Source organism: Bufo bufo, chromosome 8, assembly GCF_905171765.1.
Source record: "Bufo bufo chromosome 8, aBufBuf1.1, whole genome shotgun sequence".
NCBI lineage: Eukaryota > Metazoa > Chordata > Amphibia > Anura > Bufonidae > Bufo > Bufo bufo.
Genome location: NC_053396.1, coordinates 228,220,316 through 228,342,891, shown reverse-complemented (window position 1 = coordinate 228,342,891; position 122,576 = coordinate 228,220,316). Strand labels below are relative to the sequence as shown.

The following is a 122,576-nucleotide window of genomic DNA, read 5'->3' as shown; positions in this document are numbered from 1 at the left end:
TCCGGCCGGGGGCAGAAGTCTCCCTGAGAGGTGCAGGAAGGACCCGTCGTCTGTGTCCGGCCGGGGGCAGAAGTCTCCCTGAGAGGCGCAGGAAGGACCCGTCGTCTGTGTCTGGCCGGGGGCAGAAGTCTCCCTGAGAGGCGCAGGAAGGACCCGTCGTCTGTGTCCGGCCGGGGGCAGAAGTCTCCCTGAGAGGCGCAGGAAGGACCCGTCGTCTGTGTCCGGCCGGGGGCAGAGGTCTCCCTGAGAGGCGCAGGAAGGACCCGTCGTCTGTGTCCGGCCGGGGGCAGAAGTCTCCCTGAGAGGCGCAGGAAGGACCCGTCGTCTGTGTCCGGCAGGGGGCAGCGCTCCGTCTGTGAATTGTTCTGTTGAATCACAATTCAGAAGCGACGTCTGATTCTCAGGAGTTTATTTTATTATTACCTTTGTCCGTTTCAGGAAGAAAACAAAAAGGTAAAAAAAATAATCTGCCCCGTTTCCAGCACATTCTCATTATAGGCAAGAACATGAGACCCTGACAACCCTGACCTCTGCACTGACTGCACAAAGCCTGACCACTGCCGGCATGGGAAAACAGTTGGCCACAGACTGCTACATTGTAGAGACCAGAAATGGGAGGACCTGGATTCTCTGGAGAACGGCCGCACAAATCAGGACTCTTGGAAGGTCGGGGGGATCGGAGCATCTGCCTATCAGGACTCCTGGAAAGCTGGGTGACGGGATGCGCTGGTTGTCACCTACCTTTCCTAGAACCAGATACAAGTAAAAAGAATGAGGAGCAGGAATGTTCCAGGCTGATGGAAGAGGGGACTCCAGGATGATAGGGGGCAACACTCTTAAAGGGGCAGGCACCAATAGACTTTAATCTCTGCCTCTGATTGGAGGAATGATGGAAACCCCCGGTCCGCGAGTAAGCCTGGGCGGCACGCGTCCTCCGTGTTAGATCTTTATTTCCTCTCTGATTATATTTCCACGATGCAAAATAGATTCTATCTCCACTTGATGAAAATAAGTTACAGGATTTTAAAATTTTAGTGTTTTTTTTTATTATTTCTTCTTTTTCTAAACTTTAGTAAAATCCATCAGTTCTTTGCGGCCGGAGTCCGGCCGTTCACACAATGTCTGGGCTGTTCCTTCGGACATGGAGGAGACGCTGTATGAGGTATCGTCGGCGTCCGGAGACATGTGGCTGAAGTCCATGTCATCCAGGTCCAGAGGCGGCTCCGAGAGCAGAATCTGCAGCAACACAGAAAAGAAGCTTTTATCCACAGGATCCTCACCCAGCTTTCCCCATACCCTGCATGGCATATAAATGTGCAGTAATCACAGCTGTGTTCTTAACCCCTCTACCGCTCCAATTGTTCTGCTTGTGTCAGTATTCACTGCAGTTCTAGTATTCCCCTCATGCAGTAACAGACCTCTAGGCTCCTCCCACACAGGGCAAATCAGCAGAGCGGGGTATTGTGGAGGAACACAGTGACTGCAGGTAATATGAACCCATGATACAGAACGGGTGCTTATAACGATGCTGCATGAGGGGCCCCAAGAAGTGAGTGCAGCTCTGGAGGATAATGAAGGATCTGCATACGTAATGTATAAACACAGTGACTGCATCGGCAGAATAGTGAGTGCAGCTCTGGAGTATAATACAGGATGTAACTCAGGATCAGTACAGGATAAGTAATGTATGTACACAGTGACTGCACCAGCAGAATAGTGAGTGCAGCTCTGGAGTATAATACAGGATGTAACTCAGGATCAGTACAGGATAAGTAATGTATGTACACAGTGACTGCACCAGCAGAATAGTGAGTGCAGCTCTGGAGTATAATACAGGATGTAACTCAGGATCAGTGCAGGATAAGTCATGTATGTACACAGTGACTGCACCAGCAGAATAGTGAGTGCAGCTCTGGAGTATAATACAGGATGTAACTCAGGATCAGTACAGGATAAGTAATGTATGTACACAGTGACTGCACCAGCAGAATAGTGAGTGCAGCTCTGGAGTATAATACAGGATGTAACTCAGGATCAGTAGAGGATAAGTAATGAATGTACACAGTGACTGCACCAGCAGAATAGTGAGTGCAGCTCTGGAGTATAATACAGGATGTAACTCAGGATCAGTACAGGATAAGTAATGTATGTACACAGTGACTGCACCAGCAGAATAGTGAGTGCAGCTCTGGAGTATAATACAGGATGTAACTCAGGATCAGTACAGGATAAGTAATGTATGTACACAGTGACTGCATCGGCAGAATAGTGCGTGCAGCTCTGGAGTATAATACAGGATGTAACTCAGGATCAGTACAGGATAAGTAATGTATGTACACAGTGACTGCACCAGCAGAATAGTGAGTGCAGCTCTGGAGTATAATACAGGATGTAACTCAGGATCAGTGCAGGATAAGTAATGTATGTACACAGTGACTGCACCAGCAGAATAGTGAGTGCAGCTCTGGAGTATAATACAGAATATTACTCAGGATCAGTACAGGATAAGTAATGTATGTACACAGTGACTGCACCAGCAGAATAGTGAGTGCAGCTCTGGAGTATAATACAGGATGTAACTCAGGATCAGTACAGGATAAGTAATGTATGTACACAGTGACTGCATCGGCAGAATAGTGCGTGCAGCTCTGGAGTATAATACAGGATGTAACTCAGGATCAGTACAGGATAAGTAATGTATGTACACAGTGACTGCACCAGCAGAATAGTGAGTGCAGCTCTGCAGTATAATACAGGATGTAACTCAGGATCAGTACAGGATAAGTAATGTATGTACACAGTGACTGCACCAGCAGAATAGTGAGTGCAGCTCTGGAGTATAATACAGGATGTAACTCAGGATCAGTACAGGATAAGTAATGTATGTACACAGTGACTCCACCAGCAGAATAGTGAGTGCAGCTCTGGAGTAGAATACAGGATGTAACTCAGAATCAGTACAGGATAAGTAGTGTATGTACACAGTGACTGCACCAGCAGAATAGTAAGTGCAGCTCTGGAGTATAATACAGGATGTAACTCAGGATCAGTACAGGATAAGTAATGTATGTACACAATGACTGCACCAGCAGAATAGTGAGTGCAGCTCTGGAGTATAATACAGGATGTAACTCAGGATCAGTACAGGATAAGTAATGTATGTACACAGTGACTGCACCAGTAGAATAGTGAGTGCAGCTCTGGAGTATAATACAGGATGTAACTCAGGATCAGTACAGGATAAGTAATGTATGTACACGGTGTCTGCACCAGCAGAATAGTGAGTGCAGCTCTGGAGTATAATACAGGATGTAACTCAGGATCAGTACAGGATAAGTAATGTATGTAGACAGTGACTGCACCAGCAGAATAGTGAGTGCAGCTCTGGAGTATAATACAGGATGTAACTCAGGATCAGTACAGGATAAGTAATGTATGTACACAGTGACTGCACCAGCAGAATAGTGAGTGCAGCTCCGGAGTATAATACAGGATGTAACTCAGGATCAGTACAGGATAAGTAATGTATGTACACAGTGACTGTACCAGCAGAATAGTGAGTGCAGCTCTGGAGTATAATACAGGATGTAACTCAGGATCAGTACAGGATAAGTAATGTATGTACACAGTGACTGCACCAGCAGAATAGTGAGTGCAGCTCTGGAGGATAATACAGGATGTAACTCAGGATCAGTACAGGATAAGTAATGTATGTACACAGTGACTGCACCAGCAGAATAGTGAGTACAGCTCTGGAGTATAATACAGGATGTAACTCAGGATCAGTACAGGATAAGTAATGTATGTACACAGTGACTGCACCAGCAGAATAGTGAGTGCAGCTCTGGAGTATAATACAGGATGTAACTCAGGATCAGTGCAGGATAAGTAATGTATGTACACAGTGACTGCACCAGCAGAATAGTGAGTGCAGCTCTGGAGTATAATACAGGATGTAACTCAGGATCAGTACAGGATAAGTAATGTATGTACACAGTGACTGCACCAGCAGAATAGTGAGTGCAGCTCTGGAGTATAATACAGGATGTAACTCAGGATCAGTACAGGATAAGTAATGTATGTACACAGTGACTGCACCAGCAGAATAGTGAGTGCAGCTCTGGAGTATAATACAGGATGTAACTCAGGATCAGTACAGGATAAGTAATGTATGTACACAGTGACTGCACCTACCTGTTGTTGGTCGCGGTCGTTGGTTCGGATGGTGTGTATGAGGCTCCTGGTGAAGGCCTGCAGCTCCGTGTACTTCTGTTTGTACCTTTCTAGTTCGCTCTCCATGTATCTCACATCTTCATTCTGCATAAACAGAGGAAAGTGAGTGAATGGAGCCATAATCCAGAGAAGCTGCCCCTGATTTATCACATACTGGGAGTAAGGGCCCCTGAGCAGCACACATTTCACATGTTAAGGGGTTAAAACCCAAGTGCTACTAATCTACAGTTACATGTATGTTCTCAGGGGCGTAGCTAAAGGATCATGAGCCCTGGTGCAAGAGTTCAGCTTGGGCCCTCCTTCCTTCAGTGCTTTATGGCCAGGGGCAGGGAAGCACATTGCCTTCGTGCTGCCTAAGGCAAACATTGAAACGGCACCCCCCTGTACAAATTCTTGACATTACCCCTTCCCTCCAGCCAGAGGGGTAACTTGACCTGCATGCACTTTCTATAATACTGGTGTCTTCTTGTGCACCACAAGGGTCTTTGGGCCCCTCAGGCTCCTGGGCCCGGTAGCGACTGCTACCTCTGCACCCCCTATAGCTACGCCCCTGTATGTTCTCCTCTCCGCCCCGAGCATGCGGCCGCAGGCCTCGGACATTTACCGGCAGAACTCGCTGACAGGCTTACCGCTTGGGATGTCTCAGTGCTGACACCTGGTGGCCAAACAGGTTGTAACACAGACTCTGTACGACGCCATCGTCTCACTTTACCGTCTACAGTGACATTTCATGTTATTACCTTCTTATCGCTTACTGCCAAGGGTATTGGAGATGATAGGGAGGGCCCCATAAGTCTACAGTAAGACGCTGCTGTAAAGAGGTGGCCCTTCCTATACGCAGCTGCTGCACTACAGCGACAATCCCCTGGACAGTGTTCACACCGCACTAAAACAGCTGACTGGGGGGAGAGCTGCTAAACCTGAAGGGGACGATCAGATTGGAAGAATAAACCAGGAGCATCAGTAACTGACAGACGAGCGTCTCACATTCTGAGTGTCCTCAAAAAACGTCCAGAGGAAAATGTATCTGAAATAACAAGTCCTCTCATTATCACCTATAGAAGGAGTGTAATGATCACCTCAGAGCACAGGAGGGCAGCACAGAAGAGCTTTATAACAAGCTGCTCATGGAGATGGGTGTGATGTGTGCAAGAAGGAGAGAGAGGGCAGACGATTATAACCTTATTACATCACAAGATGGCGGAGAATCCTAGAGAGGCGAACTGATCCGGAGAATTCTCATCATCTTTATATCTTATCACATAACAAAGAGGTCAGAGACATAAGTACCCTATAGGAGGCAGTATTATAGTAGTTATATACTTGTACATAGGAGGCAGTATTATAGTAGTTATATACTTGTACATAGGAGGCAGTATTATAGCAGTTATATACCTGTACATAGGAGGCAGTATTATAGTAGTTATATTCTTGTACATAGGAGCAGTATTATAGTAGTTATATTCTTGTACATAGGAGCAGTATTATAGTAGTTATATCCTTGTACATAGGAGGCAGTATTATAGTAGTTATATTCTTGTACATAGGAGCAGTATTATAGTAGTTATATTCTTGTACATAGGAGCAGTATTATAGTAGTTATATTCTTGTACATAGGAGCAGTATTATAGTAGTTATATTCTTGTACATAGGAGGCAGTATTATAGTAGCTATATTCTTGTACATAGGAGCAGTATTATAGTAGTTTTATTCTTGTACATAGGGGGCAGTATTATAGTAGTTATATTCTTGTACATAGGAGGCAGTATTATAGTACATATATTCTTGTACATAGGAGAAGTAGTATAGTAGTTATATTCTTGTACATAGGAGGCAGTATTATAGCAGTTATATTCTTGTACATAGGAGCAGTATTATAGTAGTTATATTCCTGTACATAGGAGGCAGTATTATAGTAGTTATATTCTTGTACATAGGAGCAGTATTATAGTAGTTATATTCTGGTACATAGGAGCAGTATTATAGTAGTTATATTCTTGTACATAGGAGGCAGTATTATAGTAGTTATATTCTTGTACATAGGAGCAGTATTATAGTAGTTATATTCTTGTACATAGGAGTAGTATTATAGCAGTTATATTCTTGTACATAGGAGCAGTATTATAGCAGTTATATTATTGTACATAGGAGCAGTATTATAGTAGTTATATTCTTGTACATAGGAGCAGTATTATAGTAGTTATATCCTTGTACATAGGAGCAGTATTATAGTAGTTATATTCTTGTACATAGGAGCAGTATTATAGTAGTTATATTCTTGTACATAGGAGGCAGTATTATAGTAGTTATATGCTTGTACATAGGAGCAGTATTATAGCAGTTATATTATTGTACATAGGAGCAGTATTATAGCAGTTATATTCTTGTACATAGGAGGCAGTATTATAGCAGTTATATTCTTGTACATAGGAGCAGTATTATAGTAGTTATATTCCTGTACATAGGAGCAGTATTATAGTAGATATATTCTTGTACATAGGAGCAGTATTATAGTAGTTATATTCTTGTACATAGGAGGCAGTATTATAGTAGTTATATTCTTGTACATAGGAGCAGTATTATAGTAGTTATATTCTTGTACATAGGAGCAGTATTATAGTAGTTATATTCTTGTATATAGGAAGCCGTATTATAGTAGTTATATTCTTGTACATAGGAGGCAGTATTATAGTAGTTATAGTCTTGTACATAGGAGCAGTATTATAGTAGTTATATTCTTGTACATAGGAGGCAGTATTATAGTAGTTATATTCTTGTACATAGGAGCAGTATTATAGTAGTTATAGTCTTGTACATAGGAGCAGTATTATAGTAGTTATATTCTTGTACATAGGAGCAGTATTATAGTAGTTATATTCTTGTACATAGGAGGCAGTATTATAGTAGTTATATTCTTGTACATAGGAGCAGTATTATAGTAGTTATATTCCTGTACATAGGAGACAGTATTATAGTAGTTATATTCCTGTACATAGGAGCAGTATTATAGTAGTTATATTCTTGTACATAGGAGCAGTATTATAGCAGTTATATTCTTGTACATAGGAGCAGTATTATAGTAGTTATATTCCTGTACATAGGAACAGTATTATAGTAGTTGTATTCTTGTACATAGGAGCAGTAATATAGTAGTTATATTCCTGTACATAGGAGCAGTATTATAGTAGTTATATTCTTGTACATAGGAGCAGTATTATAGTAGTTATATTCTTGTACATAGGGGCAGTATTATAGTAGTTATATTCTTGTACATAGGAGCAGTATTATAGCAGTTATATTCTTGTACATAGGAGCAGTATTATAGCAGTTATATTCTTGTACATAGGAGCAGTATTATAGCAGTTATATTCTTGTACATAGGAGCAGTATTATAGTAGTTATATTCTTGTACATAGGAGGCAGTATTATAGTAGTTATATTCTTGTACATAGGAGGCAGTATTATAGTAGTTATATTCCTGTACATAGGAGGCGGCATTATAGTAGTTATATTCTTATACATAGGAGCAGTATTATAGTAGTTATATTCTTGTACATAGGAGCAGTATTATAGTAGTTATATTCTTGTATATAGGAGGCAGTATTATAGCAGTTATATTCTTGTACATAGGAGCAGTATTATAGCAGTTATATTCTTGTACATAGGAGCAGTATTATAGCAGTTATATTCTTGTACATAGGAGCAGTATTATAGTAGTTATATTCCTGTACATAGGAGCAGTATTATAGTAGTTATATTCCTGTACATAGGAGCAGTATTATAGTAGTTATATTCTTGTACATAGGAGCAGTATTATAGTAGTTATATTCTTGTACATAGAAGGCAGTATTATAGTAGTTATATTCTTGTACATAGGAGGCAGTATTATAGTAGTTATATTCTTGTACATAGGAGGCAGTATTATAGTAGTTATATTCTTGTATATAGGAGCAGTATTATAGTAGTTATATTCTTGTACATAGGAGGCAGTATTATAGTAGTTATATTCTTGTACATAGGAGGCAGTATTATAGTAGTTATATTCTTGTACATAGGAGCAGTATTATAGTAGTTATATTCTTGTACATAGAAGGCAGTATTATAGTAGTTATATTCTTGTACATAGGAGGCAGTATTATAGTAGTTATATTCTTGTACATAGGAGGCAGTATTATAGTAGTTATATTCTTGTACATAGGAGGCAGTATTATAGTAGTTATATTCCTGTACATAGGAGCAGTATTATAGTAGTTATATTCCTGTACATAGGAGCAGTATTATAGTAGTTATATTCCTGTACATAGGAGCAGTATTATAGTATAGTATGGTTTTGCTCCCATTTTGCATGATCTGAACTCAAAGATCTGAAACATTTTCTACAGACACAAAAGACCCGTTACTCTCAAATATTGTTCACAAATCTGTCTAGATCTGCGTTAGTGAGCGCTTCTCCTTTGCCGAGATAATCCATCCCACCTCACAGGTGTGGCATATCAAGGTGCTGGTTAGACAGCATGAATATTGCACAGTGTGCCTTAGACTGCCCACAATTAAAGACCACTCTGAAATGTGCAGTTTGATCACACATCACAATGCCACAGATGTCACAACGTTTGAGGGAGCGTGCAATTTACATGCTGACTGCAGTAATGTCTACCAGAGCTGTTGCCCGTGCAATGAATGTTCATTTCTCTACCATAAGCCGTCTCCAAAGGCGTTTCAGAGAATTTGGCAATACATTCAACCGGCCTCACAACCGCAGACCATGTGTAACCACCCCAGCCCAGGACCTCCACATTCAGCATGTTTACCTCCATGGTCGTCTGAGACCAGCCACCCGGACAGCTGCAGCAACAATCGGTTTGCATAACCAAAGAATTTCTGCACAAACTGTCAGAAGCCGCCTCGGGGAAGCTCATCTGCTCGTCGTCCTCGTCGGGGTCTGGACCTGACTGCAGTTCGTTGTCGTAACCGACTTGAGTGGGCAAATGCTCACATCCGATGGCGTCTGGCACGTTGGAGAGGCGTTCTGTTCACGGATGAGTCCCGGTTTTCACTGTTCAGGGCAGATGGCAGACGGTGTGTGGCGTCGTGTGGGTGAGCGGCTTGCTGACGTCAACGTTGTGGATGGAGTGGCCCATGGTGGCGGTGAGGTTATGGTATGGGCAGGTGTATGTTATGGACAACGAACACAGGAGATACCGTGAGGAGATCCTGAGGCCCATTGTTGTTCCGTTCATCCACGACCATCACCTCATGGTGCAGCATGATAATGCACGGCCCCATATTGCAAGGATCTGGACACAATTCCTGGAAGCTGAAAACATCCCAGTTCTTGCCTGGCAGCATACTCACCGGACATGTCACCCGTTGAGCATGTTTGGGATGCTCTGGATCGGCGTATACGACAGCGGGTTCCAGTTCCTGCCAATATTCTGCAACTTCGCACAGAAGAGGAGCGGACCAACAGTCCACAGGCCACAATCAACAACCTGATCAACTCTATGCCACAGAGATGTGTTTAACTGCGTGAGGAAAATGGTGGCCGCACCAGATAGTGACTGGTTTTTTGCCCCCCCCCCCCCCCCCAGAAAGGCAAAACTGTGCACATTTCAGAGTGGCCTTTTATTGTGGGCAGTCTGAGGCACACTGTGCAATATTCATGCTGTCTAATCAGCACCTTGATCTGCCACACCTGTGAGGTGGGATGGATTATCTCGACAGAGGAGAAGTGCTCACAGATCTAGACAGATTTGTGAACAGTATCTGAGAGTAACGGGTCTTTTGTGTCTGTAGAAAATGTCTCAGATCTTTGCGTTCAGCTCATGCAAAATGGGAGCAAAACCAAAAGTGTTTTTGGTCAGTGCAGTTCTACTGTATTGTGTCTATAGGGTGCATGTTATGGCTGTACCGGAGGTTTTTTGATGCAACTGCCTGATATGTGAGAGGAAGGCAGGATAAATCTGGGACCTTGTTTATGTAGAACCTGACGCAGGACCAAATAACGAGGCCGGAGATGAGGGTGGATCAGGTGCAGAGTCCGTGTTTTTGTCTCCATTGATATCTGAACATGTGAGGACTTGCTGAGCTCCCTGGCATTTCACGACGAGCGGCCGGGTGCACGCGGTGGCATTACAGGATTCTAGCAACCCGTCAGCGGCCTGGCAGCACAAATCTCTGGCTGCTGTTACCATGGCATCCATTTCACTTGGTTTAACAAGGAATGAAAACAGATTCTCCCCGAACTCTCATTATTTAAAAATTTCATCAGAGAAGAGTAATGTCGCCTGCAGTCCAGGAATACCGCACCCCGACTGCAAGACCTGGGCAGCACCGGCGGGTCACAAAGGCAACACCCTGGTTATTCTCATCGGTTTAAATGTGAGCGTTTCTACAGGAGAAAGAAAAATGCTAAACGCCAAAACAAGTAGAGGTCGGGGGTCGTCAATACCGCAGCCGATACAGTGTAACCAGATCATGGGAAACGGATGACATGCTGGAGTCGTCTATAGGGTCCGGATTAGATTGTTACATTGTAAAACTGAGGCACAGATTATTATAACCGCTAATCCGGGGGCTGATTATCACCCTGGAGAGCAGGTGTGTTATAGAGCAGGAGGAGCTGAGCAGATTATATATAAAGAGAACCTGTCACCGTGTAATCTGCAGGCAGCGTGTTATAGAGCAGGAGGAGCTGAGCAGATATTATATAAAGAGAACCTGTCACCGTGTAATCTGCAGGCAGCGTGTTATAGAGCAGGAGGAACTGAGCAGATTATATATAAAGAGAACCTGTCACCGTGTAATCTGCAGGCAGCGTGTTATAGAGCAGGAGGAGCTGACCAGATTATATATAAAGAGAACCTGTCACCGTGTAATCTGCAGGCAGCGTGTTATAGAGCAGGAGGAGCTGAGCAGATTATATATAAAGAGAACCTGTCACCATGTAATCTGCAGGCAGCATGTTATAGAGCAGGAGGAGCTGAGCAGATTATATATAAAGAGAACCTGTCACCATGTAATCTGCAGGCAGTGTGTTATAGAGCAGGAGGAGCTGAGCAGATTATATATAAAGAGAACCTGTCACCATGTAATCTGCAGGCAGCGTGTTATAGAGCAGGAGGAGCTGAGCAGATTATATATAAAGAGAACCTGTCACCGTGTAATCTGCAGGCAGAGTGTTATAGAGCAGGAGGAGCTGAGCAGATTATATATAAAGAGAACCTGTCACCGTGTAATCTGCAGGCAGTGTGTTATAGAGCAGGAGGAGCTGAGCAGATTATATATACAGAGAACCTGTCACCTTGTAATCTGCAGGCAGCGTGTTATAGAGCAGGAGGAGCTGAGCAGATTATATATAAAGAGAACCTGTCACCGTGTAATCTGCAGGCAGTGTGTTATAGAGCAGGAGGAGCTGAGCAGATTATATATAAAGAGATCCTGTCACCATGTAATCTGCAGGCAGAGTGTTATAGAGCAGGAGGAGCTGAGCAGATTATATATAAAGAGAACCTGTCACCATGTAATCTGCAGGCAGTGTGTTATAGAGCAGGAGGAGCTGAGCAGATTATATATAAAGAGAACCTGTCACCGTGTAATCTGCAGGCAGTGTGTTATAGAGCAGGAGGAGCTGAGCAGTGTCACGCCCGTGAGTGGGAGGGAGACACCACACCGGACGAAGAAGGAGAGGGAACAAGGCCTGAAAGCAAGGGAAGAAAGAAGGACACCTCCTAGTCAAATCCCTAGTCAAAGTCCTGACTGGCTATCAATATAAACAGACCCCAAAGGTAGGTGAGCTGATACGCAGGAGTACCTTGAGTCCTAACTCACCCTATAAGACCCTGGCGATAGTGACAGGATTGAGACTGTTCCTCCAGAAAGGAAGGACGACCAGGAGTCTCCCCCAGGCCTACAACAAAGGGCAGGGGGAAAACAACACACAAATAAACCAAAACAAAATGCAAAAGGGAAAGGAAACACTTAACTTTCCAGTAGTTATGGCAGCAACAGGAACTCAGCTGAGAACCAAACACCAGCAGACCACAGATACCACTGAACTATAAACCACACAGCACAGTGGGAGAAGCCACTATAAATAAGGACCACAATAGCCACACCTGGAGGTTAGAGATGTGGCCAGTGTCAGAAACAACACAGAGGTCCATTGATCCACAAGAAAACCTGTCAGATCAAAGCACATGTTGCCAGTCTCTCAGATCTTCTGTCACCCACTGTCGCGGGGACGTCCGTGAAAGTACCCTCCCCCCCCCCCATCTTTTACGGGTGACCTCCGAGCATCCAGGACTGACCTTATCCGGATGAGACCTGTGAAAAGCTTTCACCAAACGACTGGCATTCACATCAGATGGCGGTACCCACGTCCTCTCCTCTGATCCATAACCCTTCCAGTGAACAAGATACTGAAGAGATCTTCGAAGGACTCGAGAATCAATAATCTTGGCGATCTGGAATTCCAAACTACCGTCCACCATGACAGGAGCGGGAGGCAAGGAAGACGGCTCCGAGGGTTCCACAGATCTCTTCAACAAAGATTTATGAAAAACATTCTGTATTTTCAGGGCCTGAAGGAATTCTAAACGAAAAGCTACAGGACTAATAATGGCCGTGATCTTATATGGACCAATAAATCTTGGACCCAACTTCCAAGAAGGTACCTTCAACTTCAACTTATCTTGTGGACAGTCACACAGAATCCCCCACTCTTAGGTCTGGACCATTCATACGTCTCCTGTCAGCCACACGTTAATACTTGTTGCCCATATTCATCAAGTTATCTTGAATTCTCCGCCATATAGATGACAATGATGACGAAAAACGTTCCTCCTCAGGGATACCGGAAGTATCCGAACCAGAGAATGTGCCAAACTGCGGGTGAAACCCATAGGCCCCAAAAAACGGCGACTTCCCAGTGGACTCCTGTCTACGATAAATTATGGCAAACTCTGCCAGAGACGAGGACCACTCCTCCTGGTTCTCAGAGACAAAACACCTTAAAGGGGTTCTCCGGGAATTAAGAAAATGAAAATACATAAATATTACTTTAGTATAAATATATTCCCAAATACATTTCATTAGCTATAATGGTTCATTTTGTCTAGGGAGCGATCATCAGGAGAAATAAAATGGCCGCCGTCCTAATCCCACAGGAGGAGAAGTTACTTCACAACCCTGAGGTAAAGAGCTGCCTCCTCCTCCTCTCTGCTCTGCTTGTCAGGGATTATAATCCTGAATACAGCAGATAAGATCTTCAGCTCATCTCTCTGGGAATGGAGTCCATGAGGAGACATGAAGTACAGAGAGGACGGACAGGACATGTGTGGCTGTGGTGATGGAGACTGCATACAAGTGCTGCTGCTCATGATCTACACCATCCTCTCCGTACTTCATGTCTCCTCATGAACTCTATTCCTACAGAGATTTATCTGAAGATCATATTAAACTGTATTCAGGGTCATAATCCTTGACAAGTAAGAGAGAAAGATGGCGCAGCTCTATAACGTGTCCTCCTGTGTAATTAGGACAGGTTTTTTTGTGGCCTAGTAGGATGGCGGCCATTTTATTCTCCTAATGATTGGTCCCCGGACAAAACGAGCCATTATAACTGATGAAAGGTATTTGGTAATATACACTGCTCAAAAAAATAAAGGGAACACTTAAACAACACAATGTAACTCCAAGTCAATCGCACTTCTGTGAAATCAAACTGTCCACTTAGGAAGCAACACTGAGTGACAATCAATTTCACATGCTGTTGTGCAAATGGGATAGACAACAGGTGGAAATTATAGGCAATTAGCAAGACACCCCCAATAAAGGAGTGGTTCTGCAGGTGGTGACCACAGACCACTTCTCAGTTCCTATGCTTCCTGGCTGATGTTTTGGTCACTTTTGAATGCTGGCGGTGCTTTCACTCTAGTGGTAGCATGAGACGGAGTCTACAACCCACACAAGTGGCTCAGGTAGTGCAGCTTATCCAGGATGGCACATCAATGCGAGCTGTGGCAAGAAGGTTTGCTGTGTCTGTCAGCGTAGTGTCCAGAGCATGGAGGCGCTACCAGGAGACAGGCCAGTACATCAGGAGACGTGGAGGAGGCCGTAGGAGGGCAACAACCCAGCAGCAGGACCGCTACCTCCGCCTTTGTGCAAGGAGGAACAGGAGGAGCACTGCCAGAGCCCTGCAAAATGACCTCCAGCAGGCCACAAATGTGCACGTGTCTGCTCAAACGGTCATAAACAGACTCCATGAGGGTGATATGAGGGCCCAACGTCCACAGGTGGGGGTTGTGCTTACAGCCCAACACCGTGCAGGACGTTTGGCATTTGCCAGAGAACACCAAGATTGGCAAATTCGCCACTGGCGCCCTGTGCTCTTCACAGATGAAAGCAGGTTCACACTGAGCACATGTGACAGACGTGACAGAGTCTTGAGACGCCATGGAGAACGTTCTGCTGCCTGCAACATCCTCCAGCATGACCGGTTTGGCATTGGGTCAGTAATGGTGTGGGGTGGCATTTCTTTGGAGGGCCGCACAGCCCTCCATGTGCTCGCCAGAGGTAGCCTGACTGCCATTAGGTACCGAGATGAGATCCTCAGACCCCTTGTGAGACCATATGCTGGTGCGGTTGGCCCTGGGTTCCTCCTAATGCAAGACAATGCTAGACCTCATGTGGCTGGAGTGTGCCAGCAGTTCCTGCAAGACGAAGGCATTGATGCTATGGACTGGCCCGCCCGTTCCCCAGACCTGAATCCAATTGAGCACATCTGGGACATCATGTCTCGCTCTATCCACCAACGTCACGTTGCACCACAGACTGTCCAGGAGTTGGCAGATGCTTTAGTCCAGGTCTGGGAGGAGATCCCTCAGGAGACCGTCCGCCATCTCATCAGGAGCATGCACAGGCGTTGTAGGGAGGTCATACAGGCACGTGGAGGCCACACACACTACTGAGCCTCATTTTGACTTGTTTTAAGGACATTACATCAAAGTTGGATCAGCCTGTAGTGTGTTTTTCCACTTTAATTTTGAGGGTGACTCCAAATCCAGACCTCCATGGGTTGAAAAATTTGATTTCCATTTTTGAATTTTTGTGTGATTTTGTTGTCAGCACATTCAACTATGTAAAGAACAAAGTATTTCAGAAGAATATTTAATTAACTCAGATCTAGGATGTGTTATTTTTGTGTTCCCTTTATTTTTTTGAGCAGTGTAGTTATAATGAAGTAATATTTAAGTATTTTCATTTTATTATTTCCTGGAGAACCCCTTTAAGTAAGTCTCCAGGCTCTGATTGGTGTGCTCCGTCTGTCCGTTCGACTGAGGATGAAAATCCGAAGAAAGGGACAATTGTACCCCCAGCCGAGTACAGAGCGCCTTCCAAAATCTGGACACAAACTGAGTCCCACGAACCGAGACCACGTCAGAGGGGATGCCATGTAGTTTCACAGTGTTTTAGCATTAGGTAGGCCCGGCAACGCTATAAAGTGCGCCATTTTACTAAAGCGATCAACTACCACCAGAATAACTGTCTTTCCTGATGTGTTCGGCAGATCATTGATAAAATCCATAGATAAGTGAGTCCATGGTCTGGACGGGATGGGCAACGGAAGTAAAGATCCGGAAGGCCGAGTATGTGTCCCCTTAGTGCGTGCACAGGTACCACAGGCCGACACATAGTCCTCAACACGCACACAACCCCGGCCACCAGAACCTACGAGAGATGAGGTCGGCAGTGGATCTACTCCCAGGGTGTCCCGTAAGAACCGTACAGTGATGTTCTTCAAAAAACTTCTGACGCAATTCTGATGGCACAAAAACTTTCCCAGAGGGGCAAGAGTCCGCTGCATCTCCCTGGGCCTCTAACACCTCCACCTCTAGGTCAGGGTATAGAGCGGATATCACCAACCCTTCCTCCAGTATAAGACTCGGATTTTCAAAATCACCACCTCTAGGAAAACTACGTGACGTTCTTAACCTCAGGACGATAAGTGACAATGAAATCGAATCTCGTAAAAAAGAACGACCATCTGGCCGGCCTCGGTGACATTCGTTTAGCCGACTCCAGGTAAGACAGGTTTTTGTGATCTGTGATCCCCGCGATCGGATGAATCGCCCCTTCCAACCAATGACGCCATTCCTCAAAAGCCAACTTAATGGAGAAGCAACTCTGTTATCCAAATCGTAATTTCTCTCTGCGGAAGAGAGGTTTTTTTTTAGAGAAAAAGGCCTATGGACGCCATTTACCAGGTGACGGGCCCTGTGATAAGACTGCTCCTACCCCCCCTTCCACAATGAAAGGTAGTGATACATCCGGCTGTCCAATACAGCACAGACCTTCTCTGGATCTATTCGAAAACCCGAAGATGACAGCAGGTAGCCCGAAAACTGCACCTCGTGTACAGCAAAAACACCCTTCATTAATTTTGCGTACAATTTATTATCCCTATGTCACGATCCCTACTCAATGGGTCACGTCACTGGGGTGAATTATACTAGTGAGCTCCTCAAGTTACCACAGAAATTACAGTCACTCCAGATGTGGATCCCCAAAATAGCTGACAATTACCTGTTCCCAAACCCCATTTGTATCCCCCCTCAGCCGAGGGGTGCGCTGTGAGGGAACCTCCCTCCTTTCGGGCCGGCCTTCTGGGACGTCTGATATTATTCAGGTTTCTGCCCCACCTTCCCAGACCGACTGAGGTGGCAATATGAATCACGGCGATTCCTCGCTGTATGACAGGGACTGCGGGCACAGGTATGATCCCATAGTCTGAGTCGCTTCGTCCCGGTACAGACACCAATTGTGATTGAGTTAGGATTTCCAGAAGGCCAGATCCTGAATACAGTATGGCGCATAGACTCTGCCCGAAGCCCATGTCAGGCTGAACACAATGATTAGGGTTCTGAGGCGGTGGGTGCCATGAGGTCAGAGTTATGGCTTCTGATATTATTTCATTCATCTACTGAATGGGTTCGACCACCCACTGGTCTAGCAGCCAACATGTCTAGGGTGGCTGTGCATTTTAAGTATCCCCCTCCCAGGTCTTCATTAGGATGCCCAAATGGTTTTCAATTAGCAGGCCAGTGCTAAATGGGGGCTTTATCTGATAATGTTGAGTGTCTCACCGAGTCTTCAGACGGGCTGGCATCTAGAGGCACCATTTGCTTACTAGATCAATTAGCCACTGCTATACAATTAGCTATTGATAATGTAAGTTTAGGAGAATATGAGATCTATCTATATGTCTGTTCATCTCTGATTTCGTTACACCTAAGGATCTGCAACATCTGCCTCACATGATCCTGATGAGTCTGTACGTCTGGAGAATAAATTAGGATGTCATCCAGATACACGACTACAAACCTCCCCACAAGGTGATGAAAAATGTAATTTACAAAATGCTGGAAAACCGCAGGAGCATTGGTCAACCCAAAAGGCATGACCAGGTTCTCAAAGTGACCCTCTGTGGTATTAAAGGGGTTGTCTGGGTTCAGAGCTGAACCCGGACATACCCATAATTTCACCCCGGCAGCCCCCCTGACTTGAGCATCGGAGCGGTTCATGCTCCGATGCTCTCCTTTGCCCTGCGCTAAATCGCGCAGGGCAAGGGCTCTTTTGTTTACAATCACACACTGCCGGGCGGAGGCTTCCGCCCGACAGTGTGTTTGGTGACGTCACCGGCTGTGGTGGGCGGGCTTTAGCGCTGCCCTAGCCATTTTACTGGCTAGGGCAGCGCTAAAGCCCGCCCATCAGTGCCGGTGACGTCACCAGGCTTCCTGGCAGCCCCATGGAGAGCCCGGTTTGTCACCGGATCTATCGCGCAGGGCAAAGGAGAGCATCGGAGCATGAACCGCTCCGATGCTCAAGTCAGGGGGGCTGCCTGGGTGAAAATGGAGGTATGTCCGCGTTCAGCTCCGAACTCGGACAACCCCTTTAAAAGGCGTCTTCCATTCATCCCCTTCCTTGATCCTGACCAGATAATATGCCCCACTTAAGTCCAACTTGGAGAACACCTTGGCACCAACAATCTGGTTAAACAAGTCAGGAATCAAAGGAAGAGGGTACGGATCACGGACCGTAATACGATTGAGCTGACGGAAATCCAGACATGGCCGAAGACCTCCGAACCCTGCTGCCCCTGGAGATTTGGAAGGTCTTATGTGTCCTTTAGCCAAACTCTCGGTAATATTCTCTCTCATGCCGTTCTTTCAGGTCCAGAAAGGTTATACAATCTAGATTTGGGCAACTTAGCTCCGGGAATAAGGTTGATAATCATATCCCCGATGCGGAGGTAGATCCTGGCATCCACTCTCAGAAAACATGTGGGCAAAATCAGATATAAAAGAGGGTAATGTCAAACAGAAAAAGACGTATTCAGACAATTGTCAGCGCAATAATCACCCCAATCCAGAATCTGTCTAGCTGGCCAATCGATGGTTGGATTGTGCTTGCTTAACCACGGCAAACCCAGAACCACCGGAGCAGGGAGACCCTCCAACACAAAACACGAGATGAACTCCTGATGAAAGTCCCCCACTCTTAATCTGATATCATGCACCATCTGAGACAAACACTTCTGAGCAAGCGGTGCAGAATCAATAGCAAACATGGAAATGTTTTTCTCTAATGCACTCGGTGACAACCCGTGCATACGGGTAAACTGAGCATCAATCAGGTTCACCCCGGCCCGCTGTCGATAAACACCTCAATCCCCACAATCTTTGACTCTAGCGCCACCTCAGCAGTCAGGAGAAATCAGATACTACCAGTCAAAGACAAATGCACATTCTCTGACTCCCCTCTCACCCCTCCAAGAGTCAGATGGGAATTAGACGTACCCTTTTTTTTTTACGCTGAATACATTGACATACATCGATAAAATGTCCTTTCCTGTCCGCAAATAAAACACACTCCCTTCATAGAAACATAGAAACCTAGAATGTGTCGGCAGATAAGAACCATTTGGCCCATCTAGTCTGCCCAATATACTGAATACTATGAATAGCCCCCGGCCCTATCTTATATGAAGGATGGCCTTATGCCTATCCCATGCATGCTTAAACTCCTCCACTGTATTTGCAGCTACCACTTCTGCAGGAAGGCTATTCCATGCATCCACTACTCTCTCAGTAAAGTAATACTTCCTGATATTACTGTTAACCCTTTGCCCCTCTAATTTAACACTATGTCCTCTTGTAGCAGTTTTTCTTCTTGTAAATCTTCTCTCCTCTTTTCCCTTGTTGATTCCCTTTATGTATTTAGCAGTTTCTCTCATCTCCCCTCTGTCTCGTCTTTCTTCCAAGCTATACATGTTAAGGTCCTTTATTCTTTCCTGGTAAGTTTTATCCTGCAATCCATGGACCAGTTTAGTGTCTCTTCTCTGAACTCTCTCCAAAGTATCAGTATCCTTCTGGAGATATGGTCTCCAGTACTGAGCACAATACTCCAGATGAGGTCTCACTAGTGCTCTCTAGAGCGGCATGAGCACCTCCCTCTTTCTACTGGTAATGCCTCTCCCTATACACCCCAGCATTCTGCTAGCATCTCCTGCTGCTCTAGGACATGGTCTGCCTACCTTTAAGTCTTCTGAAATAATGACCCCTAAACCCCTTTCCTCAGATACTGAGGTTAGGACTGTATCACTGATTGTATATTCTGCTCTTGGGTTTTTACGCCCCAGGTCCATTATCTTGCACTTATCAACATTACATTTTAGTTGCCAGAGTTCTGACCATTCCTCTAGTTTTCCTAAATCCTTTTCCATTCGGTGTATCCCTCCAGGAACATCAACCCTGTTACAAATCTTTGTGTCATCAGCAAAAAGACACACCTTACCATCGAGGCCGTCTGCAATGTCGCCGATAAAGATATTAAACAATATGGGTCCCAGAACAGACCCCTGAGGTACCCCACTGGTAACAAGACCATGGTCTGAATATACTCCATGGACTACAACCCTCTGTTGTCTGTCCCTCAGCCACTGCCTAATCCATTCCACAATATGGGAGTCCAAGCCCAAAGACTGCACTTTATTGATAAGCCTTCTGTGTGGGACAGTATCAAAAGCCTTACTAAAGTCCAGATAAGCGATGTCTACTGCACCTCCGCCATCTATTATTTTAGTCACCCAATCAAAAAAATCTATAAGATTAGTTTGACATGATCTCCCTGAAGTAAACCCATGCTGTTTTTCATCTTTCAATCCATGGGATTTTAGATGTTCCACAATCCTCTCCTTGAGTATGGTTTCCATTAATTCCCCCACTATTGATGTCAGGCTTACTGGCCTATAGTTGCCCAATTCCTCCCTACTACCTTTCTTGTGAATGGGCACAACATTTGCTAATTTCCAATCTTCTGGGACGACTCCCGTTACCAGTGATTGGTTAAATAAATCTGTTAATGGTGTTGCTAGTTCGCCGCTGAGCTCTTGTAATAGCTTTGGGTGTATCCCATCAGGCCCCTGTGACTTATTTGTATTAATTTTAGACAGCTGACTCAGAACCTCTTCCTCTGTAAAGACACATGCATCAAAAGATTCATTAGTCTTCCTTCCTAACTGAGGTCCTTTTCCTTCATTTTCCTTTGTAAAAGCTGAACAGAAGTATTCATTGAGGCCGTCAGCTAGTTCTTTATCGTCTTCCATATACCTTCCTTCTTTTGTTTTTAATTTGGTAATTCCTTGTTTTAGTTTCCTTTTTTCATTTATGTATCTGAAGAATGTCTTCTCGCCTTTTTTCCCTGACTGAGCTCATTTCTCTTCTGCCTGTGCTTTAGAAGCTCTTATAACTTGTTTGGCCTCTCTCTGCCTAATCTTATAAATTTCCCTGTCATCCTCGTTTTTTTTTTTTTATAATTACTAAATGCTATCATTTTGTTTTTAATGATTTTGGCCACTTCTGCTGAGTACCACAGTGGTCTCTTCCTTTTCCTTCCTTCCTTTGACTAATACACAAAAAAGCAGATCCAGGAGTAGCTCCCCCTAACTGCATGGGTTCGTCCCCAGACATAAACCCAGGAGTATCTTCACCCAAAGTGTCAGAGGAGGACAATACATCATGTGAGAATACATCTCCACAGAACGATCTCCTTGACGAAGGCCGTGCAGCTTGGTTTCGGCCAGGAAGGGTCATCATAGATTCGTCCACCGACCAGAGAGACTGTGATCCGGTCAGCAGAGAAAAAGCCCATGACTGTGTATCCCCCTTAAGCAAAGAAATCACCACACCGACTCGCTGTTCTTCATCACCAGATGACAACCCTAAAATATAGTTCACATGACTCTCAAAATTTTTTTAATTATCTCGTCCCCCAGAGAATCTGTCTGGGAGGGGAACTATAGGCTCCAGACAGGTCTGGCAACCACCACCACCAGGACCTACAGCCTGTAATCTCTGCATCTGCGAGACGGTCGTGCGGAGATCAGCTACATCCAAAGATAGACCCTGTATCTGTTCTGCCAGTACAGCAATCGGGTCCATGGCTGCACCATAATTAACAAAAAATTACGGTTTGGCGGCTTATAATGTCACGCCCACGTGTGGGAGAGAGACACCACACCGGAAGAAGAAGGAGAGGGAACAAGGCCTGGAAGCAACGAAGAAAGAAGGACACCTCCTAGTAAAATCCCTAGTCACAGTCCTGACTATCAGTATGAACAGACCCCAAGGGTAGGTGAGCTGATACGCAGGAGTACCTAGTGTCCTAACTTACCCTATAAGACCCTGGCGATAGTGACAGGATTGAGACTGTTCCTCCAGAAAGGAAGGACGACCAGGAGTCTCCCCCAGGCCTACAACAAAGGGCAGGGGGAAAAACAACACACAAATAAACCAAAACAAAATTCAAAAGGGAAAGGAAACACTTAACTTTCCAGTAGTTATGGCAGCAACAGGAACTCAGCCGAAAACCAAACACCAGCAGACCACAGATACCACTGAACTATAAACCACACAGCACAGTGGGAGAAGCCACTATACACAAGGACCACAATAGCCACACCTGGAGGTTAGAGAAACAACACAGAGAAGGAAACCTGTCAGATCAAAGCACGCGCTGCCAGTCTCTCAGATCTCCTGTCACCCACTGCGCGTGTCTCGGTACGTCCGTGACAAGCAGATTCTATATACAATTATGGTGTAAACTCGTTAGTTAATAATGTTGAGTAATCCAGAACTTAATATTATTTTCTCATTTCGCCATTTTCTGGCGTCTCCTTTTCGGTGCCTGTACTGTAGCTTCTGCAGCTCTGGATGTGTTTGGAGGATAAATCACACTTCTCGCAGCATCAGTGAATATTAAGTAAAGCAGAAGATCTACAGAGCAACTCGTCATCAGAATCCGCCTCCAGCTGAGACGCAGTAAATGGCGGAGTCACACTTTAATTAAAGCCGCAGGGAAATCATGAATCTAAACCTCGTTGTGTATCCGTATCCCGGCATCAGACGCCTCCCTGCGATCGTCTACACCCCACTCCGGCACAGATTGGGTTAATGCCGCCCAGCATGAGGATGTGACGCTGTTCACACAGGGCGCCCCAGCAGACGCTTCTATCTTATGTGTTACTGGTCCAGGAAGAAATACCAATCATTTCCAGTGAATTAGATCCAGAAATACCGACCGGAGAAGACAAACCGCGTCTGGTAAACGCGGAGGAGACCTCGCAATGGGGTGTCCACATGTGCACCGCCACGTATTTACTACAGGATCTGTGGCGTTCAGTAGGACTAATCCGCCATGTTGTCTGTGCAGACTCTGCATGAGGTGGGGGGGGCCTCATAGCACAGGGTCCAGTGCACTTCATGCATAGGGGTCCTGCAGCCTATAAATCCCCCGGCTGTGCACTGCAGGCGCCTCTCCTTACCGCTATTCTATCGGCATATTGCAGCGCGTGTGTTCTAGACGCGCTGCTATGTGATAACTGGGACATACAAGGGCCCCAGGATCAGAAGGGCCCCACTAACCACTGGTATTGTGTATAGTGGATGTGCTGGAGATAGAGGGGCCCTGCCATGGGTCGTGTGACTGGGGCCGCCTGTGGGGGAAGGGAGATAACGGGATTCTATGTGATGTCTATACCTTATAATCCAGGAGCGATCGCATCTGTTCCACGTCAAACTTGCCCATGGTGTCGCTCATCTCCTCCTCGGGGGCTTCCACTTTCTGAAACACAGAGGCAGGAGGCGCACGTTCAGAATTGGCTGTTTTGCATCTAGAATCAGTGACTCCAGCTTATCTGCGCTGCTGCTTTACATCTCTATGCTTTACACTGCAGCTCTGCTCCATTAGGACACAGCTATGATCAGTGACTCCAGCTTATCTGCGCTGCCTACTGGAGTCTGAGATATACCGCTGCTACTTTACATCTCTATGCTTTACACTGCAGCTCTGCTCTATCAGGACACAGCTATGATCAGTGACTCCAGCTTATCTGCGCTGCCTACTGGAGTCTGAGATATACCGCTGCTACTTTATATCTCTATGCTTTACACTGCAGCTCTGCTCCATCAGGACACAGCTATGATCAGTGACTCCAGCTTATCTGCGCTGCTGCTTTACATCTCTATGCTTTACACTACAGCTCTGCTCCATCAGGACACAGCTATGATCAGTGACTCCAGCTTATCTGCGCTGCCTACTGGAGTCTGAGATATACCGCTGCTACTTTACATCTCTATGCTTTACACGGCAGCTCTGCTCCATCAGGACACAGCTATGATCAGTGACTCCAGCTTATCTGCGCTGCCTACTGGAGTCTGAGATATACCGCTGCTGCTTTACACTGCAGCTCTGCTCCTTTAGGACACAGCTATGATCAGTGACTCCAGCTTATCTGCGCTGCCTACTGGAGTCTGAGATATACCGCTGCTGCTTTACACTGCAGCTCTGCTCCTTTAGGACACAGCTATGATCAGTGACTCCAGCTTATCTGCGCTGCCTACTGGAGTCTGAGATATACCGCTGCTGCTTTACATCTCTATGCTTTACACTGCAGCTCTGCTCCATCAGGACACAGCTATGATCAGTGACTCCAGCTTATCTGCGCTGCCTACTGGAGTCTGAGATATACCGCTGCTGCTTTACATCTCTATGCTTTACACTGCAGCTCTGCTCCATCAGGACACAGCTATGATCAGTGACTCCAGCTTATCTGTGCTGCCTACTGGAGTCTGAGATATACCGCTGCTGCTTTACATCTCTATGCTTTACACTGCAGCTCTGCTCCATCAGGACACAGCTATGATCAGTGACTCCAGCTTATCTGTGCTGCCTACTGGAGTCTGAGATATACCGCTGCTGCTTTACATCTCTATGCTTTACACTGCAGCTCTGCTCCATCAGGACACAGCTATGATCAGTGACTCCAGCTTATCTGCGCTGCCTACTGGAGTCTGAGATATACCGCTGCTACTTTACATCTCTATGCTTTACACTGCAGCTCTGCTCCATCAGGACACAGCTATGATCAGTGACTCCAGCTTATCTGCACTGCCTACTGGAGTCTGAGATATACCGCTGCTGCTTTACATTTCTATGCTTTACACTGCAGCTCTGCTCCATTAGGACACAGCTATGATCAGTGACTCCAGCTTATCTGTGCTGCCTACTGGAGTCTGAGATATACCGCTGCTGCTTTACACTGCAGCTCTGCTCCATCAGGACACAGCTATGATCAGTGACTCCAGCTTATCTGTACTGCCTACTGGAGTCTGAGATATACCGCTGCTACTTTACATCTCTATGCTTTACACTGCAGCTCTGCTCCATCAGGACACAGCTATGATCAGTGACTCCAGCTTATCTGTGCTGCCTACTGGAGTCTGAGATATACCGCTGCTGCTTTACATCTCTATGCTTTACACTGCAGCTCTGCTCCATCAGGACACAGCTATGATCAGTGACTCCAGCTTATCTGTGCTGCCTACTGGAGTCTGAGATATACCGCTGCTGCTTTACACTGCAGCTCTGCTCCATCAGGACACAGCTATGATCAGTGACTCCAGCATATCTGTACTGCCTACTGGAGTCTGAGATATACCGCTGCTACTTTACATCTCTATGCTTTACACTGCAGCTCTGCTCCATCAGGACACAGCTATGATCAGTGACTCCAGCTTATCTGCTCTGCCTACTGGAGTCTGAGATATACCGCTGCTACTTTACATCTCTATGCTTTACACTGCAGCTCTGCTCCATCAGGACACAGCTATGATCAGTGACTCCAGCTTATCTGCGCTGCCTACTGGAGTCTGAGATATACCGCTGCTACTTTACATCTCTATGCTTTACACTGCAGCTCTGCTCCATCAGGACACAGCTATGATCAGTGACTCCAGCTTATCTGCGCTGCCTACTGGAGTCTGAGATATACCGCTGCTACTTTACATCTCTATGCTTTACACTGCAGCTCTGCTCCATCAGGACACAGCTATGATCAGTGACTCCAGCTTATCTGCGCTGCCTACTGGAGTCTGAGATATACCGCTGCTACTTTACATCTCTATGCTTTACACTGCAGCTCTGCTCCATCAGGACACAGCTATGATCAGTGACTCCAGCTTATCTGCGCTGCCTACTGGAGTCTGAGATATACTGCTGCTACTTTACATCTCTATGCTTTACACTGCAGCTCTGCTCCATCAGGACACAGCTATGATCAGTGACTCCAGCTTATCTGCGCTGCCTACTGGAGTCTGAGATATACCGCTGCTACTTTATATCTCTATGCTTTACACTGCAGCTCTGCTCCATCAGGACACAGCTATGATCAGTGACTCCAGCTTATCTGTGCTGCCTACTGGAGTCTGAGATATACCGCTGCTACTTTACATCTCTATGCTTTACACTGCAGCTCTACTCCATCAGGACACAGCTATGATCAGTGACTCCAGCTTATCTGCGCTGCCTACTGGAGTCTGAGATTTACCGCTGCTACTTTACATCTCTATGCTTTACACGGCAGCTCTGCTCCATCCGGACACAGCTATGATCAGTGACTCCAGCTTATCTGCGCTGCCTACTGGAGTCTGAGATATACCGCTGCTACTTTATATCTCTATGCTTTACACTGCAGCTCTGCTCCATCAGGACACAGCTATGATCAGTGACTCCAGCTTATCTGCGCTGCCTACTGGAGTCTGAAATATACCGCTGCTACTTTACATCTCTATGCTTTACACTGCAGCTCTGCTCCATCAGGACACAGCTATGATCAGTGACTCCAGCTTATCTGCGCTGCCTACTGGAGTCTGAGATATACCGCTGCTACTTTACATCTCTATGCTTTACACTGCAGCTCTGCTCCATCAGGACACAGCTATGATCAGTGACTCCAGCTTATCTGCGCTGCCTACTGGAGTCTGAAATATACCGCTGCTACTTTACATCTCTATGCTTTACACTGCAGCTCTGCTCCATCAGGACACAGCTATGATCAGTGACTCCAGCTTATCTGCGCTGCCTACTGGTGTCTGAAATATACCGCTGCTACTTTACATCTCTATGCTTTACACTGCAGCTCTGCTCCATCAGGACACAGCTATGATCAGTGACTCCAGCTTATCTGCACTGCCTACTGGAGTCTGAGATATACCGCTGCTACTTTATATCTCTATGCTTTACACTGCAGCTCTGCTCCATCAGGACACAGCTATGATCAGTGACTCCAGCTTATCTGCGCTGCCTACTGGAGTCTGAGATATACCGCTGCTACTTTACATCTCTATGCTTTACACTGCAGCTCTGCTCCATCAGGACACAGCTATGATCAGTGACTCCAGCTTATCTGCACGGCCTACTGGAGTCTGAGATATACCGCTGCTACTTTATATCTCTATGCTTTACACTGCAGCTCTGCTCCATCAGGACACAGCTATGACCAGTGACTCCAGCTTATCTGCGCTGCCTACTGGAGTCTGAGATATATACCGCTGCTACTTTATATCACTATGCTTTACACGGCAGCTCTGCTCCATCAGGACACAGCTATGATCAGTGACTCCAGCTTATCTGCGCTGCCTACTGGAGTCTGAAATATACCGCTGCTACTTTATATCTCTATGCTTTACAATGCAACACTGCTCTATCAGGACACAGCTATGATCAGTGACTCCAGCTTATCTGCTCTGCCTACTGGAGTCTGAGGTAGTCTGAAATATACCGCTGCTACTTTATATCTCTATGCTTTACACGGCAGCTCTGCTCCATCAGGACACAGCTATGATCAGTGACTCCAGCTTATCTGCACTGCCTACTGGAGTCTGAGATATACCGCTGCTACTTTATAGCTCTATGCTTTACACTGCAGCTCTGCTCCATCAGGACACAGCTATGATCAGTGACTCCAGCTTATCTGCGCTGCCTACTAGTGTCTGAGATATACCGCTGCTACTTTACATCTCTATGCTTTACACTGCAGCTCTGCTCCATCAGGACACAGCTATGATCAGTGACTCCAGCTTATCTGCACTGCCTACTGGAGTCTGAGGTAGTCTGAAATATACCGCTGCTACTTTATATCTCTATGCTTTACACTGCGGCTCTGCTCCATCAGGACACAGCTAGGATCAGTGACTCCAGCTTATCTGCGGTGCCTACTGGAGTCTGAGATATACTGCTGCTACTTTACATCTCTATGCTTTACACTGCAGCTCTGCTCCATCAGGACACAGCTATGATCAGTGACTCTAGCTTATCTGCACTGCCTACTGGAGTCTGAGGTAGTCTGAAATATACCGCCTGTCTCATCAGAAGCTCAGCCTGTGGCTGTGTCCATCCACCATGCTTTATACTGCAGCTCTGATTGGCTCAGCAGTACGTTAGCCTGAGGACAGTAAAGACAGAAGAGCTGACAGTCGCCTGATACAGTTCTATTCTATTCTATGATACGGTAAATCATAAATATTTACCCTGGAATAGGACGTAGAAAATAAAAAGTGCAATAAAAACTGATTATAGAGTAATAATTTAGAGGGGTATTCCAGCCATATGTCCCATAAAGGGCTAGGTAGGAAATCACTGGGGTCTGACTACTGTTCTACTGACAGGGGGAGGTAGTCAGAGGACCCCTTTAACCTGTGCCATACTCACCACATTGTGTGGAGGCGCCATGTCCTGACTGTCCTCCTTGATGCTGAGGTCCTCGTGCCGTCCCACCTCGTGCACATCGTCCGCTGCAGACAAGAAGAAGAAGAAGAGCGCGGTTTTACTTCTGCTTCATAGTGATTGTTATTAGAATTTTGCTCTTTTATGAAAAGTGTCAATCAGCTGTGACTCCTCCCCCTCAGTGTACAAGCCCCTCCCCTCTGTAGTCACTGGTACAGTCCGGGGGTCTCACATTGTAAGCTCTAGAATTCCCCCCCACCGACTACTCATGTTATTCCTCTTTCTCTACCCCCTAACGGTTGTCAGGTGATGTCTAAGCTCCACCCAGCAACATATAGCCAGTGTTAGTGTCTGTAGGGATGGAGTGCTCCTTTAATTACAAAATCCAGGCAGGATGAGAATAAACGGATCCAACTGCAGTGTATGAGGGGCAGAGGCGGGCGAGCGCCGTCATTCTGGGCGGAGTCTCGTGTTCGCGCTGTAGATATTACCTCAATAGTTTAAGGACTCGTCCATTCATCATCTTACAATTAAAAGTTCTGCAACTTCCTAAGAGACTTTGCGGATCATAATATATTTTCAAGATCTCTGCTTGTTGTCAGTGAATGGAGACATTTATGTTTACCCAACCTGACCTTGTAATTCTTAACAGCAGAGGTTCTGTTAAAATGTATCCGTGTCAGGAAGCCGCCAGCCAGAAGAAAGATTGAAGCTCTGTCTGATACATTGTAACACACCCTCAGCTGTGTACATTTCATAAGACTGGACAGTTAATAACCTGACATCTTCTCCTTCCTCCACCTGAATATACAGTGTCTTGAAAAAGTATTCATACCCCTGCACTTATCCACATTTTTCACGTTACACTCACAAACTGTATTTTAGTACAAGTCTGTGTGAGGTGAGAAGAAGAGGAGACAAGGTTTTCACAATGTTTAATAAGTATCTGAAAAGTGTGGGGGGCATTAGTATTCAGCCCCCCGTACTCAGAGGCCCCTACATAGAATCCAGTGTGACCTTCGCCTTCAGAAGTCACCTCATTAGGCCTCTTTCACACTTGCGTTGTCCGGATCCGGCGTGTTCTCCACTTGCCGGAGGTGCCCGCCGGATCCGGAAAAACGCAAGTGAACTGAAAGCATTTGAAGACGGAACCGTCTTCCAAATGCGTTCAGTGTTACTATGGCAGCCAGGACGCTATTAAAGTCCTGGTTGCCATAGTAGGAGCGGGGATCGGAGGAGCGGTATACTTACAGTCCGTGCGGCTCCCGGGGCGCTCCAGAATGACGTCACTCTGGAGCGCCCGGGAGCCGCACGGACGGTAAGTATACTGCTCCCCCGCTCCCCACTACACTTTACCATGGCTGCCAGGACTTTAGCGTCCCGGCAGCCATGGTAACCACTCTGAAAAAGCTAAATGTCGGCTCCGGCAATGCGCCGAAACGATGTTTAGCTTAAGGCCGGATCCAAATCAATGCTTTTCAATGGGCATTAATTCCGGATCCGGCCTTGCGGCAAGTGTTCAGGATTTTTGGCCGGAGCAAAAAGCGCAGCATGCTGCGGTATTTTCTCCGGCCAAAAAACGTTCCGTTCCGTTCCTGAAGACGTCCTGATGCATCCTGAACGGATTACTCTCCATTCAGAATGCATTAGGATAATCCTGATCAGGATCCTTCCGGCATAGAGCCCCGACGACGGAACTCTATGCCGGAAGACAAGAACGCAGGTGTGAAAGAGCCTTAAGTACATGGAGTCCACCTGTGTGTAATGTCTTCTCAGTATAACTCCAGCTGTTCTGTGGAGGCCTCAGAGGTTTGTTGGAGAACATCAGTGATCAAACAGCATCATGAAAACCAAGGAACATGACAGACAGGTCAGGGAGAAAGTTGTGGAGAAGTGTAAAGCAGGGTTAGGTTATAAAAAAAACAAAAAAAACATGCCAAGCTCTGAACATCTCACGAAACACTGTTCAATCCATCATCGGAACATGGTATGAGTATGGCACAACTGCAAACCTACCAAGACTGACAGCGCGGACAAGGAGAGCAGTAATTAGAGAAGCAGCCAAGAGGCCCATGGTCACGGTGGAGGAGCTGCAGAGGTCCACAGCTCAGGTGGGAGAATCTGTCCACAAATCGTCTGCTCCACAAGTCTGGTCGTTATGGAAGAGTGGCAAGAAAGACATTTCTGAAATCCATAAGAAGTCCTGTCTGCAGTTTGCCACAAGCCACGTAGAGGACACAGCAAACGTGGAAGAAGGTGCTCGGGTCAGAGGAGTCGCCGGTCTTAATAACCCTTATAACTGGCGGTAGATACGCCAGAGTTAGGTACATGCGCAGGAATCGCCATACCTTCGCAGTATCCTGCATTTTGACCATTTTCTACGCCTAAACCAGCCGGCCCTTCCCCGCCCATACCAGACCCACTGTCTAAGACCCGGTGTGAGCAGGAAAAAGTCACAGATTGTGATGCAATAATAAATGACCCCCTATGTGTGGTGGAAAATTAACCCTGCACATCCCCTGTACTGACTCAGGGGGCTGAATACTAATGCACCCGCACTGTATTCACACAGACTTGGACTTTGTGTCGGTCGATCCCATAAAATCCCAATAAAATACATTGAAGAGGTTTGTGGGTGTAACGTGAAAATATGTGGAAAGTTCACGAGGTATGAAGACTTTTTCAAGGCCCTGTAGAAGGAGGTTTGGCAATTACACGTCTCGGAGGATTGTCGCCGTCGCCGCCGCTGTCTTCAGAGAAGCAATTATTTCAGAGTTTTTTTTCCTGATGCGTCCCGCGGCTTCAACAGGAAAGACATTTACATAGCGTCGCTGCAAACAGCAAGAAGCCAAGCGGCGGGGAAGGATAATGAGACGGATCCGGATCAGAGGGCGCCGCTCAGGAACAAGGTGTGAGTGCAACAGACGAAGCAGGAGGCGGAAAGTATTAACCCCCTGCAGTGTACAGAGACGTCTCCTCCGAGGCACAGAGAATCGCAGCAATATAAAGGTTAGATGAATCCAGTGTCAGTCTTCACTGTACTCCTTGAATTCTATTCAAGAAAATCAGGATGCACTGGGAGATTGTGTAAGTGCATGGGATTATGGGAAGACACAGAAAGCAGGTGATGGACAGGACCGACTACACAGACTGCAGCGGTCCCCGGCTCCACGAGTGATGGACAGGACCGACTACACAGACTGCAGCGGTCCCCGGCTCCACGAGTGATGGACAGGACCGACTACACAGACTGCAGCGGTCCCCGGCTCCACGAGTGATGGACAGGACCGACTACACAGACTGCAGCGGTCCCCGGCTCCACGAGTGATGGACAGGACCGACTACACAGACTGCAGCGGTCCCCGACTCCACGAGTGATGGACAGGACCGACTACACAGACTGCAGCGGTCCCCGGCTCCACGAGTGATGGACAGGACCGACTACACAGACTGCAGCGGTCCCCGGCTCCACGAGTGATGGACAGGACCGACTACACAGACTGCAGCGGTCCCCGGCTCCACGAGTGATGGACAGGACCGACTACACAGACTGCAGCGGTCCCCGGCTCCACGAGTGATGGACAGGACCGACTACACAGACTGCAGCGGTCCCCGGCTCCACGAGTGATGGACAGGACCGACTACACAGACTGCAGCGGTCCCCGGCTCCACGAGTGATGGACAGGACCGACTACACAGACTGCAGCGGTCCCCGGCTCCACGAGTGATGGACAGGACCGACTACACAGACTGCAGCGGTCCCCGGCTCCACGAGTGATGGACAGGACCGACTACACAGACTGCAGCGGTCCCCGGCTCCACGAGTGATGGACAGGACCGACTACACAGACTGCAGCGGTCCCCGGCTCCACGAGTGATGGACAGGACCGACTACACAGACTGCAGCGGTCCCCGGCTCCACGAGTGATGGACAGGACCGACTACACAGACTGCAGCGGTCCCCGGCTCCACGAGTGATGGACAGGACCGACTACACAGACTGCAGCGGTCCCCGGCTCCACGAGTGATGGACAGGACCGACTACACAGACTGCAGCGGTCCCCGGCTCCACGAGTGATGGACAGGACCGACTACACAGACTGCAGCGGTCCCCGGCTCCAGGAGTGATGGACAGGACCGTCTACACAGACTGCAGCAGTCCCCGGCTCCACGAGTGATGGACAGGACCGTCTACACAGACTGCAGCGGTCCCCGGCTCCACGAGTGATGGACAGGACCGACTACACAGACTGCAGCAGTCCCCGGCTCCACGAGTGATGGACAGGACCGACTACACAGACTGCAGCGGTCCCCGGCTCCACGAGTGATGGACAGGACCGTCTACACAGACTGCAGCGGTCCCCGGCTCCACGAGTGATGGACAGGACCGTCTACACAGACTGCAGCAGTCCCCGGCTCCACGAGTGATGGACAGGACCGACTACACAGACTGCAGCGGTCCCCGGCTCCACGAGTGATGGACAGGACCGTCTACACAGACTGCAGCGGTCCCCGGCTCCACGAGTGATGGACAGGACCGACTACACAGACTGCAGCGGTCCCCGGCTCCACGAGTGATGGACAGGACCGACTACACAGACTGCAGCGGTCCCCGGCTCCACGAGTGATGGACAGGACCGTCTACACAGACTGCAGCGGTCCCCGGCTCCACGAGTGATGGACAGGACCGACTACACAGACTGCAGCGGTCCCCGGCTCCACGAGTGATGGACAGGACCGACTACACAGACTGCAGCGGTCCCCGGCTCCACGAGTGATGGACAGGACCGACTACACAGACTGCAGCGGTCCCCGGCTCCAGGAGTGATGGACAGGACCGACTACACAGACTGCAGCGGTCCCCGGCTCCACGAGTGATGGACAGGACCGACTACACAGACTGCAGCGGTCCCCCGCTCCACGAGTGATGGACAGGACCGACTACACAGACTGCAGCGGTCCCCGGCTCCACGAGTGATGGACAGGACCGACTACACAGACTGCAGCGGTCCCCGGCTCCACGAGTGATGGACAGGACCGACTACACAGACTGCAGCGGTCCCCGGCTCCACGAGTGATGGACAGGACCGACTACACAGACTGCAGCGGTCCCCGGCTCCACGAGTGATGGACAGGACCGTCTACACAGACTGCAGCGGTCCCCGTCTCCACGAGTGATGGACAGGACCGACTACACAGACTGCAGCGGTCCCCCGCTCCACGAGTGATGGACAGGACCGACTACACAGACTGCAGCGGTCCCCGGCTCCACGAGTGATAGACAGGACCGACTACACAGACTGCAGCGGTCCCCGGCTCCACGAGTGATGGACAGGACCGACTACACAGACTGCAGCGGTCCCCGGCTCCACGAGTGATGGACAGGACCGACTACACAGACTGCAGCGGTCCCCGGCTCCACGAGTGATGGACAGGACCGACTACACAGACTGCAGCGGTCCCCGGCTCCACGAGTGATGGACAGGACCGACTACACAGACTGCAGCGGTCCCCGGCTCCACGAGTGATGGACAGGACCGACTACACAGACTGCAGCGGTCCCCGGCTCCACGAGTGATGGACAGGACCGACTACACAGACTGCAGCGGTCCCCCGCTCCACGAGTGATGGACAGGACCGACTACACAGACTGCAGCGGTCCCCGGCTCCACGAGTGATGGACAGGACCGACTACACAGACTGCAGCGGTCCCCGGCTCCACGAGTGATGGACAGGACCGACTACACAGACTGCAGCGGTCCCCGACTCCACGAGTGATGGACAGGACCGACTACACAGACTGCAGCGGTCCCCGGCTCCAGGAGTGATGGACAGGACCGACTACACAGACTGCAGCGGTCCCCGGCTCCACGAGTGATGGACAGGACCGACTACACAGACTGCAGCGGTCCCCGGCTCCACGAGTGATGTCCGGACCCTCGTCTGTATGGAGAGGCTTGTAAGACGCGATCCAGTAAATCACCGCCGGGTCCAGAGAAGGGGAAGCAAGGGCATGCTGTACAGTTAGAGGGGCGGCTGTTATATAAACTAAGTGTTAGGAAGAGGTCTGAAACTTTTTGTTATACTTTGTGTTTCAGTTGCTCACCACTGTCAAGATCTCTGCTTCCTGTTAGTGAATAGTAACATATCTGCTTAAATTAAGAGTCCCATCCTGGTCTAACACTTTTCACAGCAGAGGGTTTGCTAAAATTGTATCCAGTCTTGACAATGTCCTCCCTCTTAGTGTGACATAGCCGTCTCTATGTAACCCCACCCCTTTTTCTGTGACATCACTAGCTCTCCTCATAACCTACCCCTCACTGTGATATCACTAGCTGTTCTAAGAACCCGCATCTCACTCACCATCTAACTCTTACCCATCACTGGGTCATCAGAAGCCTCCTCATATAGCCCCATTTCTCACAGTAACTCCACCCTTCACTGTGACATCACAAGCTCTTCCCATATAACTCCACCCATCACTGTGACATCCCCAGACATCCCCATATAACCCCACCCCATCACTGTGACATCACCAGACATCCCCATATAACCCCACCCCCTCACTGTGACATCACCAGACATCCCCATATAACCCCACCCCCTCACTGTGACATCACCAGACATCCCCATATAAGCCCACCCCCTCACTGTGACATCACCAGACATCCCCATATAACCCCACCCCCTCACTGTGACATCACCAGACATCCCCATATAAAACACAACTCTCTTTGTGACATCATTAGCTCTCCTCTTAACTCCTCCCCTCACTATGATATCACAAGCCCTCATTGTGAAATCACTAGCTGTCCTAATAAGAGCTATGTCATAAAAAATGTAAAAAGTATAAAGCCTGTAGAAACAGCACAGAGCACGTGCACAGGGGCGTATTTACATGAGGGCACGTGCCGAGGGGAGATGATTTGTGTGGATTCCTTCACCTCGGTGCCACGTCTCATTTCTCCTCACCACTAACCTTTGTTTATTGTGGCTACAAGTCAGGAGATTTAACCCTCACACTGCTTCCCTAAGCTAATGGAACAGTAATCTCTACAGGAAGGCAGTGTAAGGGTTAAATCTCCTGATTACTGTTGCACTTAATAGAACTAAGTGATAAGGAGACACCAGAGCAGTCAGACGAGGAGAAAGGTGAAGCCAGTGTATGACCCATCTGTGCAGAGAGGACTCCATGATCCAGCAGGAGTTAGGGCTCATTCAGATAAGTGAGGTTCAGCTGGTTTGTGCTCCGTCCTGTGAACATGGAGGCTTTTCTATACTGAGCACGCACAGAAGATGCCTGCGTCCTGTCCATTTTCCTTGCAGACCCTGAGTAAATGTATTAGAGCTGGATGGTGTGCGTTGTGATTTCTCCACTCCATCGCTGGAGATGTCTTCAGACTTGTGCCTTAGGCCTCATGCACACGGCCGTTGTTGTGGTCCACATCCGAGACGCATTTTTTGCGGCTCGGGTGCGGACCCATTCACTTCAATGGGGCCGCAAAAGATGCGGACGGCACTGCGTGTGCTGTCCGCATCCGTTGCTCTGTTCCGTGGCCCCGCGAAAAAAATATAGCATGTCTTATTCTTGTCCATTTTGCGGACAAGGATAGGCATTTCTACAATGGGCCGCCCGCTCCGTTTCGCAAAATGCGGAAGGCAGACGAGCGGCTTCCGTTTTTTTTTGCGAACCGCAAAAAATGGACCGGTCGTGTGCATGAGGCCTTAGGCTTATATTTTGCCAGGCCGCTGTGTAAGATGATATTCAGATGAGATGTTACTAAAACGCGTTTAAAAACGCACTCAGATTTACCGGCTTTTCTGTGGTTTTGTGATGCGATTATTTTCTGTATATTTTTTAAGGATAAAAATGTAAAATAAATGTATTTCACTTGTATAAACTGCATGGCTAAAAAACACATCATAAAACCGCAGAAATCACGGTGAAATCAAGTGCGTTTTCTACCGGATGGTCGCAATCGTACCCTCTTTAATAGGGGGGCGTGCCGAGGGCCGCCTAAACTCCAAATACAGCCCTGCACATGCTCATCTATACGTATAATGGCGTCTGCGTGTGCGTCGCCTCGTGATGGCAGAAATGGGGGGAAACACGGGTCCGAGTGCATGACTTCACTGCGGCTGAAACCAAGGTGCTTCATGTAGGACCTGCCTGCAGTGCAGGTTGTTTGGCCACTAGATGGCAGCACAATCGAGATATCAGAATGTATAAAAGGCGAACCTGCCGCGGCCGTAATGACGTCACACTACAAAACTGGGACAAATCGCAAACAGCCCGGCGGGGGCGCCTTCTCTTGCCTCGGGCGGTTCTCAGGGTTTATTTTTGGGTAAAATGCCCAGAAAAAAAAAAAATAACGACTCCATCAATCATTCCCCGGAGTAACCGCAAATTCAATCAGCTGCTGGACGGCGGACAGAATAATCTGTGTAATGAAGAGCGCTCGTGTACGAGAACGCGGGAGACATCTGCCATTTTAATTAGTAATGACTAAGCGATCCGCGCCTGACGTCCCTGCATAACAGTCACAGCGCGGAGATGGCGACCACGGCGCCAAAATCAACGCTTCATTTACTGCATCGACCGCCGGTCACACGAGACGCCTGGACGGCTCCTCCGATGACACGTGAAGAACAGGACCCCAGCACGCAGGGCAGGAAACCTTGTGTTATAACCATAAACATTTCAATATCGCTGCCTGCTGTCAGTGAATGGGAACATCATGGTTTACAGTTAGAGGCTGAAAACTTGTCCAATATATCTTACAGCTGAGGGTTTGTTACAGTGTATCAGTGTAGACAGTTCTGTTAGCTAAATACATCTACACAAACTCCTTTTTTGATAATTCGTCACAATGTATCAGGGCAGGTGAAATGGAGTCTGCTGGCTACAACTGTGACAAGCGGGTATTTGCATGTGACTTCCATTCAGAGCTGAGGGTTTGTTACAACTGAATCCAGCACAGACAATCCTTGAAATGACCCCCAGCTGTTTCACAGCCTGGACTGATACATTGTAACAAAGTATCAGAACAGAAGAGGGATTTGTTCTGCTGATGGTTTAGCTCTGTAATGACGACTAGATCAAGGTGGGCATTCAGCATCCGACAAAAGGCGAGACTGGCGAATGTACTGGGAGGTGGAGATGCCAATGTCCTGGGAAGGGAGCGGATGTACCAGGAAGGGTATATACCCGGAGGGGGGCAGATGTACCGGGAAGGGAGAGGTTAAGCTGCTGTGTGTACATGAGGAATAACATGACATCTGACCGTGATATATATGACCTATCCCCTCACTTCTCCCTGAGCTCCCAGGTGTAGACGAGAGGCTACAATGTCTCCCATATACTGCACAAAGCTCCGCTATCTCTCTGTAGCGCACTGCACTGACATCATATAGCAGTACTGAGCAGTGTGGCTGTCAACCTACCACTGAAGTGAGAAAGAAGCGTTACAGTAGAAACTGCAGAAGCATCTCTGTGTGTCTGTGTCTCTGTCTCCACCCAGCAGCTCACTCCTCCCTCTCCATAGACTTCTATGGGCAGCAGCAGTGATTTGATTCCTCAGTGTACAGAGTGTCTGATAAGTGGAGAAAGAGGAATTTTTTTCCAATAAGAATATGATTTCCTCCCGTGAGCCAGCTGCATCTGCCAATCAGCAGGCCAGGACAACCTCCATGGAAGCTGCAATGGTGGTGGAGTATGAGAATCAAGGATGTAGCTCTGGATGTGACTGGAGTAGGATTAATTCTGAATGCAGCTCTGGATGTGACTGGAGTACAATATACGATGTAATTTAACTATAAGCTTCCTCTTAACACCTCCTACCTTGGGAGCTTTCTTCGGAAAGGCAAATAGACACTTCATCGTGCCGGTCGTTTTCCTCCACCACCTCCGCCATTGGATCTTCAGACAGAGTCAGAGATGAGGCAGATTCCAGCTGTTCGGAGAAGGTGGCGGGACCCCCGCGGGGCGGCGGGACCTCAATGCCCATTAACCGATACTTTCTTCTTCTGTTCCCGATCCACGTCTGCAGAAATAAGGCACTGAAATGACACTGGGCGGCAGGAACGTCCCGGCGGCTGAGAAGAAATTCCACCAATATAATAACCCAGAAGGAGAAGCCATATTTATTTCATAATGTGTTACCCCCTAATAACTAGCGGCCCCCCATCACAGCGCCCGTTACCGGCCCCCCATCACAGCGCCCCATCTCTCCAGGAGTCCGCACGAGCTGACTGCAGTCTTTTCACGTCCTATAGATACGTGATAAGCGGCGGCTCCGCTGATCGATATCCCCCACCTGCAGCGAGCGGCTATATTTAGCGGCACAGACAGGATGAGTAAGTAGTTTCCAGGACAGTTATTTATTATACAAGACCGAAAATCTATTTCAGGCCTCACAAGCCCGAGCCGCCTGCAGAAGCGAAAGGGTTTCTAGGAGAAGAAATTCACATTCAGCTACAAATCTGCTTTATGTTCCCGCAGCAGCCGCGCCGGCAAACCCTGCATCGGGAAACGGGCCCTCGCCCGGGGGGGGCGCTGCGCCATTTATACTGATTAATATGTATTTATATCCTGCAAACAACATCATGGCTTTATCCAGGAGACATAGCAGAGCTCACTCAGTTCTAAGATACAGTCTCTCCCAGAAGTCAGTGCACCCCTATATACAGTATATCACAGAAGTCAGTGCACCCCTATATACAGTATATCACAGAAGTCAGTGCACCCCTATATACAGTATCTCACAGAAGTCAGTGCACCCCTATATACAGTATCTCGCAGAAGTCAGTGCACCCCTATATACAGTATCTCGCAGAAGTCAGTGCATCCCAATATACAGTATCTCGCAGAAGTCAGTGCACCCCTATATATAGTATCTCGCAGAAGTCAGTGCACCCCTATATACAGTATCTCCCAGAAGTCAGTGCACCCCTATATACAGTGTCTCACAGAAGTCAGTGCACCCCTATATACAGTATATCGCAGAAGTCAGTGCACCCCTATACACAGTATCTCGCAGAAGTCAGTACATCCCTATATACAGTATATCACAGAAGTCAGTACACCCCTATATACAGTATCTCACAGAAGTCAGTGCACCCCTATATACAGTATCTCGCAGAAGTCAGTGCACCCCTATATACAGTATCTCACAGAAGTCAGCGCACCCCTATATACAGTATCTCACAGAAGTCAGTACACCCCTATATACAGTATCTCGCAGAAGTCAGCGCACCCCTATATACAGTATCTCACAGATGTCAGTACACCCCTATACACAGTATCTCGCAGAAGTCAGTGCACCCCTATATACAGTATCTCGCAGAAGTCAGTACACCCCTATATACAGTATCTCTCAGAAGTCAGTGCACCCCTATACACAGTATCTCTCAGAAGTCAGTGCACCCCTATACACAGTATCTCGCAGAAGTCAGTACACCCCTATACACAGTATCTCGCAGAAGTCAGTGCACCCCTATATACAGTATCTCACAGAAGTCAGTGCACCCCTATATACAGTATCTCGCAGAAGTCAGCGCACCCCTATATACAGTATATCACAGAAGTCAGTGCACCCCTATATACAGTATCTCGCAGAAGTCAGCGCACCCCTATATACAGTATATCACAGAAGTCAGCGCACCCCTATATACAGTATCTCGCAGAAGTCAGCGCACCCCTATATACAGTATCACACAGAAGTCAGTGCACCCCTATATACAGTATCACACAGAAGTCAGTACACCCCTATATACAGTATCTCGCAGAAGTCAGTACATCCCTATATACAGTATCTCACAGAAGTCAGTGCACCCCTATATACAGTATCACAGAAGTCAGTGCACCCCTATATACAGTATCACAGAAGTCAGTGCACCCCTATATACAGTATCTCACAGAAGTCAGTGCACCCCTATATACAATATCTCAACGAAGTCAGTGCACCCCTATATACAGTATCTCACAGAAGTCAGTGCACCCCTATATACAATATCTCACAGAAGTCAGTACACCCCTATATACAGTATCTCGCAGAAGTCAGTGCACCCCTATATACAGTATCTCGCAGAAGTCAGTGCACCCCTATATACAGTATCTCACAGAAGTCAGTGCACCCCTATATACAATATCTCACAGAAGTCAGTACACCCCTATATACAGTATCTCACAGAAGACAGTACACCCCTATATACAGTATCTCACAGAAGTCAGTGCACCCCTATATACAGTATCACAGACGTCAGTGCACCCCTATATACAGTATATCACAGAAGTCAGTGCACCCCTATATACAGTATCTCACAGAAGTCAGTACACCCCTATATACAGTATCACAGAAGTCAGTGCACCCCTATATACAGTATCTCCCAGAAGTCAGTGCACCCCTATATACAATATCTCACAGAAGTCAGTGCACCCCTATATACAGTATCTCACAGAAGTCAGTGCACCCCTATATACAGTATCTCACAGAAGACAGTGCACCTCTATATACAGTATCTCACAGAAGTCAGTGCACCCCTATATACAATATCTCGCAGAAGTCAGTGCACCCCTATATACAGTATCACAGAAGTCAGTGCACCCCTATATACAGTATCACAGAAGTCAGTGCACCCCTATATACAGTATTACAGAAGTCAGTGCACCCCTATATACAGTATCTCGCAGAAGTCAGTGCACCCCTATATACAGTATTACAGAAGTCAGTACACCCCTATATACAGTATCTCACAGAAGTCAGTGCACCCCTATATACAATATCTCGCAGAAGTCAGTGCACCCCTATATACAGTATCACAGAAGTCAGTGCACCCCTATATACAGTATCACAGAAGTCAGTGCACCCCTATATACAGTATTACAGAAGTCAGTGCACCCCTATATACAGTATCTCACAGATGTCAGTACACCCCTATATACAGTATCTCACAGTAGTCAGTGCACCCCTATATACAGTATCTCCCAGAAGTCAGTGCACCCCTATATACAGTATCTTGCAGAAGTCAGTGCACCCCTATATACAGTATCTCCCAGAAGTCAGTGCACCCCTATATACAGTATCTTGCAGAAGTCAGTGCACCCCTATATACAGTATCTCACAGATGTCAGTACACCCCTATATACAGTATCTCACAGTAGTCAGTGCACCCCTATATACAGTATCTCCCAGAAGTCAGTGCACCCCTATATACAGTATCTTGCAGAAGTCAGTGCACCCCTATATACAGTATCTCCCAGAAGTCAGTGCACCCCTATATACAGTATCTTGCAGAAGTCAGTGCACCCCTCACATCTCTGTAAATATTTTTGTTCTATCTTTCCCTGGGACGGCACAGAAGATCTGACACTTTGATACAATGTACAGTAGTCAGTGTACGGCTTATATAACAGTGTAAATTGGACGTGCCCTCAAAATATCTCCACACACCGCCATTAATGTCTAAACAGCTGGCAACGAAAGTGAGTACACCCCTAAGTGACAATGGCCAAATTGTGCCCAAAGTGTCAGTATTTTGTGTGGACACCATTATTTTCCAGCACTGCCTTAACTCTCTTGGATATGGAGGTCACTGGAGCTTCACAGGTTCCACAATCCTCTTCCCTCCTCCATGAGACCTTGTGATCCTCCACCTTCCGTTTGAGGAGGCCCCACAGATGCTCCATAGGGTTTAGGCCTGGAGACATGCTTGGCCAGCCCAGCACCTTTACAAGACAGTGGTCCAGAAGGGAGGGGGTCATGCTCTGCTTCAGTATGTCACAGGACATGTTCCCATTCATGGTTCCCTCAATGACCAGCCCCAAACCATGACACTCCCACCACCATGCCTGACCGGAGGCAGGACACACTTGTCTTTGTCCTACTAAGGCTACTTTCACACTAGCGTTCGGGGCTCCGCTTGTGAGCTCCGTTTGAAGGCTCTCACAAGCGGCCCCGAACAGATCCGTCCAGCCCTAATGCATTCTGAGTGGACGCGGATCCGCTCAGAATGCATCAGTCTGGCAGCGTTCAGCCTCCGCTCAGCAGGCGGACACCCGAACGCAGCTTGCAGCCTGGCCGTGCGGAGGCAAACGGATCCGTCCAGACTTACAATGTAAGACAATGGGGACGGATCAGTTTGAAGATGACACAATATGGCTCAATTTTCAAATGGATCCGTCTGAAGCTACTTTCACACTTAGAATTTTGTCTTAACAATAATGCAGACGGATCCTCTCTGAACGCAAGTGTGAAAGTAGCCTTACCAGTATGAGAGAGTGTGAAAGAGAAAACACCAGATTTACCACACCTGCTCCCCATTCACACCCGAGACCTTGTAACACTTGTAAGTCACGTGACAACGGAGAGGAAAAATGGCTAATTGGGCACAATATGGCCATTTTCACTTAGGGGTGTACTCACTTTCGTTGCCAGCGGTTTAGACATTATTGGCGGTGTGTGGAGTTATTTTGAGGGCACGCCCAGTTTACAATTATATAAGCCGTACACTGACTACATTACATTGTGTCACAGGGTCAGATCGTTGTCCCAGGAAAAGATAGAAGAAAATATTTACAAAAATGTGAGGGGTGCACTGACTTCTGTGAGATACTATAGCTACTAAAACTGTCCTTATGTACAGGAATATAACTACTATAATACTGCTCCTATGTACAAGAATATAACTACTATAATACTGCTCCTATGTACAAGAATATAACTGCTATAATACTGCCTCCTATGTACAAGAATATAACTGCTATAATACTGCTTCTATGTACAGAAATATAACTACTATAATACTGCTCCTATGTACAAGAATATAACTACTATAATACTGCTCCTATGTACAAGAATATAACTACTATAATACTGCTCCTGTGTACAAGAATATAACTACTATAATACTGCTCCTGTGTACAAGAATATAACTACTATAATACTGCTCTTATGTATAAGAATATAACTGCTATAATACTGCTTCTATGTACAAGAATATAACTACTATAATACTGCTCCTATGTACAGGAATATAACTACTATAATACTGCTCCTATGTACAAGAATATAACTACTATAATACTGCTCCTATGTACAAGAATATAACTACTATAATACTGCTCCTATGTACAAGAATATAACTACTATAATACTGCCTCCTATGTACAAGAATGTAACTACTATAATACTGCTCCTATGTACAGGAATATAACTACTATAATACTGCTCCTATGTACAAGAATATAACTACTATAATACTGCCCCTATGTACAAGAATATAACTACTATAATACTGCTCCTATGTACAAGAATATAACTACTATAGTACTGCTCCTATGTACAAGAATATACCTACTATAATACTGCCTCCTATGTACAAGAATATAACTACTATAATACTGCCTCCTATGTACAAGAATATAACTACTATAATACTGCCCCTATGTACAGGAATATAACTACTATAATACTGCCTCCTAGCTGTGAGGACGTGTGTCAGTAGCTCTCCTGAGGCTTTGGATGTCTGGAGAAAGCCCAGGGCGGGGCCACTCTGGGTGGGGATGCTCCCCAAGCAAGGCCCAGGCTCCAAGGCCTATTCTGGGAAATAATTCCCAGACCTCTCACTCCATGGATAATTATCCAAAAGTTTCTTTGGAAGGAAGGAATGTTCCGAGTGTTGCCAGTCCCAGTGCAGCAGGAAGCAAAGATGAAAAGAAAATGTTGGAAGTAAAGAAGGAAACATCGCTGAGTAAGACCATGGCTGCAGGTGTGCAATCCACCCCACCCGCAGGCAGACAGAGGAGAACTTCCCTGGAGAAGCAGACCATGCAGGAGAATCTGCAGCAGCCTGTCCTGATACGGTCTGACCACACACGTGACGGGAGTGGGAACAGCGCAAAAGTCGCCAACACGACAGATGAGACCAGAGGGAATACTGAAGGAAGGCTTCATGGGGCCACAAGTGCAGTCACTGGGAAGAACCAGGGGCCCAGTCCCCAATCTGGAGATAGTGACCTCGCAGCAGTGACCACGGCTGCACCAAGTCCAGTGCAAGGACCAAGCAGAGGGACGCCTGTAAGGAGCCATTCTGTGAGTACACAACCCCCCAATACTCAGCGTGCACCAGAACTATGTCTGGCCGAGCGGATCCCAGCTCTGGTCAAGAGACTGGAGACATTAAAAAAGAACAAAACTACAGCTGCAGAAACAGATTGTGTCTATAAGCTAAAGGCAGCAAACCCCAACAATCAGGCCGTCCATGACAAGAAGCTGAGCTCCCTCGCTGTGCAGCTCGCTGACACTGTGCAGGACATGGAGGCTGTACTGGAGCAGATGGGACCAGTCGCTGAATCCTTCAGGAACCAGCAAAGACTTGAGGGACATGGGGGAAGACCTGCGCCAGAACCATCTCCATCTAAACCCAAGTCTCCAACCTGTCCAGATGACACCCAGCAGGCCTGTGCAAGACCAGTCCTCAGACCAGCCAGCTGCCCTTTTGAGAAAGGGAATTTGTACAGAGAAGTGGGAGAAAGTGTCCAGCAACAGCAAAGACCTGCAGAGACTCCTCAAAAGGTACCACAAGTCCCAGCGGTTTGTGATGTGAAGCAGGACTATGGACTCAAGCCAGAAGGTAACTCTGCAGTAGCAGTGCAGTCACCACAAGCCCTGGGGGGCAGTAGAGAGCAGCAGGACTATGGACTCAAGCCAGAAGGTAACTCTGCAGTAGCAGTGCAGTCACCACAAGCCCTGGGGGGCAGTAGAGAGCAGCAGGACTGTGGACTCTCGCCTGAAGGTAACTCTGCAGTAGCAGTGCAGTCACCACTAGCCCTGGGGGGCAGTAGAGAGCAGCAGGACTGTGGGCTCTCGCCTGAAGGTAACTCTGCAGTAGCAGAGCAGTCACCACAAGCCCTGGGGGGCAGTAGAGAGCAGCAGGACTGTGGACTCTCGCCTGAAGGTAACTCTGCAGTAGCAGTGCAGTCACCACTAGCCCTGGGGGGCAGTAGAGAGCAGCAGGACTGTGGACTCTCGCCTGAAGGTAACTCTGCAGTAGCAGTGCAGTCACCACAAGCCCTGGGGGGCAGTAGAGAGCAGCAGGACTGTGGACTCTCGCCTGAAGGTAACTCTGCAGTAGCAGTGCAGTCACCACAAGCCCTGGGGGGCAGTAGAGAGCAGCAGGACTGTGGACTCTCGCCTGAAGGTAACTCTGCAGTAGCAGTGCAGTCACCACGAGCCCTGGGGGGCAGTAGAGAGCAGCAGGACTGTGGGCTCTCGCCTGAAGGTAACTCTGCAGTAGCAGTGCAGTCACCACAAGCCCTGGGGGGCAGTAGAGAGCAGCAGGACTGTGGACTCTCGCCTGAAGGCAGCAGTGCGGCAGAGAGCTCACAGGTCATGGCTCAGCAGGACTGTCGGGGCTCTGTAGAGCAGGATCATACTGCTAGTGACTGCATTGATATGACTGTATGTGATGTTACTGATGATGTTTCTGCAGAGGGGAGCGCTTCACAGTGTGTGTGGGATTTGGGGTCATCTCTAGAGTCGGGTCCACCATTAGATCAGCCTTCAGAGGCTTGTGACCCGCAGAGTATTATGGATGATGGTGGGGAGGGGGCTATACAGTCTGATGCACAGCACTTCCCCCCTTTAGTTACACCAGGAGTGTCAGACCCTCATAGTGCAGGCGGTCAGCAGCCACCACAGCGCCCCCAAGTACAGCAGGAGGGTGGAACTGGTGGTGTCTCCTCTGGTAATGCCTGGAGCCGTGGGTCACCATCCTTCAGGTCTAATGTGAACTATACAGGTCAGGCTTTTAAGAGGAGGAACGTGGTCAGGTTCAAACATAGAGGGGCCAAGGAGGAGTTGCCTGACAGGAGGTTTGTGGTCCGTGAACTTCTGTGCCACCAAATGGGTTTCCTGCCATCTAACATCCTGGCAGTGATAAACCTTCCTGACAGGCAGGGGTATGACGTCAGCTTTAAACTCATGTCTGACCTGGACCGCTTCTGGGTGAGAGATGCTGATGGCTGGAATAAGTTCAGCCTCATCCCCATCTCTAGACCAGACACAGCAAACGTCACCATAATATTCTGGAACGAGTCGGTACCGCACCAGGATATTGTTGTATGGCTAAAAAGACACTGTGACCTAATGTCAGATCTGACCAAGACCAGGGACGAGGATGGCATATGGACTGGGGGGTGGAAGGTCCTGGTAAAGTTACGGCAGGTTAACAACATCACCCAACATCTGCCCAACTCATTCTTTATTGGCCGGGAGAAAGGGGTATGCTTCTATGCGGGTCAGCCTAGAAAATGTTTTAAATGCGGAAAGGCCGGTCATATTGCGAGTGTGTGCACCCTGGTAAAATGTAACTTATGCGGGGAGATCGGCCATGTCAGCGCCACCTGCCAGAACATCCGGTGCAACCTGTGTGGCAGGATCGGTCACTCCCACAGGGACTGTCCAGACGCCTGGCATAATGTTTGTAAGGACTTCCCTGATGAGGACTTGCTGGAAGTTGCAGATGACCTAGAGGAGGAGACGCTGTTGTCAGGGTCAGCAGTGACACCGCCCGAGCCTCAGCACAACATGGGTGACAACATAGGGGACATAGTGCCTGACCAGTCCCAGCCAGGAGCCACTGAGGGGAACGGGGAGGTCACTGAGCAGGTTGTGGGCACGTCGTCTTCTGCCCCAGCATCAATAAATCCGCAGAAGAAACGGAAGAAGGACAAAACCAGCTGTAAGCCTGAGGGGGAATGGACCACTGTCCAAAAACCTTCCAAAAAGAAAGTAGACCCCGGGTCAGGTGTCATGACTATCACAAATAGGTACGGTGTCCTATCAGAGTCAGACGCTGAGGAAGAGATGGAGAGAGAGTTAAAGAGGGTGGTAGATGAATTTAATGAGGACCAAGAGGGCGATCCCCCCACAAAAAGGAAACCCCCGCGAGCTAAACGTCTGTCCGAATCAGACATGGAGACAGGTGGTCGGCAGGTGGGCTCAGACTCAGATCCATGATGATGGGGGGAATATCTCTGCTTCTTGTGCTTTGCTTTGATGGCTGACTTTACCCTTAAAGTGTTCTCCAGTAATGTGAACAGTGTCAGAGTGAGGAGGACCAGGCATGCGGTTTATGAACATCTAAGGTCTCTTGATGCTGATGTCTTTTTCTTACAAGAGACACGTTTGAATACTTTAGGACTCTTACGGGAAGCCGAGCGTGAATGGCGGTCTGGTCCACCCTTTTGGTCACTGGCTGTAGAACCAAGTGCCGGGGTCTCTATCCTCTTTAACACCAATGATGTAACTATACATAGGTTGACAGAGGTATTGATGGGAAGGTGCCTAATTCTGGAAGTTACTATTCGGGGTAGGAGGCTCCGTCTTATAAATATCTATGGTTCGCAGACAGTGACTGAAAGGGTTAACCTTTATAATGAAGTGAAGCCATATCTCTTCACCTCTATCCCTGTCATCATGGCTGGAGATTTCAATGCCACCAGGACATCTTGTGACAGGTCCTCTAATAGGCCTCTTACCAGAGACTCCAAGGTCTTAAACAGAATTATTCAACAGGCCGGGTTGTCAGATGTGTTTGTGCAGGGTGGTCGGAAACCAAAATTTACTTATTTTTGTGGTGAAAGAAGAAGTCGGATAGATTTAGCTCTGGTGAGTCCTACAGAGACCATTGGTGAGAAAGATGAGAATATCGTCCCTTATTCAGACCATCTGGCCTTATATTTCTGTTTGGGTGTCACAAAGTGTTCTGGGACAGGTAGAGGGTTATGGAGACTTAATTCCAGTCTATTAGAAGACCCTTCGGTTCAGAGTCATGTTCACTCTCTTATACAGAGTCAGCTAGAGAGAGTGGACTTTTATGACAATATGGCCGACTGGTGGGAGGATGTCAAGGATGAGATCAGATCCCTCTTAAAGAGACTGTCAGTTATAAAGGGGAAGAGTAAGTATGGCCAGTATCTCAAGCTGCGGAAAGAATTGGATTCACTATATTCGGCGGGAGGGGATGACCAACAAAGGATAGACCAGCTGAAATCTGAGATAAGGCAGTATCAGTAAAGCAGGTACACCTCCCTGGTTCTTGAACGGGATTATGGGACCTTAGGGTCTCCTGATCCCTTTGAGAATTGCCGGGAGCGAGTGGCAAATAAATCTGTCACCGGTCTCACTGACCCCCAGGGTGTTTTGCAAGAATCTCGGGAGGGTATCCTGGGGGTGGTGAGATCTTACTATGCTGACTTGTTTCAGAGGAAGGTTTTGGATAGAGACAAGAGGACCCAATTCTTGGAGGCAACTCCGCTCCCTGATACTAATGATTTGGACTTTTCTCCTTTGACAGCAGATTTGATGGTGGCGGAGGTTAAAGAGGCAATTGATAAGTTACATCTGAAGAAGGCACCAGGTCCAGATGGGATAACAGCAGAATTCTATAGGACATTCAGAGACCTCTTGGCCCCAATCCTCGTGGATGTATATACAAATTGTCTAGAAAGTCACCTGATGCCTCCATCCATGAGAGTGTCCTCGCTGATTCTGCTGTCCAAAGGTAAAGAGCCGAGTGACATCAAGAACTGGAGGCCGATTGCCCTCTTGAATGTCGACAGAAAGATTCTGGCAAAAATTCTGTTTTCTAGATTAGTTTGTCTGTCCTCAGCACTGTTGTCAGGCTGTCAGTTTGGCACAGTAGAAGGGCGGAACATCTCTGGAGCAGTCCTCTCGATAAGGGAGATGTTTGAGAGATGTAAAGCCCTGAGGTGTGGGAGATATGTTGTGAGTCTTGACCAGGCTAAAGCCTTCGACAGAGTAGATCATGAGTATCTATGGGCCACTTTGTCAAAGTACGGTATTCCGGGGCAATTCATCGATTGGCTGAAGACTCTGTATTGCGAGGCTGAGAGCTTTCCTCTGGTCAATGGTTGGCAGGGTGATACCTTCAGGGTTGAGGCAGGGGTGAGACAGGGTTGCCCACTGAGTCCACTGCTGTATGTATTTGCCTTAGACCCATTCTTGAGGTCACTGCAGGAGTGTGGTTTTCAGGGGGTGCCAGTCCCCCATTGCCTGCCCCTGAGTGTTGTTGCCTATGCGGATGATGTGACTGTAGTGATATCTGAGCCTCGTGAGGTGGAGATGTTGTCTGCGGCCATCAGAAGTTACTCAGAGGCCTCAGGGTCTCTGGTCAACCTTGAGAAGAGTCAAGCTCTCTGGATATCAGACAGTGATCCAGACTTTGATCTGCCACAATTTGTGAGAGCCTCCACCTATATTAAAATCCTAGGGGTCAAATTTGGGAGGAATGATAACGCCAAACTAAATTGGGAAGAGAAGTTGGAAGCCGGAAATGCAAAGGTTCAGCGATGGAAGAACTGGAGGCTGACCTATAGAGAAAGGGTTAAAATGTTGAAGACTTACCTAGTCCCTGTCTTCTTGTATGTCTCTGTCGTTTTTCCTTTGCCGGAATCTTTCTCCGCTAGGCTCTTTAGCCTGTTCTTCCAACTGTTGTGGGGGAACAGGTTGAACCTGATAAAAAGAGGGATCACCTACCTACAGAGAAGAGAGGGTGGGTTGGATATGTTGAATCCAAGGGTGTTCTTTGACTCCATGTTTCTAAAAGTTAATTTTGGTTGCCTGGACTCAGAGAACAGCTTCCTGTGGGTGAATAGTATCAGGGACTGGATAATGCCTTTTGCAGAGTCTTGGGTGCGAGGCGGCAGTCTCAAGAGGGGTCGATGGACGAGTGACTACCTCCCCCAGTACCTGGACTATGGGCTGAAGTGTGTGAGAAGGTGGAAGATAGAGAAGTCCTACATTGAGGGTAAGCCAAGGAAAGATCTATACGTGAGGGTCTGTAGGGCTTTCTTTTGTTCTCCACTTGTCTTGAGGGATTGTGTGACTAGCACTTTACAAGAAAGTCTGAAGCTCCTCAATGGGAATCGACTCCCCGCCAAATTATTTGACATAGCTTGGTTGTCATTACATGGAAAGCTATTTGTTAGGGGTAACCTGAAATTTTTAAGTGTTTCAGATAGGAACTGTCCTCTCGGTTGTCAGCAGGAGGAGACGATGGAGCACTTAATATCTGACTGCAGGGGTGGGAGGAGAATATGGGAAGAAGTGTCACAAAAGCTAAACATCCCATTACTGCAGTCCCTGACTTATCCTGAAATAATCTATGCTGTTCCATCCAGAAATAGGAATGTAGACAGGGGGACAATGTACCTGATCATATCTGTCATAAAATATTACCATTGGCACATGAGAACCCGCGTGTCTATACACAATGAGCCATTCCACCACACCACAGCCGTAAGCCAAATAATGTCCGAGCTCCAGTGGGTTAATTCATTAGAGATACGGAGTAACCCGAATAATAGGAAATTATGGAGAAATGTGTCTTTGGTTTAAAACAGAAAATATGATGTTATTTTGTGTGTGTTTTTTTTTTTTTTTTTTTTCTCTTCTTTTTCCTCCCCAGCAAATGTGGACTTTCTAAGTTTAATATGATTCTATAGTCATTTTAGTTGAGTAGTCATTGTGTGTACAATGCCTGTTATTTTTTGTTTTTGTAAGAATGTATTTTAATTGTATTTTTTTTTGTTTGTTTTCACAATAAAAATTGCCTCCTATGTACGAGAATATATCTACTATAATACTGCTTCTATGTACAAGAATATAACTACTATAATACTGCTCCTATGTACATAAATATAACTACTATATTACTGCTCCTATGTACAAGAATATAACTACTATAATACTGCCTCCTATGTACAAGAATATAACTACCATAATACTGCTCCTATGTACAAGAATATAACTACTATAATACTGCTCCTATGTACAAGAATATAACTACTATATTACTGCTCCCATGTACAAGAATATAACTACTATAATACTGCTCCTATGTACAAGAATATAACTACTATAATACTGCCTCCTATGTACAAGAATATAACTACTATAATACTGCCTCCTATGTACAAGAATATAACTACTATAATACTGCTCCTATGTACAAGAATATAACTACTATAATACTGCTCCTATGTACAAGAATATAACTACTATAATACTGCTCCTATGTACAAGAATATAACTACTATAATACTGCTCCTATGTACAAGAATATAACTACTGTAATACTGCCTCCTATGTACAGGAATATAACTACTGTAATACTGCCTCCTATGTACAAGAATATAACTGCTATAATACTGCCTCCTATGTACAAGAATATAACTACTATAATACTGCTCCTATGTACAAGAATATAACTACTATATTACTGCTCCTATGTACAAGAATATAACTACTATAATACTGCTCCTATATACAAGCATATAACTGCTATAATACTGCTCCTATGTACAAGAATATAACTACTATAATACTGCTCCTATGTACAAGAATATAACTACTATAATACTGCCTCCTATGTACAAGAATATAACTGCTATAATACTGCTCCTATGTACAAGAATATAACTGCTATAATACTGCTCCTATGTACAAGAATATAACTACTATAATACTGCCTCCTATGTACAAGAATATAACTACTATAATACTGCCTCCTATATACAAGAATATAACTGCTATAATACCGCTCCTATGTACAAGAATATAACTACTATAATACCGCTCCTATGTACAAGAATATAACTACTATAATACCGCTCCTATGTACAAGAATATAACTACTATAATACTGCCTCCTATGTACAAGAATATAACTACTATAATACTCCTCCTATATACAAGAATATAACTACTATAATACTCCTCCTATATACAAGAATATAACTACTATAATACTGCTCCTATATACAAGAATATAACTACTATAATACTGCTCCTATATACAAGAATATAACTACTATAATACTGCTCCTATGTACAAGAATATAACTACTATAATACTGCCTCCTATGTACAAGAATATAACTACTATAATACTGCCTCCTATGTACAAGAATATAACTACTATAATACTGCCTCCTATGTACAAGAATATAACTACTATAATACTGTCTCCTATATACAAGAATATATCTACTATAATACTGCTCCTATGTACAAGAATATAACTACTATAATACTGCTCCTATGTACAAGAATATAACTACTATATTACTGCTCCTATGTACAAGAATATAACTGCTATAATACTGCGCCTACAGTACAGTACTTGGTGTGGAGCATGTCAGTGACGTGTGTGGATTTGTATATGTGTACGGTGATGTGACGGTGCACCATGTTGCAGCACTACATTGCTGTGTCGATCACTTACTCTCACAATTTCACAGTCCACGTTGAGCTCGGAGGCCACGGCCTCTATCTTCTCTCGGCACACGGAGCCCAGACTTGTCATCCCGTTGTCCCAGTACTTCTTCAGCATTGCGAGGTCGTGGTCGCTGAACTGAGTGCGGTCCTGGAGCTGCGGAGAGCGATGAAGCTTTGATTATGATGGATATAATATTCTACAGGATATTCAGATACTATCATCCTCATCATCCTCCTCATTACGTATAGGAAGCTTCTGCAGCATTGTGAAGGATGTTGTGATACTTTGTGTCCAGTCTGAACAATCCTCTGCGCTAAACAGTCATAACTTTTACTTATGCTGTGTTGTTACAAACCCTCTGCTGTGGTAAGTATCGTCTATCGGTTTACAGCCTCTGGATACAAACAATGGTTGCTGTCAGTAAATGGTAACCATTCACTGACAGCAAACAGGAATTGTGAAAATAGTACAGAAATTAAACTATTAGAAAATAGTGGGACACGGTCTGTGGTCATCACACATGACCATCATGGAGGCTGCTCATTGGTCCTCATCATACTGGAGTGGGGTCACATGACATTGGACGCACGGGTGATGACCTGACCCCGAGTCCTTCTCTCAGCCAAGCGTTTGGCAGGGAAATAAGAGATCAATGGCTGATTGTTCCTGAGAAAGTTGCCGGAGCTGCGGGAACCAAGGAGCGAGCAGCAACATAATGGTAGGCGGCGAGAATTTCTATACCCGGAGACTAATCCGCCTAATCAATGTTTTCCTCCTGTCACAGCGTGCTCTGCAGTTATTTACACGGATCAGCGGCGTCCTGGGCACAGCGCGCCCCCGTTTACTGCTTCACAACACCTCGAGGAAACAACAGCAAAGACCTGCGAGAGACGGGCGCAGAAAACCACCATATAGACAACAAGACTGGAAAACCGCCACATCCGCCCAGCCAGTCCCACCTCAGCGTTACTGATCCAGCCGCGGCGCAGTAGAAGATTGTGCTCGACAGAAGCTTGTGTGTCCGCCAAGTTTCTGCTAGGATCAGCTGATACAATATGGCGTCCGTCTCGCTATGGACCAGCTGCTCAGATTATGTGCGGAGGTCTGCCAGGTTAGCAGCACGTGTGTAGTTTTTTGTTTTGGAGTTGAGCTATACCCGCCTCCCTTTAGGTGCTCTGGGTGGGGTCGTTTGTAGGAGTTTAAATCACGCCTCTTCCCAGTGTTCCGTGCGGGTTATAGGGGAAGGGAAGGGGAAGGGAAGGGGAAGGGGATGGGAGGGGAAGGAAAGGGGAGGGGAAGGGAAGGGAAAGGGGAAGGGAAAGGGGAAGGGAAGGGGAAGGGATGGGATTGCCATTTCTGCTCTGTGACAAGATAAGTTGGTTTTGGTTTTCTTTTCTGTGTTCTGTCTAGGCTGTTAGTGAGACGCCTGCCTCCTCCAGGTCCTGAGGAAGCAGGCTGTCTCTTTTCCCCTGTCACCATCTTAGGGATTTTAGGGTATCTTCAGCCTTAGGCACAGGGGCACGTTTATTCCCACCTTCAGGGTCTGAACATGGGCACAGTAGTCTAGGGAGAGCTGGTTGGGATTTGTAAGGAGGTGACCTTTAATCCCCAGCTTCCGGCCTAGACACTTGTTTGTGGTTTTCTGTGGTATCTTGTATTCTGTCCAGCGTGACACCAGCTCAGATTTAAGAGGGATCATTACAGTCAGGACTAAACTTACACCAGTGACAAAAAGATGATTACTAGGACAGTGAGGCAAATAGATGAAGGGGAGGAGCTTCGTCCAGGGGGGGGAGCTTCATCCAGGGGGAGGAGACTCAACCAAGTGGAGGAGCGTCAACCAGGGGGAGGAGCGTTATACAGGGGGAGGAGAATCAACCAGGGGGAGGAGCGTTGGACAGGGGGAGGAGCGTCAACCAGGGGGAGAAGGATAGTAGTGTAGGCACACACAGGTTCACCCGTTAGGAGCTTTGCCTTATTCCACCGCTATAAGCTTGTGACCTATCGAAGTCTGTATAAAGCCTATAACACTACTGAGAACAGCGCCGCCTGCAGGTCAAGGGGAGCACTGCACCACATCCAGGTCACTGTAAAGGCTGTAAGAAAATATGTGACATCTGCATCATGTTTAATTTCTTACATGTAGAAAAATGTATTTCTGTCTGTTGTCTGTTCTTTATGCGCGGCCAAACGACTGGACCGATCTGCAGCACATTTGGCACACAGGTACATGAGCTGTCCGAGGAGGTTTTAGACCGGGTCTCAGCTCTCTAGGACGTACCGTTCCTGAGATATTCCCAAAAAATGTATTAGCCAATAGGAGCACGCTGCTTCCCTCACATTCTAACTGCCATTCACACAGTCACATGACTCTTATTATCTAATAGAAGTTCACAGGTCCTTCAGTCTTGACACACAGTTACACCCAGTGGCATCGCTACAGGGGTGCAAGGAGGGGCAATTGCCCCACCCCCTAGGTTATCCTTGCCCCCCCCCCCCCTTCCCCCGCTGATTCCCCAAGGCCGCTGCGCTGCCTCTTGAGCCCCAATGGCCGGCGAATACTAATGAGTTAGTACTGGAGGACCAGGAATTAGTGAACGCTCTGTACTTACCACTTCCTGGTCCTCGGCTGTCGGCTGTGCAGGGCTGCGCACAGGGTGAGGGCGCTCTGTGACCTCACGCTGTGCGCTCCAGTTCAGAGCACTGCCGATGGAGGAGGAAGAAAATCGCGGGCGGCGAGGAGCGGCGGAGTCCAGAAGCAGGAGAGGTAAGTGTTTTTTTATTTTTAAATGAGGCTGCTGGGGGCATAATGTGGGCTAATTAGAGGCATAATGGGGGCTAATGAGGCATATGGAATGAGGCATAAGGGCTGATAATAGGGGTAATGAGGCATAAGGGCTGATAATGGGGGCTAATGAGAGGCATAATGAGGGCTAATGAGGCATGAGGGCTGATATGGGGGCTAATAAGAGGCATAATAACAGTGCCAACCACAGATCCCCCATAACAGTGTCATCCACAGATCCCCCATAACAGTGCCATCCACAGATCCCCCATAACAGTGTCATCCACAGAGCCCCCATAACAGTGCCATCCACAGATCCCCCATAACAGTGTCATCCACAGATGCCCCCATAACAGTGTCATCCACAGATCCCCCATAACAGTGCCATCCACAGATCCCCCATAACAGTGTCATCCACAGAGCCCCCATAACAGTGCCATCCACAGATCCCCCATAACAGTGTCTTCCACAGATCCCCCATAACAGTGCCATCCACAGATCCCCCATAACAGTGCCATCCACAGATCCCCCATAACAGTGTCTTCCACAGATCCCCCATAACACTGCGCCTGCGCACTGACGAGAGACAGAAAGAAGGGGAAAGAATCCGCGGAAGCGAGCAGAGGACGGCACCGCAGACGACTGAATGGCTTCTTTTGTAAGTAAATAGTTTTAGTATAAATGTATCCCTGCAGACCGCAATCCTCTCGTATTTTGTAATCTTATTTATTTATACTTATTTTGTTTTTTTCAGTAGTATGATTAAAATTATTAGTGCCCCCCATTTTTGACTGTGGTATCTTTGTGCCCCCCTATATATTTCTTCACTGTTAGAGGTCACTGTTAAGGAGGCGCGGTGCTGTGGAGGTCACTGTTAAGGGGGTGCGGTGCTGTGGAGGTCACTGTTAAGGGGGCGAGGTGCTGTGGAGGTCACTGTTAAGGGGGCGAGGTGCTGTGGAGGTCACTGTTAAGGGGGTGCGGTGCTGTGGAGGTCACTGTTAAGGGGGTGCGGTGCTGTGGAGGTCACTGTTAAGGGGGTGCGGTGCTGTGGAGGTCACTGTTAAGGGGGCGAGGTGCTGTGGAGGTCACTGTTAAGGGGGCGAGGTGCTGTGGAGGTCACTGTTAGGGGGCGAGGTGCTGTGGAGGTCACTGTTAAGGGGGTGCGATGCTGTGGAGGTCACTGTTAAGGGGGTGCGGTGCTGTGGAGGTCACTGTTAAGGGGGTGCGGTGCTGTGGAGGTCACTGTTAAGGGGGTGCGGTGCTGTGGAGGTCACTGTTAAGGGGGTGCGGTGCTGTGGAGGTCACTGTTAAGGGGGCGAGGTGCTGTGGAGGTCACTGTTAAGGGGGCGAGGTGCTGTGGAGGTCACTGTTAGGGGGCGAGGTGCTGTGGAGGTCACTGTTAAGGGGGTGAGGTGCTGTGGAGGTCACTGTTAAGGGGGCGCGGGGCTGTGGAGGTCACTGTTAAGGGGGCGAGGTGCTGTGGAGGTCACTGTTAAGGGGGCGAGGTGCTGTGGAGGTCACTGTTAAGGGGGTGCGGTGCTGTGGAGATCACTGTTAAGGGGGCGCGGTGCTGTGGAGGTCACTGATAAGGGGGTGAGCTGCTGTAGATGTCATTATTAAGGGGGTGGGCCTCTGTGGAGGTCAATGTTAAGGGGTAGGGTGCTGTGAAGAAGACTGCTATGGGGGCGACTATGAAGGTCACAGTTAATGGGGTGGGGCACTGTGGAGGTCAATGTTAAAGGGGAGGGCTGCTGTGGAGGTCAATGTTAAAGGGGAGGGCTGCTGTGGAGGTCAGTATTGAGGGGGAGGGGAACTGTGGAGGTCACTGGGATTATGGGGAACACTGTGGATATATTTTAACCCGACACTCAAACATTAAATGAAATAGTGGAAATACAGTCAGGTCCATAAATATTGGGACATGGACACAATTGTAACATTTTTGGCTCTATACACCACCACAATAGATTAGAAATGAAACGGACAAGATGTGCTTCACCTGCAGACTGTCAGCTGTAATCTGAGGGGATTTACATCCAAATCAGGTGAACGGTGCAGGAATTACAGCAGTTTCCATATGTGCCTCCCACTTGTTAAAGGACCAAAAGTAATGGGACAATTGTCTTCTCAGCTGTTCCATGGCCGGTGTGTGTTATTCCCTCATTATCCCAATTACAATGAGCAGATAAAAGGTCCAGAGGTCATTTCACGTCTGCTATCTGCATTTGGAATCTGTTGCTGTCAACTCTCAAGATGAGATCCAAAAAGCTGTCACTATCAGTGAAGCCATCATTAGGCTGAAAACACACCACAAACCCATCAGAGAGATGGCAAAAACATTAGGCCCGGCCAGAACAACTGTTTGGAACATTCTTATAAAGAAGGAACGCACCGGTGAGCTCAGCAACACCAAAAGACCCGGAAGACCACGGAAAACAACTGTGGTGGATGAGCGAAGAATTCTTTCCCTGGTGAAGAAAACGCCCTTCACAACAGTTGGCCAGATCAAGAACACTCTCCAGGAGGTAGGTGTATCTGTGTCAGAGTCACCAATCAGGAGAAGACTTCACCAGAGTGAATACAGAGGGTTCACCACAAGATGGAAACCATTGGTGAGCCTCAAAAACAGGAAGGCCAGATTAGAGTTTGCCAAACGACATCTAAAAAAGCCTTCACAGTTCTGGAACAACATCCTATGGACAGATGAGACCAAGATCTACTTGTACCAGAGTGATGGGAAGAGAAGAGTATGGAGAAGGAAAGGAGCTGCTCATGATCCTAAGCATACCACCTCATCAGTGAAGCATGGTGGTGGTAGTGTCATGGCGTGGGCATGTATGGCTGCCAATGGAACTGCTTCTCTTGTATTTATTGATGATGTGACTGCTGACAAAAGCAGCAGGATGAATTCTGAAGTGTTTGGGGCAATATTATCTGCTCATATTCAGCCAAATGCTTCAGAACTCATTGGACGGCGCTTCACAGGGCAGATAGACAATGACCCAAAGCATACTGCAAAAGCAACCAAAGAGGTTTCTAAGGGAAAGAAGTGGAATGTTCTGCAATGGCCGAGTCAATCACCGGACCTGAATCCGATTGAGCATTTCACTGCTGAAGACAAAACTGAAGGGAAAATGCCCCAAGAACAAGCAGGAGCTGAAGACAGTTGCAGTAGAGGCCTGGCAGAGCATCACCAGGGATGAGACCCAGCTTCTGGTGATGTCTATGCGTTCCAGACTTCAGGCTGTAATTGACTGCAAAGGATTTGCAACCAAGTATTAAAAAGTGAAAGTTTGATTTATGATTATTATTCTGTCCCATTACTTTTGGTCCCTTAACAAGTGGGAGGCACATATGTAACTGCTGTAATTCCTGCACCGTTCACCTGATTTGGATGTAAATCCCCTCAGATTACAGCTGACAGTCTGCAGGTAAAGCACATCTTGTATGTTTCATCTCACATCCATTGTGGTGATGTATAGAGGCAAAAATGTTACAATTGTGTCCATGTCCCAATATTTATGGACCTGACTGTAGATCCGTGCGAAGCCGCCTCATCCTTCTAGTGTTTCATACATTTCCAGGACAAGCTCTGCAAGTGACAACCACACAGAGGGCCCATCCCCATGCAGGGGCCACACCAGCACAAAATCTACATCATCTGGGGCCACAAATATTACTGAATTAAACTCACTCACTGTTCTCTTCCGCGAACACTCCGTAATCCAAGGCACGGTGAGGTTTCCTGATATCTGTAGAGGGAAAGGCACAAAGTTACAACCTGAAGTTATCTGTGTAGAAGAGGAGGTGGACGCCGAGACAGCGAAAACTACAACGTACTCAGTGACCAAACATGTATCAGTCTGTATGCTCATTTCCTAACATACTCTGTGCTGCTGGTGAACCTGCTCTTTCCACTATGTAACTCTCACCATGTGACCTTCACAAGATCAGCACACTCCTCTCCTGAAATCCTCTGTGCTGCTGGGACCCTGCTCCTTCCACTATGTAACTCTCACCATGTGACCTCCCACAAAATGTGGCACACTCCTCTCCTGAAATCCTCTGTGCTGCTGAGGACCATGCTCTTACCACTATGTAACTCTCAGCCTGTGACCTCCACAGGATCAGCACACTCCTCTCCTGAAATCCTCTGTGCTTCTGTGAGCATATATATACAGAACCGCAGACCATTCTAGCATGCACCTCACTGGTTCCGCTGCCCTCCTCGTTCTGGTTCTCTTACCTGGTAGTTGTTTGAGTTCGGTACCATTCCTCCGGGCTGCGCGGCGATGCTGTACTGGCGGTGGCTGCTGCTGCGCGCTGCGTTGTGCCCGGGGTACTGTGTGCCGCTTGTGTTGTGCGCTGAGGTATTGAGGGGCATGTAGTAGTCGCTGTGGTACGCCGGGTTTTCTGCGGCCTCTCTGCTGTTGGGCTGAGGGGCTTTGGCGCTTCCTGTGCGGACAGGGACTGGCGACAGCGCAGAGCGGTTTTCACGTGGCGAGCTGTTGCTTTCCCTGAAGCGCGAGCAGAGCTGGTTCTGAGCCGCCAAGGACGCCATTTCTTCCTCCCGGGCGTACTCATCGTTAACGTCGCCTGTCTCCATAGCGATAGAGAAGCAGTTAGTCTCTGGCACTCGGGGCCTCTCTTCCAGTGCGGCCCCCAGAGTCCTGGAGGAGGGCTCGCCGGGCGCCAAGGAGAAGACCTCACGGATCTCCAGGTTCTTCAGACCGCAGATGGAGTCTCTGTGCCGCTGCCCGCTGGACAGGTGAGGGATGGGGCTCCGATTTGGCTGCTCTGCTTTGTGCAGCCGTTGGCCCCCAGGAGCCTCGGCTACGTTTTTCACCGGCCAGGTCATTGTCTTCTGAGGGGCGATTCTCTCAACCATCTGGCCGGACCCCACATAGTTCTTCTTGGCGGCATAGATGGAGTTTGTGGTATTTGCCGCGTTCTGCGAACGGTGTAACCCCGCGGTCTTCTCCTCCATCAGCTGCATGCAGGCTTTGACCACAGGAGGCGGCCGCTGCACCGGAGCCTGCAGCTTGTGATACTCAGCCTCAGTCCTCACCGGCGCCCTCTGCAGGGCGGGCTTCAGAAGGTCGGCCTTAGGAGTGGTGGTCCCTGGTCTAGTGGAGGAGGAGTTATTGGGACTGTAGACACAAGTCATGATGAGGTCCGCCCCCGAGGAGGTCCTAGCGGGCGGCTGCTGGCTGCGGGAAAGGTTTGGCATGGTTCTCACTGCTGCCTCTTGGGGGCGTGATGGTGAATTAGACACAGAGCCTTGTACCGGGCCTCCGGTCTCAACGTAGGTCTTACTGCTCATCTTCCTCCTCTTGTTCCCCACCCAGGTCTGTGGAGAGAAAGGAGACAGGACTGTAACGTGCTGCCATAGGGCGGGATACAACATGGAGCCATGCAGGACGATGGGGGGAGTCGCAGTGCATTCCCCTGGGGTATGAGGTGATACTGGTGGAATGCGCGCTCCTCCCTGCAATCATGCACACTGCGATATATGATGTGCAGACGCCAGATAACTTAAAGGGGCTATCCAGGATCCATTCACTGTCCACAGGTGGCGTGTGGTATTGCGGCTCAGCCCATTCACTTCCTTATAGCTATGCTGCAGTACCAGACACAACCTAGGGGCAGGGGTGGCACTGTTTATGGAAGAAATTAGCCATGTTTGCTAAATAAAGCAAAAATCCCGTTCTGTGGTGCCAACTGGCTGATCGAAGGCCACGTGCCAGAGGCAAGGCCCTGACCCAGACGCCAGGCATGCAGAGGAGAAGCGTCACACACTGGCTCTAGACGGCCGCTTGTCTCCTGCCACAAATATCTCTGCATGTGAGAATATCTGGGGGGCTACCAGCTGAGGACCACTGCTCCGAGGTCCAGTCATGATTACCATGGGCCCTGTGTGGCTGGGGGGGAGAAGGGGGCCCCTGCACTCAGAAGCTCAGATTTAGGGCTCATTCACATGATGTATGAATGAATCCGCATCTGTTCCACAATGTTGCACAACAGGTGCGGTCCCATTCATTTCAATGGGGCCACAAAAGATGCGGACAGCACACCACGTCACCACGTGCTGTCCGCACCCACAGTTCCGTTCCGCGGCCCCGCAAAAAATATAGACCGTGTCTTATTCTTGTCCAAAAATAGGCATTTTCTATCATAGTGGCGCCCACGTGCGGTCTGCAAACACCACGGTCCTTAGTAAATCACAATCCTCGAGACCCCCCAGTACCTGTAGTCACTGGGGTGATGCCCTCCGCCACGTTCCACCCTCCCTGCGGCCACTTACCCTGACCACACTGAAGTCCAGCTTGGTCTCTTGGGCGCACTGTAATATAAGCTGGAAGCAGCTTTTACTCTGGTTCGTCATACCTCTGTCATAATATCGCTGCAATATTCGCTGCTGCTCCGCACTGAACACGGAGCGCAGGTTCATCTGCAACAGAAAAACACGGGAAACTCAAGGAGCGCAAGAAACGCAGCGGCAAAAGAAAAAGTCGCCTCCACCTAAAACCACTACAAGCCGTCCGTGCATTTCGAGGGAGGGCTCACCCAGCGGTCAGTGCGGTGTGTATTTCTGCTGGATGAACTCGCTCGCTGTGCACCTCACTGGCTCTGAGCGCTCGGGGTGACAGGACCGGTACTGCACAGGAAGAGGGAACAGTGCAACTGAAAGTGGGTGGGATCAACTCCCAGGGGGAGGGGCAGGAATCGGTGCAATCCAGGGCCTTCTCCTAGCAGCCACATTAGGACTCCCACACAAGTGCATGCTGGGAGTTGTGGTTCCACAGCAGCTGGACTGCTGGGGGTGCTGACCCTGCCCTCAGCTCAGTGCAGAGCAGAACGAAATCTGCGCCCAATGTGACAGAAAGGACTCGGCTCAGAGCTGGTGACAGAGGAGCAGCTGCGGAGCCCCCTGACCTCATCCCACCCTGCGGGGTTACATGATGCAGAACAGTAGGATCAATAGGAAGCCTGACCTCCGGCTGATATCCCTGAGACCCGGTGGAGGTGACTTCCCCAACGTTCGGGGCCACGCTCCCCTCCATCCTGTGGCTGCGACAGATTTCCTTGCAGAATTTTTACAGTCCTAAGTGGAAGAAGAGAGAAAATCTGTTATTTCTGCAGACAGCGGCCATTACAGAACATGACAGTCAGTACATTATATCCAGATGCACAGGGGACCCGGAGCAGAGTGGGAAGAGCGGACTACTGGCCCCAGCAGACCCTGAATGGGCCAGTATTTGAAAGGTGGACTACAAGACTGGGTACCACTTTAGTATATATACTGGGCTGGTGGATGTGGGTTATATATATATATACTGGGCTGGTGGATGTGGGTTATATATATATATATATACTGGGCTGGTGGATGTGGGTTATATATATATATACTGGGCTGGTGGATGTGGGTTATATATATATATACTGGGCTGGTGGATGTGGGTTATATATATATATATACTGGGCTGGTGGATGTGGGTTATATATATATATACTGGGCTGGTGGATGTGGGTTATATATATATATATACTGGGCTGGTGGATGTGGGTTATATATATATACTGGGCTGGTGGATGTGGGTTATATATATATATATACTGGGCTGGTGGATGTGGGTTATATATATATATATACTGGGATGGTGGATGTGGGTTATATATATATATACTGGGCTGGTGGATGTGGGTTATATATATATACTGGGCTGGTGGATGTGGGTTATATATATATATATACTGGGCTGGTGGATGTGGGTTATATACACTGCTCAAAAAAATAAAGGGAACACTTAAACAACACAATGTAACTCCAAGTCAATCGCACTTCTGTGACATCAAACTGTCCACTTAGGAAGCAACACTGAGTGACAATCAATTTCACATGCTGTTGTGCAAATGGGATCGACAACAGGTGGAAATTATAGGCAATTAGCAAGACACCCCCAATAAAGGAGTGGTTCTGCAGGTGGTGACCACAGACCACTTCTCAGTTCCTATGCTTCCTGGCTGATGTTTTGGTCACTTTTGAATGCTGGCGGTGCTTTCACTCTAGTGGTAGCATGAGACGGAGTCTAGAACCCACACAAGTGGCTCAGGTAGTGCAGCTTATCCAGGATGGCACATCAATGCGAGCTGTGGCAAGAAGGTTTGCTGTGTCTGTCAGCGTAGTGTCCAGAGCATGGAGGCGCTACCAGGAGACAGGCCAGTACATCAGGAGACGTGGAGGAGGCCATCAGAGGGCAACAACCCAGCAGCAGGACCGCTACCTCCGGCTTTGTGCAAGGAGGAACAAGAGGAGCACTGCCAGACCCTGCAAAATGACCTCCAGCAGGCCACAAATGTGCATGTGTCTGCTCAAACGGTCAGAAACAGACTCCATGAGGGTGATATGAGGGCCCGACGTCCACAGGTGGGGGTTGAGCTTACAGCCCAACACCGTGCAGGACGTTTGGCATTTGCCAGAGAACACCAAGATTGGCAAATTCGCCACTGGCGCCCTGTGCTCTTCACAGATGAAAGCAGGTTCACACTGAGCACATGTGACAGACGTGACCGAGTCTGGAGACGCCGTGGAGAACGTTCTGCTGCCTGCAACATCCTCCAGCATGACCGGTTTGGCATTGGGTCAGTAATGGTGTGGGGTGGCATTTCTTTGGAGGGCCGCACAGCCCTCCATGTGCTCGCCAGAGGTAGCCTGACTGCCATTAGGTACCGAGATGAGATCCTCAGACCCCTTGTGAGACCATATGCTGGTGCGGTTGGCCCTGGGTTCCTCCTAATGCAAGACAATGCTAGACCTCATGTGGCTGGAGTGTGTCAGCAGTTCCTGCAAGACGAAGGCATTGATGCTATGGACTGGCCCGCCCGTTCCCCAGACCTGAATCCAATTGAGCACATCTGGGACATCATGTCTCGCTCTATCCACCAACGTCACGTTGCACTACAGACTGTCCAGGAGTTGGCAGATGCTTTAGTCCAGGTCTGGGAGGAGATCCCTCAGGAGACCGTCCGCCACCTCATCAGGAGCATGCACAGGCGTTGTAGGGAGGTCATACAGGCACGTGGAGGCCACACACACTACTGAGCCTCATTGTGACTTGTTTTAAGGACATTACATCAAAGTTGGATCAGCCTGTAGTGTGTTTTTCCACTTTAATTTTGAGGGTGACTCCAAATCCAGACCTCCATGGGTTAAAAAATTTGATTTCCATTTTTTTTTTTGTGTGATTTTGTTGTCAGCACATTCAACTATGTAAAGAACGAAGTATTTCAGAAGAATATTTAATTAACTCAGATCTAGGATGTGTTATTTTTGTGTTCCCTTTATTTTTTTTGAGCAGTGTATATATATATGTATACACACTGGGCTGACGGATACAGGTTATACACTCACCTAAAGAATTATTAGGAACACCTGTTCTATTTCTCATTGATGCGATTATCTAGCCAACCAATCACATGGCAGTTGCTTCAATGCATTTAGGGGGGGCTCCTGGTCAAGACAATCTCCTGAACTCCAAACTGAATGTCAGAATGGGAAAGAAAGGTGATTTAAGCCATTCTGAGCGTGGCATGGATGTTGGTGCCAGACGGGCCGGTCTGAGTATTTCACAATCTGCTCAGTTACTGGGATTTTCACGCACAACCATTTCTAGGGTTTACAAAGAATGGTGTGAAAAGGGAAAAACATCCAGTATGCGGCCGTCCTGTGGGCGAAAATGCCTTGTGGATGCTAGAGGTCAGAGGAGAATGGGCCGACTGATTCAAGCTGATAGAAGAGCAACGTTGGCTGAAATAACCACTCGTTACAACCGAGGTCTGCAGCAAAGCATTTGTGAAGCCACAACACGCACAACCTTGAGGCGGATGGGCTACAACAGCAGAAGACCCCACCGGGTACCACTCATCTCCACTACAAATAGGAAAAAGAGGCTACAATCTGCACGAGCTCACCAAAACTGGACTGTTGAAGACTGGAAAAATGTTGCCTGGTCTGATGAGTCTCGATTTCTGTTGAGACATTCAAATCGAGTCCGAATTTGGCATAAGCAGAATGAGAGCATGTCTCCATCCTCTGATGGCTACTTCGTGCCCTGGATGTGCATCCCTCAAATCTCCATCAACTGCAAGATGCTATCCTATCAATATGGGCCAACATTTCTAAAGAATCAGCACCTTGTGGAATCAATGCCACGTAGAATTAAGGCCGTTCTGAAGGCAAAAGGGGGTCCAACACCGTATTAGTATGGGGGCACTAATAATTCTTTAGGTGAGTGTATATATATACTGGGCTGGTGGATGTGGGTTTTATATATATATATATACTGGGCTGGCGGATACGGGTTATATATATATACTGGGCTGGTGGATACGGGTTATATATATACTGGGCTGGTGGATAAGGGTTATATATATATATACTGGGCTGATGGATACGGGTTATATATATATATATATACTGGGCTTACGGATATGGCTTATATATATATATATACTGGGCTGGTGGATGTGGGTTATATATATATACTGGGCTGATGGATATTGGTTTTATATATATATACTGGGCTGATGGATACGGGTTATATATATATATATATATATATACTGGGCTGGTGGATACGGGTTATATATATATATATAAATATACTGGGCTGATGGATACGGGTTATATATATATATATACTGGGCTGGTGGATACGGGTTATATATATATATATATATATATATAAATATACTGGGCTGGTGGATACGGGTTATATATATATATATAAATATACTGGGCTGGTGGATACGGGATATATATATATATATATACTGGGCTGGTGGATACGGGATATATATATATATACTGGGCTGGTGGATGTGGGTTATATATATATACTGGGCTGGTGGATATTGGTTTTATATATATATACTGGGCTGATGGATACGGGTTATATATATATATATATATACTGGGCTGGTGGATACGGGTTATATATATATATATATATATAAATATACTGGGCTGGTGGATACGGGATATATATATATATATATATATACTGGGCTGGTGGATGTGGGTGACAGCTCTGTTGACGTTGTGAGGTCACGTGTTACATTGTGTACGTCACGCGCGCGGCTTCCTGGGACTTGATACATTTGTAGCCGCGCGCCGGTCACGTGCTCCTTCATTGGCTACTTTGTGTCAGCGGCCTGAGACAGGTGCAACGCAGAAGAGAGAGAGGCGCGCAGTGCGCATGCCCGATGGGGGGAGGGGAGGATGGGACGTAGCTCCCCCCTTTCTCTCCCGTACACTGAGGCCGGGGAGGGGGGGGCTCAGATGATTTCTCATTAACCCTTCTGCTGCAGGAGAAACGCAAGGCGTGCATTCGGCGGTGCAGGAGACACAGAAGCCCCGGGGGCCCAGATCTGCCCGCACGGGATGTGGCTGGGTTGGCCCCTGGAGTGCCCTATGTCCGCTCCAGCGCTGGCGCCGGTCCGGCCTGCGCCCCCCGCCCGCTTCCCCGCACCCTCCACCTACCTCCCCCCGCCGCCGGGATCCCCGGGCCTCGTGGGGTCTTCTCTGCTCCGGCTCCAGACAATGAAATCAGCGCGTCCGATCATCAATTCTCATCATGATTGTGACGTCACGCCAGACAGCAGCCAATGGGAGAGCGAGATCAGGGGCCTGACATGGGGGGGATGGTGATATATGAATAATGAATAAGTGTCTCACACCCAGCCCCCCGAGTGCCACACACTGTGCAGGAGCCCGCGGGCGGGGTGTACAGCTCCGGGTGTCCTGCTGACGTCACTGCTGGACTGTATACAGTATATACACTTATATCTGGTCTGGTGATGTCACTGCTGGACTATATACAGTATATACACTTATATCTGGTCTGTGGTGATGTCACTGCTGGGATATATACAGTATAAACACTTATATCTGGTCTGTGGTGATGTCACTGCTGGACTATATACAGTATATACACTTATATCTGGTCTGGTGATGTCACTGCTGGATTATATACAGTATATACACTTATATCTGGTCTGGTGATGTCACTGCTGGATTATATACAGTATATACACTTATATCTGGTCTGTGGTGATGTCACTGCTGGACTATATACAGTATATACACTTATATCTGGTCTGTAGTGATGTCACTGCTGGACTATATACAGTATATACACTTATATCTGGTCTGTAGTGATGTCACTGCTGGATTATATACAGTATATACACTTATATCTGGTCTGTAGTGATGTCACTGCTGGACTATATACAGTATATACACTTATATCTGGTCTGTGGTGATGTCACTGCTGGACTATATACAGTATATACACTTATATCTGGTCTGTAGTGATGTCACTGCTGGATTATATACAGTATATACACTTATATCTGTTCTGTGGTGATGTCACTGCTGGGATATATACAGTATATACACTTATATCTGGTCTGTGGTGATGTCACTGCTGGACTATATACAGTATATACACTTATATCTGGTCTGTGGTGATGTCACTGCTGGACTATATACAGTATATACACTTATATCTGGTCTGGTGATGTCACTGCTGGGATATATACAGTAGATACACTTATATCTGGTCTGTGGTGATGTCACTGCTGGGATATATACAGTACATACACTTATATCTGGTCTGTAGTGATGTCACTGCTGGACTATATACAGTAGATACACTTATATCTGGTCTGTGGTGATGTCACTGCTGGACTATATACAGTATATACACTTATATCTGTCTGGTGATGTCACTGCTGGATTATATACAGTAGATACACTTATATCTGGTCTGTAGTGATGTCACTGCTGGACTATATACAGTATATACACTTATATCTGGTCTGGTGATGTCACTGCTGGATTATATACAGTATATACACTTATATCTGGTCTGTGGTGATGTCACTGCTGGACTATATACAGTATATACACTTATATCTGGTCTGTGGTGATGTCACTGCTGGGATATATACAGTATATACACTTATATCTGGTCTGGTGATGTCACTGCTGGATTATATACAGTATATACACTTATATCTGTCTGGTGATGTCACTGCTGGATTATATACAGTAGATACACATATCTGGTCTGTGGTGATGTCACTGCTGGGATATATACAGTATATACACTTATATCTGGTCTGTGGTGATGTCACTGCTGGGATATATACAGTATATACACTTATATCTGGTCTGTAGTGATGTCACTGCTGGATTATATACAGTAGATACACTTATATCTGGTCTGTAGTGATGTCACTGCTGGATTATATACAGTATATACACTTATATCTGGTCTGTGGTGATGTCACTGCTGGATTATATACAGTATATACACTTATATCTGGTCTGTGGTGATGTCACTGCTGGACTATATACAGTATATACACTTATATCTGGTCTGTGGTGATGTCACTGCTGGACTATATACAGTATATACACTTATATCTGGTCTGTAGTGATGTCACTGCTGGATTATATACAGTAGATACACTTATATCTGGTCTGTAGTGATGTCACTGCTGGGATATATACAGTATATACACTTATATCTGGTGATGTCACTGCTGGACTATATACAGTATATACACTTATATCTGGGCTGTGGTGATGTCACTGCTGGATTATATACAGTATATACACTTATATCTGGTGATGTCACTGCTGGGATATATACAGTATATACACTTATATCTGGTCTGTAGTGATGTCACTGCTGGACTATATACAGTATATACACTTATATCTGGTCTGGTGATGTCACTGCTGAATTATATACAGTAGATACACTTATATCTGGTCTGTGGTAATGTCACTGCTGGACTATATACAGTATATACACTTATATCTGGTCTGTGGTGATGTCACTGCTGGATTATATACAGTATATACACTTATATCTGGTCTGGTGATGTCACTGCTGGATTATATACTGTATATACACTTATATCTGGTCTGTGGTGATGTCACTGCTGGACTATATACAGTAGATACACTTATATCTGGTCTGTGGTGATGTCACTGCTGGATTATATACAGTATATACACTTATATCTGGTCTGGTGATGTCACTGCTGGATTATATACAGTATATACACTTATATCTGGTCTGTGGTGATGTCACTGCTGGATTATATACAGTATATAGACTTATATCTGGTCTGTAGTGATGTCACTGCTGGACTATATACAGTATATACACTTATATCTGGTCTGGTGATGTCACTGCTGGGATATATACAGTATATACACTTATATCTGGTCTGTAGTGATGTCACTGCTGGGATATATACAGTATATACACTTATATCTGGTCTGTAGTGATGTCACTGCTGGACTATATACAGTATATACACTTATATCTGGTCTGGTGATGTCACTGCTGGACTATATACAGTATATACACTTATATCTGGTCTGTAGTGATGTCACTGCTGGGATATATACAGTATATACACTTACAGTGGGGGAAATAATTATTTGACCCCTCACTGATTTTGTAAGTTTGTCCAATGACAAAGAAATGAAAAGTCTCAGAACAGTATCATTTCAATGGTAGGTTTATTGTAACAGTGGCAGATAGCACATCAAAAGGAAAATCGAAAAAATAACTTTAAATAAAAGATAGCAACTGATTTGCATTTCATTGAGTGAAATAAGTATTTGAACCCCTACCAACCATTAAGAGTTCTGGCTCCCACAGAGTGGTTAGACACTTCTACTCAATTAGTCACCCTCATTAAGGACACCTGTCTTAACTAGTCACCTGTATAAAAGACACCTGTCCACAGAATCAATCAATCAAGCAGACTCCAAACTCTCCAACATGGGAAAGACCAAAGAGCTGTCCAAGGATGTCAGAGACAAAATTGTAGACCTGCACAAGGCTGGAATGGGCTACAAAACCATTAGCAAGAAGCTGGGAGAGAAGGTGACAACTGTTGGTGCGATTGTTCGAAAATGGAAGGAGCACAAAATGACCATCAATCGACCTCGCTCTGGGGCTCCACGCAAGATCTCACCTCGTGGGGTGTCAATGGTTCTGAGAAAGGTGAAAAAGCATCCTAGAACTACACGGGAGGAGTTAGTTAATGACCTCAAATTAGCAGGGACCACAGTCACCAAGAAAACCATTGGAAACACATTACACCGCAATGGATTAAAATCCTGCAGGGCTCGCAAGGTCCCCCTGCTCAGGAAGGCACATGTGCAGGCCCGTCTGAAGTTTGCCAATGAACACCTGAATGATTCAGAGAGTGACTGGAAGAAGGTGCTGTGGTCTGATGAGACCAAAATAGAGCTCTTTGGCATTAACTCAACTCGCTGTGTTTGGAGGAAGAAAAATGCTGCCTATGACCCCCAAAACACCGTCCCCACCGTCAAGCATGGGGGTGGAAACATTTTGCTTTGGGGGTGTTTTTCTGCTAAGGGCACAGGACAACTTATTCGCATAAACGGGAAAATGGACGGAGCCATGTATCGTGAAATCCTGAGCGACAACCTCCTTCCCTCTGCCAGGAAACTGAAAATGGGTCGTGGATGGGTGTTCCAGCACGACAATGACCCAAAACATACAGCAAAGGCAACAAAGGAGTGGCTCAAGAAGAAGCACATTAAGGTCATGGAGTGGCCTAGTCAGTCTCCGGACCTTAATCCAATCGAAAACCTATGGAGGGAGCTCAAGCTCAGAGTTGCACAGAGACAGCCTCGAAACCTTAGGGATTTAGAGATGATCTGCAAAGAGGAGTGGACCAACATTCCTCCTAAAATGTGCGCAAACTTGGTCATCAATTACAAGAAACGTTTGACCTCTGTGCTTGCAAACAAGGGTTTTTCCACCAAGTATTAAGTCTTTTTTTGTTAGAGGGTTCAAATACTTATTTCACTCAATGAAATGCAAATCAGTTGCTATCTTTTATTTAAAGTTATTTTTTCGATTTTCCTTTTGATGTGCTATCTGCCACTGTTACAATAAACCTACCATTGAAATGATACTGTTCTGAGACTTTTCATTTCTTTGTCATTGGACAAACTTACAAAATCAGTGAGGGGTCAAATAATTATTTCCCCCACTGTATATCTGGTCTGTAGTGATGTCACTGCTGGACTATATACAGTATATACACTTATATCTGGGCTGTGGTGATGTCACTGCTGGATTATATACAGTAGATACACTTATATCTGGTGATGTCACTGCTGGGATATATACAGTATATACACTTATATCTGGTCTGTGGTGATGTCACTGCTGGACTATATACAGTATATACACTTATATCTGGTCTGGTGATGTCACTGCTGGACTATATACAGTATATACACTTATATCTGGTCTGTAGTGATGTCACTGCTGGGATATATACAGTATATACACTTATATCTGTCTGGTGATGTCACTGCTGGACTATATACAGTATATACACTTATATCTGGTCTGTAGTGATGTCACTGCTGGATTATATACAGTATATACACTTATATCTGGTCTGGTGATGTCACTGCTGGACTATATACAGTATATACACTTATATCTGGTCTGTGGTGATGTCACTGCTGGACTATATACAGTAGATACACTTATATCTGGTCTGTGGTGATGTCACTGCTGGACTATATACAGTATATACACTTATATCTGGTCTGGTGATGTCACTGCTGGACTATATACAGTATATACACTTATATCTGGTCTGTGGTGATGTCACTGCTGGACTATATACAGTATATACACTTATATCTGGTCTGTAGTGATGTCACTGCTGGGATATATACAGTATATACACTTATATCTGGTCTGTGGTGATGTCACTGCTGGATTATATACAGTATATACACTTATATCTGGTCTGTAGTGATGTCACTGCTGGACTATATACAGTATATACACTTATATCTGGTCTGTGGTGATGTCACTGCTGGACTATATACAGTATATACACTTATATCTGGTCTGTAGTGATGTCACTGCTGGACTATATACAGTATATACACTTATATCTGGTCTGTGGTGATGTCACTGCTGGACTGTATACAGTATATACACTTATATCTGGTCTGTGGTGATGTCACTGCTGGGATATATACAGTATATACACTTATATCTGGTCTGGTGATGTCACTGCTGGGATATATACAGTACATACACTTATATCTGGTCTGTAGTGATGTCACTGCTGGACTATATACAGTATATACACTTATATCTGGTCTGTGGTGATGTCACTGCTGGACTATATACAGTATATACACTTATATCTGGGCTGGTGATGTCACTGCTGGATTATATACAGTAGATACACTTATATCTGGTCTGTAGTGATGTCACTGCTGGGATATATACAGTATATACACTTATATCTGGTCTGTAGTGATGTCACTGCTGGACTGTATACAGTATATACACTTATATCTGGTCTGTAGTGATGTCACTGCTGGGATATATACAGTACATACACTTATATCTGGTCTGTAGTGATGTCACTGCTGGACTATATACAGTATATACACTTATATCTGGTCTGTGGTGATGTCACTGCTGGACTATATACAGTATATACACTTATATCTGGTCTGTGGTGATGTCACTGCTGGACTATATACAGTATATACACTTATATCTGGTCTGTGGTGATGTCACTGCTGGACTATATACAGTATATACACTTATATCTGGTCTGGTGATGTCACTGCTGGGATATATACAGTATATACACTTATATCTGGTCTGTGGTGATGTCACTGCTGGATTATATACAGTATATACACTTATATCTGGTCTGTGGTGATGTCACTGCTGGGATATATACAGTATATACACTTATATCTGGTCTGTGGTGATGTCACTGCTGGGATATATACAGTATATACACTTATATCTGGTCTGTGGTGATGTCACTGCTGGGATATATACAGTATATACACTTATATCTGGTCTGTAGTGATGTCACTGCTGGACTATATACAGTATATACACTTATATCTGGTCTGGTGATGTCACTGCTGGACTATATACAGTATATACACTTATATCTGGTCTGTAGTGATGTCACTGCTGGACTATATACAGTATATACACTTATATCTGGTCTGTGGTGATGTCACTGCTGGATTATATACAGTATATACACTTATATCTGGTCTGGTGATGTCACTGCTGGATTATATACAGTATATACACTTATATCTGGTCTGTGGTGATGTCACTGCTGGACTATATACAGTATATACACTTATATCTGGTCTGGTGATGTCACTGCTGGATTATATACAGTATATACACTTATATCTGATCTGTGGTGATGTCACTGCTGGATTATATACAGTATATAGACTTATATCTGGTCTGTAGTGATGTCACTGCTGGACTATATACAGTATATACACTTATATCTGGTCTGGTGATGTCACTGCTGGGATATATACAGTATATACACTTATATCTGGTCTGTAGTGATGTCACTGCTGGACTATATACAGTATATACACTTATATCTGGTCTGTAGTGATGTCACTGCTGGACTATATACAGTATATACACTTATATCTGGTCTGGTGATGTCACTGCTGGACTATATACAGTATATACACTTATATCTGGTCTGTAGTGATGTCACTGCTGGGATATATACAGTATATACACTTATATCTGGTCTGTAGTGATGTCACTGCTGGACTATATACAGTATATACACTTATATCTGGTGATGTCACTGCTGGACTATATACAGTATATACACTTATATCTGGGCTGTGGTGATGTCACTGCTGGATTATATACAGTAGATACACTTATATCTGGTGATGTCACTGCTGGGATATATACAGTATATACACTTATATCTGGTCTGTAGTGATGTCACTGCTGGGATATATACAGTATATACACTTATATCTGGTCTGGTGATGTCACTGCTGGACTATATACAGTATATACACTTATATCTGGTCTGTAGTGATGTCACTGCTGGGATATATACAGTATATACACTTATATCTGTCTGGTGATGTCACTGCTGGACTATATACAGTATATACACTTATATCTGGTCTGTAGTGATGTCACTGCTGGATTATATACAGTATATACACTTATATCTGGTCTGGTGATGTCACTGCTGGACTATATACAGTATATACACTTATATCTGGTCTGTGGTGATGTCACTGCTGGACTATATACAGTAGATACACTTATATCTGGTCTGTGGTGATGTCACTGCTGGACTATATACAGTATATACACTTATATCTGGTCTGGTGATGTCACTGCTGGACTATATACAGTATATACACTTATATCTGGTCTGTAATGATGTCACTGCTGGACTATATACAGTATATACACTTATATCTGGTCTGTAGTGATGTCACTGCTGGGATATATACAGTATATACACTTATATCTGGTCTGTAGTGATGTCACTGCTGGATTATATACAGTATATACACTTATATCTGGTCTGTGGTGATGTCACTGCTGGATTATATACAGTATATACACTTATATCTGGTCTGTAGTGATGTCACTGCTGGACTATATACAGTATATACACTTATATCTGGTCTGTGGTGATGTCACTGCTGGGATATATACAGTATATACACTTATATCTGTCTGGTGATGTCACTGCTGGGATATATACAGTATATACACTTATATCTGGTCTGTGGTGATGTCACTGCTGGACTATATACAGTATATACACTTATATCTGGTCTGTGGTGATGTCACTGCTGGACTATATACAGTATATACACTTTTATCTGGTCTGTAGTGATGTCACTGCTGGACTATATACAGTATATACACTTATATCTGGTCTGTAGTGATGTCACTGCTGGACTGTATACAGTATATACACTTATATCTGGTCTGTGGTGATGTCACTGCTGGGATATATACAGTATATACACTTATATCTGGTCTGGTGATGTCACTGCTGGGATATATACAGTACATACACTTATATCTGGTCTGTGGTGATGTCACTGCTGGATTATATACTGTATATACACTTATATCTGGTCTGTGGTGATGTCACTGCTGGATTATATACAGTATATACACTTATATCTGGTCTGTAGTGATGTCACTGCTGGGATATATACAGTAGATACACTTATATCTGTCTGTGGTGATGTCACTGCTGGGATATATACAGTATATACACTTATATCTGGTCTGTAGTGATGTCACTGCTGGACTGTATACAGTATATACACTTATATCTGGTCTGTGGTGATGTCACTGCTGGATTATATACAGTATATACACTTATATCTGGTCTGTAGTGATGTCACTGCTGGGATATATACAGTAGATACACTTATATCTGTCTGTGGTGATGTCACTGCTGGGATATATACAGTATATACACTTATATCTGGTCTGTTGTGATGTCACTGCTGGGATATATACAGTATATACACTTATATCTGGTCTGTTGTGATGTCACTGCTGGGATATATACAGTATATACACTTATATCTGGTCTGTGGTGATGTCACTGCTGGACTATATACAGTATATACACTTATATCTGGTCTGTAGTGATGTCACTGCTGGGATATATACAGTAGATACACTTATATCTGTCTGTGGTGATGTCACTGCTGGGATATATACAGTATATACACTTATATCTGGTCTGTAGTGATGTCACTGCTGGATTATATACAGTATATACACTTATATCTGATCTGTGGTGATGTCACTGCTGGATTATATACAGTATATACACTTATATCTGGTCTGTAGTGATGTCACTGCTGGGATATATACAGTAGATACACTTATATCTGTCTGTGGTGATGTCACTGCTGGGATATATACAGTATATACACTTATATCTGGTCTGTAGTGATGTCACTGCTGGATTATATACAGTATATACACTTATATCTGATCTGTGGTGATGTCACTGCTGGATTATATACAGTATATACACTTATATCTGGTCTGTAGTGATGTCACTGCTGGATTATATACAGTAGATACACTTATATCTGGTCTGTAGTGATGTCACTGCTGGATTATATACAGTATATACACTTATATCTGGTGATGTCACTGCTGGACTATATACAGTATATACACTTATATCTGGGCTGTGGTGATGTCACTGCTGGATTATATACAGTATATACACTTATATCTGGTCTGTGGTGATGTCACTGCTGGGATATATACAGTATATACACTTATATCTGGTCTGTGGTGATGTCACTGCTGGACTATATACAGTATATACACTTATATCTGGTCTGTGGTGATGTCACTGCTGGATTATATACTGTATATACACTTATATCTGGTCTGGTGATGTCACTGCTGGATCATATACAGTATATACACTTATATCTGGTCTGTGGTGATGTTACTGCTGGGATATATACAGTATATACACTTATATCTGGTCTGTGGTGATGTCACTGCTGGACTATATACAGTATATACACTTATATCTGGTCTGTAGTGATGTCACTGCTGGATTATATACAGTATATAGACTTATATCTGGTCTGTGGTGATGTCACTGATGGACTATATACAGTATATACACTTATATCTGGTCTGTGGTGATGTCACTGCTGGGATATATACAGTAGATACACTTATATCTGGTCTGTAGTGATGTCACTGCTGGGATATATACAGTAGATACACTTATATCTGGTCTGTTGTGATGTCACTGCTGGGATATATACAGTATATACACTTATATCTGGTCTGTTGTGATGTCACTGCTGGGATATATACAGTATATACACTTATATCTGGTCTGTAGTGATGTCACTGCTGGGATATATACAGTACATAGACTTATATCTGGTCTGGTGATGTCACTGCTGGATTATATACAGTAGATACACTTATATCTGGTCTGTTGTGATGTCACTGCTGGGATATATACAGTATATACACTTATATCTGGTCTGTAGTGATGTCACTGCTGGACTATATACAGTATATACACTTATATCTGGTCTGTAGTGATGTCACTGCTGGATTATATACAGTATATACACTTATATCTGGTCTGTAGTGATGTCACTGCTGGATTATATACAGTATATAGACTTATATCTGGTCTGTAGTGATGTCACTGCTGGACTATATACAGTATATACACTTATATCTGGTCTGGTGATGTCACTGCTGGACTATATACAGTATATACACTTATATCTGGTCTGTAGTGATGTCACTGCTGGATTATATACAGTACATACACTTATATCTGGTCTGTAGTGATGTCACTGCTGGACTATATACAGTATATACACTTATATCTGGTCTGTAGTGATGTCACTGCTGGGATATATACAGTATATACACTTATATCTGGTCTGTGGTGATGTCACTGCTGGACTATATACAGTATATACACTTATATCTGGTCTGTAGTGATGTCACTGCTGGACTATATACAGTATATACACTTATATCTGGTCTGTGGTGATGTCACTGCTGGATTATATACAGTATATACACTTATATCTGGTCTGTAGTGATGTCACTGCTGGGATATATACAGTATATACACTTATATCTGGTCTGTGGTGATGTCACTGCTGGGATATATACAGTATATACACTTATATCTGGTCTGTGGTGATGTCACTGCTGGGATATATACAGTATATACACTTATATCTGGTCTGTGGTGATGTCACTGCTGGGATATATACAGTATATACACTTATATCTGGTCTGTAGTGATGTCACTGCTGGACTATATACAGTATATACACTTATATCTGGTCTGTAGTGATGTCACTGCTGGGATATATACAGTATATACACTTATATCTGGTCTGTGGTGATGTCACTGCTGGACTATATACAGTATATACACTTATATCTGGTCTGTGGTGATGTCACTGCTGGGATATATACAGTATATACACTTATATCTGGTCTGTAGTGATGTCACTGCTCGACTATATACAGTAGATACACTTATATCTGGTCTGTGGTGATGTCACTGCTCGACTATATACAGTAGATAGACTTATATCTGGTGATGTCACTGCTGGGATATATACAGTATATACACTTATATCTGGTCTGTGGTGATGTCACTGCTGGGATATATACAGTATATACACTTATATCTGGTCTGTAGTGATGTCACTGCTGGGATATATACAGTATATACACTTATATCTGGTCTGTGGTGATGTCACTGCTGGACTATATACAGTATATACACTTATATCTGGTCTGTAGTGATGTCACTGCTGGGATATATACAGTATATACACTTATATCTGGTCTGTGGTGATGTCACTGGACTATATACAGTATATACACTTATATCTGGTCTGTAGTGATGTCACTGCTGGACTATATACAGTATATACACTTATATCTGGTCTGTAGTGATGTCACTGCTGGATTATATACAGTATATACACTTATATCTGGTCTGTAGTGATGTCACTGCTGGATTATATACAGTATATAGACTTATATCTGGTCTGGTGATGTCACTGCTGGATTATATACAGTATATACACTTATATCTGGTCTGTGGTGATGTCACTGGACTATATACAGTATATACACTTATATCTGGTCTGTAGTGATGTCACTGCTGGACTATATACAGTATATACACTTATATCTGGTCTGTAGTGATGTCACTGCTGGATTATATACAGTATATAGACTTATATCTGGTCTGTAGTGATGTCACTGCTGGACTATATACAGTATATACACTTATATCTGGTCTGTGGTGATGTCACTGCTGGATTATATACAGTATATACACTTATATCTGGTCTGGTGATGTCACTGCTGGACTATATACAGTATATACAATTATATCTGGTCTGTAGTGATGTCACTGCTGGACTATATACAGTATATACACTTATATCTGGGCTGTGGTGATGTCACTGCTGGATTATATACAGTATATACACTTATATCTGGTCTGTAGTGATGTCACTGCTGGACTATATACAGTATATACACTTATATCTGGTCTGTGGTGATGTCACTGCTGGGATATATACAGTATATACACTTATATCTGGTCTGTGGTGATGTCACTGCTGGATTATATACAGTATATACACTTATATCTGGTCTGTGGTGATGTCACTGCTGGATTATATACAGTATATACACTTATATCTGGTCTGTAGTGATGTCACTGCTGGGATATATACAGTATATACACTTATATCTGGTCTGTGGTGATGTCACTGCTGGACTATATACAGTATATACACTTATATCTGGTCTGTGGTGATGTCACTGCTGGGATATATACAGTATATACACTTATATCTGGTCTGTAGTGATGTCACTGCTGGACTATATACAGTATATACACTTATATCTGGTCTGTAGTGATGTCACTGCTGGGATATATACAGTATATACACTTATATCTGGTCTGTGGTGATGTCACTGCTGGACTATATACAGTATATACACTTATATCTGGTCTGTGGTGATGTCACTGCTGGGATATATACAGTATATACACTTATATCTGTCTGGTGATGTCACTGCTGGGATATATACAGTATATACACTTATATCTGGTCTGTAGTGATGTCACTGCTGGACTATATACAGTATATACACTTATATCTGGTCTGTGGTGATGTCACTGCTGGACTATATACAGTATATACACTTATATCTGGTCTGTGGTGCTGTCACTGCTGGGATATATACAGTATATACACTTATATCTGGTCTGTAGTGATGTCACTGCTGGACTATATACAGTAGATACACTTATATCTGTCTGGTGATGTCACTGCTGGGATATATACAGTATATACACTTATATCTGGTCTGTGGTGATGTCACTGCTGGACTATATACAGTATATACACTTATATCTGGTCTGTGGTGCTGTCACTGCTGGGATATATACAGTATATACACTTATATCTGGTCTGTGGTGATGTCACTGCTGGACTATATACAGTATATACACTTATATCTGGTCTGTGGTGATGTCACTGCTGGACTATATACAGTATATACACTTATATCTGGTCTGTGGTGATGTCACTGCTGGACTATATACAGTATATACACTTATATCTGGTCTGTAGTGATGTCACTGCTGGGATATATACAGTATATACACTTATATCTGGTCTGTAGTGATGTCACTGCTGGGATATATACAGTATATACACTTATATTTGGTCTGTGGTGATGTCACTGCTGGATTATATACTGTATATACACTTATATCTGGTCTGTGGTGATGTCACTGCTGGGATATATACAGTATATACACTTATATCTGGTCTTTGGTGATGTCACTGCTGGACTGTATACAGTATATACACTTATATCTGTCTGGTGATGTCACTGCTGGGATATATACAGTATATACACTTATATCTGGTCTGTAGTGATGTCACTGCTGGACTATATACAGTATATACACTTATATCTGGTCTGTGGTGATGTCACTGCTGGATTATATACAGTATATACACTTATATCTGGTCTGTAGTGATGTCACTGCTGGGATATATACAGTAGATACACTTATATCTGTATGTGGTGATGTCACTGCTGGACTATATACAATATATACACTTATATCTGGTCTGTAGTGATGTCACTGCTGGGATATATACAGTATATACACTTATATCTGGTCTTTGGTGATGTCACTGCTGGACTGTATACAGTATATACACTTATATCTGTCTGGTGATGTCACTGCTGGGATATATACAGTATATACACTTATATCTGGTCTGTAGTGATGTCACTGCTGGACTATATACAGTATATACACTTATATCTGGTCTGTGGTGATGTCACTGCTGGACTATATACAGTATATACACTTATATCTGTATGTGGTGATGTCACTGCTGGGATATATACAGTAGATACACTTATATCTGTATGTGGTGATGTCACTGCTGGACTATATACAATATATACACTTATATCTGGTCTGTAGTGATGTCACTGCTGGGATATATACAGTATATACACTTATATCTGGTCTGTGGTGATGTCACTGCTGGATTATATACAGTATATACACTTATATCTGGTCTGTAGTGATGTCACTGCTGGGATATATACAGTAGATACACTTATATCTGTATGTGGTGATGTCACTGCTGGACTATATACAATATATACACTTATATCTGGTCTGTGGTGATGTCACTGCTGGATTATATACAGTATATACACTTATATCTGGTCTGTGGTGATGTCACTGCTGGGATATATACAGTATATACACTTATATCTGGTCTTTGGTGATGTCACTGCTGGATTTTATACAGACTTTAGCTGTTGCTCATGGATTCTCCAGAACACCTGAAGTAGAATGGTGGATGGGGGCTGCTTATTATTCATGCCCATGGGCCAATCAGCCAGGGGGAGTTATGAAAAGACAAAGTAGAGAAAGTTGGGGGTGGTAGTTGTTGTTGCTGTTGTGTACTGAAAGGGTCCGGATCTGTGTTAAGGCCAGATTCCGGGGCCTTGTGTGATGATCTCCTGGTTGGGGAGATGTGTTGAGGCCAGATCTTGGGCCTATGTGTGATGATCTCCTGATCAGAGATATGTGTAGAGGTCAGATCCTGGGGCAATGTGTGATGATCTCCTGGTTGGGGAGATGTGCTGAAGCCGGCTCCTGGGGCCATATGTGATGATCTCCTTGTCAGGGAGATATGTTGAGGCCAGATCATGGATCCATGTCTCATGATCTCCTGGTTGGGGAGATGTGTTCAGGCTGGATCTGGGGCCTATGTATGATGATCTCCAGGTCGGGTGGATGTGTTGAGGCCATGAGTGATGATCTCCGGGTTTGGGAGATGTGTGGAGGACAGATCCTGGGGCTGTCTGATCTCCTGGTTGGGGAGATGTGATGAGGCCAGATACTGGGCCTATGTATGATGATCTCCAGGCCGGGTGGATGTGTTGAGGCCATAAGTGATGATCTCCGGGTTTGGGAGATGTGTGGAGGACAGATCCTGGGGCTGTGTGATCTCCTAGTTGGAGAGATGTGATGAGGCCAGATACTGGGCCTATGTATGATGATCTCCAGGTTGGGTAGATGTGTTGAGGCCATGAGTGATGATCTCCGGGTTTGGGAGATTTGTGGAGGACAGATCCTTGGGCTATGTGTGATGATCTCCTGGTTGGGGAGATGTGATGAGGCCAGATACTGGGCCTATGTATGATGATCTCCAGGTCGGGTAGATGTGTTGAGGCCATGAGTGATGATCTCTGGGTTTGGGAGATGTGTGGAGGACAGATACTGGGCCTATGTATGATGATCTCCTGGTCGGGGAGTTGTTTTGAGGCCATCCCTTGAGATATTGCTGTTGCATTGGAATATAAATACAATATTTGAGCTCCACCTGGATGGCTGCTGTATGAAGGACCCTCAAGGCGCCCATTTGGGACACTTATGTTCAGCCTTTTGTTACTGTTTGCAGTGCAGTCAGATCCAGTATACTAAATTCAGGGGGGGATGGGATAGGGGGCAGAATAAAGGTGGTGAACAACGTACAGTGAGGCAAATGGTGGTTCAACACTACTTACATCTCCCTATTATATAAAGCAGAGCTTCTCATAGGGGCCAAGTGGTCAGAGGCAGACGTGCACTTGTGCTTGCAGTCATGGACAAATATATGCCGCAACACAAAGACGAATATAATACTGCCATATAGTGGTGAGATAGCAGGTGTACTCGGCCACTGTGCAGAATAAGATTGTACAGGAGAATACCGCACTGATCAGACACAGTCCTGACTATCAATATCCAGAGGCTCACAAGGTCTTCTTTCCTTTTCTTCTCCATCTGGCTCATACTGCCATGATGACTTCTCCCAGCATCTCCAGAGATTGCTGCTGTGATATCTTTGGCCTCAGTCTCTAGATAATGGGAAGGATCTGAACTTTATAACTGTTCAAGTAGCCAACAAAACAAGGACCATGTCACGTGTCAGTCCATTTCCTCAGCAAAATTCATTGGTCGGGGTCATAGTCTTGGATAATGCAGGTTTCAGAATCCACAAGCAGACGGATGAATGGCGGTTAGAAATCAATCTCGGCTACTCATATTCTGGGATTGATTGGCTGTCATTCCCTTACGGTCCTCTTCTCAAATTGGCCACATGGACACGCTCACCACCTGCAGGCTTCCTCTGGTCTGGTATTTCTCTGTTTCCGGCTGATTCTAGTGAGGTGGCAGAGCGCACTGCTATGGCCTGCTATGGTTGATGCCCCTGCCTCTGGCCAAGCCTCCTCTGATGTGACATGGGCCTCTTCTGGCTCCCAGGCCCCGCAGACTGCCATCGGCCTCACTGGTCTCCATTTGGGAATACATCGCTCTGTCAGCGAACCCCTCTGCCCCGGATTCTGCCACTGCCTCATCCCTTGTGTTCCTTCGTGTGCCCATCTTCCCCGAACTCCATCCACAGGGTACAAGCACAACGACCAGACCCTAAAATAAATTCAGAGCTCCGACCAGACCTGTAGATCGTTATAGATCCCGAAATAAATTCAGAGCCAAGACCCTAAAATTAATTAAAGATTAAATAAACAGACCAGGCACCACTGCCAGGTCCAGATGGTGCCAGGTCCCAGTGCGGTGGCTCCTGAAGCCTGCTAGTATTATTGGCTCTGCAATCCAAAAGATAAGCTACACTCATTTAGGCTCCTGTTACAATGCTGTTACCTGGAAACCATCAACAAGTAGGAAGTAGCTTCTGCTAAAAGATCTTATTATGTGTAGTCTAATAATATCAGTTTCTCTCACTGGACGCCCCTTATACATGAACATTCAGCAGGTGTTTCTGTGCTACTGGTAGGGCGAGTCCTCTCATTGAACGGAAGTATAGAGCGGTGTGAAGGGCCCTATAACGTCCTCTAACGGAAGTATAGTGCGGTGTGAAGGGCCCTATAATGTCCTCTCATTGTCACGGATGAATAGATAGCTGGAACTTATAAATACACGACCGACTGGCTTGATCCCAAACTAAGGAGCATATAGGTGAGCCCTTTAAAACCCTAGGAGCTCTCCCTGATTGCTATGCACATGCAAGGGTCTCAATGGTAGACGATTGCATGCCCACGTACCTAAGACTGTGTGACACCTGAAAACCCTATAATAGTGAGGGGACACGACCACTGGCTCCCTGCACTAAATACGGACGGAGTCAGGGTCACCTAGAATCAAGCCAGCAAGGAAACACAATAAAGGAAAAGACTTATCTGAGCAAACAGCAGCAGCAGCCTCCAGCAGTGAACACTTCATCCAGGAAGTAGTATAAACCGCAAAGTGAGGCAGTATGGAAGGGAATATAAAGGAAGACGATTAGTCTAAATAGGTGACACCTGGGAGAAGGAAAGGAGATGACAAAGTGAAACCAAAACAAAGAACGTCATACAAGAGGTATAGAAGATTGTCTGCCAGACCTTCTCACAGAACTGGCGGTGACAGTAGTAACATAGTAACATAGTACATAAGGCCGAAAAAAGACATTTGTCCATCCAGTTCGGCCTGTCATCCTGCAAGTTGATCCAGAGGAAGGCAAAAAAACCCTGTGAGGTAGAAGCCAATTTTCCTCACTTTAGGGGAATAAAAAATTCCTTCCCGACTCCAATCAGGCATCAGAATAACTCCCTGGATCAACGACCCCTCTCTAGTAGCTATAGCCTGTAATATTATTACGCTCCAGAAATACATCCAGGCCCCTCTTGAATTCCTTTATTGTACTCACCATCACCACCTCCTCAGGCAGAGAGCTCCATAGTCTCAGTGCTCTTACCGTAAAGAGTCCATAGTCTCACTGCTCTTACAGTAAAGAGTCCATAGTCTCACTGCTCTTACAGTAAAGAGTCCATAGTCTCACTGCTCTTACCGTAAAGAGTCCATAGTCTCACTGCTCTTACAGTATAGAGTCCATAGTCTCACTGCTCTTACAGTAAAGAGTCCATAGTCTCACTGCTCTTACAGTAAAGAGTCCATAGTCTCACTGCTCTTACAGTAAAGAGTCCATAGTCTCACTGCTCTTACAGTATAGAGTCCATAGTCTCATGGCTCTTATAGTAAAGAGTCCATAGTCTCATGGCTCTTATAGTAAAGAGTCCATAGTCTCACTGCTCTTACAGTAAAGAGTCCATAGTCTCACTGCTCTTACAGTAAAGAGTCCATAGTCTCACTGCTCTTACAGTATAGAGTCCATAGTCTCATGGCTCTTATAGTAAAGAGTCCATAGTCTCACTGCTCTTACAGTATAGAGTCCATAGTCTCACGGCTCTTATAGTAAAGAGTCCATAGTCTCACTGCTCTTACAGTATAGAGTCCATAGTCTCACTGCTCTTACAGTAAAGAGTCCATAGTCTCACTGCTCTTACCGTATAGAGTCCATAGTCTCACTGCTCTTACAGTATAGAGTCCATAGTCTCACGGCTCTTATAGTAAAGAGTCCATAGTCTCACCGCTCTTACCGTAAAGAGTCCATAGTCTCACCGATCTTACCGTAAAGAATCCATAGTCTCACTGCTCTTACAGTAAAGAGTCCATAGTCTCACTGCTCTTACAGTAAAGAGTCCATAGTCTCACTGCTCTTACAGTATAGAGTCCATAGTCTCATGGCTCTTATAGTAAAGAGCCCATAGTCTCACGGCTCTTATAGTAAAGAGTCCATAGTCTCACTGCTCTTACAGTATAGAGTCCATAGTCTCACTGCTCTTACAGTAAAGAGTCCATAGTCTCACTGCTCTTACCGTATAGAGTCCATAGTCTCACTGCTCTTACAGTATAGAGTCCATAGTCTCACGGCTCTTATAGTAAAGAGTCCATAGTCTCACCGCTCTTACCGTAAAGAGTCCATAGTCTCACCACTCTTACAGTAAAGAGTCCATAGTCTCACCGCTCTTACAGTAAAGAGTCCATAGTCTCACCGCTCTTACAGTAAAGAGTCCATAGTCTCACTGCTCTTACAGTAAAGAGCCCATAGTTTCACTGCTCTTACTGTAAAGAGCCCATAGTCTCACTGCTCTTACAGTAAAGAGGCCATAGTTTCACTGCTCTTACAGTAAAGAGCCCATAGTCTCACTGCTCTTACAGTATAGAGTCCATAGTCTCACTGCTCTTACAGTAAAGAGCCCATAGTTTCACTGCTCTTACAGTAAAGAGCCCATAGTCTCACTGCTCTTACAGTAAAGAGTCCATAGTCTCACTGCTCTTACAGTAAAGAGCCCATAGTCTCACTGCTCTTACAGTATAGAGTCCATAGTCTCACTGCTCTTACAGTAAAGAGCCCATAGTCTCACTGCTCTTACAGTAAAGAGTCCACAGTCTCACTGCTCTTACAGTAAAGAGTCCATAGTCTCACTGCTCTTACAGTATAGACTCCATAGTCTCACTGCTCTTACAGTAAAGAGTCCATAGTCTCACTGCTCTTACAGTAAAGAGTCCATAGTCTCACTGCTCTTACAGTAAAGAGTCCATAGTCTCACTGCTCTTACAGTAAAGAGTCCATAGTCTCACTGCTCTTACAGTAAAGAGTCCATAGTCTCACTGCTCTTACAGTAAAGAGTCCACAGTCTCACCGCTCTTACAGTAAAGAGTCCATAGTCTCACTGCTCTTACAGTAAAGAGTCCATAGTCTCACTGCTCTTACAGTAAAGAGCCCATAGTCTCACTGCTCTTACAGTAAAGAGCCCATAGTCTCACTGCTCTTACAGTAAAGAGTCCATAGTCTCACTGCTCTTACAGTATAGAGTCCATAGTCTCACTGCTCTTACAGTATAGAGTCCATAGTATCACTGCTCTTACAGTAAAGAGTCCATAGTCTCACTGCTCTTACAGTAAAGAGTCCATAGTCTCACTGCTCTTACAGTAAAGAGTCCATAGTATCACTGCTCTTACAGTAAAGAGTCCATAGTCTCACTGCTCTTACCGTAAAGAGTCCATAGTCTCACTGCTCTTACAGTAAAGAGTCCTTTTCTATGTTTGTGTACAAACCTTCTTTCCTCCAAACGCAGAGGATGTCCCCTCGTCACAGTCCTGGGGATAAATAGATGATGGGAGTGATCTCTGTACTGACCCCTGATATATTTATACATAGTAATTAGATCTCCCCTCAGTCGTCTTTTTTTCTAACGTGAATAACCCTAATTTTGATAATCTTTCAGGGTACTGTAGTTGCCCCATTCCAGTTATTACTTTAGTTGCCCTCCTCTGGACCCTCTCCAGCTCTGCTATGTCTGCCTTGTTCACAGGAGCCCAGAACTGTACACAGTACTCCATGTATATACTTTATATTCCCTCCCAGTACCCCTCCCTCTACGGGTGGACTCCGGACACTCAGAGCCCACCTTCTCAGGAGGAGACCTATGGAAAGCCCTGATGAGATGAGTGGCCTTAATATCCGCCACTGGGACCCACATCCTCTCCTCAGGACCATAACCCTCCCAATGAACGAGGTACTGAAGAGAACCGCGGATAATGCGAGAATCCACAATCCTAGAGACCTGAAATTCAAGATTACCATCAACAAAAATCGGAGGCGGAGGCAAAGAGGAGGGTACAGTGCATTGGACATAAGTTTTTAATAGGGACCTGTGAAAAACATTATGGATCTTCCAAGTCTGAGGAAGATCAAGACAGAAGGCAACGGGATTGATGACGGACAAGATCTTGTAAGACCCAATAAACTTAGGACCCAACTTCCAGGAGGGAACCTTCAGTTTGATATTCTTGGTAGACAACCACACCAGATCACCCACATTCAGGTCCGGACCAGGCACACGTCTCTTATCCGCCACACGCTTATATCTCTCACTCATCCTCTTCAGATTACCCTGAGGTAAGGAATTCGGTCAGCTGTTTGCTATTGTGCGTTTGCTAATGAGCCTAGCTCACTAAGGTGTTACATTTGTTGCTGGGGGAGGAGTTTGGGAAGGAGTGTGTGTATATATAGAGACAGACTCATTAGCTGGCCTAATTCATTAGCTGCAAGTACTAGCTTCAAGTACTACATTAAGTACTAGTAAAGAGATATTGCAGGAGATAGTCAGGAGGTAGGCTGGAAGGTGGAAACAATACAAAAAAAAAGGTAAGATTTGTTTGATTTAAAGTTACAAATTTTTTTTTATTTTTTTTTCTCCTCTTTAAAATGGCAGACTTGGTTCAGTGCAGGAATTGTTGTGCATTTATTTCATGTTCCACTCTTTGGAGATTCGGATGCTGTCAGATCTGTAGACAGTTCTCCTTACTGCAGCAGGAAATTGCATTTTTGAAAGCTGAAATATTTAAATTATCTGTTAAACAAACTCCAGCTAGGACTGATGCAATGCAGCTGCCACAGAGGACCCCCAGAAATGGCAGATGGGTTACTGTAGGTTCTGGAAGTCTTAGAGTGGTGGATAGAAGACATGTCCCACAGTCGGTGGTTCTCCATAATTCATTTGCAGCACTCTCAGAATGTAAGGACAACATGGATATGGACTCAAGCACAGAGGGTGAGAAACCATCGACTCCTATGTCTAATGTATGCAACAAAAAAGATAAAGTGAAGTCTCAAAGGAAGCAGCTGTTGCTGGGTGATTCAATCATAAGAAGTGTGGAGCTTAAAGAAAATGGTTTTGTGAGATGTCTCCCTGGGGCTACTGCTAGAAGAGATAGAAGACGTATTATTAATATTGTTAAGCAAGCAAAGCAGGAAGGGGACGTGGATGTTCTTGTCCATCTAGGGACAAATGACCTGGCTTGCAATGAAGTGTCAGAGGTGAAAAAATCTTTTATCACACTTGGTAATGATGTACAGGATTTTGCATCCAGCATTTCATTTTCTGAAGTTCTGCCTGTGCATAATGTTCAGAATGATAGGCAGAGGCGCATAAAGGAGTTCAACATATGGCTTGGTAAATGGTGTCAAGAGCAAGGATTTGGCTTTGTTTCTCATGATAGCTCTACTTGGAATAGAAAGGAACTGTACAAAAAAGATGGTTTGCATCTTTCTCTCAAAGGAACAAATGTACTTAGTGAACAACTCCAAGAATTTGCGGAAGAGTATTTAAACTAGGAAGGGGGGGCAAAAGAGTGAAAATAAAAGAGTCCAATTGCCCCCCGAAACAATGCCAGAACAGGTCAGAAGCACAGAGGTTAAGAAATGATAAGCTCAGAGTCCTGTCTACAAATGCTCGCAGTTTAGGTAAAAAAATCAATGAACTTGGGTCAATAATGGCATCTGAGAATGTAGATTTAGTGGCTGTTACGGAGACATGGTTTAATGAAAGAAATGACTGGGACATAACCATACCAGGGTACTCTTTATACAGAAGAGACAGAGAAGGCAAGAAAGGAGGAGGAGTGGCCCTGTATGTGAAAGACAGCATTAAATCTAACCTAATACAAGTTGGTGAGGCCAACATAGAGTCAGTTTGGGTTACGTTGCAGTTTGCTAACCATGCAGTAACTCGTGTAGGTGTGATATATAGACCACCTGGTCAAGTTAAAGAACTAGATGATCTACTAGTTGAAGAAATAGCTAAAATGACAATGAAAGGAGAAGTTATCATTATGGGAGATTTCAATCTTCCAGATATAAACTGGAAAACCAAAATAGCAAGTTCTACCAGGAGTACAGATATTCTAAATTCCCTACTGGGGTTATCTCTACAACAAGTGGTTGAGGAGCCAACCCGGAGGGAGGCCATTTTGGATTTGGTATTCACAAACGGAGATTCGGTATATGATGTCATTGTAGGCGAAACCTTGGGATCTAGTGATCACCAGTCAGTGTGGTTTAATATAAGAACTGTGAAAGAGTCCCACCACAGAAAAACAAAAGTTTTAGATTTTAGAAAAACAGACTTTTCAAAAATGAAATTAGTCATAAATGAGTCCTTATCAGACTGGAACGGATTACATGGAGTCCAGGAGAAATGGGACTACTTAAAAGGTGCATTATTGAAGGCAACAGAAAATTGCATTAGACTTGTCAGTAAAAACAAAAAAAGGAAGAGACCACTGTGGTACTCAGCAGAAGTGGCCCAAATCATTAAAAATAAAAAGCTAGCATTTTGTAATTATAAAAAAACCCAGAGCAATGAAGATAAGGAAATCTACAAGATTAGGCAGAGAGAGGCCAAGCAAGTTATAAGAACTTCTAAAGCGCAGGCAGAAGAAAAACTAGCTCAGTCTATGAAAAAAGGGGATAAGACATTCTTCAGATATATAAATGAGAAAAGGAAATTAAAACAAGGAATAACTAAATTAAAAACAAAGGACGGAAGGTATGTAGAAGAGAATAAAGGGCTAGCCGACTGCCTTAATGAATACTTCTGTTCAGTTTTTACAAAAGAAAAAGGAGAAGGACCTCCACTAGAAAGAATGACTATTAAATCGTTTGATGCATGTATCTTTACAGAGGAAGATGTTCTAAGTTTGCTGTCTAAGGTGAAGACAGATAAGTCACAGGGGCCTGATGAGATACACCCAAAATTATTAAAAGAGCTTAGTGGTGAGCTGGCAAAACCGTTAACAGATTTATTTAACCAATCATTAGTAACAGGAGTCGTCCCGGAAGATTGGAAATTGGCAAATGTCGTGCCCATTCACAAGAAAGGTAGTAGGGAGGAATCGAGCAACTATAGACCAGTGAGTCTGACATCAATAGTAGGCAAATTAATGGAAACCCTATTAAAGGATAGGATTGTGGAACATCTAAAATCCCATGGATTGCAAGATGAAAAACAACATGGGTTTACTTCAGGGAGATCATGTCAAACAAATCTTATAGATTTTTTGGACTGGGTGAATAAAATAATAGACGGTGGAGGTGCAGTAGACATCGCATATCTAGATTTTAGTAAGGCTTTTGACACTGTCCCACATAGAAGACTTATCAATAAACTGCAGTCATTGAGCATGGACTCCCATATTGTTGAGTGGATTAGGCAGTGGCTGAGTGACAGACAACAGAGGGTTGTAGTCAATGGAGAACATTCAAAACAAGGTAATGTTACCAGTGGGGTTCCACAGGGATCTGTACTGGGACCGATTTTGTTTAATATCTTCATAAGTGATATTGCAAAAGGCCTCGCTGGTAAGGTTTGTCTTTTTGCTGATGACACAAAGATAGGTAACAGGGTTGATGTTCCTGGAGGGAAACGCCAAATGGAAAAGGATTTAGGAAAACTAGAAGAATGGTCAGAACTCTGGCAACTGAAATTTAATGTGGATAAGTGCAAGATAATGCACCTGGGGCGTAAAAACCCAAGGGCAGAATATAGAATATTTGACACAGTCCTGACCTCAGTATCTGAGGAAAGGGATTTAGGAGTAATTATTTCAGAAGACTTAAAGGTGGGAAGACAATGTAATAGAGCAGCACGAAATGCCAGCAGAATGCTTGGATGTATAGGGAGAGGTATAAGCAGTAGAAAGAGTGAAGTGCTTATGCCGCTGTACAGAGCACTGGTGAGACCTCACTTGGAGTATTGTGCGCAGTACTGGAGGCCATATCTCCAGAAGGATATAGATACTCTAGAGAGAGTTCAGAAAAGAGCTACTAAACTAGTACATGGATTGCAGGATAAAACTTACCAGGAAAGGTTAAAGGACCTTAATATGTATAGCTTGGAAGAAAGAAGAGACAGAGGGGATATGATAGAAACTTTTAAATACATAAAGGGAATCAACTCGGTAAAGGAAGAGAGCATATTTAAAAGAAGAAAAACTACCACAAGAGGACACAGTTTTAAATTAGAGGGGCAAAGGTTTAAAAGTAATATAAGGAAGTATTACTTTACTGGGAGAGTAGTGGATGCATGGAATAGCCTTCCTGCAGAAGTGGTAGCTGCAAATACAGTGAAGGGGTTTAAGCATGCATGGGATAGGCATAAGGCCATCCTTCATATAAGATAGGGCCGGGGGCTATCCATAGTATTCAGTATATTGGGCAGACTAGATGGGCCAAATGGTTCTTATCTGCCGACACATTCTATGTTTCTATGTTTCTAACCGAATCCCCAAGCGAGAACAGAAGGCCTTCCAGAATCTGGAAACAAATTGCGTGCCCCTATCAGAAACGATGTCTGAAGGAATGCCATGCAATTTAACAATGTGATCAACAAACGCTTGCGCCAGCGTCTTAGCATTGGGTAACCCAGGAAAGGGAATGAAATGCGCCATTTTGCTAAAACGGTCCTCTACCACCAGAATCACAGTCTTCCCCGAGGAACGAGGCAGGTCCGTAATGAAGTCCATGGACAGATGCGTCCAAGGACGGGAAGGAATGGGTAATGGGAGGAGAGAACCCGATGGCCGTGAATGAGGGACCTTGGCACGAGCGCAGGTCTCGCAGGCTGCCACAAAACCCTCAACCGTCTTACGAAGAGCCGGCCACCAGAATCTCTGAGCGATGAGATCCACTGTGGCTCTACTCCCCAGGTACCCAGCAAGGACAGTATCGTGGTGCTTCTTAAAAACCTTGTGTCGTAAAGCGAGAGGCACAAACAACCTCCCAGGAGGACAAAGATCAGGAGCCTCTGACTGGGCTGCCTGAACCTCTGCCTCCAATTCAGGATAAAGAGCAGAGACGACCACCCCTTCAGCCAAAATGGGACCCGGGTCTTCAAAGTTCCCCCCTCGGAAAACAACGTGACAGGGCATCTGCCTTCACATTTTTAACCCCAGGGCGGAACGTAACAACAAAATTAAACCTAGAAAAGAACAAAGACCATCTGGCCTGTCTCGGGTTCAGACGCTTGGCCGATTCCAAGTAGGCCAGATTCTTATGGTCGGTAAACACGGTAATAGGGTGTCTGGCTCCCTCTAACCAATGGCGCCATTCCTCAAAAGCTAATTTGATGGCCAACAACTCCCTATCTCCCACATCGTAATTTCTCTCTGCAGAGGAGAGTTTCCTTGAGAAAAAGACACACGGTCGCCATTTGGCAGGAGAGGGACCCTGAGATAAGACCGCACCCGCACCCACCTCAGAAGCGTCCACCTCAACAATAAAAGGTAGAGAGACATCAGGTTGTACCAAAATGGAAGCGGAAGCAAAACTCTCTTTGATACTAGAAAAGGCCTTAAGCGCATCTACCGACCAGGAGGAAAAATCCACCCTCTTTTTAGTCATATCAGTGAGTGGTTTAACAACAGAGGAATAATTCAAAATGAACTTTCTGTAATAATTGGCAAAACCCAAAAACCGCATCAGCGCCTTCTGATTCTCAGGAAGCTCCCAATCAAGCACAGCGCAGACCTTCTCAGGGTCCATCCGAAAACCAGAAGCGGAGAGAAGAAAACCAAGAAATTGAATCTCCGTAACCGCAAACACACATTTCTCCAGTTTAGCGTACAATTTATTCTCCTACAGAATCAGCAAGACCTGATGTAGGTGGTCCCGATGAGTCTTGGAAACAGGAGAAAAAATCTAAATGTCATCCAGATACACCAGTACAAATTTCCCCATTAAATGATAAAAAATGCTGTTCACAAAATGTTGGAAGACGGCCGGAGCATTCATCAAACCAAAGGGCATAACCAAATTCTCGAAATGGCCCTCAGAGGTATTGAAGGCCGTCCCCTTCCCTGACCCTGACTAGGTTGTATGCTCCTCTTAAATCCAACTTAGAAAAAACCTTAGCCCCAACAATCTGGTTAAACAGGTCCGAGATCAGAGGAAGCGGATATGGGTCACGAATTGTGATACTGTTCAGCTCCCTGAAATCCAGACATGGTCTTAAAGAAGCATCTTTTTTCTTAACAAAAAAAAACCCATCGGCAACAGGTGACTTCGAGGGTCGGATGTGTCCTTTTCTCAGGCTCTCAGAGATATAAGTACACATAGCGACCCTTTCAGGTTGGGAGAGATTGTATAAACGAGATTTAGGCAGCTTGGCGCCTGGGATGAGATTAATAGGGCAGTCGTACTCCCGGTGAGGGGGCAACTCCTGGACACCACTCTCGGAAAACACATCCGAAAATTCAGAGAGAAAAGATGGCATAGTTTTGGTAGAAACCTCTGAAAGAGACGCCATGAGGCAATTCTCTCTGCAAAACTCACTCCAACCATTTATTTGCCTTGTTTGCCAATCAATGGTGGGGTTATGTTTAGTGAGCCAGGGTAGCCCCAACACTAGAGGAGTAGGCAAACCGCTAAGGACGAAACATGACACATCCTCAACATGAGCGTCACCCACAGTCAAACGGATATTGTGAACTATGCCCTTTAATGATCTTTGAGAAAGTGGAGCGGAATCGATAGCAAAAACCGGTGCATACCTGGAAACCATGCGTTGTTGCAAATTGATTATCAATGAGATTGACAGCTGCTCCACTATCTACAAAAATCTCACAATGTTCTTGCTATCTAGCGCCACCCTGGCAGGTAGGACAAAACGGGAACTACAAGCAAACGGCAAACCTTCAATTTCCGCATCAACCTTGCCAATAGTAGCAAATGGAAAGTTTTTAGAGGATTTCTTTTTTATCTTTTTTTAATTAATTTTTTTATTACCCTAAGACTGTGTGACACCTGAAAACCCTATAATAGTGAGGGGACACGACCACCGGCTCCCTGCACTTAATACGGACAGAGTCAGGGTCACCTAGAATCAAGCCAGCAAGGAAACACAATAAAGGAAAGGATTTATCTGAGCAAACAGCAGCAGCAGCCTCCAGCAGTGAACACTTCATCCAGGAAGTAGTATAAACCGCAAAGTGAGGCAGTATGGGAGGGAATATAAAGGGAGACGATTAGTCTAAATAGGTGACACCTGGGAGAAGGAAAGGAGATGACAAAGTGAAACCAAAACCAAGAACGTCATACAAGAGGTAGAGAAGAACGTCTGCCAGACCTTCTCACAGAAGTGGCGGTGACACTCATCTAACTGAAGTATAGAGCGGTGTGAAGGGCCCTATAACGTCCTCTAACGTTAGTATAGAGCGGTATGAAGGGCCCTATAACGTTATATCCTGTTTTGTTTCTCTTAATGAGAGCACTGACCTGGAGCATAAGGCATGATATGACTGCAGCATTGTGAATGCAGCTCTGGATAAGACCGGAGCATAAGGATTGTTAGAACAGCAGAATTTTGACTGCAGCTCTTAATGTGACTGGAGCATCATACATGTTATAACTATAGAATTGTGACTGGAGGATAGGAGATGATATAACTCGGTCCTGGGACCCTAAGTAAAGCAATGGCCAGTTCAAACCCAACCAAGGACAACATCTGCACGGACATTGTCTGTTCTCACCGTGTTGGCTCTGGTTTCCTCTAGGTGGGATCCCATGAAGCGGCCCCTGTGTGAGCCCCTCCGGAGCCAGGGACTGGTGTGAGTGATGCTGTGTACAGCGCTATGGAATATTGTGCCGCTATATAAGCTGCCGATTTACACATTTTCCGCATATTGTTTTGGAAGGTATGGCCGCGCACCTTTATGATGTGTATACCTTTTGCTGCGGCTCTCCTGACCCCGGAGGCCACAAGCTGAGGCTGATCAGAGCCGCTCGGCTGTGCCCACTGTGAGCGATGCGCTATCAATGCTCGGTAATAACCGCCTTTATAACAGAGTGGGAGATAAGCAGCCGCTGTGCGCCATTGCTCCTCCGCTGACTGGAGCCTGAAAAGATTCTTGTCTTAATAACACCTGAAAACCTTGTAATTGTGGAACAGTTTGAGATCTGACGAATATTCAGTGGTAAATGATAGTTATTAGGCCTCCAGCGCCGCGCTCTTTGCGGATTTAATCACAGGTCTCTAGACTTTTAACACCTCTGATGTTCTGTGAATTAGTAAAATGATTTCTAGTTTGGGGGTCATTCTCTACCTGTCATGGGATGGAAGGATTACAGCGCCCGTCGCCTCTCACAGTCCCAGCTGCCTATAGAAGCCTTCTCCCCCCGAGTCAATCAGTGCAGTCCTATAGATACAAAGCTTTCTAGGAGACTTTGTGGTTCACTCCCTCACGATTGTCAAGATCTCTGCTGGCTGTAAATGAATGGCTTCATTACTGTATGCACCAAGAAGCTGACAACCATCCTCGCCATTTACTTTTCACTTCTCACAATTGTACCCAGTCTCATCTGCAGCACAAATCTCCGTCCTTGTAATGAGTTACAATTATCTAAACTGGATACAATTGTGACAAACCCTCAGCTGTGTGAGCAGGACTAGGTCAGGATGAGTCTCCAGCTTCTAGACATTGTAAAGGTTGTTTAGGAGTATAATATACAGGATTATTGTATGATGATATAAGAACAGCACAAGGAGCGGAAACCATCATCTTCACAGACACATGTATGACGACTGGTGTGTGAGTGGGGTAACCGTGTATGCGGCGACATGACAGCAGAAGCCGCACACACATATACACAGCGGGCGCAGTACAGAGGCAAAATGCAAGTTCTTAACTCAAAACGTCAGTGTTTATTCACACTTGAGGCAGTTGCACAAAACAGCAGTAACTTTGCAGTCTTGGTGTTAATTCACACACAATGGAAAGTTCATATAACACAAGTCACCTTGCTGGCAGCTCTGCCTCCAGTAGTCCACAGCAGGCTTTAGGGGGCATGGTTCCCCAGCGTGCGGCTCTCAGCCCTCCAGCATGGCACAAAGCCTCAGATCCCAAAAACAGAGACATCTCTGCTGAGCCCAGCTGCCTTTTTAACCCCTTAAGGACACAGCCTTTTTACACCTTAGGACCAGGCCATTTTTTGAAAATCTGACCAGAGTCCCTTTAAGTGCTGATAACTTTAAAACGCTTTGACTTATCCAGGCCGTTCTGAGATTGTTTTTTCGTCACATATTGTACTTCATGACACTGGTAAAATGGAGTCAAAAAAATAATTTTTTTTGCACCAAAAAATACCTAATTTAACAAAAATTTGGAAAAATTAGCAAATTTCAAAGTTTCAGTTTCTCTACTTCTGTAATACATAGTAATACCCCCAAAAATTGTGATGACTTTACATTCCCCATATGTCTACTTCATGTTTAAATTGTTTTGGGAATGATATTTTATTTTTTGGGGATGTTACAAGGCTTAGAAGTTTAGAAGCAAATCTTGAAATTTTTCAGAAATTTACAAAAACTCAATTTTCAGGGACCAGTTCAAGACTCAAGTCACTTTGCGAGGCTTACATTATAGAAACCACCCAAAAATGTCCCCATCTAAGAAACTACACCCCTCAAGGTATTCAAAACTGATTTTGCATACGTTGTTAACCCTTTAGGTGTTGCACAAGAGTTATTGGCAAATGGGGAGGAAATTTGCGAATTTCATTTTTTTGTCAAATTTTTCATTTTAACCCATTTTTTCCACTAACAAACCAAGGGTTAACAGCCAAACAAGACTGTATCTTTATTGCCCTGACTCTGCCGTTTACAGAAACACCCAATATGTGGCCGTAAACTACTGTACGGCCACACAGCGGGGCGTAGAGTGAAAGGTGCGCCGTTTGGTTTTTGGAAGGCTGATTTTTATGGACCGGTTTATTTACACCATGTCCCATTTGAAGCCCCCTGATGCAACCCTAGAGGAGAAACTCCCTAAAAGTGACCCCATCTAAGAAACTACACCCCTCAAGGTATTCAAAACTGATTTTACATACGTAGTTAACCCTTTAGGTGTTGCACAAGAGTTATTGGCAAATGGCGATGAAATTTGAGAATTTCATTTTTTTGCCTAATTTTCCATTTTAACCCATTTTTTCCACTAACAAAGCAAGGGTTAACAGCCAAACAAGACTGTATCTTTATTGCCCTGACTCTGCCGTTTACAGAAACACCCAATATGTGGCCGTAAACTACTGTACGGCCACACAGCGGGGCGTAGAGTGAATGGTGCGCCGTTTGGTTTTTGGAAGGCTGATTTTTATGGACTGGTTTATTTACACCATGTCCCATTTGAAGCCCCCCTGATGCACCCCTAGATTATAAACTCCATAAAAGTAACCCTATCTAAGAAACTACACCCCTCAAGGTATTCAAAACTGATTTTACAAACTTTGTTAACCCTTAAGGTGTTGCACAAGATTTAATGGAAAATAGAGATACAATTTAAAAATTTCACTTTTTTGGCAGATTTTCCATTTTAATATTTTTTTTCCAGTTACAAAGCAAGGGTTAACAGCCAAACAAAACTCATTATTTATGGCCCTGATTCTGTAGTTTACAGAAACACCCCATATGTGGTCGTAAACCGCTGTACGGGCACACGGCAGGGCGCAGAAGGAAAGGGATGCCATACGGTTTTTGGAAGGCAGGTTTTGCTGGACAGTTTTTTTTTACACCATGTCCCATTTGAAGCCCCCCTGACGCACCCCTAGAGTAGAAACTCCAAAAAAGTGACCCCATTTTAGAAACTACGGGATAGGTTGGCAGTTTTGTTGGTACTAGTTTAGGGTACATATGATTTTTGGTTGCTCTATATTACACTTTTTGTGCGGCAAGGTAACAAGAAATAGCTTTTTTGGCACCGTTTTTTTTTGTTATTTACAACATTCATCTGACAGGTTAGATCATGTGGTAATTTTATAGAGCAGGTTGTCACGTACGCGGCGATACCTAATATGTATACAATTTTTTCTATTTATGTAAGTTTTACACAATGATTTCATTTTTAAAACAAAAAAAATGTTTTAGTGTCTCCATAGTCTAAGAGCCATAGTTTTTTCAGTTTTTGGGCAATTATCTTAAGTAGGGTCTCATTTTTTGCGGGATGAGATAACGGTTTGATTGGCATCTATTTTGGGGTGCGTATGACTTTTTGATTGCTTGCTATTACACTTTTTGTGACGTAAGATGACAAAAAATTGCTTTTTTTACACCGTTTTTATTTTTATTTTTTTACGGTGGTCATGTGAGGGGTTAGATCATGTGATATTTTTATAGAGCCGGGCGATACGGACGCGGCGATACCTAATATGTATACAATTTTTTTATTTATGTAAGTTTTACACAATGATTTCATTTTTGAAACAAAAAAAATCATGTTTTAGTGTTTCCATAGTCTAAGAGCCATAGTTTTTTCAGTTTTTGGGCGATTATCTTGGGTAGGGTATGATTTTTGCGGGATGAGATGACGGTTTGATTGTTACAATTTTGGCGTACATGCGACTTTTTTGATCACTTTTATTACCTTTTTTGGGAAGTAAGGTGGGCAAAATTTCTATTTCATCATAGTTTTTTATTTTTTATTTTTATGGCGTTCACCGTTCGGGTAAAGTAACATGACCGTTTTATAGATCAGGTCGTTCCGGACGCGGCGATACCAAACATGTGTAGGGAATTTTATTTTTTTCATTTTTTTCATTTTTTATCAGTGATAAATGTGTTTTTTGATTTTTACTTTTTTTTCACTTTTATTCACTTTTTTTTGACCCAGACCCACTTGGTTCTTGAAGATCCAGTGGGTCTGATGTCTGTATAATACAGTACAGTACAATATATATTGTACTGTACTGTATTTTACTTACACTGAACAGATCTATGCCTTCAGCACAGATCTGTTCAGCACTATGGACAGCAGGACGCCTGAGAGGCGTCCTGTTGCCATGGGAACCTTCCCCGTCTGCTCAGTTCTGGTCAGAACTTCGCAGACGGGGAAGGGTAAGGAGGGGATCTGTCGGGGGGCTGTCTGGGGGCTCTCTCCCTCCCCATCGGGGGGCTGCAAAGGCACAGCAGCCCCCCGATGGGAGAGGGAGGGAGCTCCCTGCGCTGTTAACCTTTTCCATACAGCGGTCCGTACGGACCGCTGTATGGAAAGGGTTAAACGGCTGACATCGCATCGCAGATGTCAGCCGTTTATACCAGGGTGCCAGCAATGTGCTGGCACCCTGGTATACCCACTAGAAACCAACGATTATACAAGGGGAGGCGGGCGGGGGATCGCTATCCCGCCTGCCGCATCGCCCGCCTCCCGCACCGCCCACACCGCCCGCAACCCTCCCCCTGCACCTACCGCCACCATAAAATCATTCGGGGGTGCAGGGGGGGGTGAATAAAACGTTTTTTTAGGCATATAAAGTTTCTGATCCCCGCGGTCAGGGACCGCGGGGACCAGAAACTGCAGAAATCGCAGCAAACCGCAGGTCTGAATTGACCTGCGGTTTGCCGCGATCGCCGACATGGGGGGGTCACGGGACCCCCCCGCGCATTTAGCCTAGGTGCCTGCTCAATGATTTGAGCAGGCACCGGGCTCCGATCACTGCCAGCCGCACGGCAGTGATTGAAAATACACAGGGCGTACATGTACGCCCTGTGTCCTTAAGTACCAGGGCACAAGGGCGTACCTGTACGCCCTATGTCCTTAAGAGGTTAAGGACAACCAGATGCTGCCAAAACATGGACCAGCCCTCAAACTCAGGTCCGGTATTTACATAGAAACCTAGAATGTGTCGGCAGATAAGAACCATTTGGCCCATCTAGTCTGCCCAATATACTGAGTACTATGGATAGCCCCCGGCCCTATCTTATATGAAGGATGGCCTTATGCCTATCCCATGCATGCTTAACCTCCTCCACTGTATTTGCAGCTACCACTTCTGCAGGAAGGCTATTCCATGCATCCACTACTCTCTCAGTAAAGTAATACTTCCTGATATTACTGTTAAACCTTTGCCCCTCTAATTTAACACTATGTCCTCTTGGAGCAGTTTTTCTTCTTGTAAATCTTCTCTCCTCTTTTCCCTTGTTGATTCCCTTTATGTATTTAGCAGTTTCTCTCATATCCCCTCTGTCTCGTCTTTCTTCCAAGCTCTACATGTTCAGGTCCTTTAACCTTTCCTGGTAAGTTTTATCCTGCAATCCATGGACCAGTTTAGTAGCTCTTCTCTAAACTCTCTCCAAAGTATCAGTATCCTTCTGGAGATATGGTCTCCAGTACTGCGCACAATACTCCAGATGAGGTCTCACTAGTGCTCTGTAGAGCGGCATGAGCGCCCCCCTCTGTCTACTGGTAATGCCTCTTCCTATACACCCAAGCATTCTGCTAGCATCTCCTGCTGCTCTATGACATGGTCTGCCTACCTTTAAGTCTTCTGAAATAATGACCCCTAAATCCCTTTCCTCAGATACTGAGGTTAGGACTGTGTCAAATATTCTATATTCTGCTCTTGGGTTTTTACGCCCCAGGTCCATTATCTTGCACTTATCAACATTACATTTTAGTTGCCAGATTTTTGACCATTCCTCTAGTTTTCCTAAATCCTTTTCCATTTGGTGTATCCCTCCAGGAACATCAACCCTGTTACAAATCTTTGTGTCATCAGCAAAAAGACACACCTTACCATTGAGGCCTTCTGCAATTTCGCTGATAAAGATATTAAACAATATGGGTCCCAGAACAGACCCCTGAGGTGCCCCACTGGTAACAAGACCATGGTCTGAATATACTCCATTGACTACAACCCTCTGCTGTCTGTCCCTCAGCCACTGCCTAATCCATTCCACAATATGGGAGTCCAAGCCCAAAGACTGCACTTTATTGATAAGCCTTCTGTGTGTGACAGTATCAAAATCCTTACTAAAGTCTAGATAAGCGATGTCTACTGCACCTCCGCCATCTATTATTTTAGTCACCCAATCAAAAAAATCAATAAGATTAGTTTGACATGATCTCCCTGAAGTAAACCCATGCTGTTCTTCATCTTTTAATACATGGGATTTTAGATCCACAATCCACTCCCTAAGTATGGTTTCCATTAATTTCCCCACTATTGATGTCAGGCTTACTGGCCTATAGTTTCCCGATTCCTCCCTACTACCTTTCTTGTCAATGGGCACAACATTTGCTAATTTCCAATCTTCTGGGACGACTCCTGTTGCCAGTGATTGGTTAAATAAATCTGTTAATGGTTTAGCTAGTTCACCGCTGAGCTCTAATAGCTTTGGGTGTATCCCATCAGGCCCCTGTGACTTATTTGTATTAATTTTAGACAGCTGACTTAGAACCTCTTCCTCTGTAAAGACACATGCATCAAAAGATTCATTAGTCTTCTTTCCTAACTGAGGTCCTTTTCCTTCATTTTCCTTTGTAAAAACTGAACAGAAGTATTCATTGAGGCCGTTAGCTAGTTCTTTATCTTCTTCCATATACCTTCCTTCTTTTGTTTTTAATTTGACCTCACCTGGCTGGAAACGAGCCCAACCGCACATGCTGGGAGGAAAATACCTGCCTTGCCAAACACAACCCCTCATGGTGTCACGACACACATATACATACATACAGTACAGACCAAAAGTTTGGACACACCTTCTCATTCAAAGACTTTTCTTTATTTTCATGACTATGAAGGCATCAAAACTATGAATTAACATATGTGGAATTATATACATAACAAACAAGTGTGAAACAACTGAAAATATGTCATATTCTAGGTTCTTCAAAGTAGCCACCTTTTGCTTTGATTACTGCTTTGCACACTCTTGGCATTCTCTTGATGGGCTTCAAGAGGTAGTCACCTGAAATGGTCTTCCAACAGTCTTGAAGGAGTTCCCAGAGATGCTTAGCACTTGTTGGCCCTTTTGCCTTCACTCTGCGGTCCAGCTCACCCCAAACCATCTCGATTGGGTTCAGGTCCGGTGACTGTGGAGGCCAGGTCATCTGGCGCAGCACCCCATCACTCTCCTTCATGGTCAAATAGCCCTTACTTTCAAAGTTTTCCCAATTTTTCGGCTGACTGACTGACCTTCATTTCTTAAAGTAATGATGGCCACTCGTTTTTCTTTACTTAGCTGCTTTTTTCTTGCCATAATACAAATTCTAACAGTCTATTCAGTAGGACTATCAGCTGTGTATCCACCTGACTTCTCCTCAACGCAACTGATGGTCCCAACCCCATTTATAAGGCAAGAAATCCCACTTATTAAACCTGACAGGGCACACCTGTGAAGTGAAAACCATTTCAGGGACTACCTCTTGAAGCTCATCAAGAGAATGCCAAGAGTGTGCAAAGCAGTAATCAAAGCAAAAGGTGGCTACTTTGAAGAACCTAGAATATGACATATTTTCAGTTGTTTCCCACTTGTTTGTTATGTATATAATTCCACATGTGTTAATTCATAGTTTTGATGCCTTCATAGTCATGAAAATAAAGAAAACTCTTTGAATGAGGTGTGTCCAAACTTTTGGTCTGTACTGTATATACACATCCAATATTATCAAAACACAAATAGCTGAATGTGTGTATATATAAAATAAAATAGCGCACCAAACATATGAGAACACACATATAATATAACATGATCCTTTATTGTTAAAAAGACAAAATCTGACATAATGCATAATTTAGCAGCAATGCAGGAAAGTGACATAGTGAAAAACGGTCCCCCCCCCAGAAGCCACAAGGTCAGCATATGAGTCTCAATGGAGTGTGCAGTCCCTAATAAAGTGACCCCACTACTAATATTAAGGAAATCCAGCGGCTCACCCCTGTCTCGTATGGGTAGGTGCTCACCCTCTAGTCCTACCCTCAGGACTGGAAAGGAGTGATAAAGTATGCAAAAATGATGGGGCACACTCAAGAGAGAACCACTAGATGGATGATGACATAATATTTTATTACTCTAAAAACAAACCCCTAAAAATATATAAAAACAATCATAAAATAGCATATATTAATGCAGCAATCCTATAGTGCATGACAAGCGGTACTACACATATATGACAAATATCATATGATATATAACATGCAGCAGTATAGCAATGCGTGACACGTTAGTGGTATGGAACCATATATGATAGTCCTGTAGCCGTCCTATTGATAATAGGTAAAATGTCAGCACTTGTGTGCATAAATGTCCCACTGAGACTTAATGGTAATGGTACTATGACCAAATGTCCCAATAAAGATGATGCCACTAATATTAGGGCAGTGTAGCTAAATCCAATAGGGCAGTTGAATACCAGTGTCCGGTATTGTAGATGTACAATATGCGTACATATATTAGATACTGGAGCTACTTACTATATCACGCCGCCTGTAGTGTCCCGGTCTCACCCCACCTTCTTGCTGCTTGACCGCAGCGTTGATTCCCCAGGTGGCCGAACGCGGCCGAACGTGGCGTCCCACGTGACCTGGTTGCTTAGGGTTCCGGGTTGGCGCTTCCCTGACGTCACTAATATGCGACTGTGACTCTGGCTGTAGCTCCGTGCCGAAGATGTGATGAAAATGTATCTCTTGTACTTGGAACTTCTGGTTTTTTGTTCTTTTCTCTTCTTATTGAATACACTCCGTGCTACCAGACGCGTTTCAGGGTCTACACCCCTTCCTCAGTGGCCACTGAGGAAGGGGTGTAGACCCTGAAACGCGTCTGGTAGCACGGAGTGAGCGTGGATTCAATAAGAAGAGAAAAGAACAAAAAACCAGAAGTTCCAAGTACAAGAGATACATTTTCATCACATCTTCGGCACGGAGCTACAGCCAGAGTCACAGTCGCATATTAGTGACGTCAGGGAAGCGCCAACCCGGAACCCTAAGCAACCAGGTCACGTGGGACGCCACGTTCGGCCGCGTTCGGCCACCTGGGGAATCAACGCTGCGGTCAAGCAGCAAGAAGGTGGGGTGAGACCGGGACACTACAGGCGGCGTGATATAGTAAGTAGCTCCAGTATCTAATATATGTACGCATATTGTACATCTACAATACCGGACACTGGTATTCAACTGCCCTATTGGATTTAGCTATACTGCCCTAATATTAGTGGCATCATCTTTATTGGGACATTTGGTCATAGTACCATTACCATTAAGTCTCAGTGGGACATTTATGCACACAAGTGCTGACATTTTACCTATTATCAATAGGACGGCTACAGGACTATCATATATGGTTCCATACCACTAACGTGTCACGCATTGCTATACTGCTGCATGTTATATATCATATGATATTTGTCATATATGTGTAGTACCGCTTGTCATGCACTATAGGATTGCTGCATTAATATATGCTATTTTATGATTGTTTTTATATATTTTTAGGGGTTTGTTTTTAGAGTAATAAAATATTATGTCATCATCCATCTAGTGGTTCTCTCTTGAGTGTGCCCCCTCATTTTTGCATACTTTACCACTACTAATATTGTGACCCCCCTAATAAAGTGATCCTCCCTAATAATGTGACTAGAGATGAGCGAATTTCATATTTTGAAATTTGCACACGCTTTGTTTGGTGGTAAAAGCAGAATTGCGTTATGAATTCTGTTACCTTGGTCCATAACGCAATTCTATGACGGAATGCATAACGGAATGTCTTTAGAGGCACTCTGTTATTTATTTCATCATAATAGCAGTCTATGGCCTTCATAACGGATCCGTCCCGTTTCCGTTATGCAGGGGAGTTAAAATATATATTTTCACATTTTCAACCTCTAAAACTTAGGTGCGTCTTATAGGGCGAAAAATATGGTAAATACATGATTTACATAAATAATAGGAAAAAAAAAATAAAAGATAAATAAAAAATAAAAGATGAAAAGTAAACAAATAGGAAAAAAAGAGGATACTTTCATTTCTGATACCGTAAGTGACGTTTCCACCTCCACTGCCACCTCGTGGATCAATCAGGCGGGATTACAAAAACTGAGTATATATAAAGCCTATTGGTAAGACATGCTTTTATAATGCTACTGTTATTTTGTATATATTTTTGACTGCTCCTGAAGAAGGGGGATATATGGTAACCCCCGAAACACATTGAGCCCACTTGCGATACCAATAAAGGGAACCACCAGAAGTAACATCCGTGGTACTGCCGTGTCTTTCCTAAGATACTACAAGCGATCCAGGCGGGGGAGGACAAGTCTATGGGTGTCCTGAGTTTATCCCATGGACCACCTCCTCAGTGAAGTGAGTCAATTATTTACATTTGTTTTGTTTTTAAACAAGTCTCTAAGTACTTTTACTTTATTTTAGGCAATGATCCTCTTTTACTTCAGCTCATAATACAATTGGCCACAATAGTCATTTTTTCCTACTACTTTGAGAATGGCTATATTCCTCTCTCACCTCATTCTGATAACTTATTATAACGTTAACTCGGGGTTTGGCGCTCTTTTGGTGGCTGTGATTTTCTTTCTCTTTCTTGTATTCATGGAGCTAAACCATTCACCCTACAGTCCAGACCTGGCTCCAGTCCTTAACCGTCCACCCTCCAATCCAGACTTGGCTCCTAGTCATTAACCATTCACCCTGCAGTCCAGACCTGGCTACCGGTCATCAACCATCCACCCTACAGTCAAGCCCTGGCTCCAGTAATTAACTATCCACCCTACAGTCCAGACCTGGCTACCAGTCATTAACCATCCACCCTACAGTCCAGACCTGGCTTCAGTCATTAACATCCACTCTACAGTCCAGTCCTGGCTCCCTGTCATTAACCATCCAACCTACAGTCCACACCTGGCTCCAGTCATTAACGTCCACTCTACAGTCCAGTCCTGGCTCCCGATCATCAACCATCCACCCTACAGTCCAGACCTGGCTCCTGGTCACTAACCATCCACCCTACAGCCCAGACCAGGCTCCAGTCATTAACCATCCACCCTACAGTCCAGACCTGGCTCCCGGTCATTAACCATCCACCCTTTAGTCCAGACCTGGCTCCAGTCATTAACCATCCACCCTACAGTCAAGATCTGGCTCCCAGTCATTAACGTTCACTCTACAGTCCAGTCCTGGCTCCCGATCATTAACCATTCACCCTGCAGTCCAGACCTGACTACCGGTCATCAACCATCCACCCTACAGTCCAGAACTGGCTCACGGTCATTAACCATCCACCCTACAGTCCAGACCTGGCTCCCGGTCATTAACCATCCACCCTACAGTCCAGACCAGGCTCCAGTCATTAACCATCCACCCTACAGTCCAGACCTGACTCCAGTCATTAACCGTCCACCGTACAGTCCAGACCTGGCTCCATTCATTAACCGTCCACCCTACAGTCCAGACCTGGCTCCCGGTCATTAACCATCCACCGTGCAGTCCAGACCTGACTACTGGTCATCAACCATCCACCCTACAGTCAAGACCTGGCTCCCAGTCATTAACCATCCACCCTGCAGTCTAGACCTGGCTACCGGTCATTAACCATCCACCCTACAGTCCAGAACTGGCTCCCAGTCATTAACCATCCTACACCTGGCTCCCAGTCATTAACCATCCACCCTACAGTCCACACCTGGCTCCATTCATTAACCGTCCACCCTACAGTCCAGAACTGGCTCCCGGTCATTAACCATCCACCCTGCAGTCCAGACCTGTCTCCCGGTCATTAACCGTCCACCCTACAGTCCAGACCTGGCTCCAGTCATTAACCGTCCACCCTACAGTACAGACCTGGCTCCCGGTCATTAACTGTCCACCGTACAGTCTAGACTTGGCTCCAGTCATTAACCATCCACCCTGCAGTCTAGAACTGGCTCCCAGTCATTAACCACCCACCCTACAGTCCAGACCTGGCTCCCAGTCATTAACCACCCACCCTACAGTCCAGACCTGGCTCCAGTCATTAACCATCCACCCTACAGTCCAGACCTGACTCCAGTCATTAACCGTCCACCGTACAGTCCAGACCTGGCTCCCGGTCATTAACCATCCACCCTACAGTCCAGACCTGGCTCCTGGTCACTAACCATCCACCCTACAGTCCAGACCAGGCTCCAGTCATTAACCATCCACCCTACAGTCCAGACCTGGCTCCCGGTCATTAACCATCCACCCTGCAGTCCAGACCTGGCTTTAGTCATTAACCATCCACCCTACAGTCAAGATCTGGCTCCCAGTCATTAACGTTCACTCTACAGTCCAGTCCTGGCTCCCGATCATTAACCATTCACCCTGCAGTCCAGACCTGACTACCGGTCATCAACCATCCACCCTACAGTCCAGAACTGGCTCACGGTCATTAACCATCCACCCTACAGTCCAGACCTGGCTCCCGGTCATTAACTATCCACCCTACAGTCCAGACCTGACTCCAGTCATTAACCGTCCACCGTACAGTCCAGACTTGGCTCCAGTCATTAACCATCCACCCTGCAGTCTAGAACTGGCTCCCGGTCATTAACCGTCCACCCTACAGTCCAGACCTGGCTCCCGGTCATTAACTATCCACCCTACAGTCCAGACCTGGCTCCCGGTCATTAACCATCCACCCTACAGTCCAGACCTGGCTCCAGTCATTAACCATCCACCCTCCAGTCCAGACCTGACTCCAGTCATTAACCATCCACCCTACAGTCCAGACCTGGCTCCCGGTCATTAACCATCCACCCTCCAGTCCAGACCTGGCTCCAGACATTAACCACTTTCCGACCGCCTATTGACTATAAACGTCCTGGGCGGTCAGGTTTATCTCTGATCAGACGTTTTGAAATGTTCTTTCAGAGATGGCAGCTGCACGCTAATCAAACAGCTACTGTGTCGGGGGCCGCAGTCAGTGACAGCAGGGCACCCCAGGGAGAAGGCAGGGACAGTTCCTAGGTGTCCCTGCCTTCTAGATCGCTGTATACACAGCGCTGAATGAGCTCTGTGTATACAGATTAGGAATCGATGTAAAAAAAAAATGTACAAAAAAAGTTTCCCCAATTAAAAATGTTAAAAATTGAATTTTTTTAATAAAATAGACATATTTGGTATTGCCGCATCCGTGACGGCCGCTCTATAAAAGTATCACATGAGCTACCCTATCAGGTTAACGCCGTAAAAATTAAATAAATAAATATTAGCCAAAACAAGCTTTTTTTAGGCTACTTTCACACCTGCGTTCAGGTGTCCGCTCATGCGCACCGTTTGAAGGAGCTCACGAGCGACCCCGAACGCATCCGTCTGGCCCCAATGCATTCTCAGTAAAGGCGGATCCACTGAGAATGCATGCGCCTGCCAGCGCTCAGCCTCCGCTCCGCTCAGTGAGCGGACACCTGAACGCTGCTTGCAGCGTTCAGGTGTCCGCCTGGCCGTGCGGAGGCGAGCGGATCCGTCCAGACTTATAATGGAAGTCAATGGGGACGGATCCGCTTGAAGATGACACCATATGGCTCAATCTTCAAGCGGATCCGTTCCCCATTGACTTTCAATGTAAAGTCTGGACGGATCCGTTCAGGCTACTTTCAGACTTAGAAAATTTTCTAAGTAATAATGCAGACGGATCCGTTCTGAACGGATGCAAACGTCTGCATTATCGGAGCGGATCCGTCTGATGAAACATCAGACGGACCCGCTCCGAACGCTAGTGTGAAAGTAGCCTTATTACCTCACCTCTCAAAAAACATAATGTTAATCGATCAAATAGTTGTATGTTATCTAAAATGGTAGCAATAAAAACGTCACCTCACCCGTCAAAAAATGAGCCCTCAAACAGGACCATAGCCATACATTTTTTTTAAAAAGGCTCTAAGATTTTTTTTCTAAAAATGCTCTTATTCTGTAAAACGTGAAAAAAATCGATAAAAATTTGACATATTTGGTATTGTTGCGTCCATAACGACCGGATCTACAAAAATATTACATGATCTACCTTATCAAGTGAACAATATAACAAAAGAAATTGAGAAAAATGACACCAAGCAGCTTTTTTTCTGAGTTCACCTCCCAAAAAATTTGATAAAAAGCAACCAGAAAGCCAAATGTACCCCAAAATAGTGCCAATAAAAACTACAGCTTGTCCCACAAAAAATAAGCCCTCATGCTGCTCAGTCAACAAAAAAATAAAAAAGGTATCGCTCTTAAAATCCATGACAGATAATTCCATGTTAGAAAATCCAGATGCTGCTCCTTCCCTTCTGAACCCTGGTGTATCCCCAAATAACAGTTTGGCGTATTGAGGTGTTACTGTATTCAGAAGAAAATAGGCAGCAAATTGTGGGGAATATTCTCCTGTTATCTTTTGTGAAAAAGAAAGTTTGGGCCTAAAGCGACATTTTCTTGTAAAAAATAATATTTATTATTTTAAATTTTCACAGCCATGGGTTATAAATTCTATGAAACGCCTGTTGGGTCAAATCGCTCGCTACACCCCTTAAATATTCCTTGGGTGGTGTAGTATACAAAATATGGTCACTTTTGGGGGATTTTCACTGTGGGGGTACCTCGGGGTCTCTTCAAATGCAACATGGCGCCCTAAGACCATTCCAGCAAAATCTGCCCTCGAAAAACCATATGGCTCTCCTTCCCTTCTGAGCCCTGCTGTGTGCCCATACAGTGGTATACGACATATGGGGGGTTTCTGTAAACTGCAGAATCAGGGTAATGAATATTGAGGTTTGTTTTGTTGTTAACATCAAGGGTTAACAACAGGTCTGTGCAGTGAATATGTATGTCAGTATACAGGAGCCGTGCAGTGAATATGTATGTCAGTATACAGGAGCCGTGCAGTGGATTTTGTAAGAAGGTACCTGGAATCATCGTGGATGGAAGGTCTGTGTCCCCAAGGTTCCTGGCCTCGGTGAAGTAAGAGCCGGTATTTTATGTGTCAGCAGCAGCTATTGCTAATTGACACCTTGAGAGTTAGCATGGCTGTCATAGCTGATCCGGGACCGCTCCTACTGGGAGTAGTGCTGGGTGGGTGACTACTCCCCATGTTCCAGGCCGGGTTTTGCCAGGCATAAAAACCAGCCAGCACTGCCAGGTGTGGTGGATTTACCTCCCTCTGACAGTGGAGCTCAGGAGTCTGTGTGCTGTGAACTGAGGCCTGTGCTGGGATTTAAGGTTTGAGCCGGGCTGGAGGACTCAGGCCCCTCTAAAGGCGAACAGGTCGCCTATGGACTTGATGAGGCTGAACGGCTAACAGGATGTGAATTAGCAGCCAGGAGAAAAGGTGTCTTTTATTGTTTATCGACTTTCCTTGTGTGTGAACAAACACTAAGTCACCTGCGTTTTATACACCAATGTGTGAATAAACACCACTGTTTGATTCAAGAACTGTGCACTTTGCCTCTATACTGCATCCGCTAGTCCTAACTGCCAGAGTGAATCCGCACAATTGGTTGAGGATGCGGGCAAGCGCAGTGAGGCTGGCGTGAATGCCGATATATTTTTAGGTACAGTTGTATCTCATACTTCAAACCCGCTGTATTTCAACCCGTGCCCCATGACAAAATGGAGGCTGTTGTGAAGGCCCTCATGGAGGCTAATAAGCAGCAGCAAGAGACCAACCAGTTGCTGCTACAATAAGTGATGGCTTTGCAGACAGCAGGAGCAACCCCAAGCGTCCATGATGCCTGGAAAGCAGTCCGTGCAGCGATCCCTAAGATGACCCCGCAGACGACATCGAAACCTACCTGGCGGTGTACAAGAAAATGGCCACCAGGGAAACGCTGCCCCGAGACCAGTGGGCTGAGGTCGTCGCTCCTTTCTTGGCATCAGAGTCCCAGCTGGTGTATTTCGACTTGCCGGATGATCAAGCGGCCGACTACCCGAAGGTAAAGGGTGAGATTTTGGCAAGACTGGGGATGAATGTGTTGGTCCGGGCCCAGCGGGTATATCAGTGGGGGTTTAAGCCGGCTGAGCCCACGAGACCCCAGTATTATGACTTACTCCACCTTTTGCAAAAGTGGCTACAGCCTGATGTGCTGAGTCCCACGGCTATGCTGGATAGACTATTGGCTGACATATTCTTGAGGGCGCTGCCATCCCCTCTCCAGCTCTGAATCGGCCAGGTATCTCCTGGAAATGGTGGACCTGGTGGAATGCTATGAAGCCACCAAAAATTTCAAAGGGGGTTCTTTTGGGAGGAGGGCAGGCAAACTCAAGAACTCCCCACCCCAGGCCCACTGCTGGCGGTGTCAGGAACCTGGCCACACCAGGGCTGAGTGTCCTCATCGGGTTGAGCCCATGGACACTAATTGTGGTTACTGACAATCACTATATGCTAGGAAACTGTGTGCCACAGGTACCCTGGAGGCTCTAGACCACTTGTGCCAGGTGGAAGTGGGAGGCACTCAAGCGAAGGCGCTGCTTGACTCAGGGAGCTTGGTGACCCTAGTAAGGGCTACCCAAGTGCAGTCCACTGAGTAAACTGGCCGGAAAGTTGGGGTGATGTGAATTCATGGAGACTTGAAAGACTACCCCACCGCGCTGGTGTTCTAACCACGGTGGCTGGCAGGTGGACCCACGAAGTGGCAGTCGCCACAAATATCCACTATGAACTCATAATAGGGAGAGACTTTCCAGGTTTCCCTGCCCTATGGCTGGTTGTGAGAGTTACGGATACCCCTGAGACAGGAATAAGCCCAGGAGATTGGCCTTGTTTAGGGGGACGGCCAGAACCCTGAGGCCAAAGGGCCAGCAGAAGGGGTGAACGCCACTTTGGTGGAAATGGGGGAGACAACCCTGTGTAGGGTATTGAGGGGAGACGTGGAGGAGTTGCCATCAGGTCCTGGGTTGCCAGACCTCAACGTCTCCGGGGATAATTTCGGTACAGCCCAACGCCGAGACCCAACCCTATCCCGGGCCTGGGAGAATGTGGTAATACTTGAAGGTGTACCCAAACAACCTGGGGCTGAGTCGATTTTTCCCAGTTTCGTGGTCTACCAGAATATGCTATATCGGGTAAACCAGCTGCGGTGTGAACCCCAGTGAACAGTTGGTGGTGCCTGGGGCCTATCGAAAACTCGTGTTAGAGTTAACCCACCAACATGTTTTCGGGGGTCATCTGGGACTGCAGAAGACACAGGACCGGATACTACAACGGTTTTACTGGCCCAGTGTGTTTAGAGAGGTGGATGACTTTTGTAAGTCTTGCCCGACCTGCCAAACCACTAGCCCCCAGCACCTGTTCCGCAATCCCTTAGTGCCCATCCCGATTATCAAGGTACCATTTGAGAGAATCGCTATGGATCTCGTAGGCCCAGTACCGAAGTCCGCCAGGGGGCACCAACACATCTTGGTCGTCCTGGACTGCGCCACTCGGTACCCGGAGGCGATGCCACTGCGACATACAGTACACACCAAAAGTTTGGACACACCTTCTCATTCAAAGAGTTTTCTTTATTTTCATGACTATGAAGGCATCAAAACTATGAATTAACACATGTGGAATTATATACATAACAAACAAGTGTGAAACAACTGAAAATATGTCATATTCTAGGTTCTTCAAAGTAGCCACCTTTTGCTTTGATTACTGCTTTGCACACTCTTGGCATTCTCTTGATGAGCTTCAAGAGGTAGTCCCCTGAAATGGTCTTCCAACATTCTTGAAGGAGTTCCCAGAGATGCTAAGCACTTGTTGGCCCTTTTGCCTTCACTCTGCGGTCCAGCTCACCCCAAACCATCTCGATTGGGTTCAGGTCCGGTGACTGTGGAGGCCAGGTCATCTGGCGCAGCACCCCATCACTCTCCTTCATGGTCAAATAGCCCTTACTTTCAAAGTTTTCCCAATTTTTCAGCTGACTGACTGACCTTCATTTCTTAAAGTAATGATGGCCACTCGTTTTTCTTTAGTTAGCTGCTTTTTTCTTGCCATAATACAAATTCTAACAGTCTATTCAGTAGGACTATCAGCTGTGTATCCACCTGACTTCTCCTCAACGCCACTGATGGTCCCAACCCCATTTATAAGGCAAGAAATCCCACTTATTAAACCTGACAGGGCACACCTGTGAAGTGAAGACCATTTCAGGGGACTACCTCTTGAAGCTCATCAAGAGAATGCTAAGAGTGTGCAAAGCAGTAATCAAAGCAAAAGGTGGCTACTTTGTAGAACCTAGAATATGACATATTTTCAGTTGTTTCACACTTGTTTGTTATGTATATAATTCCACATGTGTTAATTCATAGTTTTGATGCCTTCAGTGTGAATCTACAATTCTCATAGTCATGAAAATAAAGAAAACTCTTTGAATGAGAAGGTGTGTCCAAACTTTTGGTCTGTACTGTATGTGTGCAGGGATGGTACTGCCTTTTTGGCAAAGAAATGAAGCAATGAAACCCGAGCACAATGGAAGTCAATGGGAGAACCCGAGCATTAAACCAGGCACCCCCTGCTCTGAAGAGGGGAGGGCGTCTGGATCATAGGAAAAGGTCAGAAATTGGTGGAAACACCACTGAAATAGTTCGGGAACAGCATGGGGAGGATGTCTGGATGTATCTTGGACTCCCAGGTCGCTGCTGGGAACGATGTTGTCCGAGTAATACGCCACTTACAGACTGACAATAATACGCACAAAACCGAAGATAAAATAGATTTTAGAGGAAAAATTGTTAGGAGACATTCTTTCCTGTATATTTACTTGTATATAAAGTGCTGCCAAAAATGACAAGGAAGAGGCGCTCCGATACAACCTGTATATCACATAAAGGAGGGCATCATACACAGCCTTGAAAAATTATGATTGATGGCCTGCTGGTGACCCTCAAAAACATTAGGAGCAAGGGCCTGCTGCTGAGCTGACCATCTAAAACATTACGGACGAGGGCCTTTTGCTGGGCTGACCATCTAAAACATTATGGGGCGAGGGCCTGCTAGTGACCCTCTAAAACATTAGGGGTGAGGGCCTGTTGCTGATCTGACCATGGAAAAAATTATGGGCGAGGGCCTGCTGCTGAGCTGACTCTAAAACATTAGGGGCAAGGGCAGCCTAATAAGCATGTTGATATGATGGAGGAGGAGGAGGACGAGAAAAGGAAGATTGAACCATATACCCTTTTTTGTGGTGGAAGAGGTTGTAGCTGCGGTCGTTTACGACACCTTCCCAGGATATTGTAAGCAACATGGACACATGTACTGCGGTCACTAAAGAGTTAGTAAAACTCATGAGAGAACTTTCATCTGCAGCTAATTATGATGAAGTTAAAACAAGAAGTGGAATGAATGAGCTTTTTTGAGTGACTATGCTAGGTCCTTAAGGGGAACCACAATCTCAAGTGTGACTTCGTTCGCTATCAGAAGTGTCACCCACATATCACAGTCCTCAAATACTTCAGCCAAAAGAAAGGAATTAGCTGAACAAATTGTTGTCAAGAGAGCAGAAATTGAAATGGAAACTGCCATCGAGGCGCAGCGCCAACTGATGGCTGAAAAGGATGCACAACACCATCAAATGGAAGCACAGATGAAAAGTCTGGAAAGGCAGAAGGAAGTTAAGATCATAGAAGCCAGACTCAGATTATACGAAGAGGATATGAATCAGAGTCGTCATAGGTTCAAATCTGTACTAAGTGAAGAGGCAGACTCCTACTTTCCTACTTACTCCCAGGAGAATAGAAGGAAATCTCCAGCACTGGGTGAGGAAATTAGTCATTATCCTTCCATCCCTGTACAGAAAGACAAAGAGAGGCCTAGTCCAGTGTTAGGAAAAAGGTGTCTGGATTTACCTTCTATCTCTACCGGAAAAGAAGAACTAAGTGAGAAAATAGAACTGGAAGATTCTATTCCTAGATGTCACTACAACGGTCAGAAGAATGTTACAACCATTGTCCCAGGAAGACCACAGAGAACAGTCCTCGCTAGACTTCCCGTGCCGGAACCCACTGTATTTTCAGGAGACGTACTGAAGTTCATTGAGTGGAAGGCAAGCTTTGAAATGATCATTGAGCATCATTACTTCAGTCCAGTCGACAAGTTATTCTACCTTCAGAGATATGTTGGTGGAGAAGCCAAGGAAGTTCTTGAAGGTAACTTCTATAGAAAAGACGAAGAAGCCTACAAGCAAGCTTGGGAAAAATTGAATGCGAGATATGGTCATCCTTTCTTAATACAAAGAGCCTTTAGAGAGAAACTGAATAACTGGCCTAAAATAGGTCCTAAAGAACACTTCAGACTCCAAGAGTACGGTGACTTCCTGCAAGCATGCAGCAATGCCATCCCACATGTATGAGGACTGGAAGTACTGAATGACTATCTAGAAAACCACAGGATGCTAGCTAAGCTACCTGAAGAAGTGGCTTCTAGATGGAATCGCTATGTGACTGAACAGTTCGATCTAGGCAAGAACTTCCCAAGTTTTAAAGAGTTCTCTGAGTTCGTCAATAAGGAAGCACAGAAAGCATGTAATCCAGTAACATCATCTTACGTCTTAAAATCCTTAGAAGAAAGGCCTGCGAGAGATATAAGACGTGCAAGAGCAACTAGCTTTGCAACCAACGCAGAAGCTAAAGGTCCAGATACCTACGAGAGGAAGTCCAATGCCACTACTGGGATCAGTAGAGAGACAGAACCGACAAATCTTCAGACTACCTTCAAGTGTATGTTCTGTGGAGAGAACCATTCCATACACAAGTGCCAACAATTGAAGGAGAAGTCCCCAGAAGAAAAGAAGAGGTTTGTACTTGAGAACCAACTGTGTTTAGGATGCCTAAGAAAAAGCCATGTTACTAAGGAATGTAAGAAAAAGGCCACATGCAGCGTTTGTACAGGACGCCATCCTACATCACTACATAAAGAATGTCCAAAGAAAGATAAATCCTCAATACCTAAAGATACTGAGGAAGGAAAGAAAGTATCGGTATTCTCTTGCAGAGTGAGGGAAGGAGAAAGCAATGGCACATCAATAGTTGTACCAGTGTGCATTTCAAATCCTAAAAGGAGGAACTAGAAGGTATACGCCAATGCGCTAATGGATGCCCAGAGTGACGTCACCTTCATTGATCAAGAAATCTGCAAGAAATTACAAGTGGCTACAGAACCAGGGAAGCTCAAACTCACCACAATGGCGGGGAGAGACACATTAGTGAACAGTCAAAGGGTCAAAGGACTGAGAGTTAGAGGACTTCATTCAAACTGTACATTAGATCTACCTCCAGCTTATACAAAAGACGATATACCTCTAAATCAAGATCGCATACCTACCTGTGAAACAGCCAATGAATGGGAGCACCTATCTGTCATATTGTCACATCTGTGACAGGTCTCAGAAGGTCTGAAAAATTATCTACGGATTAGTGATCTGACAGCCTCTTTCGGTTTCACTTTGTGTGTCGCCGGTTTGTCCACACCTCCTGTTCAGGTGTGGATCACGTGACCTTTACCTCGCCCTATTTAGTCTGACTTTTCCCATCACTCTTTGCTTGGGATAGCTTCATTTGGTCTTGGAAGAGCTGGAGTGTGGTTCGTGTTGAAGTCCTGATCATCCATCATCCTCTGAAGTTAAGTGTTCCGCTTGTTGTGTTTTGTATTCCCCCCTGGTTGTTTACTAGGCCTCAGTGAGATGCTAGTTCCTACACCAGGGAAGGAATTGGTTGTCTCTGCCCTGTCATTATCTTTAGGGCATCTGAGGGTCACCAGGGTTTTCTAGGTTCCTGTGTATGGGTATCTCTACCATCGAGAGGTGCCTATATGGATAGGAGTTAGGGCCAGGAACAGGGTTTTATAGGTGGTGACCTTTTTCCTTTCCTAGCGGTGAGGCCTAGTGTCTTTCCCCTTCCTTCTTGTTGTCTTTTGGTGTTCTCCCCTACTACATCCGTGACATTATCCCAAGCCAATACCGCCATTTTTGTTCTTATCTGTGCAGCTATGGATACTAGGTCTGCACTGGTTGAACAGCTGCAGAATCTGACTTTGGAGGTAGCAGACCTCCGTGCGATGGTTTTGCAGATTCAGAGCCCACAGGCTGATGGTTCTGGTGGTGGGTCCCAGGCCTGTCCTGAACCGAAGGTGGCTCTCCCGGACAGGTTTTCCGGGGGGTAGTGACAATTTCATCAGGTTCAGGAAGTCATGTAAATAATACTTAGGCTGCGTCCATTCTCTTCTGGCGATGAGTGTCAACGTGTGGGTATGATTATTTCATTGCTTAAAGAGGACGCCCAATCTTGGGCTTTTTCTCTGCCGACCAGATCACCGTCCCTCCGGTCGGTAGATGAATTCTTTAGAGCCTTGGGTCTCATCTACAATGACTCGGATCGGATCTCTCAGGCCGAGACCAAGTTACGGGGTTTGCGGCAGGGAGAACGTTCCACGGAGACCTATTGCTCTGAATTTATGAGATGGGCTACGGATACTGAGTGCAACGATCCTGCTCTCCGTAGCCAATTCTGTCAGGGTCTCTCTGAGAGACTGCAGGACGCGTTGGCCTTTCATGAAAATCCTGAGCCATTGGAAGCAGCTATGTCCTTTGCTGTACGTCTAGATAGACGCCTGAGGGAGAGATCTAGGGGTCCTCACCTTCAGGACGTACTGTCCAATAAGGGTACTGCTTCCTTTGACACTCAGGTGGTTGTGCCTTGTGATGAGCCTATGCAGTTAGGAGGAGCTACTCCTGGAACTACTGGCAAAAGCTTGGGTCATGTGAAAGGAGTCTGCTTTTGTTGTGGCAAGAAGGGACATTTTGTGAATATTTGTCAGTACTTGCAGCATCAAGGTGTAAACAAAAAGGAAAAAACTTTTAATCCTCCAATTAATATTGGTGGTGTGGATGGGGAGCAAGAAAACCTACTTTTGTCTTTTACTGGTAGTACCCGTTTTCTCCTGTCTGCCGAGGTGGCGCTAGAGTCCAAAACTGTGAAAATCGAAGCATTTATCGACAGTGGGGCAGGAGTTAACTTGATTGATGGACAGTTTGTACGCATTCACGGGTTGACTACTAATGCATTAGAGAATAGTACACTGGTCAAAAAAATAAAAGGGAACACAAAAAAAACACATCCTAGATCTGAATTAATTAAATATTCTTCTGAAATACTTTGTTCTTTACATAGTTGAATGTGCTGACAACAAAATCACACAAAAATTAAAAATGGAAATCAAATTTTTCAACCCATGGAGGTCTGGATTTGGAGTCACACTCAAAATTAAAGTGGAAAAACACACTACAGGCTAATCCAACTTTGATGTAATGTCCTTAAAACAAGTCAAAATGAGGCTCAGTAGTGTGTGTGGCCTCCACGTGCCTGTATGACCTCCCTACAACGACTGTGCATGCTCCTGATGAGGTGGCGGACGGTCTCCTGAGGGATCTCCTCCCAGACCTGGACTAAAGCATCTGCCAACTCCTAGACAGTCTGTGGTGCAACGTGACGTTGGTGGATAGAGCGAGACATGATGTCCCAGATGTGCTCAATTGGATTCAGGTCTGGGGAACGGGCGGGCCAGTCCATAGCATCAATGCCTTCGTCTTGCAGGAACTGCTGACACACTCCAGCCACATGAGGTCTAGCATTGTCTTGCATTAGGAGGAACCCAACCGCACCAGCATATGGTCTCACAAGGGGTCTGAGGATCTCATCTCGGTACCTAATGGCAGTCAGGCTTCCTCTGGCGAGCACATGGAGGGCTGTGCGGCCCTCCAAAGAAATGCCACCCCACACCATTACTGACCCAATGCCAAACCGGTCATGCCGGAGGATGTTGCAGGCAGCAGAACGTTCTCCACGGCGTCTCCAGACTCTGTCACGTCTGTCACATGTGCTCAGTGTGAACCTGCTTTCATCTGTGAAGAGCACAGGGCGCCAGTGGTGAATTTGCCAATCTTGGTGTTCTCTGGCAAATGCCAAACGTCCTGCACGGTGTTGGGCTGTAAGCACAACCCCCACCTGTGGACGTCGGGCCCTCATATCACCCTCATAGAGTCTGTTTCTGACCGTTTGAGCAGACACATGCACATTTGTGGCCTGCTGGAGGTCATTTTGCAGGGCTCTGGCAGTGCTCCTCCTGTTCCTCCTTGCACAAAGGCGGAGGTAGCGGTCCTGCTGCTGGGTTGTTGCCCTCCTACGGCCTCCTCCACGTCTCCTGATGTACTGGCCTGTCTCCTGGTAGCGCCTCCATGCTCTGGACACTACGCTGACAGACACAGCAAACCTTCTTGCCACAGCTCGCATTGATGTGCCATCCTGGATAAGCTGCACTACCTGAGCCACTTGTGTGGGTTGTAGACTCCGTCTCATGCTACCACTAGAGTGAAAGCACCGCCAGCATTCAAAAGTGACCAAAACATCAGCCAGGAAGCATAGGAACTGAGAAGTGGTCTGTGGTCACCACCTGCAGAACCACTCCTTTATTGGGGGCGTCTTGCTAATTGCCTATAATTTCCACCTGTTGTCTATCCCATTTGCACAACAGCATGTGAAATTGATTGTCACTCAGTGTTGCTTCCTAAGTGGACAGTTTGATTTCACAGAAGTGTGATTGACTTGGAGTTACATTGTCTTGTTTAAGTGTTCTCTTTATTTTTTTGAGCAGTGTATTTCTGTTTTTGCAATTGACTCAGCACCTCTCACCCAAAAATGCCTGTCGCAGGTAGTGAATGACATTCATTTAAGAGTGGGTGATTTGCATCAGGAATCTATCTCCTGTTATGTGTTGGAGGGTCTGCCTGCTCCGTTGGTGTTGGGCTTACCATGGTTAAGCAAACATAACCCTAACATCGATTGGCAGGCGAGACAGATTCTCGAGTGGAGTGATTTTTGCATGGACAACTGTCTTAATGCATCGTTCTCTATGGTTACCACTAAAACTGTACCCTCGTTCATTTCAGAATTTTCTGATTTGTTTTCTGAGAATGGTAATCAGGAGTTGCCTCCGCACCGGGAGTATGACTGTCCCGTCAATCTTATTCCCGGAGCTAAATTGCCCAAATCTCGGTTGTATAATCTTTCGGAACCCGAAAGAAAGGCCATGAGAGAGTATATTACCGAGAGTTTGGCAAACGGACATATTAGACCATCCAAGTCCCCAGTGGCTGCTGGGTTTTTCTTTGTAAAGAAAATAGATGGTTCCCTGAGACCATGTCTGGACTTCCGTGAGCTCAATCGTATTACCGTCCGTGATCCTTACCCCCTTCCTTTGATTCCGGATTTGTTTAGTCAGATTGTCGGTGCCAAGGTGTTCTCTAAGTTGATTCTGAGGGGGACATATAATCTGGTAAGGATCAAGGAGGGGGATGAGTGGAAGACCGCATTTAATACCCCTGAGGGTCATTTTGAAAACCTGGTCATGCCCTTTGGGTTAACCGAAGCTCCTGCGGTTTTTCAACACTCTGTCAATGACATCTTTCATCATCTGGTGGGGAGGTTTGTCATTGTATACCTTGATGACATACTAATTTATTCGCCTAATATAGAGACTCATCAGGATCATGTGAGACAGGTGTTACAGATCCTAGGAGAGAATAACTTGTATGCTAACATGGAAAAGTGTGTATTTGTTGTTCAGGAAGTGCAATTTCTGGGTTACCTGCTCTCATCCTCAGGTTTTTGTATGGATCCCGAGAAGGTCCGTGCCGTGTTGGACTGGGATCGACCCGAAAAATCTGAAAGCGCCTATGCGGTTTTTGGGGTTTACCAACTACTACCGTAAATTTATCTTGAACTATTCATCGGTGGTTAAACCTTTAACAGACATGACTAGGAATGGTGCGGATATTTCTGTCTGGTCTGATGCGGCATTACAGGCCTTTTCTTCTATGAAAGAATGTTTTGCTTCGGCCCCTATTCTGGTGCAACCGCACGTGTCTCAGCCATTTATTGTTGAGGTTGACGCGTCCAAGGTTGGGGTAGGAGCAATATTGTCGCAGGGTCCTTCACCCAGTAAATGGCTCCCATGTGCATTTTTCTCTAAAAAACTCTCTACTGCTGAAAGGAATTATGATGTGGACAATAGGGAATTGCTGGCCATTAAGTTGGCATTCGAGGAATGGCGGCATTGGTTGGAAGGAGCAATTCACCCTATTACGGATCACAAGAATCTGGCCTACCTGGAGTCGGCTAAGCGACTGAACCCAAGGCAGGCCAGATGGTCATTGTTTTTCACCAGACTTACCGCCCTGGGGTTAAGAACAACAAGGCGGACGCTTTGTCGTGTAGATTTCCTGGGGGGTGAGTCTAATGACCCTAGTCCCATTTTATCTGAAGGAATGGTTATATCTGCTCTTTATCCTGATCTCGAGGCCAGGGTGTTTGAGGCACAGGAGGATGCTCCGGACTCTTGTCCTCAGGGGAAGTAGTTTCTTCCCTCCGAATTACGTCACAAGGTGTTTGAGGAACATCACTGTACGGTGCTTGCTGGGCACCCTGGGAGCAGATCGACTGTCAATCTCATCTCTCGCAGATTCTGGTGGCGCTGGGGTTGCGTAAGTGTATTGAGGACTATGTGTCAGCCTGTGGTACCTGTGCACGTGCTAAGGTGACACATACTCGGCCTTCCGGATCTCT

General features: G+C 45.6%; 1 protein-coding gene across 3 annotated transcripts; it reads right to left on the bottom strand.

Annotated features, from left to right (window-relative positions):
• Window positions 1-1,037: 1,037 nt before the first annotated feature.
• Window positions 1,038-67,180, bottom strand: HDX (highly divergent homeobox). Of its 3 annotated transcripts, XM_040405687.1 has the most exons (11): window positions 66,987-67,177; window positions 62,440-62,549; window positions 61,749-61,895; window positions 59,691-60,794; window positions 59,143-59,196; window positions 52,666-52,812; window positions 38,198-38,399; window positions 28,342-28,424; window positions 23,332-23,415; window positions 4,195-4,317; window positions 1,038-1,236 (listed from the first exon to the last, which is right to left on the bottom strand). In XM_040405687.1, exons 2-11 carry the CDS (start codon window positions 62,506-62,508, stop codon window positions 1,063-1,065), a joined length of 2,187 nt encoding a protein of 728 aa, XP_040261621.1. In that variant the 5' UTR covers window positions 62,509-62,549; window positions 66,987-67,177; the 3' UTR covers window positions 1,038-1,062. The 3 variants fall into 3 exon arrangements, with proteins under 3 accessions (XP_040261621.1, XP_040261622.1, XP_040261624.1); XM_040405688.1 differs by lacking the exon at window positions 61,749-61,895 and having other exon boundaries at window positions 66,987-67,180; XM_040405690.1 differs by lacking the exon at window positions 66,987-67,177 and having other exon boundaries at window positions 61,832-61,895; window positions 62,440-62,490.
• Between the last annotated feature and the right edge of the window lie 55,396 nt (window positions 67,181-122,576).

Bases quoted from the DNA above. Each gene is read 5' to 3' on its own strand.
- HDX (XM_040405687.1), bottom strand. From the start codon at position 62,508: ATGGAGGGGAGCGTGGCCCCGAACGTTGGGGAAGTCACCTCCACCGGG. The intron at 59,197-59,690 runs GTAAGAGAACCA...TTCCCTCTACAG, and splicing joins CGAACTCAAACAACTACCAG to ATATCAGGAAACCTCACCGT. The intron at 1,237-4,194 runs GTAGGTGCAGTC...GTGTTGCTGCAG, and splicing joins ACGACCGCGACCAACAACAG to ATTCTGCTCTCGGAGCCGCC.